General features: G+C 36.0%; 3 protein-coding genes across 11 annotated transcripts; all 3 read left to right on the top strand.

The window, feature by feature from the left end:
• Positions 1 to 3,990: 3,990 nt before the first annotated feature.
• kif3ca (kinesin family member 3Ca) lies at positions 3,991 to 19,723 on the top strand (the record flags this gene model as incomplete). The annotated part of the gene is made up of 8 exons (XM_079434216.1): positions 3,991 to 5,415; positions 11,534 to 11,635; positions 11,751 to 11,873; positions 14,340 to 14,458; positions 14,580 to 14,696; positions 17,654 to 17,762; positions 17,984 to 18,150; positions 19,489 to 19,723. 8 exons carry the CDS (start codon positions 3,991 to 3,993, stop codon positions 19,601 to 19,603), a joined length of 2,277 nt encoding a protein of 758 aa, XP_079290342.1. The 3' UTR covers positions 19,604 to 19,723.
• An 11,864-nt stretch (positions 19,724 to 31,587) lies between these two features.
• Positions 31,588 to 62,129, top strand: LOC306880598 (dystrobrevin beta-like). 2 transcript variants are annotated; one of them, XM_079434223.1, is made up of 22 exons: positions 31,588 to 31,808; positions 42,142 to 42,184; positions 43,943 to 44,007; positions 44,101 to 44,181; positions 44,972 to 45,185; positions 47,045 to 47,130; positions 47,400 to 47,554; positions 48,091 to 48,196; positions 48,348 to 48,514; positions 48,989 to 49,113; positions 50,368 to 50,439; positions 51,763 to 51,849; positions 51,920 to 52,010; positions 52,217 to 52,290; positions 52,399 to 52,512; positions 53,734 to 53,830; positions 54,109 to 54,129; positions 56,609 to 56,780; positions 57,095 to 57,184; positions 58,183 to 58,230; positions 60,725 to 60,755; positions 60,845 to 62,129. In XM_079434223.1, the coding sequence occupies exons 3-21, from the start codon at positions 43,944 to 43,946 to the stop codon at positions 60,727 to 60,729; spliced, it is 1,869 nt and encodes a 622-aa protein (XP_079290349.1). In that variant the 5' UTR covers positions 31,588 to 31,808; positions 42,142 to 42,184; position 43,943; the 3' UTR covers positions 60,730 to 60,755; positions 60,845 to 62,129. The 2 variants fall into 2 exon arrangements, with proteins under 2 accessions (XP_079290349.1, XP_079290350.1); XM_079434224.1 differs by lacking the exon at positions 54,109 to 54,129.
• A 4,039-nt stretch (positions 62,130 to 66,168) lies between these two features.
• Positions 66,169 to 117,028, top strand: LOC306880593 (DNA (cytosine-5)-methyltransferase 3A-like). 8 transcript variants are annotated; one of them, XM_079434211.1, is made up of 23 exons: positions 66,204 to 66,315; positions 68,234 to 68,412; positions 76,137 to 76,244; positions 82,905 to 83,133; positions 83,593 to 83,636; positions 84,971 to 85,135; positions 97,634 to 97,864; positions 102,978 to 103,136; positions 103,214 to 103,321; positions 103,420 to 103,576; positions 107,371 to 107,520; positions 107,621 to 107,665; positions 108,426 to 108,505; positions 108,582 to 108,694; positions 109,069 to 109,252; positions 110,913 to 110,997; positions 112,356 to 112,501; positions 112,596 to 112,686; positions 112,769 to 112,917; positions 115,438 to 115,523; positions 115,632 to 115,701; positions 115,892 to 116,010; positions 116,335 to 117,028. In XM_079434211.1, exons 2-23 carry the CDS (start codon positions 68,302 to 68,304, stop codon positions 116,474 to 116,476), a joined length of 2,772 nt encoding a protein of 923 aa, XP_079290337.1. In that variant the 5' UTR covers positions 66,204 to 66,315; positions 68,234 to 68,301; the 3' UTR covers positions 116,477 to 117,028. The 8 variants fall into 8 exon arrangements, with proteins under 8 accessions (XP_079290335.1, XP_079290337.1, XP_079290336.1 ...); XM_079434210.1 differs by having other exon boundaries at positions 66,219 to 66,315; positions 84,971 to 85,117; XM_079434209.1 differs by having other exon boundaries at positions 66,169 to 66,315; positions 84,971 to 85,117; positions 115,438 to 115,701.
• Positions 117,029 to 121,684: the final 4,656 nt, after the last annotated feature.

Below are 121,684 nucleotides of genomic sequence, written 5' to 3'. Positions count from 1 at the left end.
AACGCCGCATGAATCTGGAATATTAGAGGAATTTCTTTGTGTTCAAATGTTTCTGTTTCTATTTCGTTGTGAGATCATTCTTCTCACTAAAAGCAAGTGTGAGGGAAAAAATACAAATAAAATGTAGTTCTTCCAGTTTCTCATTCTCGGGGTTCTTCATATCTTTTGACTGGGTTTTAAGCTGTCTGACAAACACACACACACACACACACACACACACACACACACACACACACGCACGCACACACACGCGCACACACACAAACGCACACACACGCGCACACACACACACGCACGCACACGCACACACACACACACACAGTCAACAGAGGCGTAGCTGAGTGTTGTAAGTGAATCTGATGCTTTGTGAGTCACAGTGGAGTTAAACATCTGGTTCTGTTAAATCCACCGGATGTCATACAGTGTTTGAGTCACAGCATTCAAAATCTGTTTCTATGTGCATACAAAAAGTTAATAAAAATTTAACAGAATCAATTATTTAACGTGTCTTTGACATGTCAATTAATTAATTAATTTAATTTAATATAAACTGCCATTTAAAGTACATTTATCATGCAGATAATTTTATAATATTAATATTTTCCACTTAACAGCAGGCCATGTTTAACTTGATTGAGCGAGACTTCTGGTGTCATTTGCTTCTAGTTATTTTACCTGTCCAAAAATAGTCTGTGATATTGCTTGATATTGCAAACTGGTAGCCTATTTATCACATCATTTTAAAGTATTATTGTAATAATAAACACGCTGGTATGTTGCGCAAATACCTGTAGCAGTTAATGAAACGGAAGTCTCGCACATTTACAAATAGCTAACTTCCACCTTGCATAATATTATGTAGGGTGAAGTCAGCTAAAATGGGCCACGTTTTGGTAAATGACTTATAATACCATCAAATACGCTGAATGAGATCTAATGATATTCTTATAAATTAGAATGGGTCTCTTAAATATATTTATATTTCTTAAATGAGAAAAAGTTAATACGTTTTAAAATGATGAGAGTTAGAGTATCAACAGGTTGACCCACGGCACAACATTCAGGTAAAATGGGCCAATATAAAAAGAGAAAAACACAGGTAATTTCAGCTTAAATCATTTTATTTTTAACAGTAAATTGACACTATTTTCTTTAGTGTGCCATAGCAACACCATAAATGTATTTCATTAAATAGAAAGTCGAATGAAAATTTAATTAAACAATGCAATTAAAAAAGAACTGATCATGTCGTATAGGTGTGTGTTTCTGTGCACTGGTGTCTTTTGTATGCATGTATGCGTGTATGCTTGTATTTTTTTTAAAGACTGTATAGATTTTGTATGGATTCATATCTACAGTAGGCCTATAAACCTATTTTCACCCTCAATATCTGTCTAAAAGTGTGTGTGTATGCAGCCCATTTTAGCTGAAAATTGTGGCCCATTTTAGCTCAACCAACCATTTCTACCTAAAATGCCCGTTTTCATAAAAATCTAAGTTTCTTTTTTAAATTAAACTTTTTTATTTGAAAGAGCATGTCAATACATTGTTCATAAACCTTTGCTTTGTTGGTAAGCTTACTTATAATTGCTTTAGTACCCTTAATGAAATGTTCTATGTCAGGCTCAATTACCTTACAATTTCTCTGACGAGCTTCATGTAACTCTCTGCCCTGCATGCCTGCCTTAAAAAACTCAGACCAATAAAAATGATTGTTACATGTCAACAAGTGTTGAAGCAACCATGCAAGATCAGTTATAGGGATTTTCTGTAAAAAAAATTAAAGAGATATGATGCTACAACCTTATTTGGCCCATTTTACCTGATAGCCCATTTTAGCTGACTTCACCCTATGTATAATGTATTTATAATATATAATATCATTTTTCTAATAAATTTGTTTGTATAAGCTCTTTTCACAATGTTTTCACAATTGTTCCATATTGTTGTGAAGAGTGCCTTACCAACACTGCAGTTACATGTACAGCATGCCATATATTGATAGAATACATACAATGTTATTGTCTAAACGTTTTAAGGCTAAAAATGTTGAATATCAAATTTTAAGACTTTTTACTGTTACTGCTAAGTGTCTCATCATGAGAGGAAGCATCTGTAGCTGACAGCCATCATTACAGGCCTCACTGTCAGCAATTTGTTCATTTCAGGGTGGATTGATTTCATCCAAGATGTTTCACTAAGTGCTTTTGCTTCCCTCTGATAGATTAGCCTACATGCACGAACCCTTCTTCCCTTGCTTCAAACCCAGGAGCTAGTCTGGTCACATTCTAGTATCAAGCTCACTAAGGCTAATATTAGTGGTCTAAGCATCATCTGTATGGGCCCTGAAAGGGAATATATATAGCCAGGGATGAGACTTCTGATTAATCACTTAGAATAGGGCAAATTAATTTGAAAAAGATATGTAGAGTCTCTAGTGGCCAAAAATGAAACTATATCCACTAGATGGCGCGATTGATGTACACTTTACCAACCCAAAGCATAAAAAGTGGAATCTGATTTTAATTAGCCTGCAACACACATGAAATATAATTTGTATATTAAAGAAAAAGTATATTCCTAGTACGCCTATATCCACTACTGTAGGCTATTCAAAGTCAGTTTTAATGTCATTTTAGCTTCACAGCAAAAAATGTAGGCTACAGCAAGGCTATTAGTGTTCAGTCTTGAATATTTGGCTGGATCTTTGGGCTTTCTCCTTTTTCATCAGTGTCTGCACATTTTTGGCTTAAGTAAGCAGATATGATGGGTCAAAATGCAGATACAAAAAAAAAAATAGCCTTAGTGCGAGTTATGAATATATGAACAATGAACTGAATGAAAGGATGATGAACAATACAATTTAAAAAGTAAATTACATTGTGAAAAAATATGGTTATGATAGGCTATTTTTTTTTTTGTATTGCATTAATTTGCATTTTATCAAGCACTGATCTGATCTGATCCATATTTAATCTAATTGTATCAGCGTTAACCCATTTAACTCCAAATCCCAAACACCTCTGGGGTCTTCCGCAATGATCGCACTGATGCAGGAGACTGTGTGTGTGTGTGTGTGTGTGTTATAGTGTTGCCATTTACGCCTTTTTTAAAACGATTTTCCCTTGATTTTCATAAAGTGGTTTATAAATATGAGAAGTTGCTATTTTCTGGATATATCAACTTTTTTCTAATAGGTAATAAAAATAATAAATAATAAAAATAATAAAAAAAAATATTTAAGAATGATTATATTTGCATAAGATACAGAAACTGCTATAATGCATGGCATAATTTTTTTTTCTAAAGTTAAATGAATTAAATTTTAACACATTTTTCTTTGTTCAGTGGGCCTATTATTTTATTAAATAGCCTATAGGTTGGCCTATTTAGTGGTTAGAGTCAATTAGCCTACTGGATCGCCTTTAAGTCTGTGTAAACACACATTGTATTACATTTATTTCTCTAATTTAAAATAATTTTATCATTTGTAATCAGAATGCTGAGCAAATTCTTAAAGAACTGCATTTATTAAAGTAGTCTATTAAAAGAAATGGAACAGAATCTGTAGTTCAGTTCTCGGAATTCTGGAAGTCATAATTGCTTAAAAATGCAGTGTGCTTGTTTATCTTGCGAGACCTGGCAACCCTGATTGAATGAGTGTGTGTGAGTGTGTGTGTGTGTGCGTGTTTGGGCAGGGCTGCAGTGAAGCGCAGCTGATGTGTGTGATTCTCTGTCAGACGCGTTTGTATTTCAGATCTTCCTGTGTTTCGGTGGAAATCGGTGAGATATTTTGAGCTTATGATTTCATCCATACGTGTTCATGACGGAACCGCTTTTATCTTTTATTCATTCGCGCAGACCGCAGAGATTTGCACCGGGACTGACATTATGCGCTCGGTAACCGGGTGGTGCTGATGCTGACATCTTCCATCATCCATCTGCTTTAACGGGAATAGTGAATCCATTCATTGCGTAGACGGGTTCAACATGTCCATGAAAGCAAAAAACGGCGAGGCGGTGAAGGTGGTCGTTCGGTGTCGCCCGCTCAACCGTAAGGAGGAATCGATGGGGTATGAGAATATCGTGCAGATGGATGTGAAACTGGGCCAGGTGGCCCTGCGGAACCCCAAGGCGGGTCTGGGAGAGCTGCTCAAGACCTTCACGTTCGACGCGGTTTACGACGCGTGTTCCAGACAGAGCGACCTGTACGACGAGACGGTGCGGCCGCTCATCGACTCGGTTCTGCGCGGCTTCAACGGCACCATCTTCGCGTACGGACAAACGGGAACCGGGAAGACGTACACCATGCAAGGCCAGTGGCTTGACGCCGAGCGCCGCGGCATCATCCCAAACTCGTTTGAGCACATCTTTACGCACATCTCGCGATCTCAGAACCAGCAGTATCTGGTCCGGGCCTCTTATTTGGAAATCTACCAGGAGGAGATCCGAGACCTGCTCACCAAAGACCACAGCAAGAAGCTGGAGCTGAAGGAGAGTGCTGACTCAGGGGTCTACATCAAAGATCTGTCCTCCTTCGTCACCAAGAACGTGAAGGAGATCGAGCACGTGATGAACGTGGGGAACCAGACCAGATCGGTGGGTTTTACTAATATGAACGAGCACAGCTCGAGGTCTCATGCTATCTTTATCATCACGGTGGAGTGCAGCCAGCTTGGGCCGGATGGACAGAACCATATTCGCGTTGGCAAACTCAACTTGGTGGATCTGGCGGGCAGCGAGCGACAAACCAAGACTGGCGTCCAAGGAGAACGTCTGAAGGAGGCCACCAAGATCAACCTGTCCCTCTCCGCTCTGGGAAACGTAATCTCTGCGTTGGTGGATGGGCGAAGTTCTCACGTTCCCTACCGTGACTCTAAACTCACGCGGTTACTGCAGGACTCATTGGGCGGGAACGCCAAGACCATCATGGTGGCCACGTTGGGACCGGCCTCCTACAATTACGAGGAGACCCTGACCACCTTGCGTTACGCCAACCGCGCCAAGAACATCAAGAACAAGCCTCGCGTCAACGAAGACCCCAAAGATGCCCTCCTGAGGGAGTTCCAGGAGGAGATCGCCCGGCTGAAAGCACAGCTGGATAAACGCGGCATGCTCACCAAGAGGAAGAGGAGGAGCAGGAGACTGAGGAAGATCGGAGATGGTGGCGAGGTTGAAGAGGGAGAGGAGGATGATGTTGAAGATGAGGAGGAGGAGGAGGAAAGCGTGGAGAAGGAGGCACAGGAGTACATGAAGGAGCAGCAGGAGAAGCTGCAGAGAGAGAAGGAGGCCATCAGAGACGATCATTCTCTGGTGGCGGAGGAGAAACAGAGACTCCTGGAGGAGAAAGAGAGGATGATGAGGCATCTGAAGAAGGAGCAGGAGGCCACAGAACTCCTCACAGCCAAGTTTAAGGTGACTAAGATTGTGTGTGTTGTGTTTATGGTTGTATCGGGTTCCACTGATGTGTGTGAAACATTAAACGATTGAAAGAGCTATGAAAAAGTTCTTTATATACAGTTTTTTGTAAATATAAATTATATAAATAATAAAAATTTCAATTAAAAACAGGCAGATAGATAGATAGATAGATAGATAGATAGATAGATAGATAGATAGATAGATAGATAGATAGATAGATAGATAGATAGATAGATAGATAGATAGATAGATATAGATAATGGATAGAGAGACAGAATGATAGACAGAAAGATAATGGATAGATAGATAGATAGATAGATAGATAGATAGATAGATAGATAGATAGATAGATAGATAGATAGATAGATAGATAGATAGATAGATACAGTACAATCAAAATATTAAAAAAAATTAAATAAAATAAAATGCACAAAACACAAAATTGTTGAAAATATGCAGTATGGAAAAGACATAATGAACATTTCATGCAGTGGAAATGTGGGCTATTTGTCATTTTTGTGAGGTCCATTGTGTTTTAGTTATTCCATCTTCCATTGCCATCAGTTAGAATCAGGCCAGCAGACGCATCTGTCTCAGTCAGTTGTGCTGCTTATCGATCAAACGACAGCGAATCAAAAGAGGTCGACAAACACTCTGTGTGTCAGAGCAGAGCTCAGGATTCATGTGAGTTTCCATGTGTTTGATCTCTGCTGTCACATCACAGCGTAACCATGACAGCAGAGCCAATTCCTCCACTGCACAGTTCAACACAAGCGACTGTTGATCTTCTGAGGATGACAGTACTATGCGTAATCCTTTCATATCTAAACAAGACAGTAGCTGCTTTATTCAGCTGTTTGCTTTTTTATTCCCATTGATGCTGTCAGGTTATAGAGAAGTGTATTTAATAACGGGGTACAGACTTTCAGCTGTGTGTGCGAGAGCTAATAGACTCAATCACAGACGGCTGATGGTGGACGACATTCTGCTGTGGTCAGCCAATCACGTGCTCTTGTTGTTTCTCGGTCATCATTAAGCCAATCAAAAGACAGTAGACAGGTAGAGATTCTTTACACTGTCTGGAGTAAAAGCATTGATCCGCTATTTTTGGAACGGTCTGCGAATCTTTGACTGTGTGCATCTACAACAGCAAGTTATACTCTTGTGTATCTTTGAATATTCATTGATTATTATGGTGAATGTGAGATGGCTGACGCGTCAACGTATCTGGAGCGGTCGAATAGGGATCTACACATATCTATGTCCGCTCGTCACTCCACGGAAGAGAGGGGCGGAGTCAGCAGAGCTCACTAGTATTTGGACTAAAACAGCACGCTGAAAACAGATCTGATTTTGACAGGGTAAAGAAGGTGTTTTTTATTCTACCATTGAGAAACTTTAACCAAAGTTTGTTATAGACTTTTCATTAAGACCCTAAAGAATCATATCAACTTGTGGAAAATGGGCATCCGATGACCCCTTTAAAAAACGAAAACTATAAGAATAACATCAACAACTAAAGGACTAAAACTTTAACTAAAATTGAAATAGAAAATATAAAAATATGATTGACTAAAAAATAATACCAAAAATGTAAACTTAAAAGCTTTATAAACACAAAAGAATATATAAAAATGACAAAAAGAACTAAATTACTAAACCTTTAAAATGAAAACCAAAACAGAAAGAAAAAAATAATTCAAAAACTATAATAGTCCATTAATTATAAAATAAGCCTGTGTGTTCTCTGTAATAGTCATGTGATGTGGTAAGGCATGACATCATGTCTTGAGTATATGTGACAGCAGAGCAGGCTCTTCGTTCTCATATGAGAGGCGTTTGCTGAGGTTCTGGCCAGATGCAGGATAAGAGAGGGGCTTCAGATTTATAAATAAGTCTAATTATTGGTGGGTCATTTCCTGACAGGTGATGATTCATCACGACCTCATCCTGTTCCCTGCGCTGTGAGCCAATCACATCACTCGATCTCAAACAATAACAGCAACACAGGAAATATATCACTGCTCCTCTGATTACAAACACAACGGCTGTGTTCACAATCACATACTACTCACTGTATTCTGTATGCTATGTATATTTGCTTATGGACAGTGTGTGTGCTGCACACATAGTATGAGTAGTATGGTGTCGTTCCAAACTTAGCTCGTGACTCAGTTTTTGCCCCAGATTCGTTGTGCTGCTGCAGTGAATTGAATGTTTAATTGTTTTACCTGTGGAACAGACTAAACCACTTCACACACACGTTTAGCCTTTAATGTCTGGTTACACAACTTTATTCTTGTTTAATTATAGTGTCATTTAAAGAAAGGACATGGGGGCGAGACAGACAGACAGGCAGGAAGAGACATAATTATATAGTGTCTTTTAGATTTGTTTGTGTGTGTGACTGTGTTTGGAGTATAATACTAGTATAATCATACTGTTTTTACAGTGTGTAGAATGTATACTGCCAATCACGTAGAATGTAAGTGTTGCTATTGTTGACATTTTCATTAGTCAAATAAACCTGAAATGAAGTTTCATATAAATACTGGATGGACAACTTAAGCTAAACTGTTGCTTTGGCAACTTACTGAAATAAATGATCTAAAGTACTAAAATTACTAAAGCTAAAAAGTGGAAATAAAAATAATAAATAAATATAAAATAATAAAAATGAAAAAATTACTAGAACTTATATTAAAACTAATTTTAAAAAGAAAACTGAAAATATAAAAATAAAAATAAAAATTCATTCAAAATATGAATAAATGCTATAACATTATATAAATACTGATCAATTAATATTGCATATTTGTATAATGCAGTTTATAGGTAATTTGAAGTATGCTAAAATTAATAAATAAAAAAAAACTAACAGTAAAGATGAAATAAAATAAATGAAAGCTAAACAGAAATATTAAAAAAAATTAAAATAAAAAAATGACAAACGCACATAAGATTACTAAATGGTATATTGAAATTAATATTAAAATGAAAACTGAACATATAAAAATAAAGCCTAATTCAAAATAATAATAAATACTACAACATTATACAAGTAATACTGAAATAACACTGATTTATATGTTTTTTTGTATGCATGGAATCCCCAGATGATGGATTAAAAATGCAAAACGACTGAACGCCACTTTCTGAATTAAACATTCAACATAATTGTTTCACAACATATATTGTTATATAATGAATGCTAGTATTCAGTTCCAAACATAGCCTGTGCGTGCTGACAGTAAACTCAGTCATTGGCCTTCTCCCAGAATGCTTTGCTGAGATATTGATGTGTCAGCGTCTATGTGCCGGTGGGCGGAGCTTCCGTTCGGCGCTTCTGGCCAATGAATTCCTCAGCAGTGTGAATAGATAATGAGCCAGACTGGTCCTGAGCTCTGTTGCCATGGTGACGGGAGTGTGGGGGGTCTGGATGGAAAGGTCTCTGTTAAACGAGAGCATCTTCACTGCTGAGTGAGTGTGTGTGTGTGTGTGTGTGTGTGTGTGTGTGTGTGTGTGTGTGTGTGATGACGGAGCATCCTGCTGATGCTTCCCTGGAGGCCCACGTCTATTTTTAATAAGTTTCTCTCTCTATACTGTATCTTTTTTCCATCACTACTGTAACAGTATACTGTGTACCATATACAAGTCAAAATATTACTCAAGCCTAAAGACATTACATTTAACATTTTTATATTTTTATATTTTATACTCATTTTACAATTTTATATAAATTATGTACTAACATTACTACTTTGATACTAACAAAAATAAATTAAAGTTAAATAGACATTAATAATAATAATAATAATAATATTAATAATAAGACTAAAATCTAAAATGAAAACTAAAAATATAAAAAAGCAAATGCAAAATATTAAAGATTTATTTTTAAGACCTGGGTGTGTAAAGGGGTTTGCAGCATTTTATTTAAATTAGTTTTTTTGTGAATTAAATGTATTATATTTTTATTGTTGTGGTTCTAACATTATTAAAATAGAAACTAAAAAGTAAATCAAAGTTAAATATAAATATTTAAATAAAATAAAAAAAAATGATAAAAGCATATAAAATGAGCAAAACTAAAATAAAAAATTAAAACAAAAATATATAAAAAGCTAATTCAAAATATGAATTACTTCTGTGTGAGTGTCTGCAGGGTTTAGAATCATTCTATTTTATTTAGCACCACATTTCTTAATTCAAATTTTTTGTGAATTAAATAATTTAATTGTACTGACATTACTAAAACTAAAAGTTAATTAGAAATGTTTAGAAAAAAAGACAACACAAATAACAAAGTCTAAAATTAAAATGATAAATAAAATTTAAAAAATCTCATTCAAAATATGAATTACTAACATTTTATTATATTTTATTTGATTATAATATATATATTTTTTGTTGGAAAGAAAAAAATTGGAGCAGGCCATGTAAAACTACGTCAGGAACAGTTAGGTGCATTGGGCCAAATATTACACCTAATTAATATTCATAACCATGATGATAAGATTATAATATATGTGTGTGTATTACATGTATTATAGTAATTGCTTGTTTTTTTTCTATTTTAATTGTTTCTGTTGGTCATACTGCAAGGTAAAAATTGCACTAGTCTAAGTAAAACTGCTTAACTTCACCTAATTAATATTCATGACCATGCTGATAAGGTTTGTAATTGTGTCTGCCCCTCTGCTTGGCTGTACATTAACCCGAGAAGGTTTTGGTTTCATCCCATGGGACAAAAAGCCCATTCTGTCCATCTTTCCATGTCTCTGCGTTATCTCTCCTCCCTTTCCCTCCGTTCCAGTCCCGTGATCACAGAGAGAGATGGGTTGTGTGTGTAAATCAGAGGGAGCCTGATGGGTCCTGACAGGATGTTTTGGATGTCATGAGCTGGTCTGAAGGGCCGTGCGGGTCAGCTGTAGTTCTGGGCTCAGGCTTTGTTCTTGTTTCTGTTGTGGCTAATGTTGCTAAAGCCGCGAGCTGCTGCCGTCCACAATCAGAGCTCTGTGTGTCGAGTGGGGGAGGAGATTCACAGAGCTGATTTCCATCATGCCTTTCAAAAGCTCGTTCACACTCACAGCCATTTGCAGCGAGAAAGAAATCAGAAGTAGTCCATTTTCAAAGAGAGTTGGTGATTTCAGGCCACTCGAGCGACAGCAATCGCTTGTGATGCAACAAAATTGAGCAGGTTTCTATTTGTGCAGTATCACACCGGAAAGCCCCGCCCACAATCAAATCTCATTGGTTCAAAGTTCCACTGCACTTAAATATATTTTTAGATATTATATAATACTACTGTTTAATTTGGGGTCAGTAAGAGTTTGTTCTTCAAATAAATTAGTATGTAATTATATTTATTAATTGTTGAATATAGAAAAGTTAAATATAAATATTTTTTAAAAAGCAAAAAAAACATTTCATAAAATTTTCTTGAGTTGTTTAATATATATTTGTAAATTACATGTATTATAACTGTTCTGGCACCAAAAAGCAAAAGAAAACAGACAAAAGCACATAAAATTACTAAAATTTAAAATGATTAAAAAAAATTTAACAAGCCGATTCAAAATATTAATAACTTTTAGCACCATTTTATTTCATTTTCATAAATTGTTTTCTGAATTAAATTGTACCATATTATAACTGGTTTGGTACCACAATTACACACACAAAAATGTAGTTAAATAGAAATATTTTTTAAAAATTTAAAAATAAAACATAACAGAATGACAAACTAAAATGAAAAAAAATAACTAAAAATATGAATTACTTCTGTTTGGGTACTTAGTATCTGCTGAAGGGTTTTGCCCTTTTTTTATTTTGTGAATTGCATTTATTATATTTGAATTGTTTTGGTATCAATATTAGTAACATTGAAAAAAGTTCAAAATAAATATTTAAAAAAAACAAAAAAAATTACAAAAGCACATAAAATGACAAACTTTTGAACAGTAGAGTATATAAAATGAAAAAAAAAAAGTCTGTAGTCATTACAATTAGCTTTATATAAAAGAATCTGAAGTGATTTGATATGTCCTAAATGAGTGTGACCTCCACATGTGATCCGCTGCTGATGTTGATGGTTTCTTGTGGTTGCCAGGCGATGGAGAGCAAGCTGCTGGTTGGTGGGAAGAACATTATTGATCACACTAATGAGCAACAGAAGATGCTTGAACAGAAAAGACACGAGATTGCAGAACAGGTAATGCATACTGTTTTAATGTTTGCAATTACTGGTCACACAAAAAAACCTTCAGCATCCATATGTGCTCGTGTACAACACATAACTGAGTGTGTGCATCTGTGTGTGTCTGCAGACACGCAGAGAGAGAGAAATACAGCAGCAAATGTTGGCTCAGGATGAGGAGACACTAGAACTCAGAGAAACGTTCTCCTCACTGCAACAGGAAGTGGAAGCAAAGACCAAGAAACTCAAAAAGGTGAGACACACACACACACACACACACACACACCTGGAGAGAGGTGAAGCGCAGTGATCACATTCAGAGGTTGCTAATGAAGAGAAGGTCCTTGTTTTGGGACCAGTGGTTCCCAATATTAAGATAATTCTGAGATGCTTCATCTCATTTGATAATTCTTTCTTTATGTGGAGCTTTATGTATGCAAAGCAAAAGATTAATAACAAATATCCCATATTGTATTTTCACAATACAGCATGTTGATTTATCGCTCAGAGGTGTAAAAAATCTAATCTAAACTGGTTTCCTCAGAGATAAATTGCTAATGGAGTATAACTGGTGTATATATGGGGTCAGTGATATGATTATTTTAGTATCATTGAGATACTATTATAGTTTTTATTATTTATTTTATTATTAGTGTGTTTCTTGATCAGTAAATCAGCATATTCGAATGATTTCTGAAGGATCATGTGACACTGAAGACTAGAGCAATGATGCTGAAAATTCATCTTTGATCACAGCAATAAATTACATTTTTCAATACATTCACTTAGAAAACACTTATTTTAAATAATAATAATATAAAAACATTATATATATTTTATAATTTAATATTGTAAGTAATGATATTTCTATAATAATTCTATTTTACTGTATTGTTAATCAAATAAATGCGGCCTTGGTGAGCATAAGAGACGTATTATAAAAATATTAAATCTGACCATTGTCAAACCTCAGACAACCACTGAACAGACTGACAACAAATATAAGTGTAACAGCTCTGAGTTCCCTAACTCCTGTTCCTCTTGCTTCCCCCTTAATTCTGGACCTTTGACCCCTGGATCACCCCTGACCCCACTCCCTGTGAAAATAAAAACCTTTTATCAGTACAAGAAGGTTAGTTTGTTCTACATTTGCTCGGTTGCTGTCAGAGGCTACGAGGCTAATGCTAAATGCTAGTCTTGGATTAAAGTGTTATGAAAAGCACAAACGCTTGCACAGCAACTAATTCTAGCCAACTTGCTTTAATCTTCATGACTACCGCTGGCATGCTAACCACCAAAACCCTCCTCCAAGAAGTTCTGATGACTTCACAGATTCATTCTCAATAGCAGACAGGCCAAACAGAACTGAGCTCCACCGTTCCCACATTAATCTGCACGCCACTTCCTGTCAGAACACATCCTGTTGGGTTCTGAGTGTGGAATAACTGCTGTGATGTTCAGATGAAACACAGCCAGATGCCTGAAAATCCTCTAGAGCCTTTACATGCTCCTTCCTGACCTTCACCTTTAACCCCTGCTGACCTTTCACACTAACACTGACTGAGCACTGAGTGACTGCATGAGAGTGATGATGATGGATGGATGAAGATGAAGGATGGATGGATGGATGGATGGATAGCAATTATGAAAGATGGATAAATGAGTGATGATGAAGGATGGATGGATGGATAAATTGATAGATGATTATGATGAAGGATGGATGGATGATGACGAAGGATGGATGGATGATGAAGGAAGGATGGGGATGGATGGATGGATGGATGATGATGATGAAGGATGGATGGATAAACAAGATTGATGGGTGAAGAGGATGAATGGATGGATGAAGAAGATGGATGGATGATGATTATGAAGGATTGATGAGTGAGTGATGATTATGGATGATGGATGGATGATGATGATGAAGGGTGGATGGATAGATGGATAATAGATGAAGAAGATGAAGGATGGACGGATGATGAAGGATGGATGGATGATGGATGGATGGATGAAGAAATGAAGGAAGGATGGAAGGATAGATAAAGATGAAGGATGGATGATGATTATGAAAGATGGATGAATGAGTGATGATGATGAAGGATGGATGGATGGATAGATGAATTATGATTATGAAGGATGGATGTTGGATGGATGATGATGATGGGTAAAGAAGATGAAGGATAATGGATGGATGGATGATGTTGATGAATGGATGGATGAAGGATGGATGGATGGGTGGATGGATGGATAATGATTATGAAGAATAGATGAATGAGTGATGATGAATGAATGAATGAATGATGCAATTATATAGTGCTAATTGTGTATTGCTGTACATCCAAAGCGCTTTACAATCATGTGGCGGGCGGGGAGTCTCTCTCCTCAACCAGCATGTTGATAAGGATGGATGGATGAATGATGGATGAATGAATAAGATGAAGGAAGGATAATGGATGATGATGATGATGATGATGAAGGATGGATGGGTGGATAGATGAAGAATATGGATGGATGATGATGAAGGATGAAGATAAAGCATGGATGATTATGATGAAGGATAGATGGATAGATGAATGATGATAACTAAGAATGGATGAATGATGATGATGATGATGGATGGACAGATGATAATTAAGATAATGGGTGGGTGGGTTTATGGATGATGATGATGATCACACATTCTTTCTTTCTTTCTCTCTCTCTCTGTTTGTGTGTGCAGCTGTATGCGAAGCTTCAGTCTCTTAAGGCTGACATTCAGGATGTGAATGATGAGCATGTGAGGAGCCGGCAGGAGCTGGAGCAGACACAGAATGAACTGACCAGAGAACTCAAATTCAAGTGAGACTGAGCTCATTTACTTTATCTGTGCATCGTTTTACCATTGCTGACGTTTAAGAGCAATCACACAGCTGCATGAATTTTGGCAGTGTCCACAGCTAATGTGTCTGTGTCTCTGCAGATATCTGATTATAGAGAACTTTATACCTCCTGAAGAGAAGAATAAAATCATGAACAGACTTCAGTTTGATGCTGAAGAAGACCAGTGGAAGTTTCAGCCTCTCGTTCCAGCAGAGAAGTGAGTGAACCTTCATCCATCTATGTGATGCATCAGATACTAATACTTTATATTTACTGCTTTCCACATTTTAGAATAATAGTAAAGTCATCAAAATGATTGATGATTGAATAGCACAAATGGATAAATGTTTTGTTTTGTAACAAAATTTGATTAGTGCTGGGCAACGATTAATCACATCCAAAATAAAAGTTTTGTGTACATAATGTGTTTGTGTAGTGTGTATATTTATAATGTATATATAAATGCACACACATGCATGTATATATGTAAGAAAATTTTTATTTATATATGAATATAAATATATACATGTAAATACATCTAAATATATACTGTATCTGTGTGTCTTTATATATAAATAATAAATATACACAGTTCACACATATATTATGTACACAAAACTTTTATTTTGGATGTCACAATTAATCGTTGCCCATAGGCACAATTTTTAGAACCTTTATAACAAAAGTTCTTCTGTTCCTGGGAAACATAAATACCATGGTACTTATTCAATTCAAGTTTATTTGTATAGCGCTTTTTATGATACAAATCGCTGCAAAGCAGCTCTACAGGAATTTAAGTTTCCACAATATATTTATATATTGCAGAACCTTAATATGTTTAACTTATGGCAAAATTTGGTAATTCTGTATGTTGTCTGAGCGTTGGCATCCTCCGAAGTCCTCTGAGGGGTTGGCATTATCTTTCCTCAGGTGTTCGGTCATCTCAGATCATTTAAGGGTTGGATCCAGACTGAAGCTTCTGTAATTCGTAGTTACCACGGGATGTTAGAAACAGAGAAACATATAGAGACATAATTAGCGTAGCTGCTGTTCCATCTAAACAAAAATGATTTGTTCAACCAAAGCTAAAGAATAATAATAATAATGTACATTTGATCAGATATAACTGCAGTACAAGATTATAAGATGCATTATGTGAATGCTTGGCTAAAGAGATGTGTCTTTAATCTAGATTTAAACAGAGAGAGTGTATCTGAACCCCGAACGTTATCAGGAAGGCTATTCCAGAGTTTGGGAGCCAAATGTGAAAAAGCTCTACCTCCTTTAGTGGACTTTGCTATCCTAGTTACTACCAAAAGTCCAGAGTTTTGCGACCTTAGGGAGCGGGTTGGATTGTAGCGTGGTAGAAGACAAGTTAGGTACGCAGGAGCTAAACCATTTAGGGCCTTATAGGAAAGTAATAATATTTTGTAAATGATACAGAACTGAATAGGTAGCCAGTGCAGAGACTGTAAAATTGGGGTAATATGATCATATTTTCTTGACCTGGTAAGAACTCTAGCCGCTGCATTTTGGACTATCTGTAGCTTGTTTATTGAAGATGCAGGACAACCAGCTAGCAGTGCATTACAATAGTCCAGTCTAGAGGTCATGAATGCATGAACTAGCTTTTCTGCATCAGAAACAGGTAGCATGTTTCAAAGCTTGGCAATGTTTCTAAGATGGAAGAATGCTGTTTTTGTAACATGGGAAATATGATTTTCAAAGGACAAGTTGCTGTCTAATATAACACACAGATTGTTGACTTTAGAGGAAGTAACAGTGCATCCGTCTAGTTGCAAATTGTAATCCAAGAGATTCTGTGTACTGTTTTTTGGTCCAATAAGTAATATCTCTGTCTTATCTGAATTTAATAGGAGGAAATTATTGGTCATCCAATCTTTTACATTTTTTACACAATCTATTAGCTTAGATAGTTTAGAAATTTCATCTGGTCTAGTTGAGATATATAGTTGAGTATCATCAGCATAACAATGAAAACTAATCCCGTATTTTGTAATAATATTACCAAGAGGCAACACGTATATTGAAAATAGAAGAGGACCCAGGACAGATCCTTGTGGTACTCCATACTTTACTGGTGATAATTGTGATTATTCTCCATTTAAATGAACAAAGTGTTAGCGATCGGACAGGTAGGATCTAAACCATGTTAAAACCTGCCCTTGAATACCAGTATAGTTTTGTAATCGATCTATGAGTATATCATGGTCTATAGTGTCGAACGCAGCACTAAGATCAAGTAATACTAGCAATGAGATGCAGCCTTGGTCTGAAGCAAGTAGTAAGTCATTTGTAATTTTAACAAGTGCAGTTTCTGTACTATGGTGAGGTCTGAAACCTGACTGAAATTCTTCATAGAGATCATTTTTTGCAAGAAGGAGCACAATTGAGCAGACAACTTTTTCTAAAATGTTAGACATAAACAGAAGATTTGAAATGGGTCTGTAATTTGCCAGTTCATTAGAATCTAGTTGTGGTTTCTTAATAAGAGGCTTAATAACCGCCAGCTTGAATGGTTTTGGGACGTGACCTAAAGATAACGATGAGTGAATAATATTGAGAAGCGGTTCTTCTGCTACAGGTAACAACTCTTTCAGTAGTTTAGTGGGTACAGGATCTAATAAACACGTTGTTGGTTTAGATGCACTGATAAGTTTATTTAGCTCTTCCTGTCCTATAGTTGTAAAGCTCTGTACTTATCTGGTACTTCACAGAATACCATGGTGTTATACCATAGTACACCATGATTATTTATCATAGGGTTTATTGATTACAGGGTTTATTATTATCTAAAACCATTAAAAAATTCCATTAATGCAAATAATATAAATGTTAACTGAAATAAAATATTTTAAAAACTTAAACTTATTTGTTTTTTAGCTTGTTTTCATGGCAATATTTCTAATTCACATTTAGTCTAAGTATTAAAATAATTACAAGTAAAATATAATGAAAAATTTCAAAAACTAAATTACTAAAAGTTTAACTAAAATTAAAATCAGAAAATATAAAAATAGTATCTGATTAAAAAGAGTAACAAAAATGATAATACTATTTCTACAATACTAGACTGACCTGACATTGTGATTTTCTAAGCAGAACAGCTGATAGTGAAGCTGATGTTCTGCTCTGTTTTCTGTGTTCACGCAGTAAATTCACGCAGATGAAGAGAAGACCCACCTCCGCTGTGGGATACAAGCGACCAATCAGCCAGTACGCCAGGGTTGCCATAGCGATGGGAGCTCATTCCAGATACAGGGTACGTTTATGGAGAGAGAGATGGAAGTGTAGGAAGAAAAAGAGGAACGTGACCAGAGGATGTCAAATCAAATAGTTCATGTTCTGGTCTGTGTGATTATGTACAATGCAAATATATGTCGAGAATGTTATTTATAAATAGTAATTAAGAAAAAGATTTTTTGCAGTGAGCAGTTTTATATAGTTGTGCTTATGTCTTTTGTCCCTCATGTCCCTCCGTAGGCAGAGAATATAATGGTTCTGGAACTGGACATGGCTCCCCCTGTCGTGTTTCAACTGGACCTCTCGAGGTCTGGATCAGAGGTGGAACTGTCCCGAGACGTTCTGTTGGACAACACCAGTTACAGAGAGAAATCAGCGGCCGGACGGGTCAGAAAATCTCAGTCATGGTTAGTAAAAGATTTAACAATCATTATATGTACACACACACACACACACACACACGCACAAAGAATTATACCTTTTTTTACATATTCAAATATGATTTTTCTATACATTATATACTTGTATATAAAAAAAGATATACTACATGTATTTAATCCATTTTTTAAATAAATATACATACTGTATATAAAAATTGTATTGGAATATGTAAAAAAAAGATTTAAATAAATATTTAAATAATTAAATGTAATATATAATATAATATATAAACTATATATATATATATATATATATATATATACACATACACACACACAAGATATCAAATTTTATTATATTTTTAAATAAACATTTAATTACACACACACAAACACATACAGTATCTACTGTGTATAAAATTATTAATATAAAAATAATTATTGAAATAATTAAATATTTAAATACAGTTTAATAATAATAAAATTGGAAAATAAATTTTTTACATTATAATTATATGTTAATAAATAAAAGTAAAAAATATTTATAATATTTAATATAATTCAATATAACTTCATAAAGTAATTTGGGTCTTTTCTTAAATTATTTGTGTGTATGACCAGATTAAATTGGGATTATAGTGTGATATGGTCCATACAATATTATACAATATCCAATATCCAATATTAACACATAATTTATTTAACATAGTGCTCATGTACATAGTTGAATCAGATTTCTCAAATATATTTGGCTATTTTTGGAATGGAATATGTATGTGTGTATTTCTCATACGATTTACTACTACTATACAATGCAGTGTACCTGAATTAATCTCTCATTTCCAGTGGAATTGCAATTTAAATCTATTTCTTGACTCCTAATTTGATTGGACTGCCAAAATAAAGACATTTTGACTAAATATTGTATTAAAAAATAAAAAACACTTTGATGCTGCTAATAGCTGCATTAAACATGCACTTAATAATATGATTATATATTAAGTGGTGATGGCGCAGTGGATAAGACACATGCCTTTGGTGTGAGAGACCCGGGTTCGAATCCACTGGGAGACACCAATGTGTCCCTGAGCAAGACACTTAACCCCTAGTTGCTCCAGAGGCGTGCGACCTCTGACATATATAGCAATTGTAAGTCGCTTTGGATAAAAGCGTCAGCTAAATGAATAAATGTAAATGTAATAAGACCACAGTGTCACATAATTCACTGTAAATTACTCCAATCTATTTTAAACAATAGTAGCACATTCAAACTATTTTACTAAGTCATCTAGGTATTCTTTGCATACTACATCTACTCCAAAACTGCTGTCGGTTCCAAGATAATGACACTATATGTGTTTGCAGGTGTCAGTCTCAGCAAGTCATTTCCTCCTCAAGCTTCGCCCTCTCTCTGGCATCCTCAGGGTCACACAGCTTGCCACACCCACAGAACATCACCATGGCAACAGCCCTGGAATGAGACTTGGAATGACCATATTCCCGCCCTCGTAAGGAATAAACAATAGTCAATCAATCCTACATAGACCAAGGAAGACGGGGGAGATGAACCGTCTGTCATTATTAACCAAGACTGGAGCGATCAAACCTTCAACCAGATGAAAACCTACCCGCGATCTGATGAAGCAGGACAAACCGTGAACACGGGACTAGACCCACCAACTCATCAGGACCAATGCAACCATCAATATTAGTAACGTGATTCACCCTTTCGCTCCCTCTTGCGCTCTGCTCCTCAGGACAGTGGAGACACTTTAATAACTGCATTCAACAGCACTGAATAACACCGCCTCACCTGACACCTGAGGCTCGTTAAGATAGTTATTTTCATTCATTTTGCTGCTTCCAAAACCGTCGGTCAACCTCAGTGTGTTTGTACTGACCTGCACGGGTCTGATCCAGGAGTAGAGCCACACACACCTCGAATGATGGAAGCCAAACGGACGGGGCTTTGTGATCGCTCACCCTGAGCTTTCAAGACGAGAGCTGAGCAAGAGGGACGTCTCTCTTTCTATCTGCATGTCTTACTGTATGTGTGTGTCTTTGTGATTCTGATCAGGGTTCTGGATGGGAGGTGGACGGCTGATTGGCTGGAGGAAGGATCGACAGGGTTCCCACGGGCTCATGGAAAACCTGGAAATTTCAGGGAATGCCACTGGTTTTCCAGGCCTGGAAAAGTCATGGAAGTTAATAGAATGTTAGTTGTGGAGATGTAATTTATGCAGTTTTAAAATATAAATATACACATAATATAAATATAAACATTACAACAGAATTGAAAAAAAGTATTATAAAACAACGACAACAGCTAACAATTTTATATATATATATATATATATATATATATATATATATATATATATATATATATATATATATATATATATATATATAAAAACCAAAGTTTGGGGTCAATAAATTTGTTTTTCACAAGGCTGCATTTATTTGATCAAAAATACAGAAAAAGTGGTAGTATTATGAAATATTACCACACTTTAAATTAACTGTTTTAAAGAACCATTTATTATTATTATCAATGTTAAAACAGTTGTGCTGCTTCATATTTTTTGTGGAAACCATGATTTTTTTCAGGGTTCTTTAATGAATAGAACATTCAAAATAACAGCATTTATTTGATATATAATTTTTTTTAACATTATGAATGTCTTTACTGTCACGTTTGATCAATGTAATGCATCCTTGCTGAATGAAGTATTAATTTCTTAGTGATCTTAAACGTTTATATATATATATATATATATATATATATATATATATATATATATATATATATATATATATATATATATTAAAAGGTGTGGGAACCCTGGCTCTAGAAGGACTTGTGCTCTAGAATAGTCTGTATAGAGTGATCAGAGCATGTACTGTATGAGCTGGGCTTGCTTAAACCTTTAAACCACTGAACTAACTTAAAGAAGTGAGACGGAATAGACAAAAACATTCATACACACATATATGCCTTGCTTACTTGATTTCCTCACAGCAGCAGCCATGTTCTCCAGCCGGAAGCCCCTCTCCTGTAACTATGAACATTTGTGGAGTTTGGTTATGTACAGGAGATCAGCGTGTTCACGTGTGTCAGACCTGTGTGTTGTTGGATGACGAGCTGCTCTCACTGGATGGAATTAAAGGAGCAGTTCTCTGGCAAAATATGATTGTGTTTGTGAAAGTTTCTCTTTCCGCATGTAAAACTGCATCAGTCAGTGGGTCTGATTTCAAGGCCTGTTAACATGAAGAACAATAACTGGAAGATAACTTTAATGACTATATTGGCTCCACCCCAATAACGCCACATTTAGTTCTGATCTGAATCAAATGATTCATGAAACGTTCTCCAAAGTTCCGATATACATCAAATGATTTGCGAATCCGCTGTGAAGTCCCAATCTGAATAATGATGCACGAACCCGCTCCAAAGGTCCCATATAAATAAAATCAGTCACAAACCACATTTAGATCTAAATCAAATGATTTGTGAACCCCCTCCGAAGTTTCGATCTAAATCAAATGATTTAAACAGTGAATCATTTTTCGATGCAATGGTTTAGGACAGGGTTCCTCAAATCTTTCCCTGGAGGGCCAATCTGCTGCAGAGTTTAGCTCCAACCCTGATCAGACTCACCTACCTGTGATTTTCTAATGATCTTGAAGACTCTGATTAGCAGCTCAGGTGTGTTTGATTAGGGTTAGAGCTAAACTCTGCAGGAGTGGGCCAGATTTGAGGAAGCCTGGTTTAGGAGTTAGGAGTTCTGGCTAGGAGTTCGAAAAGCTCCGTTTCACCCATCACTACGTGCTTTTTAAAACCATTACAAGCCATGTCGAAACTCAAAAATGAATGCTCTTTTGAACTGGTTTTTACTAGCGAATCGCTTAAACTTGAATGATTGAAGTCACGAGTTTAAAACAATCAGAGTGGTTCTAGCATAATTGACTCAGTTTGTCTGTTTCTCTGCTTTTCGGGCCTTCAGCAATGTTTACACAACACTGTTGCTTGCTAGTTTTATGAGATTAACTAAAATAAGAGACAGAAGTATGATGTTTACAAAAAAAAAAAAAACATATTTCCATTCTGTTGTATTTCACATACAGGATTAAAGGGCTAAAACCTCTGATTCTCATCGATCATACTCATAAATGGGTCATAATCATCAGATGTATAATCACCTTTCAGCTGAGTTGATATTGGCAGACGTCTCCCAGTGTCCGTCCTGGCTCTTGGAACTCGTAATAAGGATTTTATTCAGGTTCTGATAACTAGTTATTATTTATTAAGCACTCAGAGACTTGTTTAAAAGGGTTAATGAATCACCAACACAATGGTTTCGTTTTATTAAAAACAATAACTCATATAGCAAATAACAAAAATAACTGCGAGTAAAAAATCTTCACCACGAATGCCGGCCTCGTACATCCGTTTTTATCAGCATTTTATAGCCTTGCATATCATTTGCATTAATCACATAACAAAACCTCCCATCATTTTCCCCTCTTCTGCCCCTGTCTGTGTTTGCCTCCTCTTCTCGTGCAGGCAGGAAATGTAACCTTTGCCACAGAAGCTGCACAAGTCAGGGTCGGAAGTTCAACAGAAAAAAATATAACATCTTTAGACAGCAAGTGTGCATACCATCTTAAACTATAAGGAAAGTTGCAACACCTTATAAAACATATGCACATCTTGTATACACTTGTCTGAAGCACAATATCACACCTCTAGCAGGTGCGAATAACACCTTAATGCTCAGGAAACATTTCTTATTATTATCAGCGCCGAAAACAGTTTGCTTCATATTTTTGAACAAACCATAGGCTAGTTTTTCAAGATAATGAATAGACAGTAAAAAGCAGAAATAAAAATCTTTTGTACAATTATAAAAATGATTATTGTCGCTTTTTCTGAATTTATTTTTTTCTTGCCAAAAAAATCAAACGTTTGAACGGAAGCGTAAGTGATTTTGGCTCAAGCGTTTCGGTTGTCGGATGGAGTCACTGAGGGCACAGGTAAGACAATCTCCCTCTCCCTCAGTCTGATGGAGGTTTACAGTAGAGCTGCTGATGCAGTTCATCTCCATCTTCTCTGAATAATTAACGTACGGGGCCCACGCGGCGCCTTCCGTTACCGGTTAACCGGGGGAGGCTGGAGGTCGTGTGCCGGTGTCGTGTTCTGTTTAACCTACATGAGGGTCATTTCCCTTTCATCAGTGTCCCTTCAGCGACTAAAGTACCGCTCACTAAACACTTGTGCGGGTTGATTTCATGATTGACGGGCCTCTTTATCAAGGAGTTCACTCACCTGGGGCCTCATCGAACGCACAAAACTTGCTCTGAAAGAGAGAGGCGTACGCCACTTCCTACGCAAAAGGTGGGATTTATAAAAAACAAACTTGACGGGAAAATTTGCGCACCTGCACGCAAACTCTGACCCATGCGTACAAACTCTTTTTCCAGGAGTGAGAAAATGAAGTAAACAACGATTTTATACTCTGCTTTCATGTCGATATACACATTTACATTAAATATACCACTCTCATAATGTAAATAAGCACTGAAATTACATAAAGCAGATTTTTAAACAAAAATTAGGCTATTTGAATTTAGACATATTTGTAGTGGATGCGCTTCATCACTTTTCCTGTGGCATGCTATGTTTTAATGACAGCGAGGAATGCTATAGGTGCACAATAATCCATCTTTAAACTGCAGATCTCATGTCATGAGAAAATATTTTTAGTGAGAAGAATGATCAATGATCTTCGATATTATGGCGGACACTGCTGGATACTCGGTGGTCGTGGATGCAAAAAAAAATTATAATAATAATAATGTTTTGCACAAATGGCATTTATAGTCCGAATCTCATATTTTCTTAATGTGTTGGACCTTTGACGGTGTCACTTGGATGGGAATATGCATGGCAATGATATGCAGATGAGGTTATGCATAGTAAAACTAGGTGTTGTAAGCTCCATATATGGTGATTTCGGGGAGGAGTCGGGGTGGAGATGCACGTACGCACAATCTTCCCCTGACTGGGTTTTAGAAAGGGATTTTTGCGCAGGTTCCGGCGTGTGCATGGTTTAATAAATCTGAAAACTTTTGTTTCTAAATCGACCTTTTATGTACACTTTTAGGATGAGTTTTATAAATGAGGCCCCTGCATGGACTGAACATACACCGGAAACACTCGATTTCACATTTTAAGCCCTGCTCAGGTAGGCTAAATGATATTGTGTAGCCCACCATAATAAAATCAAGTAATTCCTGATAGCACACATACATCACGGAGACTTCTATTTGCATTTACATCTGGAAGACGTATTATTTTTAGTGTTCGCTCCCCTGTACGTCTATACGACGTTTCCTATCAGATGTCAAATAGACATCTATTAGATGTCTTTAAGATGTTTATGATTTAGAATATAGACTTTGTAAAACTGACATCTTACATGTCTGTCAGGTGTTTGTACACAGCAGATGCTTTCCAGATAAAACCATCTTTAACAGACTTCTAGCATAGCCTACATATTCTATCTGGTATACAGATCAATCTCATTGGGTTTTATTGAACTCTGTTGTTAAATAAATGGATGGAGTCCGCGGGGGATACCTATAGCTACTGGAAATCCTTGAGGATCATGAATGAAGTCCTCGCTATGGGAATGGGCCAGAAATCCATCTCTGTTTCCATGACAACCTCTTTTTTGGTCATTGGACATTTTCGTCATGCACCAGTACTCCTCACATACACACACAAATATTATTTTGTAGGCTATTAATAAAGATAATATTTAGAGTTCAAATATAATCTTGTTAAGACGTTTTATTGGCATTTTAATCTGAGATGTCTCTTAATGTTATCAGTGTAGTAATAGGCTGACAGGGTGGTGTGTTTTTGATAGATTAATTTGATAAATATGGGACTAATTTATGTTTTCTGAAAATCACCTCGGCATCAGCGCCCTCTGCTGGATAGAACACACTGACTGATGTTCATGAAGAGATAGATTCTCGCCTGTTTTAACCATTTATGAAGCGCTGATGCTGCTTCTGACCGCTAGATGGCAGCGCAACAACATTCAAAATGACATGACCCTCACTGAACACTTCACAACATAGAAATGCAGCTGTTATTTAGGCCTATTAATTTCGCTGTTTGTTTATCTCCCTTGTGGAAAATTTCATCTTAAACAAGCCTATACTGGTTTGTTGGTCTACCAGCGTGATCTGCCTGGTGCTCAGCAGGTTTAGCTGGTCATCAAGTTTTCTTCCAACCTGACAAGGCCCAATGTGCCCAATATCAGCAAACGTCAAATGTCACACACAAGAATAATTTGTTCAGTTTTGAAAGAAATACAATACAATAAAGTTTATCGACAACACAAAGGCCCTTACATAGTGTTTATTTATTACATGATTTTATATTTAAAAATAAGAAAAAAACAAAATTATTTTATTACAATATTTATAATTTAAATAATAATTATTATTAGATTTTTAATTCAAAATTTTGCATTTAAAATTTAAGTGCATTATATCAGTTCACACTCCTTTCTCTAAACATGAGGAAACTAGTAATCTAGAATTATTTAAAAAATAATGAATACATTTTAAATTCAATTTTTTATTTATATTTACAATTTAAAAAACAATTATAAATGTATTTAATAACAACAACAATTATTATTATCATTATTAACAAATAATTAATGCATTTGAATTCAAAAATTGGCATGTAAGTGCATTAAGTACCAGTTCAAACTTTTGTATAAACATGAGGAAAATAGTTAGACTAGTAAACTAGCTCAGTTTACTGGCTAATAATTATAAATTGAAGTCTTTGCTGTGCATAATAGGCATCTTCAAGTTAAGTGCTATATTCTTTCTCTCTTCAGAAATCAAATGAAAGCCCACTAAACATAAAATGTAGGGTCACAATTAGTACATTGCAATCTAATTCAGAGCTGTTGCCTGATAATTATCATCATGTAAGCCATAATCAGGAAAAACCCTTCTTGTATTTGTACAGAAGCACTTCTTCTCCATTGTTTGCCTCCACAGCGTCTGCAGAATTCCTTAAAAGACAGAGTTTTTATTGCACCGAACCCGTGGAGATCACCAGTTTACGGGCAGCGGGACAGTTAATGTTCAACTCATCTGAGAAACTGTGTTTATCTCCGTCCACATGATCCCTTTCTGAACAGGTTTAACACTCCCAGAGTTCCTGGCCTTCTAAGATGTCACGGACGCACAGAAATAAGCTCGCTGCTCATCAGCTGAAACTCATCTGGGGACGTTACACAACCTACAGTCTACAAACATGAAAATATCTCTCTGGAGAAGGGTTTCTCGTTTCTGTAAATAAATCATCTTTTATTTATGTAGAACTCTTATTTTGTCCTGTGTTGAAGCTTTGTTGTTTTTTTCTGTGTAAAATACAGATGTTGCTGCTAATATACTGAGGCAATGATTTACCAGAGAGAAACAGGAAGGGACAGCAAGACACAACAGCAGGAAAACACAAAGAAGAGAGATTGTGTGTTGGGCCGTGGAGAGAATATAGGCAGGAGGACTATGACCTGTGTTCAAAAGTGATATCATGTATCACAGAAGAATGTTCCTCACAGATGAATGGTGAAACCTCAGAGGAGGAGGAGCAAAAGAGCCACAGGTATTTTCACCGGTAAGGTTTCAGTCATTAGGTGCGTTCGACTTCATGCAGCACTTAGCAGTCCGATCGGCGACTGACTTGAAGCAGTGCATGCCGGTTAGAAATTTAGTCCGACTTGAACCGGCGCCGACCACACGTCACTGTCACGTGTGGCATCAAAGTACCGCGATAGCGTTTCGAGAGCAACCGGCTGACTCAGCCGGCGCAATTTCTCCAGAGCGACTGCGGGAGCGCTGATGACGACACAGCTGTTTCACAATTGGCCAAATTCACCACATGACAACAAGGACGTGTATTTCGGGTTTTTTCTGACAACTTCAGTCCCACTAATGCTCATATACGGACTTTCAAAAAAATAAAAATAAAAATAAATTAACTTTTCATGTCATCTTCATCTCGTATATCATGTTTATTAAAAGATTACAATTATTTTTACTGCAATCACTTTTTGTTAATTCGTTTATATAGGTTTTGTGCATAGGTTTATTTTGGACCTTTTTCATACAGACCCTTTACATTATTAAGCTGCATAACCTATTTAGATAATCGTTTTTTTATGGAATAAATCAAATGTCAATCTTACAGACTTTTAATATAATGTGGTCATCATGGATTCTGATTGATACTAATTATCTAGTTGCTGGGTTCATCCATCTTCACTTGCATGTGATTACTGCCAACAACTCTGGTTGGATGTCAACTTAATACAACATTCAGATCACTTTCATAAGCTGGTATAAATCATAATAGAAAGGCAAATAAATTGGGCTTATCCGTAGGCCTGTTCATGGTGTTCACGTATGAATGTTCATGGTGTTTTGTCTTACTAAAATGTGCTTACCTTACTGGAGAAATAGTAAAATAAGTAAACAAATATGTAACATCCTAATTCTTTTATCTGTAATGAAAACCACATTTAGTACATACAATTATTATCGTCATAGATTATTTTTATTAAGTTGCAGTAGCAAAAACACACATAATGAATCATACTGCACAAGTCAAATTTTCAATATGTTCTGTTTATTTACTTAAAACTTGTTTCTGTCGACACCCTTTCAAAATATTACATACATCTTAAAGGTTTATTAAAACATAAACCAACATAGTAATAAAAAAAGAATCACTTCTAATGAAAATTGTTAAGTGTAATTGCATTGATTGGTTAGTATTAGAAATAACGAGTCACACTGGTGTTGGGTATGGTCCCGTCCCTTTGGATATATAAAAACAATACTTATTACATTGAACCTTTACTTACTTTCGTTGCTCATTGTGCTCAATTTCATACAACAATAACAGCATTTCTATAGCTTCCAGTTCGTCTTCAATAAAGCAAGCAAACGCCACGTGATCTGCCATGACTGTAGATGCAGCAAACTACGAGAGCCCCGAAGTGTCCGACTTGACGACTCCGTTTTCAACTCCGCCCCTGACTGCAAGCGGCTACTCTCGTTGACCACCGTCTGTAGCCGTGCTTCAAGTCGAACGCACCTATTGATGAACATTAGGGGTGTGGCCAATCCTTTAACATGTGGCCAATGCTGGTGGGTGTGGCTAATTCGAAAGGGTGTGGCTAGCCGTGTGTAGCTTGTGAGTTTTTCCCATTCAAAATGTAGCTATATTATTCTAGATATTTTACTATTTTACTACTCTACTAATTGAATTTACGCTAAAATGTCTATAATTTATATATATATATATATATATATATATATATATATGATTATATATTATTTTAAAGTAAATTATAAATGTAAAAATATTATTTACTTATTTATATTACCCAAATAAATAATATGCAAGCTAGCTCTCAGACAGGTTAATCAAGACAAAAAAAATGTAAAAAATATTTTAAGGATATAGATATATATATATATATATATATATATAGACAAAATCAGTCAAATATATATATATATATATATATAGACTGATTTTATTTGGCTAAAACGGCTACAATATAATGTTTTTTCTATATTATTCTATATTATTTTTTTAAATGCTATTTATTTATATTGCACACATAAATAAACAAATAAATAAAGCAAGCCTCCAGTCAGTTGAATGAAGACATAGCAAAATAAAAAAATTAAAGGACTTTAGGGATATATATATATAGAGAGAGAGAGAGAGAGAGCGAGAGAGATTACTAAAATAATATTGGTTCACAGTTATGATACAGTGGCTACAAAAAAGGGCTTAATATTAGTTTTTTTTTAAAGCAGCATGTTTCCTTGTTTGTATCAGATTTAAAAATAATATTGTCATATTTAAAAATATAAAACAAATTTAAATACATAAATAAGAATACATAAAATACGTTACAAGATAGATAGATAGACTGATAGTATTATAAATATGATTATTACTATTATTATTATACAATTATTTATACTTACTGTATTTAAAATATAAATGAAATAATAATTAAGTAACTCACCATTATTTTAAATTTGTGGTTGGTGTCATCTAGATCATGAGATGTTTGATTTGTGTAATACTGAGGCTGTTTCATTGTGTCTTGTGTCTCAGCTGGTCTGAACAACACACTGAAACTGATTGTCTTCTGAATCACTCTCAGTACTGATGTTTACCCACTAATAATAATGAGTGTTTCGGCTCATTGAGTTCAGATATAAGTTTGGTAAACATGCGGATCTCTGTCATCCCAGTCATTAGTCTGGTCCTTGAAGCTAAACATATCTCACGGGTGGGTGAGCTCTGACATCATGCTTTCCACACGGAGAGGAAGAGTTGACCCAAAAATACCTTTGTGTTGCTCCAACCCTGCATTATGTTCTTTCTCCTGTGAAACACAAATGGAGATGCTAGACAACATGTCCTTAGGCAGCAAAAAATGCATGGCGATTTAAACTGCCAATGCCCAAAAAACTATATTTAAAACTATATTAATGCATAATGCACCAATAATTTTCCCATCAGATAGTTCTCATATGTCGTTCACACTTGTTCAGTTAAAAATTGTATTTTTAAAACTACTGTTTGGCTTCAGAATAGTTTAGAAATTGTGTAAATATAAACAACAAAAAAGTATGTATAAATAAATATTATAATATTAAAAATATAAATTTAATAGTAAAAATAAAATGTAATCAGATAACATTGTTTACAATTATAGACAGTAAATTGTATTATAAGCATTGTAAAGAGTATTATTATTGTATTACAAATATTTTAAATAAAATTAAATAAAAAGATAGATAGATAGATAGATAGATAGATAGATAGATAGATAGATAGATAGATAGATGATAGATAGATAGATAGATAGATAGATAGATAGATAGATAGATAGACAGATAGATACTTTTATTATTGTATTATAAATATGATATACAATATAATTTATATGTAAAATATTTAAAATGTAAAAATATAATTTAATAAAATTAAAATATTTAAAAATAATAATTATTAATTATTTTATAAAAGTAACAGCATTATTTACAATGTACAGATATATACAAATAATATTATACATTTAACAGTTATTGTATTAAAAAAATACAATGAAACAAAATAAATGAAATATATATAATTGTATAATTGTTTATTTGTCAGTACTGGTTCCCATTTCTCTTATGTGGCAATATTTCGTGTAAATACTGAGTGCAACATTGTGTGTCATGCTCACACCAATAAAGTATACAGAAGAGAGGGAGAGAGAGAGAGAGAGAGAGAGAGAGAGAGAGTCATTCTGTCAAAAACAAAAGAGGGACTACAACAGCTCCTCGACATCATAGAGACATTCAGTCAAACATGGGCTCTTAGAAAGAATCTAACAAAAACAAAAATCATGATTTTTCAAAAGAGAACCAGGTGTAAGGAAAATAAATACACTTTCAGAGCAGGAAACCAGGTCCTCCAACACACCCATGAATACACCTATCTGGGACTAAACATCAGCTCAACAGGAAACTTCAATCTGGCTGTGAATGCACTGAAAGCAAAGGCACTGAGAGTCTTCTACATGATCAAAAATACAATTCAGTATCAAATTCCAATTCAAAGCTGGCTAAAAATCCTAAAAGCAATAATCGAACCAATTGCACTATATGGCAGTGAGATATGGGGACCTCTAAAAACCCAAGATTTCTCTAAATGGGAAAAAGAAGAAATTGAAATTATGCACACCCGAATTTGTAAAAACATCTTAAAAGTTAACAGAGCGACCCCAAACAACTCGTGCAGAGCTGAATTAGGACAATATCCACTATTAATTAATATTCAAAAGAGAGCTGTGAAATTCCAGCAGCACCTGAAATCCAGTGATCCGAGCTCTTACCAGACTGAAGCCCTGCAGAAGAGCGCACTTTTACAGCTGGTACTCACACTACACCCAAACCAGCACAGCACAATCAGACCCAACCAAATCACACAGTTACAAAAACACAACTATCACCTACTGGAAAGATGCCGCTAAAATACAAAAGAAGATGGAGCTGTATTTACACCTGAAAAGAGACTACAAACCAGCAGAATACCTGATCTGTGTAAAAGATATTTTAAATAAATATTTAATAAATATTCTTAAATATTTTTCTTGTTTGTAAAAAAAAAAACTTAATTATTTTACAGATCTATTCTTGTTCTATGTATTATATAATTGTTTGTTCCTTATTCATGTAATGGACAATGCTTTGGCAATACTGTGCAAGTCATGCCAATAAAGCTCATTTGAATTGAATTGAATTGAATTGAATTGAGTGAGTGAGTGAGTGAGTGAGTGAGTGAGTGAGTGAGTGAGAGAGAGAGAGAGAGAGAGAGAGACTCATTGAGTTTCTTCAGTATGGCGATCACACACACACAGTGTCGGTCTGTCGTTACACCGGAGATCTCGTGAATGAATCGTGACTCAGCTGCACTGAATCATCAGATACAATGAGATTATAATGAGAAATCAGCGGCTGAGATGAGAGTCTGATGCTGGAGGGTTTTTAACGGGAAACTCGCTCCGGTGAGTCAAAACCGAACTTCTGCTCTTCACTTCACTAAACCTCCATTAAACACACAACTAACTACAAACCGAAACCCGAACTGTACACGACAACACAACGCTTTAAATGATAATCTAACACCATAAAGTGTAAAAACGAACTCGCATCTGCAGGAAAGAAACTCTGAGCGGTGAATGTTTGACAACATGGCTGCTCGCTTTCATCTCTTTATTCCTCTAATGTACAGAAATGAAGTCTTAATTCTTGTTAATTCGTGTATAACACACACATGTAGACTTCGGGGTTACTTGTATGTGGACAGAGCAAACGCGTCTGTTGCTGCAGTTGAAACCGTTTCCGTTTCTCGAAAACAACAAACGCGAAACATCCTGAAACTCTGAAACTTCTTACTGAACAGGTTCATATGAGATTTCAGCTCTTCGTGGGTATTTTTTCCGCAGGAAGTCAGAGAGAGAAACTCAAACACGACATTAAAATGCATTGACAAAAATACCATGTTTATGAACTTGTACCATCTCTTTTACTTTGGAATAGTTGCATAGTTTACAAAAAGTAGCCTACTATTGTAGTACCACGATACAGTGGTCGAATCACCACAGTACTTTATACCATGGTACTGAAATTCATGTACCGTGGTATTTATTTCCATGGTGCTATTTCAGTGTAGCCTATTTCCAGAAATACCATTATGCCATGCCCAAAAACATGGGGGTTCTATGGTACTGTATGCTCATTTAATACCATGGTATGGCCGTGGTGCTTTTTGTAATAATGATCTAAATGAATCAGTTGTGTTGTTTTCTGTTTGGTTGATCTGACATTGAACTTTGAGTTCTGGATTAAGAATTAAGCCACTTTATTAATAAACAGTGACATTTTATAGCTTATACTATTTTAAAAGCACTTAAAGAAAAGTACTATGGTGTGTGTGTCATAGTACTAAATTGTTACCCTAATGTTATTTATGTGGTACTTAGAAGAATACAATGCTGCTACCATAATGCTGGTGTCCTAAATACCATGCTACTTTTTTTTAAGGGGCTGTAACTTGTGCTCTAGTGAGATATGATCTAAGACAGAGCAAGTTATCAAATTATAAAGGAAGATTATGAGAACAGACAATGTTTTTCTTTGGAATAGGACCGAGTAAGACCAGAAAAAGAAGTCAAAACTGATGTGATTATCTGTGAGTTTGCGAGATAATATTTGTGCATGTTCATACCAGACCAGAAAGAGTTGAAGTCATCACCAAGGCGAAAATAACCACGAGAGTGTCTTCATGCCAGTCAGTAGTTTTGTATGTGTGTGTGTGCCCGGGTGAATGGGGCCCCTGCTGCTTGCTGCGCTTTGGCTTCTTAAAACAAAGTGTTTGAAATCCATTTATTCAAGTGACCTGAGTAAAATCTCCCTCTCTCTCTCTCTCTCTCTCTCACACACACACACACACACACACAAACAGAGGTTGACAGGTTTGAGATCCGGAATCTTTGGAATGTTTGTCCCCCTCATTGGATATTTTGCCTACCTGCTACACACGCGCACACACACACACACACACACACGTCCACATTTAGAGGCATTCAGACAGACTGATGGCCTTTTCCAGAATTAGGACGTCATAAAATAATCATACAAACTGGCAGACCCTAAAAGGTGTGTGTTCATATATTGATTGTGACATCATTGTACAGTCTGCAGAATATCTCAAACCTTTAAAAGGGTAGTTCTGCTAAAAATGAAAATCCTGTCTTTATTTAGGGTATGTTTACCGGACAATGATATACTACAGAACTGAAAGGTTTTTAATAATTTTTTTTTGAGATGACAATGTTGTCAAAACAATCCCTAGCTCGCACTGATCAGTGCAAAAGACTAAAACACTGTATTATGCATGCCAGGCCAGTAGTTGGCGATGTCACTTTATAAAGAAGCTCTCGCATGAACACACATAGCGCATGCACTTGATGTCAGTGTATTCACAAATTTGCATTTTTATAGTTTACGTGGAGACTATAATCTGATTGTTTCCCCCAAAACCCCATTGTTGTGTAAATTATCGCATAAAGTTTTCAGTTTTTACTTGAAAACAGTGTCTTTTAAGCGGCCCCTAACTCGCGCTCAGTTGTTCCAAACCTGTTTGAAACCTGCCTTCTGTTGAACGAAAAAGAAGATATTTTGAAGAATGTTGGTAACCAAACCGTTTCTGGTTGCCATTGAGTTCCATAGTTTTTTTTTCCCAAGCTATGTAAGTTGATGGCTACTGGTAACTGTTTGCTTACCTACATTGTTTAAAATATCATCTTTTGCCATCAACTGAAGAGAGAAATTCATACAGGTTTGGAACAACATAAGGGTGAGTAAATTATGAAAGGTTTTTCTCTTTTTTTTTGGTGAACTATGACTTTAACACACTTCTGAAATGTTACTAGGTTGAATCAGTGGAGGTTTCATCCAGATGCACCAGTTTATGACCTCATCAGAAAAAAATTGTTGGCCTTTATTTATGCAAGTTTATTTTTTTATGATGATGTTGTTTTATAGTGTGCTTGGTTCTGGAAGCATATTATCCATTTATTTTCTTCATAGCAATTTCAGATCGTTCTTAAAAACATGTAAACTAAACCAAACAGTTCAGATGGAAGGATGTAACTGAGTCAGTCATAGTGGAATAAATGATTATCAAGTCATGAGAATAAAACAATATAAAACTCTTAATGGCTAATATATATATATATATATATATATATATATATATATATATATATATATATATATATATATATATACACACAATACACACAGTAGCCCTTAAAGGACAAGAAAGAATTCAGTTAAATGGAACCTGTCTGATAAAGTGAAGCATGCTTAAAGAGCAACACATCATGCCGCGATCTAAAAAAATTAAAGAACAGATAAGAAACAAAATAGTTGACATGTAACAGTCTGGAAAGGGTTATAAAACCATTTCTAAGGCTTTGGGACTCCAGCGAACCACGGTCAGTGCCATTATCCACAAATGGAGAAAACTTGTAACATTGGTGACCCTTCCCAGTAGTGGCCGGCCTACCAAAATTACTCCAAGAGTGCAACGACAACTCATCCAGGAGGTCATAAAAGAACCCAGAAGAACATCTAAAGAACTGCAGGCCTCACTTGCCAAAATTAAGGTCAGTGTTCATGATTCAACAATAAGAAAGAGACTGGGCAAAAACGGCATCCATGGGAGAGTTCCAAGGCAAAAGCCACTGCTGACCAAAAAGAACAGAAAGGCTCGTCTCACATTTGGCAAAAAATATCTTGATTATCCCCAAGATTTTTGGCCAACTATTCTGTGGACTGATGAGACAAAAGATGAACTTTTTGGACGGTGTGTGTCCCGTTACATCTGGTTTAAAACCAACACCGCATTTCATAAAAAGAATATCACGCCCACAGTCAAACATGGTGGTGGTAGTGTGATGGTCTGGGGCTGTTTTAGGGTTGGGCGATGTCTACCAAATTGGCATCGGACGATGTCTACAGTGAAACATCGTGATGGACAATGACATCGGGGGGCGGGGTTAGGGGTGTGCCCGAAGCATGAATCCGTATGCAGAAAGGCACGTAAAACAAATGACGCGTTCTACGGAGCCACTAAAGGGACATTAGCCGCTAGCTAGCAGTTGCCCATTACATTACAGCACATGAAAGTTACTCGGCTCAACATCGTGATGTCTGTCAGCCATCGGCGATGGATGATGGCATCGTCTATCGGCCCAACCCTAGACTGCTTAACAGCTTCAGGACCTGGATGATTTACCATTATTGATGGAACCATGAATTCTGAACTCTATCAGAAAATCCTGAAGGAGAATGTCCGGCCATCAGTTTGTGACCTCAAGCGCGCTGGAGTTATGCAGCAGGACAATGATCCCAAACACACCAGCAAGTCCACCTCTGAATGGCTCAAGAAAAACTAAATTAAGGTTTTGGAGTGGCCAAGTCAAAGTCTTACTTAAATCCAATTGAGATGCTGTGGCATGACCTTAAACAGTCCATTCATGCTTGAAAACCCTCCAATGTGGCTGAATTAAAACAATTCTGCAAAGAAGAGTGGGCCAAAATTCCAACACAGCGATGTGAAAGACTCATTGACAGTTATCGCAAACGCTTGATTGCTGCAAAGGGTGGCACAACCAGTTTTTAGATTTAGGGGGCAATTACTTTTTCACGTAGGGCCAGGCAGATTTGAACAGCCTTCCCATAATAAATAAAATAATTTCAAAACTGCATTTTGTATTTACTCGGGTTATCTTTGTGTAATATTAACATTTGTTTGATGATCTGAATCTTTTAAAGGGGTCCTATGATGCGATTTCAAGTTTTCCTTTCTCTTTGGAGTGTTACAAGCTGTTTGTTCATAGATAAGATCCCTGAAGTTGCAAAGACTAAAGTCTCAAAACCAAAGAGATATTCCATACAAAAGTTAAGACTTTGCCACGCCACACTAAAACAACACTGTTCCAGAACAGTTCAACCAAAATATTAGAGTGTGTGCACTGTGCAGCGCATTTTACGGAGGATTATTTCCTGAACCTGGAAGAGTAACGTTAATCAACTTCTTATTCTTATCTTTTGAGTTTGTGGTGAAATAGAGCCGGATGTGTTCTTGACAACTTTCGTTAGTTACCCTGTATTTCAGTGTTTAACTTCCAGGGCTAGCCGCTTTATTTGTCTCTGTACGAAATGCAAATAGAGCTGATGCCAATCCTGTGAAACACAAACACGCACACAATCTCTCCTGTGCTCAGTCACGTCTGTCTCAATGGATGTGACGTCTGAGTTTGATCTTATTTTTGTGCACAAAGACATTGAGCCGCATGAGAGAAAGATGCTGACAGAGAACAGAGGAGCGTCTGAAAGGCAGATGATGGCCGCTGTCTGCAGGAACTGTTCGAAGGTTTTGTTGTTCTCCCTAGAGAAGATATTCAATCATTCGCTCCACTGATATGAGCTGGCAGAGGAAGAAAAGAACACAAACTCCTCCAACTCAAAAGCAATATCTTCAGATGATTAAGACAGTTATTAGATGCTATATATACACACACAGTATTTAAGCACACATGGTGTGTAAACAGGCAGATGGCGCTGTCAGTTGTGGTCGTCATAGTAAATGTTACTGTGGTAAATGTATCCATAACACGCACTCATACAGCGCTGCTACTGTAGAGAGTTTCAGACTAGCTGAATTAATCATTTTAATCAGGATGCCACACACAGTTACTCAGACAGATGGAAACCTGTTTCAGACTGGTTGATATTTAATGTCAGGCTGGTGCTTGAGTTCTTGCAATACAATGTTTTATTGATTATGTAAATGTGTTTCTTTGCTTAAACCATTTAGTGTGCTGTGATACTTCAACATTACTATAGTCATCTGAAGTCAATTTGTCACCAATGTTATCTAGCTGCTAGATGAGGTTTTGTTGAAATTGCAAAACGTCTTGCGAAAGTCTTGCAAGCATCAGTTAAGATGGTTTGATCATTATAAACAAATCAGTAATGTTTTGCAACATTTGCACTCCTATAAATGATCCTGTTATTGCAATTGTAAACAATATAATCTATTCTAATTTTATCATTTTTTTATATAATTTTTAAATATTAGCCTATAAAACTAATGTTTTTGTATATGCGGATATAAAATTATACTATTATTACTTAAACTATTACTAATTTTTAAATTTTTATGCTAATTTTAAAACACACACACACACACACACACACACACACACACATATATATATATATATATACATACAGTTGTGGTCAGAATTATTGAAACCCTTGGTAAATATGATCAAAGAAGACTGTGAAAATTAACCTGCTTTGTTAATCCTTTTGATCTTTTATTTAAAAAATTCACAAAAAGCTAACCTTTCATTGGATAATAAGAATTTAAAATGGGGGGAAATATCATTATGAAATAAATGTTTTTCTCTGATACACATTGGTCACAATTAACGACACCTTTTTATTCAATACTTTTTGAAACCTCCATTTGTCAGTTTAACAGCTCTAAATGTTCTCCTATAATGCCTGATGAGGTTAGAGAACACCTGACAAGAGATCAGAGACCATTCCTTCATCCAGAATCACTCCAGATCCTTTAGATTCACAGCTCCATGTTGGTGCTTCTTCTCTTCAGTTCACCTCACTCATTTTCTACAGGGTTCAGGTCAGAGGACTGGAATGGCCAGCAGAAGCTTGGTTGTGTGCTCAGTGACCCATTTTTGTGTTGTTTTTGAGGTTTGTGTTTGGATTATTGTACGGTTGGAAGATCCAAACATGGCCCATTATAAGATTTCTAATAGAATCAGTCACTTATTGATTTTCTATCTGTTGGTATTTGATAGAATCCATGATGCCATGTGTCTGAACAAGATGTCCAGGACCTCCAGCAGAAATATAGGTCCACAACATCACAAATACAGCAGTATATTTCATTGTACACATGGGGTACTTTTTATCCCTGTGTTCACCAAACCCATCTTGAGTGTTTGCTGCTAAAAAGCTAATTTTTTAGTTTCATCTGACCATAGAAGCCAGTCCCATTTGAAGTTCCAGTCCTGTCTGATAACTGAATATGCTGGAGATTGTTTTTGGATGAGCTAGGAGAATTTTTCTTGAAATCCTCCCAAACAACATGTGGTGATGTAGGGGCTGTTTGACAATTTTTTTTTAAGGTTTTCTGACCCCGAGACTCAACTATTTTCTGCAATTCTCCAGCTGTGATCCTTGAAGAGTCTTTAGCCACTCAAACGCTCCTTCTCACCGTGCATTAGGACGATATAGACACACGTCCTCTTCCAGGCAGTTTCATTACATTTTCTGTTGATTGGAAATTCTTAATTATTGCCCTGATGGTGGAAATGGGGATTTTCACTGCTCTAGCTCTTTTCTTAAAGCCACTTCACTAATTTGTGAAGCTCAATTATCTTTTGCTGCACATCAGAAATATATTCTTAGTTTTTTCTCATTGTGATGGATGAATAAGGGAATTTGGGCTTTGTTTTCCCTCCTATTTATATTTCTGTGAAACAGGAAGCCATGGCTGGATAATTTCATGTTCATAATCACCCTAGAGTGCTCAAAATTGTGAATATGAATGGGAATATACTTCAGAGATATTTTACTCTTAAGAATTTCTAGGGGTGCAATTATTGTGTCCAATGTGTATCAGAGAAAAACATTTATTTCATAATGATATTTCCCCCCATTTTAAATTCTTATTATCCAATGAAAGGTTAGCTTTTTGTGAATTTTTTTAAATAAAAGATCAAAAGGATTAACAAAGCAGGTTAATTTTCACAGTCTTCTTTGATCATATTTACCAAGGGTTTCAATAATTCTGACCACAACTATATATATATATATATATATATATATATATATATATATATATATATCAGCCAATCACATGGCAGCAACTCAATGCATTTAGGCATCTAGATGTGGTGAAGACGACTTGCTGAAGTTCAAACCGAGCATCAGAATGGGGAACAAAGGGGATTTAAGTGACTTTGAACGTGGAATAGTTGTTGGTGCCAGATAAGCTTGTCTGAGTATTTCAAAAACTGCTGATCTACTGGGATTTTCACGTACAACAGTCTCTAGGGTTTACAGAGAATGGTCCGAAAAAGAGGAAATATCCAGTGAGCGTCAGTTGTGTGATGAAAATGCCTTGTTGATGTCAGAGGTCAGAGGAGAATGGGCAGACTGGTTAGAGCTGATAGAAAGGCAACAGTAACTCAAATAATCACTCGTCACAAACAACCTGTGCAGAATACCATCTCTGAACACACAACACGTTGAACCCTGAAGCAGATGGGCTACAGCAGCAGAAGACCACACCGGGTGCTCCTCCTGTCAGCTAAGAACAGGAAACGGAGGCTACAATTCACACAGGCTCACCAAAACTGGACAATAGAAGATTGGAAAAATGTTGCCTGGTCTGATGAGTCTCTTTCTGCTGCGACATTCAGATGGTAGGGTCAGAATTTGGGTAAAGAACATGAAAGCATGGATCCATCCTGCCTTGTCTCAACGGTTCAGGCTGGTGGTGGTGGTGTAATGGTGTGGGGGATATTTTCTTGGCACACTTTCTTCACGCCCCTTTGGGCCCCTTAGTACCAATTGAGCATCGTTTAAAGCACAGCCTCCCTGAGTATTGTTGCTGACCATGTCCATCCCTTTATGACCACAGTGTACCCATCTTCTGATGGCTACTTCCAGCAGGATAATGCACCATGTTACATAATGCGCTATCATGTCAATATGGACCAAAATCTCTGAGGAATGTTTCCAACACCTTGTTGAATCTGTGCCACGAAGAATTAAGGCAGTTCTGAAGGAAAAAGGGGGTCCAACCCGGTACTAGCAAGGTGTACTATATATATATATATATATATATATATATATATATATATATATATATATATATATATATATATATATAATTTCTAATTGTTTACATAATTTTTAATTGTTAAAATGTATATTTATATAATTCAAACATTTATATATCAATTACAATATATATGTATATATTATAATTTTTATATAATCTTTATTATGTGTGTGTGTATAAGCAGTAATATATTTTAATTGTATTATATCTTTTATTTTTATTTATTCTATTAAATTACATTTTAAATATTGCAAACATAATTGTATTATATTTAGAATATATTAAAAGCATATGTAAAATATTATGTAGAATATAATAATTTAAATATGATATATTATTTGTTTTAAAGGTTTTCAGCATATTTTTCTGATACAAATAAGGGAATCTGTTGCTATACTATCATTTTTGTATCATTTTGTTGGCTCTATCAAAAATGTTGGCATGTCAAGTAAAAACTATTTTTGTTGAGCTTTGGACTGTAGCCGTTGTTTCATAACTGCTCACAGCAGTGAACCAATAATATCTGGCAGTGTTATTAATAACTGGCTGTAATATTAATATCTGACAGCATTAGTCAGTGTGAGTATAGCAGCAGCATTCTGTTCTGGTTTGGTCTCGGAGGGGCCGTGATGTCTGAAGTAAATGAGCGGCTCTGCTCTGGGTTTGGTTCTGAACTGAATGCAGGTATGAATGGAGGTTTGAGAATGAACTGCATCAGCACAGGCTAAAATCCGCCTGACCACACACACACAGATTCACACACGCCTCATATGGTGCCTTTACATAATTGTTTTCCACTTATGGTGTGTGAGTGAAAGGTCATATGTTTGGGTGGCTGACAGGAATAGTAAACTCACTGCTGCCCGTCTGTGTGACTCCTCCTCTACTTCCACTTTGAGGGTGTTTGTGTTTGTGGTTGTGCAGAGACTGTGTTTGAGTTAATTATGAACCCCAGCAGCAGAAATGAAGCTGCCGTTGTGTTTTGTTGATCAAGATAAAGAATTATAAATGCATTGGAGAAATGGAGTGTGTTGATGCATCAGCTGTCATTATGGTGGGTTTCTTCACCTAAGCCCATTTCTCTTGAGAACTGTGTGCTGTTTGTGGATTCATGGCTCGATTGTCAGTTTAGTCATTTGTCTTTAAATAAAAAAATATCTTATGCATGGCAATGCCAGTTTGATTCCCACTGAACGCATCAACTATCAAAATCGATCACAAAGTTACTTTAGAGATAAAAGAGCCTGCATGTTACATGCCTGTGTGTGTGTGTGTGTGTGTGTGTGTGTGTGTGTATATTTTGACCTTTCTTCCTCACACAGATTATTAAACTTGCCCTCGGTTATATTTGAAATATATAAAATATTAAATTAATGGAATGTAAAAGTCATAGCGATATTTAAATGCATGTAATTTGTTATATTTTCATTTAATTTTGTGCAATTTTTTCTCTAATTTTTATTAGTTTTTTGTGGCAAAGAATCATTACTTAGACAACTAACATTTTAGAAAAAAAAATCTATATAGTATGTTTTTTTCTTCCAAAACGCTTATATTTGGATATAGTTTGGTTAAGATCAGAATTTGTATTTAATTTGAAGATTTGTGATCATGATCTGCTAATGAAATGGACCATTACTGTGAACTACATTAGTGATGCTGCACTTGTCAGTCCTTCCTAACTGAAGAAATCTTGTGCCTCTGTGACAGGAGCAGATGAGATTGACAGACTGACGTGTGAATGATCGCAGACGCAGCAGGATGAATGAGTAGTGTGGGAATCAGAGATGTGCTGGACTGTGGCTGTGATTAATGTGACAAGTGTTTGTGACCGAACTGAAGTGAACAAACGTCTGATCATCTCACTTTCTTCCTGTTTTCAGGCCTCTTGATGCTCTCACCTGACTGATTTACAGCTGAGATCAGGTAAACAATGACAGGTGTTAATTAACTTGTACTTCTGCATTTCATATTTCAGTTGCATTTCAGCATTTAATGTGTGCATTATTGTTCAAAAGTTTGGAGTCTGTAAGATTTTTTTTTATGTTTTTGAATGCAGTCTTATCTGCTCACCAAGGCTGCATTTATTTGATCAAAATACAGTAAAAACAGTAATATTGTGATTTGTTTTTACAATTTAAAATAACCAAGTTCTATTGCAATATATTTTAAAGTGTAATTTATTCTTCAGCGTCACATGATCCTTCAGAAATCATTCTAATATGCTGATTTGCCGCTCAAGAAACATTTCTTATTATTATCAATGTTGAAAACAGTTGTGCTGCTTAATTATGTAGAAGTCATGATTTTAATTGATTTATTTGATGCATATAAAAATCAAAAGAACAGTCGGTGTGCTTGTGTGTGTTGCTGATTTTTAGCGTGTCTGTGTGATGAGTGTTAATGTGAGTTCAGGACACTGGAATGTTTTAGCAGTGAGGTGCTGTGCGTTTGAGAAATGATTCTCACTCAGTTGTGAGTTTGTGCAGAATCTCATAAGTTCAAATAAAAGGATTTTAAGGCGATGAGGACAAAACGACGATGTGATTGAGTTGAAGAAGACGTGAATGAATAACAGAATGAGTTTGGATGTCAGTTTTTGTGGAGTTATGTTAAATGCAGCTATTGTGAGTGTTTGTACCTCTGTGACCCAGGGGATTATGGGTAAGTCTCACCGGAGACCCTCAAATCCCTGCAGGAATGCGTATACACACGCTTCAGTGCTTTGCAGTAAGTAGAGAGAGCTTCGGTTCTGTTCTTTATTAAGATGTAACTGTTTGGGAAATTCATTTGTGTCTCAGCTGTCAATGAGTGTCATAAAAAGTCACTGTTAACAGGTTTTTGGCACATCTGGTTGCTAGGGTGTTGCTGCTTGCTAGGTAACTATATAACTCTAAGTTTTTCCTAATTGTTAAGAGGGTTGAAATACAGATTTTTCAACTTAATAATCAAATATAAAATAATGTTAAATTCAGAGAACTACAGTATTTAAATATTTTCAATTAATTTTGTGTTTATTTGCAGTTGTGCAATTTTTTAAGTTTTTTTTATAGCATAGAATCATTACCATGACAACGGACATTTAAAAATAAAAATCCAGTGCATTTCTTTGTCCAAAAATGTTTACATTTTGTTAAAATTTGGTTAAGATCAGAATGTGTAATTTTTTATTTTTTCCATCTTGATCTGAAAATATTATTAGGTGCATTACTAAACCAATTTATTTGACATAATTCAGAAATAACTCGTTTAATAATAACTTTATTTAGTTACAATACAAGAAAAAATCCATTACCATCCATCACATTTGTTAACCATCATGCATGGTTTTAAAAAAACATTTTCACATTATGCTAAAATTTCTTGCAAAAAACAAAAGTCTTGCAAAAAATTATTTATTTTAGTAACAAAACAAGAAAAAATTCCATTACCATCACATTTTATTACCATCATGCATGGTGTTTTTTAATTTTTTTTATTCTAATACAAAAAAAAAAGAACCTTTTATGCAAAAATCCAACTGAATATTGGTCAAGGCCATTAATGTGACAGGTTTATGTGTGTGAAACAGTCTGAAGATGCCTCATTCTTTTAAAGATATTTATTTCAAGATTTCAAAACTCAGAAGTGCCTCTAATTGAATAATCACCCGTCTATGTTTCATTTCTCTCTGTGTGTCTCTAGGATGATAGAGGAGAGACAGAAGGGGAATGTAATGGCCGACAGGAAGCAGATCTTTACAGACATGAGTGAGTACCGCCCACCACATGACTTTTGACCCACAATGCACATGTTCATAAACTGGTGCATCCGAGTATAAATGTGCAACTTTGATTCTTCAGAGACGCAGAATTACGACACCATCCGGCTGTCCACGTACCGCACCTCCTGCAAGCTCAGATTCATTCAGAAGAAATGCAACCGTGAGTAGCACTTTAAATCAACTGAAATGAACTAATCTTGAAAAAGATGCATTTTGCAGATTGTTTGCAAATTCAAAACAAAGCTCAGCATGAATGAAACGCTACTTAGTATAATAAGTGTGAAACGTAGGCCAGAAATACACTGTTGTTTAAAAGTTTGAGGTCAGTAAGAATTGTTTTTCTTAGAAATTAATACTTATCAATGGCACATTTAATTGATCGAAAGTGACAGACATTTAATTTTACAAAAGATTTCCATCTCAAACAAATACTGTTCTTTTTATTCTTATATTCATCAAATAAGCAAAGAAAATCGTGGTTTCCAAAACAGTTTTAGTCAGCACAACTGTTTTCAACATTGCTAATAATCATAAATGTTTCTTGGGCAGTAAATCATCATATTAAAATGATTTCTGAAGGATCACGTGACAGACTGGAATAATGATGCTGAAAATTCAGCTTTAATTCACAGGAATAAATTACATTTTAAATATATATTACAATAGAACTTGGTTATTTTAAATTGTAGTAATATTTCACTGTTTTTACTGTATTTTTGATCAAATTAATGCAACCTTGAGCATGAGAAACTTATTTTTAAAAAAAGTACTGACCCCAGACTTTTAAATAGGTAATGTACATTAACAGAGGGTTAAAAATGACATTGTGTCACAATTTCAAGTTTAAAAGTGAGTTTTTCATGTTGTGTTTATTTTGATCATGTTTAGAGTAATCTGGACTGACATAGTAAGTTTTTCTCTGACTATATTTGATGTGTTTTCTCTCTCAGTGCATCTGGTGGACGTGTGGAACATGATCGAGGCGTTTCGTGACAATGGTCTGAACACGCTGGATGTCTGTACCGAGATAAGCGTGGCTCGGCTAGAGACCATCATCACCTGCATCTACCAGCAGCTAAACAAACGGCTGCCCACCACACACCAGATCAACGTCCAGCACAACACCAGCCTGCTGCTCAACTTCATGGTGGCGGCACATGACAGGTGAGCATACAGTGGTGTGAAAAAGTGTTTGCCCCCTTCCTGATTTATTATTTTTTTGCATGTTTGTCACACTTTAATGTTTCAGATCATCAAACAAATTTAAATATTAATCAAAGATAACAAGTAAACACAACATGCAGTTTTTAAATGAAGGTTTTTTTTTTATGAAGGGAAAACAAAATCCAAAACCACATGCGCCCCCTCCCTCCCCCCTCTAGCCACACCCAGGCCTGATTACTGACACACCTGTTCTCAATCAAGAAATCACTTAAATAGGACCTGCCTGACAAAGTGAAGTAGATCAAAAGATCCTCAAAAGCTACACATCATGTTGAAATTCAGGAACAAAAGGAAAGTAATTGAGATCTATCAGTCTGGAAAAGGTTATAAAGCCATTTCTAAAGCTTTGGGACTCCAGCGAACCACAGTGAGAGCCATTATCTACAAATGGAGAAAACATGGAACAGTGGGGAACCTTCCCAGGAGTGGCCGGCCACCCAAAATTACCCCAAGAGCGCAGCGACGACTCATCCAAGAGGTCACAAAAGACCCCACAACAACATCTAAGGAACTGCAGTGAACAACATCTAAAGAACTTAAGGTCAGTGTTCATGACCTGAAATGGCCTGCATGGCAGAGCTCCAAGACGAAAACCGCTGCTGAGCAAAAAGAACATAAAGGCTCGTCTCAGTTTTGCCAGAAAACATCTTGATGATTCCAAAGACTTTTGGGAAAATACTCTGTGGACTGATGAGACAAAAGTTTAACTTTTTGGAAGGTGTGTGTTCCATTACATCTGGCGTAAAAGTAACGTAGCATTTCAGAAAAAGAACATCATACCAACAGTAAAATATGGTGGTGGTAGTGTGATGGTCTGGGGCTGTTTTGCTGCTTCAGGACCTGGAAGACTTGCTGTGATAAATTGAACCATGAATTCAGCTGTCTACCAAAAAATCCTGAAGGACAATGTCCGGCCATCTGTTCCTGACCTCAAGCTGAAGCGAACTTGAGTTCTGCAGCAGGACAATGATCCAAAACACACCAGCAAATCCACCTCTGAATGGCTGAAGAAAAACAAAATGAAGACTTTGGAGTGGCCTAGTCAAAGTCCTGACCTGAATCCTATTGAGATGCTGTGGCATGACCTTAAAAAGGCGGTTCATGCTCGAAAACCCTCCAATGTGGCTGAATTACAACAATTCTGCCAAGATGAGTGGCCAAAATTCCTCCAGCGCTGTAACAGACTCATTGCAAGTTCTCGCAAACACTTGATTGCAGTTGTTGCTGCTAAGGGTGGTCCAACCAGTTATTAGGTTTAGGGGGCAAGCACTTTTTCACACAGGGCCAAGTGGGTTTGGATTTTGTTTTCCCTTCATAATAAAAAACTTCATTCAAAAACTGCATGTTGCGTTTACTTGGTATCTTTTGATTAATATTTAAATTAGTTTGATCTGAAACATTAAAGTGTGACAAACATGCAAAAAAAAAAAATCAGGAAGGGGGCCAACACTTTTTCACACCTGTGTGTGTGTGTGTGTGTGTGTGTGTTCTGGTCTCGTGCTGTGTTTGGGAAAGTTTGGAGTAATTTCAGATTTGTTTAAAGAAATTCATATTTTTAATTACCAAGCATGCATTAAACTGATCCAAAGTGACAGTAAAAACATTTATAATGTAACAAAGATTTCTATTTCAAATAAATCTTTTGAACTTTCTATTCATTGTTCTGAAAAACAAAATGCAATTTTCACAGAAATATGAGGCAGCACAGCTGTTTTTAACATTAATACTAATAAGACATGTTTCTTGAGCAGCAAATCAGCACCAGTTCATTTGACGGTGTAACTGTGTGTGTTTTGCAGTGATGCTCAGGGAAGGCTGACGGTGTTTTCTGTGAAAGTGATGCTCGCGGTGCTGTGTGGAGGGAAACTGGTTGATAAACTTCGCTGTAAGTTCACATGACCTATCTGCGTCAGTTGTGTTGCTTCACTGCCAATCATAAATCCTCTCCCGTGGCCTCATGAGATGGTGTAGTGTCCATCGAATTTAGACACATTATTCTTTTGGCATACTTTTTTGACTTGTTACATAGTAAGGAAGTATTAGTTTTCAGATGCAGCGAATATCTTTATTCAGTTCAGTGTAAAGTTCATCAGTTATGACATTGATATGAACATGTTCTGTGGCCGATGTAACGAGTGTGTTTGTGTGTGTTAGATATTTTCTCTCAGATATCAGATACTCATGGTGGGATGGTGATGTCCAAGTTTGACCACTTCCTGCGGGAGGCGCTGAAGCTGCCCACTGGCATATTTGAGGGGCCGTCTTTTGGCTACATGGATCACTTCGCCAGATCCTGCTTTCCTCAACAAGTAACAATTCCAAACAGGTTTCTTCTCTTTGTCTTGTTAGTGGTGTTTGCATAAACCTGACTATTATTGCTCATAGATTGAGTTAGTGATCTGAACACTGAGTGTTAGACTGTGTGACTGATCATTTGTGCTACAGAAGGAATAATACTTCAAATCATGCAGCCTGATGAAACGATCAAACTTATAGCTTTAACCTGGTGCAGGGTTCCCAATTCTGGGAAAATCATAATCACAGTTATTTTGAGAGACCACACAATTGTTTAACACAGTTGTTCATTGACTTTGGAAAGCCAGATCTTGCTATTTGTATTGCCTTTTTAACAGTGGGTTTAACTGAACTTGAACTTCAAGTATCAAGTAACTTGAACTGGAAGAAGTATAGTTGAACTGAATGTTTTTTTTTTTAATTAGATAAAAAAATATATTAAACAAGCCCTAAATGCCTAGAAAACCTTAGCAACCACATAGCAACATCCTATGTGTAAATGTGCAAAAGTTCTGTCATGCATGTATTTGTGTGTGTGTGTGTTTAACAGAAGAAGGTGATGCTGAACATGTTTCTGGATACTCTGATGTCAGCTTCTCCTCCTCAGTGTCTCATTTGGCTTCCTCTGCTGCATCGGCTGGCAAACGTGGAGAACGGTAACACACTGAATAATATTCATATTACTCACACTTATTTATGCTTCCGTGACAAAGCTAGAATTTTTACAAGTCTCCAATATCATGAACATTAATTTTCTAGTTTAATATTTGTATGTTCCAGCACACTGAGTCTCTCTCTGTTTGTCAGTCTATCATCCGGTGGCGTGTTCGTTCTGCCGGTCGGAGGGCATGATGGGATTCCGTTACCGCTGTCAGCAGTGTTTTAACTATCAGCTGTGTCAGAACTGTTTCTGGCGAGGCCATGCGAGCGGAAACCACAACAACCAGCACGAGATGAAGGAGCATTCGTCCTGGGTGAGGATCAGCTACAGTGCTCATCTCATACTTATTTATTTCAATTTTATATACAGTGGTGTGAAAAAGTGTTGGCCCCCTTCCTGATTTATTATTTTATTGCAAGTAAACACAATATGCAGTTTTTAAATTAAGGTTTTTTTTTTATGAAGGGAAAACAAAATGCTGCTAAGGGTGGCCCAACCAGTTATTAGGTTTAGGGGGCAAGCACTTTTTCACTCAGGGCCATGTGGGTTTTGATTTTGTTTTCCCTTCATAATAAAAAACTTCATTCAAAAACTGCATGTTGAGTTTACTTGTGTTATCTTTGATTCATATTTAAATTTGTCTGATGATCTGAAACGTTAAAGTGTGACAAACATGCAAAAAAAAACATGTTACTTAATCTGAAACGGTGCAAAAAGATACAAGTGGAAACTTTGTCTTTTGGAGGTTGCAGTTTTGTTTCCTTATATTTGTGTGGGTTTGTTCCAGAAATCTCCAGCTAAGAAGTTGGGTCGTGCCATCAGTAAATCCTTGGGCTGTGTGCCGAGCAGAGAGCCGTCCCACCCTGTCTACCCAGAATACCCCGAGAAACCCCTCAACCTGTCCAATATAGTGTAAGACAGTCACTCACACACATACATACACACACAGCCCTCTGTCTGTGGCCATTTTGGAAGTGTTGGGAATGTTTCTATTGGTTCCCAACATCACATGATCACATTGTCTCTGTGGACACATTGATGAGGGTCAGACACGATCACTCATCAGAGAAGGAGTTTGCTTTTATTATCTGCTTACAGGCGTGAGGTCAGTTATGATTTTGTCTTCATTCTGATGTCTGTTTGTCTCGGTCTGTCTGTTTGTTTGTTTTTCCCAGGAATTATGCTCTGTGTCTCTCTCTGTTCTGTCTGTGTTGCTTCAGTCTCTTAGTTTTGCATGACTGACCGGTGTGTGTGAGTGTGTATATTTGGGTCAGCTGAACAGTATAATGTTTAATTTATTCTGAATGCATGCATGTATGTGTGAGAGAGAAATTGTGTAAGTGTCCATGAACTTTTATTAATATCAATTAAGCTTTTAGTTTAAAGTGTATGTGAGTGTATAATCACATTTTAGTATTTTTTGTAGTTCTCTACAGTGACAAATTAAATGACAATTTTTTTTTTAATTAAAGATATTCCCTGTCTGTCAATAAAGGTGAAACACTGCATAAATAATGAAAAAATTCAAAATGTTGTTTAAAATAGTTATATATCTAATATTATGAAATATTCAATCTTATTTTATGTGGGTATTATATATTACATAGCCCAGCATCTTTAAAAAAATGTGCTAATTTGCAAAAAATATGACTAAATATTACCTAATTTGCTGGTGCGGAGTTGAAAAATATCAATGAAAACTTTCAATCACGTAGTGCTTTGTTTCTTTACTTTTTCCTTTTTTTTTTTTTTTTAAAAAAGGAAAATCTTTTTATTTAATATATTTAGTAAATATGAGTGTATGTATGAACTTTAATGCACTTAAAATAACACAAATCAGACAAATTAACGTAAGCCGTCAAATGTCTGAGAATTGAATAAATATTTGTAACCTGACTTATAAAATATGTCTTTATGGTGTTTTTTCTGGTCATTAAGGGATAATACAAAACTTCACCGTACAAATGTTTGTCAAAAGCAAAGAAAAGCTACAAAATGCATCATATTTCGTGAGTAAGTGCATCATGTTTAAGCAAAACGGGCAGTATATTTGGAATCAGCACCTTGAAATTAGTAAGAAGCAAGTATTTGATTTCATTCAGTAAATATGATGCAGGGTGGTGGTGTTTTATATATAGATACCCATGTCATTGTGTTTTTCTCTAGTCCTCCCCGTCCAATAGGAAACATGAATGAACCAGTTCTGCCCCCGTCTGCAGGCCCCAGCCCCACTAAGAGGTGAGCACCTGCTCTTCACCTTTGACCTTTCAGATGAATCAGTTCAAAGTGTTTTATATGTGAGAGATTTCGACACTCATATATTTATCATTTCTAATATACACAGATTTCAAAATAAATATTTCTTATACATAATATTGCAATGGCTGTAGTCGCTTGTAAAATACAAACTAAAATATTTATTTTAGTGTCTTATAATTGATTATACTGTCAATAACCAATAGATGACTGATATCATAAAAATTTACTTTATTAGGAAAGGAAATTAAAAGTATAATATCAGCAATTCCAAGGTCATTTTCATTAAAAACAGTTACTACAAATACTACTAATTGCCTCAATGATGAAGAAACTAATCTAATTGTTATTTCTGTGTTAAAAATTGTGCTTGCAATTTTTTAAAATGCTCTTATACAAGAATTAATAATTCAAGAGGGAAAATAAATGTCTAATTTCACTTCTCAGCAACACTGTAATATTTTATTGTAAAAAAAAAACAAACATTGCATATATTGTCTTTTAAAATATAGTAGTTTTATGTGGTAAGGCAATTTAATTTAAAAAGTTTGACCAAATAACAGGTTTTAAATTAAGCAATTGTATGTATTTTTTTCATCATTTCCAATCCATTTTTCTCTAAAATGTATTTGCAGTAAAAGGTCACATCATGGTGGTTTGACTGGAATGTCACGTCTTGAATGGAAAATAATGACTTTAATAAAATATGAGTTAAAAATGAGTTAGACTTTTGCGTAGGGCTTAGGGCTGTAGTCAGGTCCACCTTTGTCGAGTCCAAGACCAGGACTATCGAGTCCGAGTCAAGACCAAGTCCAAAGAGGTTTGAGTCCAAGTCAAGTCCAAGTCCAAATGAGCAACACTGTAGGATCAAATTAGGCTATTTTAATTACTTTAGGTTTAGCAATTTCACTAAAGCCACATAAGATGAAGTGCAACTTCACATTTTCAGCATTTTTATTATAGTGTAAATCACATTCTGGGCTGCCAATGGAAAATATTACAAAGAACAAGCAACATAAGTCAACATGTTCCCATTCTTGAACTTGTTACTTGTTCTAAAGCAGGGTGTCCAAACTCAGTCCTGGAGGGCCGGTGTCCTGCAGAGTTTAGTTCCAACTTGCCTCAACACACCTGCCTGAAAGTTTCTAGTATGCTTAGATTAGCTGTTTCAGGTGTGTTTGATAAGGGTTGGAGCTGAATTCTGCAGGAGACCAGCCCTCCAGGACCCAGTGTTACAATACAGCCCTCTCATACAAAAACTATTTGAATCTGTTATTTGCTATTTCATTTGATTTGTATGTGTAGACCACCGACTCTAGCCGCAGCTCAGCGTATGAATGAGGAGCATGCTCTGATCGCAGCGTATGTGAACAAACTCCAGAGCAGCCCACGGTGAGTGTGTGTCACCTGAGGTTATTTAAGGTCCTGTAAATGTTATAATATTTTCTGTGTGTGTTTGTAGTGCATTAGACAGTCCTACCCGAACGGATGAAGAGCACAAACTCATCGCTCGTTACGCCTCTCGTCTGGCTACGGATCCTGGACACACAGGAGTGAGTTACACACACGTTTACTATCTTCAAATTATGCTCACTACAGACATAGAAGATGCCTTCTAGCATTGAAAAACACTTAAATTGACTTATTGAATTTTAAAATTAAGTTTATCATCAAAGAAACGTTTAGCTCACATTTTGGAACAGCTAAGCAAATACACACAGTCATAATTCTTTATTCCTGCTGCTCTTGTGAATCACAGAGACCTTCGGACTTCAGCTACGACACCAACAAACAGCAGAGAGAACTGATCATGCAGCTGGAGAACAAGAACAGGTGCTCACAGCTGCATATGGAGATGCTTTCATGAAGATTTACATCCAGTGGTTTTGGATTTCAGTCTCAGTGAGTGTGTAAACGGTGATGCTGTGTGTGTGTTTTCAGGGAGATTTTGCAGGAGATCCAGCGTTTGCGAGTGGAGCATGAACAGGCATGTCAGCCGACTCCAGAGAGAGTCCAACAAAACCCGACCCTTCTGGCAGAACTCAGACAGCTCAGGTACCACACACACATGTTGGGTTTTTTGTTTTGCAGGGACTTTCCATAGACATAAGGATTTTTATACTTTACAAACTGTATACTCTATCCCAGGGGTGCCCAAGACTGTTCCTGGCGATCGACTGTCCGGTAAAGTTCAGCTCCAACTCTAATCAAACACACCTGAAGCAACTAATTAAGGTCTTCAGGATTACGTGAAAATTAAAGGCAGGCGTGTTTGATTAGAGTCGGACCTAAACTTTGCAGGACAGTCGATCGCCAGGAACAGGGTTGTGCACCCCTGCTCTATCCCCTACCCCTAAACACAAGCCTCACAGAAAACCTTCTGCATTTTTACATTATTAGAAAACATTGTTTAGTATGACTTATAAGTTGTTTTCCGGTTAAAATTCAGGTTTTGCTATCCTTGTGAAGACATTTGGTTTTTACTGCATATGGTTTATCTGGACTCCACACACATACACACACACACACACACACACAGATATCAGATAGCATTAACAATGTTTTTACTCATTTTAAATTTAGTCATTTTAGTAACCTATGTCAAGTTAAACTAAATGAAAATGAGGTGTTTCCTTAGCAACTGAACTAATTTTATCATGTACTGAGTATTTATTAAAATTAGTTGATGCACTGTGAATTAAAATATGAACTATTGTATTTTTATTACCTAATATTAACAAAGGATATGTTGTACAAAAAAAAAAAAAGTATATATATATGTATGTGTGTGTAATTGTTAGTTCATGTTAATTCTTTAACTAATGTTAACAAACGGTAACTTATTGTAAAATTACCATTTTTATTTATTAGTATAAAACATTATTTTCAAAAAACTGTTGGGAAAATGTCATAAAATCCACAAATTATTTCTCCCTCTAAATCACTGGAAGAAAATATGTTTTCAATAATGAAAAGTATTTATTTATGCGTTTATTCATTCACTTTTTTTTGTCTCTAGGCAGTCTTTTTTTACTCAAGTTTTGCAGTGTCACATTTTTGAAAACACTCCCTCGAATATATGACAAATTTATATCAAATAGGTCAAAAATCAGCTCGAGGACATTTGAAGCGCTTCTCATGATGTAAAAATAAATCTAACAAAACGTAGTTTAAATCTGAATGATGGTTTTGATTTAGGGTTTGGGTCTAATAAACCTCATTCTCTCAGATCTCATTGCATGTATGAGCGGTCTAAGCTCTGTGCTTGTGTTTTAGGCAGAGGAAGGATGAGCTGGAGCAGAGGATGTCGTCTCTTCAGGAGAGCAGGAGAGAGCTCATGGTGCAGCTGGAAGGACTCATGAAACTACTGAAGGTACACCAGACACACAGGGCAAGACCAGACACGACAAAAACAAACACTGTTTAACTGCTCAGACTTTCTAGTGCACTGTAATATTTCAGCCACTGGAGGGAGTCACTCTCTTTAGTGTTTATCTTCTGAGCTGCTGCCTTTTCTCACACGCTTGATCTAGTTTCCCACTTTTCACTTCTTCTCTTTTCGGATTAGAGCTGATAGCATTAATACTTGCTCTCGTCATCTGTTTTTCTCTCCCTGTGTTCTTTTCCTCCATCTCTGTCCTGTTCCTGCAGGATGAGGAGCAGAGACAAGCTGTAAGTGTGTGTTTTACTGTGCATGTCAGAGAAATTACTGTGTGATTTCATAAGACTCATTTTGCTATGCACATTTAAAGGGCACTTACACAAATATGTAGATAAATAGAGATTTAGACTGTAGAATAGCATATAATATTTTTACAATAACTTTATATGAGTAAAATAAGGTTCAATATTAATATTAAATGTATATTGCTCTTAAAATGTAAGTTGCTGTGTTGCTAAATAATCAAAATGCCATAATTTGAGTTTATGTGCCTCACAAATCAGACAATCACATATGTATAGTAACTTAGGCTTTTATAAAACATAGCTACAAAATTCACACTTGACGTCTTGATGAGTGCAATTTAACTTGTAGAACTAAATCTGAAAGTCTTTTCAAATTAATACATTAATACACAGATCTTATTTTACCCATAAATGAAAAATTGCTATTGTGAAAATCCACAGGAATTTCTGGGCTGGCCTAAAAGGACTTTTGTTATTGATTTTCTTTTTTTAATAATAAAAAAAAGTAATCTAAAAGAAGGACTCTACCATGTGTAGAGTATATTGTACATATATTTTAAGTGACAAAACATGACAAAAATAACCACATTCAGTCAAACCAATGTAGTGAAATAAAACTCAGCTTATGCTTGACAGTGCTATTATTGTTAACTAAAACTATTCAAAAATGTTGTGAAATAAATATTCAATAAAAAATTGACTTTAAAAAAAACTTTAAAGAAGAAATGTTGCCTTGGCATATTTTGACTTAAATATGTTAACACTGAAGTACTAAAATTACCATGACTAAAACTAAAAAAATAAATATAAAAATGAAATAGAAATATTAAAAAACAGAAACTTATAAAAATGGCTAAGAATGTAACTAATAAAAATTACAACTAAAATTACTCAAAAAAAATAAAATCTGATTCAAAATGTGAAATTATGCTTTTATAGTATATCAATAATAACACTGATGCTCACTCATTTGTAATATTATGAAAAAATAAACAATACAGCTGATCAGTGTTGGGGGGGGGGATGCATTACAAGTAACCCGAGTTACGTAATCAGATTACTTTAAGTAACTAGTAAAGTAACGCATTACTTTTTAATTTAGAGGGAAATATCTGAGTTACTTTTTCAAATAAGCAACTTATTTGAAAACCATGTTGAGCAAAATCAGGTTGTGTGTGAACGATCTCACTGTAGTTCTAGACTAAATATGAACGTTTCCAGCGATATCGTCGACCTGATTGCATAGGCACTATTTAAACTGAACTGAGCTGGACAATGACATCACTGAATTCAATAATGAAATGCCTTAAACTGAAAATTGAGTGTTTAATCTAGTCGTTTTACATTGACACACTATTTTGATATTGTGCAGTTGCTTTGACACAATTTGTATCGTTAAAAGCGCTATATAAATAAAGGTCTCATCTCACCTGCACAAAAACAGATTCAGTATTCCTCAAAATGAATAAAAACAAAGGCAAAGCCAGAATATTATACAAACCTGCAATAATAAAATGTTAAATAAGACAAATATAATTTATGTATTTAATCCCATTTTATTAAGCTACTGACCTTCGATGATCCAATTCAACCATAATAAGCAAAAATGACACATTTGGGTTTCATTTTTGTTATTGAATAGTGTTGCACTTTCTTCTCCTGCATCATATTCTTCATGCAATTAGTTTGAGCTGCGCCCTCTACGGTACAGCCTGAGGCTCGTTTATTTCACTTTTGGTGTGAAAGGGCCTTTACATTTGTAAAAGAATAACTTATTTTTATATTAAAAACAAACAAGTAAGCCCAGCCCAGATTTAAAAAGTAACGTAACGGATTACTTTCCATAAAAAGTAACTAAGTAATGTAACTAGTTACATTTTTAGGGAGTAACGCTAAATTGTAATGCATTACTATTAAAAGTAACTTTCCCCAACACTGCAGCTAATATGATTTCCATCTTTAAAAATGGTGCTTGTACTATGTTAGCCAGCGTATTAGTATATATATATGGGGATATGAAAATGCACTGTTTGAGTGTGATTTACTGTGCATGTGAGAGAAATTGTTCAGTGTCTCTTGTTTGTTTGTGAAAGTTCTTTTCCATTCGTTTTTCATTTAGATGTATTTATCTCTTTCTTTTCCTGCCTATGTTTAACTTCCAGTGTCTGCTGTAAGTTCTCCAAAAATATGAATGCATCTTTTCACGTATTAGAAGTAGTAGCACATATTTTAAGACTTAAGTTTTCCATAAAACTGTAAGTTGTTTTGTTTCAGCAATCCTTTCATTTCCATTGGCTTTATTTTTACCCTCTTATTTCATGACTTTGGCTTTAGTTTGGCAGAGAGAATTCACTTTTGATGTGAATTTGCATATAGGCTTTTACACACCGTCAGATCAGTCTGTAGTTTTTAGTGCTAGCAGAAAGGTTGAGTACAATATGAAGTCTTCATTCTCTCTCTTCAGGCTCAAGCTGCTGGCTCCTCCCCTAGCCACGCCTCTCCTCGATCTATGCAGATGCCCATTCGCTCTCCCTCATCAGGCCCCACCCCCACATACGCAGGCCACACCCCCACACACGGGCCCCAGGACTCTTTAGCTGGAGTGGGTGGAGACGTTCAGGAAGCATTTGCTCAGGGTAACCTCTTCATTTATCACTTTAACACAGAAGAGACTACTGTGTTTTTTATTTTCTGACAAGCAACAAGAATTTTTGTTGTCAGATTGTGACAGGATTGAACTGGGTAGCCCCACCCATTTTGACATCTCATTATTCCAAAATAGTTAGTCTGTATATTAAACATCGAATATGTTGTGTTATTTTTATATTTTGTTGCAGACGGACAAAATATTTTGAAATATGTCATGCATCTTACTTGGTGTAACAATTCAATGATTTTTGCCCTTTTTTAACTCAATAAACCTGCAAAACATTCTGTTTGGATCCTACAGGACCTCGCAGAAACCTGCGAAATGATCTCCTGGTGGCAGCAGACTCCATCACAAACACCATGTCTTCACTGGTCAAAGAGCTCAACTCAGGTACGATCATGATGCATTGTGGGTAATCTGTGTTCTCACAGCTGTGACAGAGAAATGGTGTGAGAATTTCAGGTTACCTGTTACTTGAAACAGACACAATCCTTTTCAATTGGACTATATTAATAATAAACTAGCTAAACTACTAAAAAGTGTAAACACACAAATTTTTGGACATTCCTGTGCCATGATAGCATTTGATTTATAGAGAATGTAAATATATTGGTTTATGAATTATGATTATTATAGTTAACCAAATATGAAAGCATTAAATATTTTGTTACTTGAAATAAAATAAGCTTTTAAGTGACAAAATGCCAAGCAAACATTGATTTATTAAAACACTTAAAACTGAAATACAAATTTATATAAAATATATAGCTGTATAACATGCAACAAAATTACTAAAACTTTAACTGAAATTAAAATGAGAGCAGAAAATAAAAAATCTGTTGAAAATATTACCATAATAAAAAAACATGATAGTATCTCGGTTATACTACACTGATATGAGTATCATCATTACCAGATTTAGTATTATTTATATACTATTATAATATTTATTCATATTTTTATTTGCTTTAATTTGTATATTTTCAGATTTTATTTCAAAAGTTTAGTTTTAGTTTACATTCAAGTAAACTTGTTAGGTGCTTTTGTAATTTTATTTTAATTGTTTTGTAATATTTAGATTTTAGGCTTTTTTTTTTTGTTTATTTTAGTACTTTTTTTATTTCAGTTTTTTAACTTTTTATTTTTTTAATCTAATTAATATTATCTCAGCTTTATCTAAATGAAAGAAAACAATTTGTATTAAGTTATTAAATAAAATATTAAACAATAGTTTTTAGTTTAAGTCATTTAAGTTCCAGTAAACAATAACACTTTTAAAATATCTCTACACAAAAAATTGTTACAAAACTGTATTGGAGTGTATAATGCTTCATAATTGAGTTTCATATACAAACATAATATATATTCTCTTCTGTTGTCTTTAATAGAAGATGGAGAAGAGGATGAGAGGCTGCTGCAGAATGGCAAAGACAGAGGTATTGCCCTCCACATCGGAGCTACTTTACCCAGAATGCATCTGTGCTCCTGAATGCAGACCTCGTTACATGAACATCAATGATTTCAGATTTACCCTCTCCGCACACAACAAAAGCTCATAATGTTTTAAGCCCTAAACACTGCATGATTTTCGCCTGCCCCATACGAAAGACTGGCATCGTGAAGCAATCGCGGTGATTTCTGACTGGCCACGATTGTTTCATGATGCCAATCTTTCGTCTGGGGCAGTCGAAAATCATGCAGTGTTTAGGGCTTTACAGGACGGGTGTGTGTGTGTGTGTCTGGCGTGTGTCTGTGCTGTCTGAGGGGGCTCGTTAGTGCTTAATTACTCGTTAGTATTAACGAGGAGGCTGTTTACGAGTGTGTGGAGGGGTGCTGGATGTTTTTTTAACTACTTCCTGTAGGGTCAGAGGGGTCCAGCACACCGAACCTTTATGAGCCGAACCCGTACTGGGAAACACCTTCATTATAGCGCTGGTTCTTTCTCTTTCTTCGCTGTGTGCATTCATCTCTCCATCCAGCTCCGCCGCTCATGTTTTATTGGTCTGCTTCTGATGGCCTTTCTCTGCTAGTTTCAGACGCCATCACTCAAATTAGGCTCTGAGCAGAAGTTTGCTCAAAATTGCTGTAGCTGGAATCGCCTCCTGAGTGAATATTTTCTGGAAAGCAGCACTTAAAACATGCTGTTGGTAAAATGCCCTAATGACTTATATTAGATTATTGATCATTACATATACGTATTGTATACTTATGGTATCTTGCATCAACAGTCCCATTTTATTTTGAAAGAATTAATTTGAAATAAATGTCAAGAAAATTGGAGCATCTCAAACTAAATTAACAGAGACTTTAAACTCCATATTTCTGCAAATATCCACTTTTCAATGATCATTTATTTTACAGACACACACACAACCTTTCAAGATCTTGAATGTTTTTAAAAATGTCTCTGATGCTCACCAAGGCTGCATTTATTTGATCAAAATACAGTAAAAAACATATTACAATTTAAAATAACCATTTTATTAACAAAATTTATTCCTATGATGAAACAACACCATTTCCAGCATCATTACTCCAGTCTTCAGTGTCACATGATCCTTCAGAAATCATTCTAATATGCTGCTCAAGAAATATTTCTGATTATTATCAATGTTGAAAACATCGATTAGGCTGCTTCATATTCATTTTTTTTTTCAGAACAGCATTTATTTGAAATAGAAATATTTTGCAAGATTCTCATTTTTGATCAATTTAATGTGTCCTTGATGAATAAGAGTAATAATTCATTTTAAAAAAATAAAAAAAATAAATAAAAAATTCTAACTGACCTCAAAATGGACAGCAATCTCAGTTGGGAACTTGTATACATAAAGAAAAAAGTGACTGGATTTTGATGTGTAATGTTTTGTTAATGAAGCAGTTTATTTTTGTTATTATTTATGCATATGATAACGAGGGACTCAAAAGCCAGCTGTTTTATATGCACAATTGTTCTGTAAATAGTATAGTGGGTCTATTTAATTAAAACACTATGTAGGTTAAACAAGGGTTGAGGAAACAAGGTGGTAGATTATCTCTTCAATTAGTTACTGTACTGAGCTGAAGCGGCTTTACTAATTCCAGATGAGAGAATTCATGGATCACCAGAGACTTCCCGACAACATCTCTCTGTGTGTCTGAATATTACAGCTTTTTCAGTATGTTAGCAGACGTCTCATGCAAGATATTATCTATCTACTGTATCTTATTTGATGGGCAAATTTTGAAGGCCTTTAAATGATCAACATGATCAAAACTGCTGGAAATCCTGTTATCCACAATCTATACTACATGCATTCTGTCTCCTGACTAATAGTTTATGCTTTTTTAGCAAGTAAAAAGCATTTTAGTATAATTGTAAATACGTCCACCTTCAGCTTATGGATCATGTGTCTGTCTTTTTGTTTTGAAATCTTTACTGATTATCAAGTATGCATAAGTTAGTAATTAAATGCTTGACTGAAGCAATTTCAGTGAATTTTCAGAAATCAGTGGTTACTTAATTATCCATGCATCATTTTTTAGAAGAATCATGTTCGATCGTGAGTGTTAAAAATGATCATCACCGGGCTTTTGAGGAAGGTTTATTTGTTCGTCTCTTAGTCAACATTGTATTGCATTGCATTATCATTTTTGAAGCTACACGGCTTTTTTTTTTTTTATAAAACTAAAGATATTATCTTAATAAAAGATATTATGGGCAGATGTAGAGTGATAACTGATATTTATATGCAGTTTATTTATGACTGTTATTAAGATCTCTTTGTTTTACATTACAAGCTATTAGAATTTCGTCCTACTTTTTGTCCTTTTGCTCTGTTTGTTCTGAGTAAAATTGAGATTTTTCTCCATAAAAAGCTCTGTATTTTCAGAGGCTTTACAGGGTTAAAGTGAATCTTTGACTTGATAATTTTGTATTTTGTTTTCCAGGTTAAGCCAAATACGAAGCAAGCAGTACCATGTGAGTATCACACAGCATTATATCTGTAGGTGTGTTGCTTTGTTCATTTCGAATACTCAAACAAATGTTGTTTTTTTGCATTATTTCAGGTCTGGCATCACTATGCAAACGCATCACCACAAAGACAATGACCTCTGAACCCAGACTTCAGGGATTTGACTTCCTGTGGATTGCTTGAGAAGGAAAATGTTTTGTTGTTTTCAATGTTTTTTACACTTCTTTGTTTGTGAGATAGAGATGCAGTTTTAAGGGTCTGTGTTGCCGACCTGCTAGTTTGAATAGTTATTGTCGTTTGAATTTTGTAGCTGATTTTGTTCAAGTTTGAAAGCTTTTGAGAAACCGATGCACCCAAAGACGTGTCAGATCTGTCGAGAACGAGACTGAGGTGGGAACGGAACGCAATAGAAAGTGATGCATGATTGAAGGACAAGTGTGATGAGTTGATTGGCTGGCTGAGCTATGTGGGTGTGGTCATATTCATCTCAAGGACGCAGTTGCTGCAAATGCAGTATAAATGACCTTCTAAAGGAGCTGAATTAAAGAAAAGGGTCGAGTTCAATACTGTAATTTATTTTCGATTTTACTTTTTTATTTATTTTCAGTAGACGAACAGCATTTTAGCAGCTTTTCAGTGTACATTTAAGGAAATATTTTGGTCATTTCAATTATTTGAGTTCAGATTTTCAAGTCCAGTTCAGCATTTATGTACGTTTAAGATCAAATTGATTTAGTTTTATAGATTTTTAAAGAGGTACTTTAATAAAGATGTGTATGTAATGTGCTCTTTTTTTCTAGAAGCACTGTTTGTAGTCGATATATCCTGTGAATGGACAGGATATATTGTATATTTGTATCTTACCTACAAACATTTGCGCACACACGTCTGACCTGCTGTGTGTTTTTCTGGAGGTGTGTGTGTGTATTTGTGTGCCTCTCTATAGCTGTGTGTTTGTGCAAAGCTGGAATGTGAATCATATTGATGCCTTCATTTCATTTTAATCTTAAATATCTGCCAAAAATGACTTGTTGATTTAGTTTGTTGGAAGTCTTTCGTCTTATTTACTGCGAAAAAAAATCCCCCCGCCAAGTTCATTCATGGACTCATTTGTTTCTGGACCATGTGATTCTACTTGCGGTACATGGGGCTTAATGACATCACTTCCTGTACCCTTCGGATCAAGAGTTCTTCTGTGAAAGCTGTCTGGTTTGGTAGAGGCGATCATTGCGGTGCCGGTAGCCGCAGTGTTTCGCTCTTTCCACCGAACAACTTTTTCTTTTTTTTTGAAGAAGCAAATTTGACAGAAATGAGGCCGTGATTTACATGCATGTGATTTTAAGTGACGATTTGTTGTGTTCAGAATAAATGATATCTTGAAAACAAACAAAAAAGACTGGAGTATTAATTTTTCCTTTTCTCTCTATAAAAATAAATTGAAAATTGCGCCTTTTCAGCTCTAAATTCTTTTTGTTTTTTTCACAATTCTAAGAAAAATCCAAATTGAGAGATATAAACTTTGAATTGCGGATATAAACTTGTAATTCTTAGAAAATAATCTGAATTCTCACAATTCGGTTTTTATATATCGCAATTCCAAAAATGAAAAAAAGGGTGATTGTGACATTATCTCAGAAGTCAGACTTTGTTTCTCACAATTCTGAGAAAAAAATAAATAAAATACAATACAAACTCGGAACTGCGATATATATCTCTCTCAGTTCTTTCTGTATGTCTTGCTATTCTGAGAAAAAAAGTCAGAATTGTGAGATATAAGTGCAAAATCTTCAGATAAAAAGTTGCAATTACTCTTGTTTTGTTTAATTCTATTGTGGAAATGGACTTCCATACTCTTGTAACATGATGCTCTCAGTGGTTGTGGCCAAATTTGCATACTACTTCTATGCACTAAAAGCATGTACTTCTCTGGTGATGAAATGGTACGTACTTTTGTGTACATAGTATTTTGTAGGGCAGTATGCCAAGATCCACATGCTTTACTCTTTGTATGAGTTGTAAACTTGTAAAATTCTCACTATGAGTACCTGTGTGTGAGAGAGAGAGACGGGCAGTCGGAGGGTCTCGGCACTCTGCCAGCGTGAGCAGGCGTGACGTGGAGTGAATTTTAATGAGTGCATCATGAACAGACGTGTACTCTGGGGGGAAATCTGTGTGTGTCAGTATAAGAAGCTGCAGAGACTCAAGGACACCATTCCTCGCCTGTCTCGCTCGCTCTGTCTGTCTCTCTCTCTCTTACAGTTATATTATTCTGTGTTTGGCCCCTTGCAGAGGTCAAGTCCCTGATAAAAATGGTACTATGGTAATACAAATGTATTATGTGCTACTGAATGATTGGTATTTTTGCTTACACTTTATTTTATGATGTCCTTGTTACAGTATATTTATGCATTTAAGTACTGAGTAATATTAATGAACTACATGCACTGACTATATGGTTAGGTTTAGGATGAGGGTTACAGTTAGCTGCATGCAATTATGCATAATTTATTGTTATTACTACAGTAAGTACATGTAACAAGAACACCGTAAAATAAAGTGTTACCGCATCTTTGTCTGTCTATCTGTCTCTGTGTGTGTGTGTGTGTGTGTGGATATATATGTATATACATAAAGAGAGAGAGAGCTATTTATTAGTGGTGTGCGGTGGTGTTTTAAAATGAAGAGGCAGTCTTATTTATATATATATATATATATATATATATATATATATATATATTAGGGGTGTAACGATATATGTATTTGTACCGAACCGTCACGGTACGGACATCTCGGTTCTGTGCATGAGGCCTTACAACGAATACAGGCAATTCACTCCCAATCCAGAAGGGGCGCCCGCAGCAATGCAACGCTGTTTGATAACTGCCAGCAGAAGAACAGCAAATGCCCCTGAAAACAAAGCTCACTAGACAATGACAGTGTGCTGATTCTGAGCGCATCTCTCACTGACAAAGAAGTATCCCTTAAAGGCTTGTGCACTCAACTGTTTGCGAAATGGAGCTTTGTACTCATGTATCCTACCTCTCATATTTGGCACCAATCCAAATATTCCATAATATTTCAGTACAAAGATCCCGGGGGCGGGGTTGGATCCACATCTAGGGGGTGGAGATGGGTAGGTTTAGGGATCAGGGGGTGGAGATTGGTAGGTTTAGGGGTGGAGATGGGTGGGTTTAGGGATCAGGGGGTGGAGACGGGTAGGTTTAGGGATTAGGGGGTGGAGATGGGTAGGTTTAGGGATCAGGGGGTGGAGATGGGTAGGTTTAGGGATCAGGGGGTGGAGATGGGTGGGTTTAGGGATCAGGGGGTGGAGATGGGTGGGTTTAGGGATCAGGGGGTGGAGATGGGTAGGTTTAGGGATCAGGGGGTGGAGACGGGTAGGTTTAGGGATCAGGGGGTGGAGATGGGTAGGTTTAGGTATATGTAAGGTGGGATGAGTTGGATCTAGATCCAACCACACCCCCTGGATCTTGTGTTCTGCAGTGAGGACCAATTCTAATATTTCCATATTTGCGATGTATCTGAATACAAAACTATTATTTATGTACAGCTCACTGTATTTTATTTTGATAAAGTACCGACTGCGCTGTCAAGTTAGCAATGCTGGAACTGATATGTTTTGTGTGTGTGTGTGTGTGTGTGCGTGCACGCCGGACCAGCACGATCACTTCAACTGTTTCCTTATACCAGCGGAATCAAACACTCTGCTTTTATCTTATAATGCATCACTGTAAAAGGTCTACTTTTATTTGTGTACACTCACAATGAAAACAAAACATTGTGCTTTTGTAAAATAAAGAAAACAAATAGGATGTTACTTTCTGCCATTTGAGTTTCCTTTCTGTGAACAAATTAAGCATGTCACAAAAAAGAACTGAAACTCAGCATATAGGCCTATACGTTGTTTCGCACTGTTTTTTCCCCTTGTTTATCTGTTAACTAAATCAAATATATTTCAAGTATTTATTCCTTGTATGTATATGTACTGCAAATTATATATATATATATACATACATTATAATTTAATACAATATTTAGTAGCCTATTTTCACATCTAGGTGGATTTTTTTTTATATTTGTACTGCTGTCTTTTCAAAATAAAGGAAAAGAAACCTAGCATAGTAGATTTGTTGTATTTTTCTTGTTGTACCGAAATCGTAACCATGACCCCCTTTATATACACCCTTTATATATATAGAAATAGAAACATAAACATGTTTTACATGCCACAGCCATATCACCCTGCAGCCCAAGACTGGTTGCCCACTGAAGCTAAGCAGGGTTGAGCCTGGTCAGTACCTGGAGGGGAGACCTCCTGGGAAAACTAGATTGCTGTTGGAAGAGGTGTTAGTGAGGCCAGCAGGGGGTGCTCACCCTGTGGTCTGTGTGGGGCCTAACGCCCCGGTATAGTGACGGGGACATTATACTGTAAAAAGCACATACTTTCGGATGAGACGTTAAACCGAGGTCCTGACTCTCTGTGGTCACTAAAAATCCCATGGCACTTCTCGTAAAGAGTAGGGGTGTAACCCCGGTGTCCTGGCCAAATTCCCTCTACTGGCCCTTATAAGTCATGGCCTCCTAATAATCCCCATACACTTGACTGGCTCTATGACTCTCTCTCCTCTCCACCTGTAGCTGGTGTGTGGTGAGTGTATGGCACCGTTGTACATTTAGGTGGATGCTGCACACTGGTGGTGGTTGAGGAGAGACCCCCCACATGATTGTAAAGTGCTTTGGGTGTACGGCAATACACAATAAAGCGCTATATAAATGCATCATTCATTCATTCATAATAAATATTTAACACAGTAAAATAAAGTGTTTCCGCATCTTTATCTGTCTATCTATATGTCTGTGTGTGTGTATATAGAAATATATAGAAATAGAAACGTGTATACAAACATGCATAGGCCTACAGACATACATAACCTATATTAAAACAGAAACAAATTGTTTTACATTGTAATAATATTTAACAATAATGCCGTATTTTACCAAATACTTATTTTAATGTTTTTGACTTCTTTCAAGAACATCAAAAAACCTTATGCTGTTCTTTTGACGCTTATTTTTTATTATATTTTATATGATTAGTTTTGTTTGTTTAGAAATACATGGTACCCTATAACATTACACAGCCGATCCCTAGGCTATATCAGACCCTGACTAACCTTGCATGGTGCTTCCCTCACAGCAATGTGCCAAATTACACTGTAAAGTCAAGCTATAGCAACCAAATCGTAAATAAAACAAGAACATAACACAGAAATGTTTAACCAGACGGCAAATCAAATTTATGAAGCCTGAAAAATCACGTGTTTAATCGGTCTCCCCAGTGCGCGTGTGGACTGTGTCGTCACTGGTGATCCAGATCTGACGGTGTCTAGGACCTCGCGCGCACTCCTTCCCGCTGAGGGGCCTCTGCGGCGTCTGAAGCCGCCTGTGCCGGTGCCGGGGAGGGTCAGGACGGGGAGAGACGCGGAGGGAAGACGGGCAGCGCGCGACCACCGGAGGGTTCAGGCCCGGGGCTGCATGGCGAAACGGGTAATTCACACATACATGCACACACCGAGCTTCTCTCTGACATAGGCCTATGAGGATGATGATGATGATGATGAAGATGGTGGTGATGAAGATGATGATTTCAGATCTGCGCAGATGTGCGTTACAAAATCCAGCAGCTGCTGCCTTAAAAGAGTTCATATGACATGTTAATTCACTTCAGCTCGCTATGAATGTGTGAATGAAGCGAGCTGAAGTCTGTCAGCCGGCATTACGCTTCATCTTTAGCATTTAATGCAATATCTATCAATAACTTTGACTTTATCGCAACTCAAGAGTGTAACTATTCCTCTTTAGTGAGACACGAAGGTTACAAATAACTGTAAGGAAGAAAAAGCTCTTCTGGTTGATCTTGAGATGTTAATTCTGAGGCCTCTTTCAGGATTATTTGTGCAAATGTTATTTATAGCAAAATATGTTATATTCATTGGTTTTTGATGTTAATGGGGTTTTATATATTTATAAAATATATTTAGAAAGCATGAAAGTTCTTGATCTATATTAATGTACTATGGTGTCTCCACTGTATCATTAACTGTAATTAAATATGCGTTTTCGAGTTTATTGTGTTTATTCATGAAGGTCTGTCCACTCTAAGCACACCTGTGTCATGGGTTTCACTCACAGCAGCACGCTTCTGATCACTCATGCAACCTCTTTCTAAATGCTGAAGAATAATTAAATAAATATTACAGCAAAGGAGAACGAACAAAAAAAAAAAAAGTGAAAAATTAGAAAGCAGCTGGTGCTTTAATTAGCCTATCTGAAGAACATTTAATAACATCAAGAACTTTGTAGTCTAAATGTTTTTTTGATCAGAAGAAGATTCTGTGCTGAACCTGAAGGTGTTGCAAAAACTTTATTCTGGATTTTCCACATTAGGCCTTTCATTTCTTCCACTTACTCATTGTTTAACATCAGAAACGCCCTATTGTGTGTTTAGATGGATCCAAAATAGTGCTCAGGCCTAATTTCCTTTCCCTGATGGTTCATTGTGTGTTTAAAAATACTTAAGTTCCATTAATAGTCAAAATGTATCAAATTAACATGTCAAAATGTATCAAATCTAGTGAACATAATCAAAACGTAACGTTACAAAAACGTGTCTTAGTGTTAAATTTCGTAATATTTCTACTTTTAATTAATGTCAGCTAATGATCTGTCATACATTAGGCTAGGCAGGCTATTCTCAATAAAAATGCATGAGATTTCTTGAAGATGTCTAGCCTCATTCTTGGCAGAAATAGGAGTCCGTAAAGGTTGAAAACTCCTGAGAAAGGCTTCGACAGCATCAGAAAAGTTCAAGCTGTCATATAAAAAGAGCAGGTTTTACTGATGACGAGCGAATCTCGTTTAATTGTGTTTATTTGCGAGAGTTTCTTACCAATTTGTTTGGTCAAATCTAATTTTATGTGAATAAGATGAGAGTAAAGTCATTTCGCTCTTCATCACTAAAGCTCTTCATTTCACTGCTGATATGTCGGAGCTTTTTAAAGGAGATTATATGAAAATGAATGAGATGTTATATATAAATGAGAAATGCGTCATGGAATTAACGCAACGCGACGCGGCGCGTTATAAAGCGCAAAGACAAACTGGCAGGGATTCAAACGCCCGCCATGTTACAGACTCTCCACATTAAACCACAAACTGGCTGCTTTTTGTCTTTTGTGGACACAAATCAAGTCTTTTTTACGAACTGTCGTGATGTGATACGACAATCTTGCCTCATTTATACCAGGAGATACTGAGGGAAACATATACTTGTGTTTTTACAAGATGTGTCGCCTTTCATAGATTTTGCCAGAATAAATAATCAGATTTCCATGCACTCTTAATGTATAAATGTCTATTTTACTTCAGAAATAAATTAATACGGTCGTTGTGTTTGGTTTCGCAGGGAGAAGGAGGATTTGATGGTCTGAAGGAGGATCAGTTTCATCGCCACAAAAGTCCCTCAGCAATTTAATGTCTTTTATTTCATTTGCATTGATTTCAAATGCATCGATCAGGCCTGTAGTGTGTTTTTGTTTCATCATGCCTCTTGATCTGGACTGTGACGCAGCGGTGAACAAAACGGTAAGAGCCATTCGTTTCGTCACTGGTGTGTGTGTGTGTGCTGGGGAACCGAGAGGAAGCCGCCAGACACGGGCAAAGTGAGAAGGACATATTGGGCTGCGAGTAAAAACACCTTCTTACCGCGTCGACGAGGTCTAAACTAGAACGCTCCAGTGCGTATATTCAGCGAAGCGCGCGCTTGCACTGTGTGCACGTTCATTAATCCGATTTAGTTCAATATTCGCAACGTTCTATTTATGACCACAGTTGCCAACTCTCGCGAGACAAATAAGCAACCGCAGCTTCAAAAACAAGCCCAATATATATTTTTTTGGATGATATACTATCATCAATATTATTTATTACCAATAAATGAGCCTGCAACATATTTAACTGAAACCACTCTTTTATCTGAAAAGCAAAAACAGAAGCTATTTTACAAAAATTAGCAAACTGCAACAAAAGAACAAAACTCATCTCCAATCACATGTGAGCAGAATAGGATTGGAGAGATGGAAAAGGAGAAAAGCACAAGAGCTTCAAAGGGGAGCTGTAACATAGCCACATATTTATAGCCTAAACATATAGGGGTCCTTCTTGGGCCATCAATGTGGCAATATTTGGTTTTAATTAATTATAAAGAATTCCAAGCACCACAAAACTGCTCGTCCCCACAGCCATATACAGAGGGAAAGTGCTTTATTTTGAGGCCAAAAACAGGTTTTCTACAATTTAAAATAAAATATATACATAACTATCAAATAAATGACATAAAACAATTATATTAAATTATATATTATACTAAAAAAGGAAATATTATATTCTATAATATTATTAAAAATATTATAAAAAAAGATAAAAATCATTAAGCTGTTATTTATGTGTATTCATGAAGTCAAAAGGTAAACTAATAATGTTTTCTAAATTTAAATGTTATAAAAAGAAATACATCTTGCCATACCAGGTTATTGGAACCAAATGTATTTACTCAGTATTAGGATATGACTACTTGTTTTTTATAACAGCCCGTGATAATGAATACATTACAAAAACATCATCACACTCCTCTACGTCTACTTCTATCATCGTGTCACGCGCCTTCTTTTTGAATGTGATTTTTCTCCAATGAGGGGGTGGAACAAATGGCAAATTACGCTACGGCACTTATATCATTGCACTGGTTGGCAGACAGAGTGTCAATCAATTCAATGGAGAATACAACGAACATAAATAAAGAAACGAAGTTGCTTGTCAGATTTCCCAAACAAGCAACCATATATTTTTTAAATAAGCCCAAAAAACGCAACCAGGGATTTTTTAACGCAACTTTACAAAAAAAGAAGCCCAAAGTCACGTATAATGCGCGGATTTGGCATCTGTGCTTATGACGCATCGCTAATATGTAGCGTAGATACAGCTATAAACTAAACAAAAAACGAACTATTGAGAAAACAAATGCTTTTTATTCACAACATATAACAAAATACTTTAATTTCTGTGTAAAATGTTTCTTATTAGTTTATAGCCTATAAATAAATTGCATCCTTATGAAAATTAACCATGGTTTTGCAAAACTAACCATGGATTACTGTAGTAAAACTGTAGTTATACAAATGGTAATCAATACGCCAAAAACATGGTTATCACACTTTTACTACAATAAAACCATAGTTAATTTTCATTAGGGATGAACGCCCTCTTAATTCTCCAGAACGTTGTGATATTGTTTTTATCGGGTATGTAAGCGACAAAACAATCAACAAAGCATTTTTAGATTATAACGGAGCCTTTTTTGGTGCAACGCTCCCTTGTAGAATAAATGCGGTGTTAATAAACACAAAACGATGCTTGGAATTTGTTAAACAATAATAAAAAGTGAAATGCGCTTATAATAGACAATATAATAAAGGCTTTCCCATCTCATTAGATACACATTTATGTGTAAATAAGATGAGTAACTGATGAGTTATCAGATGAGTAATGAGTAACCAGAATGTCATGGTATGAATGCTTTGCGCAAGTAGCCATACATAACCATAAATGCTTGCTACGCAATCTACGCGTTTCATTCTCACGATTGCCACAAGAGGGCCAAAATTAGCTTAAATTAGCATTTTTACGTTGTTTTTCAGATCACACTTAAAGGATTAGTTCACTTTTAAAAAAACTTTTGCTGATAATTTACTCACCCCCATGTCATCCAAGATGTCCATGTTTTTCTTTCTTCAGTCGAAAAGAAATTAAGGTTTTTGATGAAAACATTTCTCCATATAATGGACTTCAATGGGACCCAAACGGCTCAAGGTCCAAATGACAGTTTCAGTGCAGCTTCAAAGGGCTTTAAACGATACCAGACGATGAATAAGGGTGTTATCTAGCGAAACGATCGGTCATTTAAAAAATAAAAAAGTTTAAGTTTTACAAGCACAAATGCTCGCCTTGCTCTGTTCTGTGATGCGCGTTCGTGACGTCACGTAATACGCAGTGACGTGGAAAAGGTCACGGTTGAGGTAAAATCCAAAATTTTCTTTTAGGCTTTTTAATATTAAAACACCCTGGATACGCACACGAAATAGGTATTTTAAACGATAAACTGACACAAAGACATTTGAATATGTGTATATAGGTCCTCCCTCCGCACATTTGTAAACACTGACTCGGTACTTCCGCCTAAGTCAACCGTGACCTTTTCCACGTAATTGCGTATTACGTGACGTCATGAACGCGCATCACAGAACAGAGCAAGGCGAGCATTTGTGCTTATAAAACTTAAACTTTTTTATTTATTTTTGAAATGACCGATCGTTTCGCTAGATAAGACCCTTATTCATCGTCTGGTATCGTTTAAAGCCCTTTGAAGCTGCACTGAAACTGTCATTTGGACCTTGAACCGTTTGGGTCCCATTGAAGTCCATTATATGGAGAAATGTTTTCATCAAAAACCTTAATTTCTTTTCAACTGAAGAAAGAAAGACATGGACATCTTGGATGACATGGGGGTGAGTAAATTATCAGCAAAAGGTTTTTTAAAAGTGAACTAATCCTTTAAATAATTAGGCTATGCAAAATATTTATGTCCATTATGTCTGTGTTTGCATGTTAGCACAAAATGTTTTTAGCCTAAAAGCGACAACAGCAACAAGATAGCCTATATTATAGGGTTACTCCACCCCAAAATGAAAATATTTTCATTAATTACTCACCTTCATGTCGTTCCAAAACCGTAAGACCTCCGTTCATCTGCGGAACACAAATTAAGATATTCTTTGATGCATTCTGACCCTCCCATGACAGCTATGGAATTAACACGATCAACGTCCAGAAACATAGCAAGAAGATTGTAAAATAATCCATGTGACATCAGGGGTTCAACCGCAATTTTACGAAGCTACGAGAATACTTTTTGCACGCAAAGAAAACCGAAATAATTACTTTTTTAAACAATTTTTCTCCTCCGCGTCATTGTACGCTGTTTGCGTTCAGTGGATACTTTCCAAAATGGTGCTACAATGACGCGGAGGAGAGGAATTGTTTAAAAAAGTAATTATTTCGGTTTTCTTTGCGTGCAAAAAGTATTCTCGTAGCTTCGTAAAATTACGGTCGAACCCCTGATGTCACATGGATTATTTTACCGATCTGTGTTAATTCAATTGCTGTCTATGGGAGGGTATGCATAAAAAATATCTTAATTTGTGAGGTCTTACGGGTTTGGAACGACATGAGGGTGAGTAATTAATGACAAAATTTTCATTTTGGGGTGGAGTAACATGGAATCAGTAGGCGAAATAACCACATGGATGATTAGGGAAACTCATTAAAACCACGGATGAGCATTAACCTGGAACCCGTCAGAGAGAGAGATTTTACAGTCCTACTGACCTCAGGAATCTCGAGAGAACCTCCGCAGTGTCATTGAGGTTACGACTGTGGGTTTGTAGGAACGCTCTAGTAACTCTCCGTAACTCTTCATTTTCCTGCTCCGCTTCTCTTACAGTTTAATGTAATGATTTATGCAGCTCGAAGTCATGTGAGGTGAGCCATGTGGTAGATTTTCATGTAATATTGTAGGTGAATTGGTTTTACAGTGTATTTTGCAGGGAAAATAGCCAGTTTACACCTAAATCTAGTGATCTAGTGATGATGATTTGAGCTATTTACAGTCTAAAAATCTGTGTTAATGTTTACTGAAAGAAGCATTTTATTACAGTATATGGTGGGGGGGGGGGGGGGGGGGTGTGAGCTGGTTAAGTGTTGTGTTTTCATGGGTTTTTATTAACTTTGCACCAACTTTGGTTTGTTGAGCAGGTGAATCAGTTACTAGAGCTTTAGTAATCGATCTTGAGCAGGGCAAAAGGTGTGTTTGAGATCTCGGATGTGTGTGTTGTTTGTGATGTATTTTATTGCTCTGCTCATTCAGATGCCCTCCGTGAACCCGGCTGAAGTTATTTATTGGCTGATATAGTATTTATGGCAGTGATTAGATCAGTGTTTGCTTTGGCAGAGAAAATCGACCTATTTAAATGCGTGTACCTGCATACAGGAGCACACAAACCTTAAACGGATGTCCTGGACATGCTTGTTCATACACATGTTTTTGGTGTTATTGTGAATGCTAATAATAAGATTTCAACAGAGGATTCGAAAAAGACTGGGAATTATTTTAATTATGATACTTAGATTTTTTTAATAAAGCAAATATACATTTTTAACATATCATAATATATTATATTTCAATATATTATTATATATTTACATTATTTTTCATATGATATTTTTTATTGATTTAATTTGGTGCCTATAGGACAGTGTGCAGGTGTATTTTCTTCAGTCATTTCAGCCTTTATATATGTGTGTGACTCTTTCTGGAGACTGAGAGTGGAGTGTGTGGAAGAGAGAGAGGGGTGCTGGACCCAACAGACTCGTTACACCAGGGAACGTCCTCCTGTTCTCGGCCGAGTCTGGTTGCTTGGCAACAGCAGTGGCCCAAAATAACCCGCTGATGACCGAAATAATCTGGAGATGACAAAAGCAGACACAAAATGTCTCCGTGCTCTGATGTTCTGATGTAATATTCTGCTATACTGTTTAACACTGACATACTGAGTCATGTGTTTGTACTGTACTCTTACAATACAACCAACCCATGACGATCATAATTAATTATCGTATTAGTACAATTACTACCATGTTTAGCTTTGTATTATTATAAGGCACTGAAAGACTGCAATAAATCATACGATACTTAATTGTGCTATTTCTGTGATTTATATATGTTATGTAATATATATATATATATATATATATATATATATATATATATATATATATATATATATATATTAGTGCTGTCAATCGATTAAAAAATTAACTAATTAATCACACATTTTCATTTTCAATTTCATCAACTTTTTTCTTACCAATTAATGAATTTCCAACTGTCAAATTTGTGCGTTTTTATAAAATTATTATAAGTACTTTTTTAAATAATTCAAATCATTAATAAATCAAAACAATTGTATGTTAAAAATGATTAACTAATTATATATAAAATAATAAAAAATACAGTAAAAACTACACTATGAATTGCGATTATACCGTTCAAAAGTTTAGGATCGATACGATTTTTAAAAATGTCTTACGATCGATAGTATTTTTAATAAATGACCAAGTCTGCATTTATTTGATCATAACTACAGTAAAAACTGTAATATTGGGAAATATTATTACAGTTTAATATAACTGTCTGTTTTCTATTGTAAAATGCAATTTATTCCTGTGATGCAAAGCTGAATTTTCAGCATCATTAGTCCAGTCTTCAGTGTCTAATATACTGATTTATTATCAATATTGAAAACTGTTACAAAGTTATCATAAATTGTTCTCAGGATTCTTTGCTGACTTGAAAGTTCAAAAGAACAGCATTTATTTGAATAGAAATCTTTTGTGTTATTATAAATACTACCATTTTAGTCATTAAAAAAAGCCTGTGGTTTTGACACTGTTTCCTCAGATATATTTGGTATTTATCTGACATTAGTCTTTAGACTGTGGTTACGGTTCATCACTTCTCTCTTGATTGAGGCTGAAGTCTTTGATTGGTCCATTACGCTCCACTGACCCACTGAAATATCATTCTGAGTCCACTAATATGATGCAACACAGACGAGTTAAGTTCATGTCACATTCATTGGTGGTTTTCATATCTCTAATGGACTTGAGGTTAATGTTTAATGACTATTAACATCCATTCAGGCAGTTTCACACATGCTCGTTTGCAGAAATACTCCCCTGGTGACCCCTGACCTGTGGGGACTGATTAAACTTCATGATGTTTCAAAGGTTACGACAGAACGATTTATGAGAGAGACAGGAGAGTTTTTGAATTAGATCTGCACAATGTGTGTTGTGGCTTCATGGTTGTGTGTGATAACGCTAGTGGATAAATAACATTAATGGGCGCATGGTTGCCGGGATTGTTGCCAGGGAAATGACCTCATGGTTTTGTTCGGGAGAGCAGCATCATGACCTGCTGGAGACAGTTGCTAAGCAGTATTTTCACCTTAGTAACCGCTCTCATCCGACTGGATCCCCACTGAGAGAGTCCAGACGGACCATCTCTGCATGCGCGTTCGTGTATGTGTGTGAATTTGTCACTGGAAAATATGCTCCTTAAATGTATTTTCTTTTGTTTTTTTCTTTTGTTTATTATTTTATTTTATTTCATTATACACTCATAGATCAAAGTAGCTTATGTGTTTATAGATATAAGTCTTTTAATGTCTTTTCTTTTCATTGATTAAAGTCCTTCAAATTAAAAATCTGTTTTATTTTATTTAGTTTTATTTTATGCTAATTTATGCTTTTTGTTTTAAATGCTCATATATCAAAGTTCTTCAATGTAAAATTCCTTTATTTTATATTATTTATTTTATTTTATTTTATTATACACTCATAGATCTAAGTCCTTCAAATTAAAATTCCTTTTATTTAATTTATTTAATTTTATTTTTAATTTAACTTTTAGTTTATTTTATTTGATTAAAGTCTTTCAAAATAATATTCCTTTATTTTATTTTATTATACACTAATAGATCAAAGTCCTTCATATTAAATTTCCTTTTTTAAATTTTATTATGTGCTCATATATCGATGTCCTTCAAATTAAAATTCCTTATTTTATTTTAATAGATTAAAGTCTTCCAAATTAAAATTATTTATTTTATTTTATTATAAGTTTTATTATTCAAAGTAAAGTTATTCAAAGTAAAATTCCTTTTTTTTATTTGATTATTTTACACTTGTTGATAAGTTCTTAAAATTACAATTTTAACATATTTAAAAATTATTTTGTTTCTAATAGTATTCATTTATTTTTATAATATTATTTTATTTATTATATAGGTATGATATATGTATAATATTGTATTATTACATCAAATGTCAACTTAAATTACATTAAAATAATAAAAATGACATTAATTTAATTGTATTTAATTCTGCTGAATTTTGTCATTAGTAGGTGTTTGTTTGCTGAAGCAGTCATCGCTTCACTATTTAGGGGGAAAAAATAGGTCAAAGAATTTTTTATAGAAAGAATATTTTAGAGAATGAATATCTTCTTGTATAGAGGATTTCTAAGACAGTGTCACTATTATCTCAGATTACCGCTTCAAATGAAAGTGAAAAGAGAGTGTGTGTGTGTGTGTGTGTGTTTGTTGTTGTTCTGATGTGTTTGTTTGTTTTAGAGTCCAGAGGCAGAACAGGAAGTGTGTGAGGTCACACATGAAGAGAGAGTGACGGACACACCAACACGAAGAGTCGGACGACCTGCTCGAAAACGCAAAGCACCAGGGGTGAGTACACCTGCACATACTGTGTGCACAGCTACAGCTCACACCATAGACTGTAAAAAAAGATGGACGACGCGTCTCCGCTGCCTTCCACTATAGAAAAGTGAAGCGAATACATCTCAGTATGGCCGCTGCCATCTTGAGTAAATTACGTCATTTGGAGCCCGAGTCTGCGCAGTAGAGATTGGTTTGGAGCCCGAGTCTGCGCAGTAGAGATTGGTTTGGAGCCAGAGTCTGCGCAGTAGAGATTGGTTTGGAGCCAGAGTCTGCGCAGTAGAGATTGGTTTGGAGCCCGAGTCTGCGCAGTAGATATTGGTTTGGAGCCCGAGTCTGCGCAGTAGATATTGGTTTGGAGCCCGAGTCTGCGCAGTAGAGATTGGTTTGGAGCCCGAGTCTGCGCAGTAGAGATTGGTTTGGAGCCCGAGTCTGCGCAGTAGAGATTGGTTTGGAGCCAGAGTCTGCGCAGTAGAGATTGGTTTGGAGCTCCTTATTTTTTATATTGTAGACATCCATCGAATAGTGCTGTATATCGAATAAGCTGTCGGACGTGGGCCGGGCTAGGGCCTGAGCGTCTCGGGCCAGGGCCGGGCTAGGGCCTAAATTTGAGGCCCGTGCAGGGCTCTAGGCGGGGTTTATGACCTGTACTGCAGCCAGCCACCAAAGAGCCCGCAGCTTCACTTTTAAGGACGAGTGAGACACACCCGGCTCACACGTGAACACAGCTTTAGAAAGCATGCATGTTCAGTGAATAAACAATATATTTGCACAACGTTCATTGCCTTGTCTTCTGTATGGCAGTATTTCTTTGACGTGTCTGTGAGCCATGATTGAAAAATGAGCAGCTGATCAAATACTGCATGAGATACCAGCTTCAGCCCCGTGTGTCTGTGCTCCTCATGTGCTGATTTAAAGAGACAGTTCAGCCAAAAATTTAAATCCTGTCATTTACTCACCCTCATCTCATTCCAAACCTGCATGTTATTTTTTTCCATGGATAAATTTTGAGTCTTTTCGAAGCTAGCATTCTAAAATTTGGGTTCATTAAGATTTCTTTTTAAATAAATGAATACTTTTATTCAGCACACATACATTAAATTGATCAAAAGTGACAGTAAAGACATTTATAATGTATAATAAAAGATTTCTATTTCAAATAAATACTGTTATTTTGAACTTTCTATTTATCCAAAGAATCCAGAAAAAAATCCATCACTGTTTCCACAAAAGTGCACAACTGTTTTAAACATTGATAATAATCATTAATATTTCTTGAGCAGTAAATCAGTATATTAGGATGATTTCTGAAGGATCCTGTGACACTGAAGACTGGAGTAATGATGCTGAAAATTCTGCTGCGCATCACAGGAATAAATTACATATTAAAATAATATTCAAATGGAAAACAGCTATTTTAAGTTGCAAAAATATTTCAATTTTTACAGTATTTTTGATCAAATAAATGTTGCCTTGGTGAGCAGAAACATTAAAAAAGTCTTACCATTAACTTTTGAACAGTAGTGTATAATCACAATTCATGACCCGCATCTACTTCAAAAGTAATTTTTTACAAGTATTCTCATGCGGCTTTATTTTTTATTTGTAATTATTTATTTATTTACTTTACTTAAAACGTAATAGTCACCACGAGTTGCCATTGTATGGAAATTGGAGCGTGTCTTTGTCCTTTCAGGATCTCAGTAGTACCTGTCTTGTTTTACTTTCATATAAAATACTTCTTCTAAACGCCTTTTGTATGTAACGGAAAAAGGAAAGTCACAGGTTTGGAGTGACATGACTGTGAATAATTTCCATTTTTTTGCTGACGTGTTCCTCGAAAGGCAAGACTTGCCTTTGTCTTAAACGGACTGAGTAAAATCATTTACTCAGCTTCAAGTTGATCCAAACCTTTATGAGTTTCTTTTTTCTGTTGAATGTAAAAGAAGATTTTTGAATAACGTGAGTAACCAAACAGTTGCTTGTAGCCATTGACTTCTACAGTATGAACAAAAACCCCACTATTGAAGTCAATGGCTACCAGCACCAACATTCTTCAAAATAGCTTCTTTTGTGGTCAACAGAAGAAACTTGATGGTGAGTAAATGATGACAGAATTTTTGCATAAACTATCCCTTGAAGTATTTTCATGATTATTGATTAACTGCAATTTTTCTGAGGCAACTATAGACACACATTATGTATTTGACTATAATAATCAGCATTAAACTCTATTTCAATGCTTGCGGCCCCCACGCAGCGCATAGAGACAGGTCAGGTTTACTCCAGTTCTGTGGCAAGAGCAGGAAACTGTGGCTGCACGGCGTGGTCACATGACCAGGCGGAAGTCTGATGAGTGAGAAAGAGAGAGTGAGAGAGAGACAGATACAGAGAGAGGAAGACGAGGTGCTGTAGTCTGTGGGTCTCTGATGATGGTAAGTTCTCATTGATGTCTTGCTAATTGTTTTAGATGAACATCGCGGCGATCATAATCGTATCTATCATGGGTTTGATCTGTGAGACTCAAGCATTGATGTGCCAAACAGATGCTGAAGGTTTGATAGGAAGGAAGCGCTCACATACACGGCCAGTCAAACGTGTGGACACACTTGACTGAGTTTGTTTCTCTTGATCTTAAAGGGACAGTTCATCCAGAAATGATAACTGTCATCATTAACTGACACTCGTGTTGTTCTAAATCTCAGTATCTCAAGAGATTTATTTTTTTGTCTATACAATAAAAGTCAATGGGATCCAACACAACTTTCATTGTACTGACAAACAAATGTTTTCTATGTATCTTCTGAGTTTCACAGTAGAAGGTAAGTCATGTTTGAAAAGACAAGATTAGAGGATTTTTCACTTTTTTTTGGTGAACTGTCTCTTTAAAATTCTTTGGCTCTAAAGATTCGCGCTTCAAGTCAATGTTAAACGCTGTTCGCAGGCCTTTTTACTTCCGTAATGTGATGTAGTTTGGAGCAAAGCAGGATATGTGATGCTTTTATTTTTTTGGCAATTTGATTGAATTGTGAAAAATGCCCCTTATATACCAGATTGAAGCCAACTGATATTGATATTAATACTTTTTATTATTTTTTTCATTATTTATGTATTTGCTCTTGCACCGATAGCCTCGTGGTTAGTGTGCTGACATATAGTGCAACTGTGCTCGTGGCGACCCGAATTCGATTCCCATCTCAAAGGTCCTTTGCTGAATAAAGTTGAATAAACTTATCAAACACTAAATTCTAAACTAAATACAGATGAATCCTTAACACTATAAAAGGTATTGATTTCCTCTTTTTTTCTTTTGTTCTTGATGAACAGACATCACAGCAGCTGGTTATTAGGTTGTTTTGGCTGCTATTTCTTTAAGAGCTGCCACTACTGAACATGACACTCACTGTATTTTCTCTCAACTCTACCTTTTCTGACCCATTTCAGTCTCTTCTAATGAGCTGATGAGTTGATTCGAGTGTGTTAGATGAGGGAGAGACAGTGCTAGGATGCTCCAGGACAGTTTTGAAAAAACATTTCAGAGACATGTTCTTAATGTAACTCATAGTCTATACAACATATTACATGCATGCACAGTTTAATGGCATCTTTAATCGCCTTTTTGGTAACTTCATGACTTAACTGATCGCGACATTGCATGCTCGTAGTTTCTTTCGCGATTTGATATGAAATGATACAGGCTATGCGCGCGCCGGCACCTTTGTGCGTGTATTGAAGAGCACGCGCTAATGTTAGCGTTAATATAGTTTGCTGCCAGTAATGGAGAATGAAAGAATTGTTCCAGTTCCCGTTTCGGTGTATAAAGCTGAAGTTTGGTATCATTTGGGCTTTTGTGGTAATGTCCGCACCGGGACCACGACGCGAGCGCAACCTCGGTTCTGCCACTTGCAGCGTCCCGTGTTCTGCAGTGTGTTCTGGTTAAACCATTTTATTTATTTATATTTTGCAAAGGTTTGCAGATGGTGGTGTGTTCTTAATGACAGCTTTCCTAAACATATATCCCATTCCTAAAATAAGAAATATCCCAATATATCTCCTTGCTTACAGAATCGCAATGTATCGCAATATATTGTATCGCAACCCCTGTATCGTGATTCTTGCCGATACACAGCCCTACTGATAAAGCTGGTTGATGATTGATCAAAGCGAGCAGAGCTGGATTTCAGACAAACAAAGTTGTTTTCATTTGTTCACATGTTTTGGTAACTAAATAATTCCCATTCTTTTATGTTCAAACGTGTTACTCTCAAGTGTGAGAAATTCTCACAGGTGATGTTTACGTGTTAGTGGTTTTCACACATACAACTGGTCGTTTTCAACATTTACATTGCACTGTGGGTCTTAAAGGGGTCTTAGTTCACCTTTCTACACATTAAGGCCTTAAAAGGGTCTTAAATCAAGCCTTAGATTCACTAAGTCATTGCATTAAATGAATCAAAAACGTCATTTTGATGGTTTTCTTTGGGGCTCCTTCCATTTTCTTCACTTGAACTTAAAAAGGTCTTAAGAACTCTTAAAACCTGCAGAAACCCCACAATACTTTTCACATTCAACAGACTGGTTGTACGTTATCATCAATAACAAAATTGCAAAAGTGGCTGGCAAAAAGACTACATAATTTACTGCAGATGTCTAATAAAACCATCACGGCCGTATCGTGATCTGAGCGCACAGAAGGCTTGTGGGAATTGCAGTGTTTATTCAGTAAATGAATGTTAAACACACTCCTTCGCCTCGGGGCTTGTTACGCACTTTGATGTACAGTTGCTCCTCTGAACGATTTGATCTATTTCATCTCCTTGATGTTGCAATGCCCATGGAGTTTCTGTTGTGTGATGTATTTCGCTTCAGACCAGAAACATACTCCACACAAGTACGCAAGCGCAATGAATGCTTTGATGATGCTTGCCAGACGCTCAATTTGTGTTTTGACCCATTTTGCATGCATGAGATCGAGCCTCTGTGGCTAGAAGCGTATGCATCCACATACTCAACCGTATATGTCTTTATTAAAAGAAAACGAGTGCAGAAAGTCTGTGCGCTTTGGTTGAAACACCTGCAGGTCCTTTGAGGTTTATAGAGTTTCTCACCTGTTGATTAAAGTCAGCGGCTCACAAAGAGAGTCGCCGATCGCTCTAATGAAAGCACTAATGTGTGTGCTACTGTGCTGATTCATATGTGCATGTGAGTGTATTTGGCATCTATTAACTCACAGACAGCAGTAAAAGTCACACCGGCCCTCGTCTTACTGAACCTAAGAGACTTTTATTGTTCATCATAAAGTTAGCAGACAGCGTCACGCTGTTGGACGTCCCAGCAGCCCCCAAACATTTGAGTGATTTTCTGCTTAATTTCTTCATTGATGGATGATAAAGTCGATGTGAAATCAACCACAACCCTGTTTACTGTCTTAATGCACATCATTTTAAAGAAATAATCAATCCCTGATAGATAAAATCATGTTTTGTCTCACTGAATATTCTGTTTTGCCCAGAAATATGTCACATTATGGCAGTAAAATGGGTTGTGAATGCTGTTTCATGTTGATTAAGTGTTTCTAAAGAGGTAAATGCTTATGCATCTTTTGAAATGCAGTGCAGAAAGAATTGATCTTTAGCTGATCCGTGACTCCATTAGCTCTGTGTCATTGCACCTCAGTATGTCTTATGCAATATGAATCTATGCATATTTACATTTAACATTTAGCAGGTGTTTTTATGGAGCAACAAATGAAGAATATCGCATGCAGTTTATGATACGAAAGCCAACAATCCTTGAAATATCAAGATTCCAGACTTAGCTAGAAGCTAGAGATGTAAACTTGTAAAGAAAAGAGAGGAAATATTAATCTATAAAAAGGTTTTTTTAAACTTGTTTATCAGCCAAACTCCTTTAGTACTATATTACTATTATATTTACAAAAGTATTTCAATAAATTGACACATTCACATGTTCATGGCTCTATAATGTCAGTCAGTGGTCACACTGTAATTTCACCTAAATCAAGTTAAATATAATAATAATAATAATAGTAAAATAAATAATACTTCTTCTTCTTATGTTTTGTAATAATAACAATAATTATTCTTACTAATATTAATACTAATAATTATTACATATGTAATCATTATAATAATTGTATAAAATATTTAATAATTAGAATTATTATATTTTGTAATAATAATTATTATTATTATTTATATCACTACTAATTATTACACGTAATCATTTTTATAATGATTTTAATAGTAATAATATCATAATAATTATTATTATTAGTTTTAATTATCAATTATTTTTAAATATTAATAAAGTAATATTTATTTAATATACTGATTTAAATTTTTATCATAATAAAAATTATCATAACAATTATTCTAATTAAAAAAATGAGGATAGAAGTATGTTACAGCTGTAACTTTCAATTGTGCTGTAAAAGACCTTGATTTGTAGGAAGGATGGTTTAGCTTAATGATATTCATCTGCTAGTCTGCAGTATATTCATAGCTGCTGGTAAAGTAACATTAGGGACAGTCCCTGCAACATCTGCACCCATGTAATTACTCTCATTTCCTCTGACACATGCATCTCATCCGGCACTGACATTTCTGTCTATTTCCAGAGTCATTCTCTCTTTCTGTCTTCTGATAGGTGGATAGTTGTGGGCGTGTGATTGAGGGCGTGGCCTGTATGAAACAGGTGGGGTGTAACGGTGAAGCAGAGAATCGGGTTTCAAAGAAAAACCTGGAGCAGAGCGACTCCTCCCCTGACTCCACCCACCAGAACGGCACAGACACGCCTTCCGGAGCGGACGGAGACTCCGCCCCTTCCACTCCACGGAAGAAACGAGGGCGGCGGAAACTCAACCACCCGGAGCGCCGTGAGTCACCTGTCTGTAGTTCAGTCAGTCAGTCTACCTACATTTCACTGCTGGTTATACTCTGTATAATTGTGTATGTGACAAATAAAACTCTTGAATCTTGAATCTTGAATCTGATCGATTTCAAATGTGAAATGTGTCCAATTTAGAACGCGATGAAAGCAATGGCACGAGGTGCTATTGCGGCGTACGCTAATTCTTCATTTAGAATCGTCTTTCAGGAACAATTTAGTAAAAACAATGACACTCTTCAACTGTCAACATGTTTATAACTAGCTAGCTGAATAATAAATATTTGGTTTAATGGAACAAACATTTGATATTAGCTATATCGCCCCCTTAAGTACTTCCACATTAATGCAGGTTTGCATCAGAGCGTTGGCCAAGTATATTCCATCTGTGTCAGTTTTTCCTTTTAGCTTTGTCTTCTTCTAAAGGACCTGTATGTTTGTCTTTCAGACATTGAGGAGGACGACACCAGCAGCGACACCAGCAGAGGAGAGGTGGGGACTCAAAACACAGTAAAATATTGTCGAACAAGGAACATAATACATTTTGAGAATCACATTTCATAAATGTATAAATTTACAGGACTTGGGCTGCAACATTTAGATAAATGTAAAAAATAAAATTGCTATTTTATTCAACAAAAAGTATAAGAATGATAAAAATATATTATTACTAAATAAAACTATTAAACAATAAAATAAATATTGCTATTTTAATGTTTCACTTTAAAATAAAAAACTATTATAATTATTTGTATCATTATTGTTACTAAACAAAAATATGAAACAAAATAGCAAATATTGCAATTATAATATTTCACTGTAAAATAAAAAGGAATGTTTTAAGCATAAAAATATAATAATGTTTTATTTTACAGCACAGCTGTAAAATTACAACACTAATTGCAATACTAATATTTCCTAATTTCTTTGATTTCAAATGTTATATTTTCCCAGAAAACTGCAGGCAGTCCTTACCTTACAACAGACAGTTTATAAGTGCTTCTTATTACAAGTTTGGAAAGATGGTTGGCACACGTTGAGTTCACAAATGCATGTTATAATTGACCTAAACTCAAAGCGAGAGTTTAGTGCGAAACAAGAAACTGAAAACACTGGATCATTAGCTTCTCGCGTGTAAACAAACACAGTGCTGCGCTTCACTCTGAAACATGCAGTGCATATATTTATTTAATTACATCATAGCTTCGAAACATGATAACCGCATCAAGTCATATCGTGATTTCGGTTTTATTTTGATGAACAGGGCAACCCTGCACAGGACTGCACAGAATCTGCGAGAGTTGCTTGGTGAACTGGTTTAAATTTAAACTAATTGGTTATCTGGACCCAGTCGGGTGGTTCAGAAAGGTCTAGTTAATACATCACACAGAGTTGACCATCTGTGATTCATTAATCTGCTCCTGCTTGGTGTAGATAATGGGAAATAGACGACATGCTCGCAATAACATGAGAACATGCCAATGGAAGGTTTCAGGCTTTGTTTATGTGAGAGACATGAATGTGTAAAGCCGAAACTTGGCCCAAGTGACGCTGTGAGTCGTAACATGCCATAGAAATGTGTTTACAGGCTGTCGAACACGTTATGGGTGTTTTATTAGGGCTACATACACACTGTAATTCACAAACATACACGTAGTAAATAAAGCCGCCTTCAAATTGGTTTACACTGCAAAACGAGTGTTCATGAAAGTCCTACAGATTACCTTAAAAAACATGTAAAGATCATGAAAGGGAGAGCTGTTTGAGTCTGTGATTTAACATGTGTGTATTCCTAAGCAACTAAGCGAGTAGTTTTTATCTTGTAGAGCGACGGGGGTCGTCTGAGGGGCCGGCAGGGCTGGGACATCAGTCTGAGGAGACGTCCCGTACAAAGAGAAACCTTTCAGGCCGGAGACCCTTATCATATCAGTCGCAGAGAGAAAGAGGAGTTGCTCGCCCGCTGGAAGAAGAAGGTCAGAGAGACACCAGAAGTACAGTACCGTTATTTACAGTCTATCAAAACCTTTTATAATGTTTGTTACATTGATGTGAGTTGTTATCAATTGTTGTTTTTCATTACTACTGTTATTAGCATTTGTTTCATTTAAAGGGGTCGTGAACCGAGAAATCAAAATTCTTTTGATATAAAAGAGGTCTTTGTGCTATAAAAACTTTCTGTAAGTTTCAGAATTCAAAACTTTCTCGTCAGTCTAAAAACAGCTTTTATTGAAGCCAGTCTACCAAAAGGACAGCTAGTGGAATGTGTCACTTTTTGACGTAATAGTGTGGAAAGGCACCGACTCCACCGAAGATCAACGCCTGCTTCTACATCGCTGCCTGTTTAGCCCCGCCCACCAATTTGCACATGTAGTGTAAATAACGAGAGCGGCAAACACAGCTCTATTCAGAAATCAAACGATAAAATTTATTTGATTAATTTAGTTTTTTAAAGTTATATTAATTGCCGTTTTCTGCCTTTATTGGGACAGGACAGTTGAGAGCTGACAGGAAAGCATTGCGTGGGGCGGGATCGGCAAAGGACCTCGAAATGGGACTTGAACTCGGGTCGCTGTGAGCGCAGTTGCGCTATATGTCGGCGCACTAACAACGAGGCTATTGGCGCCGATGATTAATGTTATTTTTGATGAAGTTCCAGCAAAAACTCCTTTGTTCGCTTCATTTTACCGCAGATTCGTTTACAAACAAGGCACAATTTTCAGAAAGGCTGAAACTAAAAGACGATGCTGTGCCAACTATATTGAATTCGACAGTAATGTTGCAACACAAGCACGAGTAACTGTTTTCGTTATGTGATCACTACTACTTTGTCTGTTATTACAGATTCTTTGACATTTACTGAGTATTTATGTGTAACCTAAATCACAGCAGCGTCCATCTGTGAAGGACAGAGACTGTCAAACATACACAACGGTTAGCCAATCAAATAAGTGGGCATTTACTTCCGAGCGTTCTGATGGGGGTCAAAACAGGACAGAAAATAGCCTTTTACTTCTAAATTATTGTGTTTTTTGAAGTAAAAACATTATAAGTGGACCACAGAGAACAGTAGAAAATAAAAGGCAGTTCATAACCCCTTTAAAATACATTGATCTTGCCATGAAAATAGCCATAGATGCTGGAATGGCAATAAAAATAAATAAATTTACAGTCTATCAACAGCAGTTGTGTAAAACCCCAATTAGAGCTAAATAGTTTTGATTTAATGCCTTAATAAAAAAAAAGGAAAATCATGGCACTTACAATGGAAGTAAATGAGCCGTGCACTTCAGGATGTTTTTATTCATTAAATATCAATATTGGAGGAAGCCCTGAAGAATGTACATTACAAAATGTGTTGATTAACAATATTCCTTTTATGCTTTTACAGCTTTATTTCCCCCAACCCCTGAGAAAATATGAAAATAATTAATAATAATAATGTATGATACCTGAAGAAATGAAATCAGAGAAAATAATTAAACAGTGAGGAAAAATATAGCACTTTTTCTAGCTAATTCTTAGCTTCCAAAGTTCTTAGTTTAAATACAGAAATATAAATGTTTTTATGTCTTTGAATAAATTCTGAATTAAAAATTGTGCATTATTTGAGTAGGGTTGTTAAAATCATCCGTTTAGCAGATGAATGAACTGATTATACGTCACTTACATAAATCGTGTGTTGAGTTATGTTTATCTGTGTGAATATTCTTTTCTTGTATTATTGCATGAATATCGTGCAAACGGTTTCAGATTTGACAGATTCATGAGATAACTAGAAAGCAGAAGAGTTGGTAAGCGATTATATCATGGTAGCCTTATGAGTAATGTGATGTTAGAGTCGGCAGGATATGGAAATTTACTCTATTTTCTGAATGCGTGTTACAGATCTTATTGTGAACGATGCATCCGTGCATGTTTAATATTGATTTTTGATTTTTGACCTTATTTTGACCTTGTTCAAATATCATAACTCGATTTTCGAATTCTCTCTAATGACATATGCTATACTTCTCTGATCATTTAGTTAACTTAAACCCCACTTTTTTTCATGCAAGCTTACTTTCAGATCTGCCTCCATCAATCAACACCATTTTTTTTCTATTTTGAGAATCCGTTTTACTTAAGTGTCACAATACTAAAGAAAAGATCTGTCGCTACTTCCTTTACATTGCAATTTTAAGTAATCTAAGTGTTTATGTTGTGTTTGTGGAATTGAAAAACTGTATTTTAATGGGGTTTTTTGCATTGCACTTAGAAGCTGTACTTGCACTGTAAGTGCATTACTGGAACCACAATTTTTTTATTTATTTTTTTTAAAAAGCAACAAGTCAGAATAATTTTCTCTGTGTTGAATCCTGAACATTCCTTTAGAGACAAAGAAGAAAAGTGTTCATTGTCTGCTGTTGAAGTTTGATACGAGTTGAATTAAGGACGTATGGAAAGCTCACATACTTCAGTATGAGCTGCTGAATCATACAAAGGGGTGTGTTTATAAGGAATGGAAAACAATTTAGTACAATGTTGAGTGGTATGTATTCGAAACTCTTGAGTTGAATGCATACTGTTCTGGTGTGTGTGTTTTGTCCATTGAAGTAAGCGGAAAGTGAACATCAGTGGAAAGTCAGTTGGGTTGGGTTCACTAAAATACGTCTACTTGTCTCACAGCCATGTGTGTGTGTGTGTGTGTGTTTGTAGTAGTAGAGTGCTTGGCCACATTGTGAGGCCCTGTTTCCTGTAGAGGTGTGTGTGCTGTGCGAGTGTGTTGAACAGGGCAAACTCAAACCCTGCACTGAAGTGCTACTGATGTATTATTTTAGTTCTGTGTAATGATTTTACTCCGTTTAGCATTCAATTCCTATTCAAATAAGTCTCAAACATGTAAGTAATAGTTTTAAATAGTTTGTGTGTTTCCTTTTGACAGGAATGGTTTGTGTTTACATACGTTTATGCAAATACATTTATCAGTTTTTACACTACCATTCATAAGTTTGGGGCTAGTAGGTTTTTTTTAAGAAATTAATACTTTTATTCACCAAGGATGCATTAAACTGATCAAAAGTGACAGTAAAGACATTTTGCTATTACAGAAGATTTCTGTTTCAAATAAAAGCTGTTCTTTTGAACTTTAAATTCATCAAAGAATCCTGAAAAAAAGTATCACGGTTCATATTTCTTATTGCATCAACACTGAAAATAATAAGAGATGTTTTTGAGCAGCAAATCAGCTTATTACTATGATTTCTGAAGGATCGTGTGACACTGAAGACTGGAGTAATGATGCTGGAAATTCAGCTTTGCATCACAGACATAAATTACATTTTACAATATGTCCAAAAAAAAGACAGGTATTTTAAATGGTAATAATATTTAATTTTACTGCATTTTTTGTTAAATATATGCAGCCTTGATGCGTGTAAAAGGTTTCTTTCAAAGGATTTCAAAAACATAAAGCCTTGATTAACGTAAAGAGGTTTCTTTCAAAAACACAAAAATCTCACCGACCCCAAACGTTTAAATAGTAGTGTCTGTGTCATTGTAGTTCTAGTTTCTAATTTATGTGCTACTAAGTTCCTCAGAAGAACCTTTGCAAATCTAGCAACTCTAGCTTCCTCAAAAGCTCTCACTGTATCTTAACTTTATAAACACGACTTTGTCTCCTGTAAGACTGATGAAAAGCGCTGCACCCTGACTCCTGGAAATTGCATAAAGCCCCGCTAATCAGATTTGAGCTTGCCATTTTGTGTTCAATATGCATCAAACGACCCGTGAACGGACTCTGGGTGGTCCTTGACACGAGTCTCATAGCATAATATGACCATTTATACAAAAAATAATTCTTCTCTCTAAGCGCTTGTGTTCAAGCACATGTGGATTTCGCTCCACAGATTTGCAGTGAATCGTAAATAAACACTCCGTGTGTTCATTTATGAAATATTTCCACTAATTTGATTATGCTTTCAGCTACCAATTAGAAAATAAAGGGTTCAAAGGGGGTTTTCGCAGTGATGTCATAAAATGACCATTTTTGGTTACCTAAAGAACCATTCTTTTAAAATTCTAAAGAAACGTTTTCCACTATAAAGAAACTTTTGTGGACTTGAAACGTTCCATGGATGTTAAAGGTTCTTCATGGAACCATCAATGCCAATAAAGAGTTTATACCATGTTTTGGTGACCCGCTAAGGGGTAATATTAGTTAGAATGCTAAAAACAGCCCTAGTAATGGATGATAAAGGTGGTCTGTATGAGTATTTTGAGTGATGAAGTACTAAAGCGTGTGTTTATCCGGGGCCGCAGGGGTTTTCAGGGGCTGCCGTGTCCTCGGCTCACCCAGCGAGGGCTGTTTCTCTTGGGTCGAAGAGATCCCGCCCACTGCAGCCTCTGGATCTCATCAAACTCTGGCGCAGTGCTGCTACGGCGCTTCACGAAGACCTGATTACAAACGTGTGTGTGTGTTTGAGAGAATCGCACATGGTGTGTGAGAAGCGGTTTAGTTTATGAAGACACTATAAAGAATAATGTAATTATTTGTAATAGTGTTTTCTTTTATATTTCCTTAAGGAGTTTCCTCTGTGTGTGTGTGTGTGTGTGTGTGTGTGTGTCACACTCTCATTCATTCTAAGCTTATAAATCATGGCTTAATTGAACCTTTCCGTGTTTCTCAGTAACAGAGACAGTCGAAATAGCTAGTAAAATCCTTCCCGGGGAAGAAATCAATCATTAACTAATCTAAACACACACACACTCTTATTTCTCTCTTTTCTCTGGTCGGCGTTCAGCGTCTCATTTTTTGGCGGACGCCCCTCTGGTCCCGGTTTTTGCAAACCCTCTGTGACAAATCAGCGCTGAGTCACGTGACCAGCGATTCCCAAACAAAGACATTGTGCGCGTGTCCCCCCCTTTCTGATTTAAAAGTGCCTTTTTGCCTGCGTACACACATGCACACACACACAGCTACCTGAGCGGGACGGCCGATCAGACACAGCGACGTGTGTGGGTACGTGTGCACTGTGTGGAAAAGACACATTTACTGATACGTGTGTGTGTGTGTGTTTATCAGAGAATGAAGGTAGAAAATGCTGACTTGGCTGTTCCATAAGTGTGTGTGTGTGTCGTTTTAAACCAAACATAAAACTGTAGCTCTGTAGCTTTAATAGATACTAGTGTACACTGTTCAGTATATACTATATACTGTTTATTATTTTTTTTTAATATATATGTGTGTAACAGTATGCATTACACTCTTAAAATAAAGGTTCTAAAACGAGGTTTCTGCAGCGGTAACGTTGGTTCATTAAAGAACCTTTCAATCAATAGTTCTTAAAAGAACCTTTTTTTTTTTTTAGTCTGAAGAACATATAAATAATCTTAAGGACACTGTTCCACTATAAAGAAGCTTTTGTGTGGAGGAAGCTTCCATAGATGTTAAAGAATCTTTGTAGAACCATCAAAGCCAATAAAGAACCTTTATTTTTAAAGCGTAGCACTGATAAACAATTAAACAGCAGCATGCTAAATAATGACCTCATTATTTTATTTTGCATGCCAGCATGTTTATCGTGCATGTAATATGTTTTGACTGTCAGATTGAATAATGAGTCAAGTTGTCAAAAATCAGTTAATTATACAATAGATATGGAAGGCCAAGTCGAACATGTTGCATTGTGGGATATTGTGTGGTATGCTGATGCATACTGTGTACTTTGACACATGCAGTAGTAAAAATAATGTATACTGTGCATAGTATACACATTGCATAATTTAGAAGTAGTACTGTTAGTGTTCTATCCTGAACATAGAGAGAGTGGTGTGCTATTGGACTTCTGTATACACTGGTTGCAAGTTTTGTTTGTTTTTTGCTTTTCCATACAGGATGCTTAATGCATTTATTCATTTTTGAATGGCGTTGATGGTCACTTTGAGCTGAAAAGGTTTAAATTATCCGTGTCTATGTGTGAGGAATTTGACGAAATGCTCACACCATGGTGCGATAAAGTTGAGTTTCCCAAACTGAGGTTCATGAACACCAGGGGTTTTGTGAAGAAACTGCAAGCAATAATATACGACATAATTAGTTTAATAAAAAAATGTAAGCCTAAAAAAATTAAATAAATTATAATAATATAACACTTACAGTACTAAACAAATTGAAATATTTGTTTTTCCTTTGTCATGTGTAGGGATGGGTATCGTTTACATTTTATCGATACCGATACCGATATTGCTTATCGATACCAGTACCTATCGAGACTGTTATCAATACTATTTGGTGCAAAAAAGAAAAAGTTGTTGAAAAGTTATTTTATTACTGCTGAACTTTAGCAACTGTATTAAAGTTCTTCATTCAAGAGCAGTGAGTTATTTTTCTCTTTGTGTTTTATTTTATTAACATTAAAAGAATAGTTCACCCATAAATGAAAATTGTGTCATCATTTACTCACTCTCTTTCTTCTGTTAAACATAAAAGTTATTTTGAAGAATGTGGGAAACCAAACAGCTGGTCCCCAGTGACTTCCATATTTTTTCCTACTATCAAAGTCAGTGTGCACCAGCACCTGTTTGGTTACCCACATTCTTCAAAATATCTTCTTTTGTGTTCAGCACAAGAATAAAAATTAATACAGGTTTGGTACAACATAATAGTTTGTAAATAATGACAGAATTTTTATTTTTGGCTGAACTATCTCTTTAATGACAATCGGCAGCATGTTTAGTAGACCTGCTCGCATCCATTTCTCTCTCAACTGTTTACTTTCACTTTAGACATAACTAACTGTTTTTATGTAAACCTTGTGTGTTTTTGAGTGTATTAGCGCAATCAGACGATAACTAAGTAATCAGGTGCTGTGAAAGGTTTGAAAGGTTTAAGCGGCAAGGCTTTAAAGTCCACGCAAATTATGTACTTTTGTGATTGCGAATAAGTGCAGTGTCTCGTGAGTGTAACTCTACCGCTGAATCGACATTTGATGTGAATGTCTCGCGAGTTGCAGTTGGAGCTGAATCCGGGAGACATAGTAAATACAGCGCATTACTTGAGGTAGATGTTGTGTCTTGTTAGTAAATGTTTCATTATATTACTAGCGTTGCCTCCTTTGTTCACTATTACACTACTGCATATATTGCATCTGACACTGGTGTCACTTAGTTTTTGTAACGTGAGCCCACACTATCGAATGTTTCACTCTTGCCACCACTGATTGCACGCAAACAAACACACGCCGCACATATGCATGGATATCACACGCATGTCGAGCAAGCGTCAGCCACATCATTCAGTGAAGGAAAATGACAAGCAGCAGCTTCTAATTAATCATTAACATTGAAGTATACGGAGATAAAACAACGCAAGTATTGATAACAGTATCGTTTGTCCTGAAGCTTATCGGTAGTCCGGTACTGACCCAATCACGTACTGGTCCAAAAAATACCGGTTCTCGGTACCCATCCCTAGTCCTGTGACCATTAACTGACATCAGAGAACCGTAAACTTGCGAATGTTTTGTTAAATTATTGAAATATTAACTTAAAATCTTAGGTGGACTTATTGAATATTTCAGGTTCAGATGGCCAAAAAGTTTGTGAATCTCTACAATAGAGCAACAAATTATTAATCACTGATGCTTTGTCAGTTACTGGGTGTCTGTTTCTGTCACGTTGCACAGGTTAGTCCCACACCTCATGAGATCTCATTAGTCTAAAATCTGTATATTAGCTGCATATTAAACATCAAAAATGTTCTGATTGGCTTTTAATTAGTTGTTGCTGGAAATGTATTCCTTGTGCCAATACAATCATATATATTTATACATTTTCATTTTTTCATTATATTGCATTGATTAAGCTAGAGATATATTCATATTTATATTTTGAAGTCAGAGTTCTTTTTTTTTTTTAAAGAAATTAATAGTTTAATTCAGCAAGGATGCCTCAAAGTGATCAAAAGTGACAGTAAATGCATTTATAATGTTACAAACGGTTTCTATTTCAAATAAATGCTGTTCTTATGAACTTTCTAGTCATCAAATAATCCTGAATTTTTTTTTTATTACGGTTTCCAGCAAATAATTAATTGTAATATGTCACAGTATTACTGTTTTTTCTGTATTTTTGATCAAATAAATGCAGCCTTGGTGAGTAGAAGAGACTTCCTTCAAAAACTCTAACTGACCCCAAACTGTGGTTGATAAAGTGTCTAAATGCTTTCTGAAAAGGAGTGACTTTTGTATAGAAATGAGCCTGAGAGGCTTTAGGGTCACGATGAGGTTGGGGTCAGATGTCGTTCACGCCTGGATCATGATCATAAAGCTCTCAGCTCTTGAAACTCGTCATAAAGCCAAGGGTCGTCGCAGAGGCCAAGGGGTCAGAGGGCGTGTTCAGGTCATAGTGGGAAATGTTCACACACTTTACTCAAGAAGTTTGCGAATGGTTTCTATGTGTCGGCACATGGAAACACTGTCGCCATTTATAGCGCGCCAATGTGGACTGCAGCAGGAAATTAGGTAATCTGTTAAAAACCGCATTTCCCAAGGTGCACTGGGCCGTTTGCCAAAGGGCTGCTGGGTAACCACCAACACAACCACCATAACGTCATGGAGACACGACTAGAAGAGGACCAACAATCTGATTCAGATAGTAGATCTGTTCCAAAACCTAGTCAGCTGCCTATTTAGGCAGTATTTTAAGGTGCGTTTCGTTTCGAATGAAGAGAAGGTTCCTAAAGGTAGGCGGTGACGTTGTGCTGCCTTCTAAAATTCGGGCCAAATTCGAAGGCAGCATCGCATGTATTCATCACAAATGATGCACTCCCAGAATGCACTGCTCAGTGAACATTTCTGATTGAAAAAAATTGATTAATTTAATTGGAAACTGGTTATTTTACCCAATATTTGTGTTTGTTTATCATAATTATGTATTATGTTGCAGCATGCTAACATCAAACTCTTTTACCAGAGCCGATTTGAGGAGACAGAATAATCAATAAAAACGAATGAGAGAAATCAGAGTGCTCAATAAGACTTCAAACCATTCATTTGTGATGAAGTAAAATACTTTATTATATAAACTATGATGTTTTTTTGACAGAAGTCTCTTCTGCTCAACAAGGCTGCATTTATTTGATTAAAAATACAGTAAAGAGTAATATTGTGAAATATCCTTAAAATAACCGTTTTCTAATTGAATATATTTATAATTTTAATGTATTCCTGTTATGGAAAGCTGAATTTTCAGCATCATTACTTCAGTCTTTAGTGTCACATTTTATTTTTATTATCAGTGCTGAAAAACAGTTGTGCTGCTTCATATCTTTGTGGAAGGATTCCTTAATAAATAGAAAGCAGCATTTATTGGAAATATATATATTTACATGTCACTTTTGATCAATTTAATGCATCCTTGCTAAATAAAAATATTGATTTCTTAAAAAAAAAAAAAAAAAAAAAAGCGTGAGATCGCTCTCTAGGGTTTGAGTGTTCAAGTTCTTGAACTTGAAATTTGTAAAGCTAATTACAAGTCTGTAATCAGCAACACAGACGGCAAAAACATGACACATTTGCATATGTGATGATTTATTCATCTGATTGAGCTTTGTGTTCGGCTCGCCAAACGATTATTTAAACCTGTATTTAGCGCTGAGCATCTAAGATGGATGTCAATGCCAGGTCCATCTTCTGTTTCCATCCCTTGTGTGAAATGTATGCAGGACTGCAGTGAGTTTATGTGTCTCCACTGACCCGTCAAACAGGCCTCTCTTCTGTATTTTACGTCTCTGTGTTTCGGTGTAATTAGCTGCTCTACGGTTGGCCGTTTAGTGGGGTTGAAGGTCATATGAGGCGCTTGTGTCCTTCCTGCAAAAGGTCACACAAGACAAACCAACAGCTGCTTGAAGGAATCAAAGTTTCACTGTCTCACATACACTAGTTACAAAAGAAGCAGAAGCATTGAGAATGAAACTGCGGAAATGTGCATCCTTGTGAAAAATGACATTTTAGCATACTTTTAACAAGAGGGACTTTTATTAAGGAAATAATATACTTTAAAAGCATATACTTAATTCGAAACGAAATGTTAATATTGCATATTATTTACAATTATAAAAATTACAAAATATAATATATAGTTTAAATTTATATTAACCGTAAATTGGTTGAACTTAGGAGGGTTTTTTTACCTACTTAAGTAGGACTTAAGTGCATATTTATATGTAATTTTGTAATTCTGTTGTCTTTGAAATTTATTGGCAAGCATTTATGGTAAACTTCAATATACTTTGATGTCACGTCTAGTGAAACACATGGCATGCATTTAAATATATTTGTAATTTGATAAAGTTGCAATTGAGTACATTTGAAATGTAATACATTTTGTAATAAATCTTTGTGTTTCTTAGGGTCCAGGGCAAAACTATTAGACTGGATGTGTGTCTGAATAAAAAAAACACAGCAAATTTATGCAGGCTGTGTGCACTTTACGGTGGACTGACTGTGTTGAAACTTATATGGTAGTTACATAGATCTCTGTTATAATGAAAAAAGCCAGGCAATTTCAGTTTTGACATTACGGGACCTTTAAGTCTATGGAATTTTTTACTCATTGTGTTCACATCATATGCTCAATTGCTTAAAAAATTCACCTCTCCTCAGTAAGCCACATGATTTGACGCCCCTTTCCTGGGTGTGTGACAAACATTTTGATGCTTTGCTTTGCAGGCACCACTAATAAAGGCAATAGATTATTAACATAATGATTTAAAATGGACTTATTAGTAATTTGACATTATTACAAAGTACGCTTTTTAAAAGCGTATGCAACAGTCATGATAGTAAACTACACTTACAGTAAAGTGGCATTTTAATCAATATTTTCTGGAAGAATTTTTTTTTAATACTTTTAGGATTTGAAGTATGCCACAAGTGCACATTTAAAACAGTTAAGCACACTTATTTTTCACAAGGGTAAGTGGCACAAAAGCAGTTTTCTAGATTGTCAAGATGCTCAAGAAGACAGAGCAATGCTTTAAATAGACTTAGGGGTGGTGGGGGCGCAGTGGATAAGACACATGCCTTTGGTGTGAGAGACCCGGGTTCGAATCCACTGTGAGACACCAATGTGTCCCTAAGCAAGACACTTAACCCCTAGTTGCTCCAGAGGCGTGCGACCTCTGACATATATATATAGCAATTGTAAGTCGCTTTGGATAAAAGCGTCAGCTAAATGAATAAATGTGAAATGTGAGACTTAAAATATACATATACTGTAAACGGTTTACTTATTTAACTGGGAGATGAAAAAGTATTTTAACATTTAACTATGAAAAATGGCTAGTGGAAGCTGTTGAGATATTTAAGAGATGTCGTTTGTAACTTTTCTTTCTGTGGGCAGCGGTGTTGGATCTGTAATGTTGTTTTCGGAGTCATGGGAATCTTGTTGACATCTTGGACTCGTCGGATACTGTAGATCAGAATCCGTCTGCCTCCTGCCAAATCCACAGCATTGCTTCAAATCTGCACATAATGAATCTTCAATAGGCATACACTGCTGATAAACAGTTTGGGGTCAGTGAGATGTTTTTGAAAGAAATTAGTATTTTTATTCAGCAAGAATGCAATAAATTGATCAAAAATGAGAGTTAAGACATTTATAATGTTACGAAAGATTTCTGTTTTAAATAAATGCTGTTCTTTTGAACTCAAAGAATCCTGAAAAAAATGCATCACAGTTTCAGGGAGCAGCAAATCAGAATGATTTCTGAAGGATCATGTGACACTGAAGACTGGAGTAATGATGCTGAAAATTCAGCTTTGCATCTCAGGAATAAATTACTTTAAAAAAATATTCAAATAGAAACCAGCTATTGTAATTGGTAATAATATTTTACAATTTTGCTGTTCTTACTGTGTTTTTGATCAAATAAATGCAGCCTTGGTGAGCAGAAAAGTCTTCTTTCTCACAGTAAAAAATGTACTGATCCAAGGCTTTTGAATGGTAGTGTAACTCAACATGCTTCTGCAATAAAAGACTATGGATTTTCAGATACATTTAGCAGATGCTTTTATCCAAAGAGCCAACAGTATTCGTGATCCTCAATGCCAGGCTTATTATTAGATTAAGAATGTGGAATATGGATGAAGCGGGTCTATGAACTGTTGGATTTCTACAATCCATGTACACAAACATTTGTTTCATTTACTTCTCTGCCAGGACACCAATAATTCTGGAGGGTTCAGAAGAGTCTAATACACACAGAGACATCCTGTCTCGTGTTAACTGAGAGTTTGTCCTCATATGACAGTAAAAACCTGCAGGCTACATTTCCACAGTGATTTCAAATCCATATTTACCTAATCACACACACACTAGTCTGTTGTCTTGCTGAAAAAAGATGTTTAGATAAAAACATTTCTCGAGTAATATGAGTGAAAATCCTTTGAGACCCTGTGTGTTTGTGTCTGTATTTCACCTTGGTGCTTGTGTGCCTCTGTGTCTTTAAGGAGGAGAAGACACAACTGGGGATCACCATGAGTGACATAATGGACGACCAATCAGCTGTGGGCTCTCAAAAGGAGGAGGAGTCAGCCATCAGCCTCCCATCCACACCAACCCCTCAGCAGCAGCACACTGACCCAGCCTCCCCAACGGTCGCCACGACGCCCGAGCCGCCTCCCGTCGCTTGCGGGAACAAAGTGATGGCGAGATCCTCAGAGGTGGATCTGGAGTATGAGGTGAATATTTGTACTGATGGATCACTCGTAAAAATAATGGCTCTTATTTGGTTTAAATAGGGTACATTTTGGGATTCCATGACTTGATGTGAGTTTTTTTATTTTTAATATTTATTACAGTGAGGGAAAAAATTATTTGATCCTCTGTTGATTTTGTACGTTTGCCCACTGACAAAGAAATGATCAGTCTGTAATTTTAATGGTAGGCTTATTTGAACAGTGAGAGACAGAAGAACAACAAAAAAATCCAGAAAAACGCATTTCAAAAAAGTTATAAATTGATTTGCATTTTAATGAGTGAAATAAGCATTTGACCCCTTCACAAAACATGACTTAGTACTTGGTGGCAAAACCCTTGTTGGCAATCACAGAGGTCAGACGTTTCTTGTAGTTGGCCACCAGGTTTGCACACATCTCAGGAGGGATTTTATCCCACTCCTCTTTGATCCTCTCCAAGTCATTAAAGGGGTCATCGGATGCAAAATTCACTTTACAAGTTGTTTGAACATAAATGTGTGTTGGAAGTGTGTGTACACATCCATCCTATGATGATAAAATCCACCCAGTGTTTTTTTTTTAAATCACTATTTTAAAATCCCCTTTCTCAAATCGTTCTGAGATTCCTGTCAGAATGACGTAGTCACGATAGTTGATTGACAAGCCGTCTTACCTTAGACCCGCCCTGACTGAGCTGAGAGCTGAGAGCCATTGTGTCGACTCCGGTGCAGGGGAAGACTAGATGTAATAATGAATATAGTAGGGATGCACGATATTGGATTTTTGCCGATAGCCACGAAACTGATGATTTGCATATCGGATAAAGTAAACAGAACTGCTCGTCACCCCACGGAAGAGAACTCATTAGATTTAAGGCAACATGGACTAGAATGGCTTGCTAGAAGCTTACATGGCCCCGTCTATTGTCTCTTTGATGCGATACAGTTGTCCTGTTTCCACCTCCATGTTTGACGGTGGGGATGGTGTTCTTGGGGTTATAGGCAGCATTCCTCCTCCTTCAAACACGGCGAGTTGAGTTGATGCCAAAGAGCTGGATTTTGGTCTCATCTGACCACAACACTTTCACCCAGTTCTCCTCTGAATCATTGGCAAACTTCAGACGAGCCTGTACATGTGCTTTCTTGAGCAGGGGGACCTTGCGGGCGCTGCAGGATTTCAGTCTTTCATGGTGTAGTGTGTTACCAATTGTTTTCTTGGTGACTATGGTCTCAGCTGCCTTGAGATCATTGACAAGATCCTCCCGTGAAGTTCTGGGCTGATTCCTCTCCGTTCTCATGATCATTGAAACTCCAGGAGGTGAGATCTTGCATGGAGCCCCAGTCCGAGGGAGATTGACAGTTATTTTGTGTTTCTTCCATTTGTGAATAATTGCACCAACTGTTCTCACCTTCTCACCAAGCTGCTTGGCAATGGACTTGTAGCCCATTTCAGCCTTGTGTAGGTCTACAATCTTGTCCCTGACATCCTTGGAGAGCTCTTTGGTCTTGGCCATGGTGGAGATTTCTTCATATGTAGGGATTGGAAAGGTTCAACTTACTCACTTTTCGGTTTGTATCACGGTTTTAGAGTCACCGTTTTGGTATGGTTCGGTATGTGCGCCCGGGGAGCAGTTGGGGGTTTGGTGCCTTGCTCAAGGGTCTCACCTCAGTCATGGTATTGAGGGTGGAGAGAGTGTTGGTTATTCACTCCCCCCACTGACAATCCCTGCTGGACCTGAGCCTCGAACCCACGACCTTCAGGTTACAAGTCCAACTCTCTATCCATTAAGCCACGACTGCCCCCAACTACAAGCAACAGCACTAATAAATACAATAGAGTAAAGATACAAATAAAATAAACAGTGATTTTCAGTTTTTTTTAAGTAGGTCTAACATAACTTTTTAGGTACAGAAATTTAATAAAGTAATAATTTAAAACAGCATTGCATATTTGACTGTATAAATTAAATATTAATCTTTATTAAAGTTACAAAAGCTATTCAATCAAGAGCAGTGAGTGATTTCTTTGTTAAAGTGCTGTCACTTTAAGAGAATGCACTGATCCAGTGCACTGATACTGCACGTTCATTGGCTATGTCTACAAGACGGACATTTAGATATAATTTTTGTGTGAATTTGTCCATTTAAACACAATACTTCAGAGAGAGCTTAATATCTGCGCGCGTCCTCTGGCTCTTAAATGTTTAAACTGGCAAGGCTTAAATGAGTTTAGCTTAAACACAGATATCAACGTGTGCTGTTCACAGGGACGGATTAATGCACAGGCCTACTGGGCACGTGCCCAGGGCACTGGACCAGAGGGAGGCCCAGCCGAAATACCACTACTCCCAGAACGCGAGTTCAACCGTGCCCCCTCAGATTTTTGAGGCAAGTGGATTTTGAATGCTGCTTTCAAAAGACAAAAAAAATAAAAAAATAAAAAATAGCTGAATAATATTTTTTATATTTAATAAACGATCACACCGGTGTGATTAGATCATTCAGTGCGGCACATCATCAGCTGCTAAATTAAAATCTGCATTCGCTCAACTTCACCCAACAAGGGGGAAGTCGTGGCTTAATGGTTAGAGAGTCGGACTCGTAATCCAAAGGTTGCGGGTTCGAGTCTCGGGCCGGCAGGGAGTGAATCTCCACCATCAATCTCTCCACCCGCTCTCTCCTCCTTCAATACCATGACTGACATGACAATACCATGACTCCACCCTCAATACCTTGAGCAAGGCACTGAACCCCCAACTGCTCCCTGGGCGCCGCAGCATAAATGGCTGCCCACTGCTCCGGGTGTGTGTTCACTGCTGTCTGCTGATGGGTTAAATGCAGAGCATGAATTCTGAGTATGGGTCACCATACTTGGCAGTATGTCACTTCAACTTCGCTGGAGCCAGAGACAGCTGTGTTTTTCTACAACACTGCACACTATAACCAATCACACATGATTCTGTTGAGCTTATGAGTACAATGACCAATAAGAGGCTTTCAGATGAGTCGTCGCTGAAATAGCTGTTTTGTTCAGTGCTCGCGCTCCCTGAATAAATTCTGCTCTCTGCCGATTTCTCTCATCAGAAACAACAAAGTGCAGAAGATGTAAGCAAGATATTAATTCCACAATGCAAGCAACTTAAGTGATCAATGGGAGTTTTTGAGAGAGTTTTAATCAACTTAAATCTGTTTTAATTCTGGCTAAATCAATGATAATGTTCTTTGATAATGTAAACAGAGTGTCTATTTACACTTAGTGCAAATAGCCCACCTTTTGGCAGAGGCTATATTTACAATAATTCCACCCACCAAGTGTGATTGGGACTGTCAAGATTATAAAAAGCTGCTATAAACCAATCGCTTCAGTGGCGCAGATGGTAAAGCGTGTATTATAGGATTTTTGACGCGATCGACCAGGGTTCGAACCTGCCTTTTGCCGAACTTTTTTTTCTCCTTTTTCAAATCTTACATCACATCGTAAAGGCTTTTATTTTTAATAAGAATTAAAGAAATAACCAAAAAGTTGAAAATAAAGTATCAGGTAGGGTTTATTGTATAAATAAAGTGGCACTGGCATCCATTTAATAATCTGAATTAAAATGATAATTTACACTCAATACTATTGCATACTGTTTTATAATGGAATGCAATACTGAATTGATTTTGCAACAAGTAGTATAAATAGCAGAAAATCCTGCTATTTTAACATAGTGTAAATATAATCTATAGTTATTTGATTTTGCACTTAGTCGCTTAGTTTAACATATCGCTAAAAATACTGCTATTTTCACTTAGTGTAGATAAAATCCATTGCTATTTGAATTTAAGAAAAATGACCGCAATTTCAACTGAGGGGGGCCTATAATCAGTCCGTGCCCAGGGCACCTCTGCGTCATAATCCGTCCCTGGCTGTTCAGGTCTCACCTGTGCACGCTATCAGCACCCGGATGATGACGAAATAAATGACTGCTCATAATCCAGCATAAGGCATTCGCATTGAACAAGAGTGAATGGTTTGTACACCTTTTTTTTTTTTTTCTTTTTTCAATGCTGTTGTTGTAATGTATTGGGAAGCCTGAATGTGAATCCATCAACAGAAACATACATTAGCAACAGAAACATACCCTGTTTGTTTTACGTGTTATTTATAACAAACCATGTTACAGATGCGTTGTCAGATTTAAGTTGACAACCGTGCGTGCCGAACTGTGTGTGGAGAACCGTACGGTTCGTTTGTTTTCAGCGAACCATTCCATCCCAATTTGTATTTCATACTTGATTACCAGTGCAATTCTAGAGCCAACAAATATTATTTAATATTTATGATTATACATTAATTTGATGTAATGATGAAATATTTTAATTATGATTAATATAAATTAATAAAAAAAAAAAATAGTAATAGTATTATCATAATTTTTTAATTTGTTTAATATTTTTATTTTCAAAAAATCACACTAATTATTATTTTAGTCATATTGAATGGGTTAAAAACTGTGGAAATGTTTTTTTTTTTGTTTAAGTTGCCATTAAACAAGTATTGTTTAAAATATACTTCATTTGTTGATTCTGCATTAATTTGAGGATATAATGCTTAAATATATTTATTCTGATTATTATAAATGAACAAACAGTACAAGAGTATTATTACAAATTATTTTTGTGTAATTTTAATCAACATAATTTAGATTTATTTTATTTAAAAATATGTATTATGATTATGAATTAAATGCATATAAATTAAAATAAATTATTAATTAGATAACAATATTAAATATGAAATGGAAAATATTCCAATTGATCACAGGAAACTGTGCATTTATTTTATTTTTTATGAATTTTTAATGCTGCTCTAAAATTATACAATTTAAATAAAACATTTAATAGTTATTTTGACTTCCTGAGGTTGGTTGAGTTTTTTTTTTTGTCATGCAACTGCTTTTTCCAGTGACCATTTGCTGAAAATTGACTTAATTTTAGGCTTTATTGTGTTCCCTAATTGTGTTGTTACAGCACATTAGGTTCAGCAAAGTAGCTCTTCTTATCAAGAATCAGGTTTTGCTGTCATGTAATCTGCAGTATGTGAGATTTCGCTGACGTTTGTTTTTGTGTTTTAGGACGGCCATGGGTTCGGGATCGGAGAGCTGGTCTGGGGGAAGCTGCGGGGATTCTCCTGGTGGCCTGGCCGGATCGTGTCGTGGTTTATGGCGGGTCGCAGTCGGGCTGCTGAAGGCACCCGCTGGGTCATGTGGTTTGGAGATGGCAAATTCTCAGTGGTGAGTCAGTCGACCAATCAGGATCATTCATGAGAGCTGATAAGAGACGTCATAATGAGAGTCCTCTCCTCTGTCAGGTGTGTGTAGAAAAGCTGTTGGCCCTGAGCACATTTTGCACGTCTTTTCATAAGCCCACCTACAGCAAACAGCCCATGTACAGAAAAGCCATCTATGAAGTTTTACAGGCAAGTCATGATATTTCTCTGTCGCGTGTGTGTGTGTGTGTGTGTGTGTGTGTGAAAGTGTGTGTTTTCTCATGTTGTTTTTGTGGATCTCTGTTCAGACGGCAAGTATGCGTGCCGGTAAACCGTTCAATGTGTGTTTGCCCGCCGATGACTCGGACACAACGAACAGTATTGAAGTGCAAGCGCGGCAGATGATTAAGTGGGCCTGCGATGGGTTTCTCCCTTCCGGTGCCAAAGGCCTGGAGCCGCCACCAGGTAATGTATTCAACAGGCCCAGATTAGAGTTTTATTCAAATAAACATTTTTATAATTGTTTACTGAGAGTTAATTATTTATCTCTATAATCAATTACCACTACAAATGAAGAGTTAATTTGCAAAAACCGATAACAGAAATCACGTTTTTTTATTCTGCATTTCAAGTCATATCAATTAAACTGCAGTTGGGTTGTTTTGATTAAGTAATAATAGCTTAAACAAATACAAGTAATTTACAAAATTAAAGTTCATTGAAAGTATGTTTTTTACATATTAAAAGTTTGTTTTATAGCAAAAGCAGATAACTCCACATGTTTTAGAGTTAAAAAAAAACACTCGTTTAATCTTTGTAATCTCCTCAGATGACAATGTAGATGCCTGACAAACGTTGTTGTTGTTGTGATCATAGATTTATGGATGTGATTACACAGCTTTTCCCTCACCATTGTAACGCGCTGCTTTCGCAAGGATCCATGAAAACGTTTCAGCTTTTATTTTACTTTTTTGCCCTGAAGACGATATCACAGATTCATCAAGTTCATCAAAATGATCCATTCTCCATGACTTTTAGTCAGCTTTGACGAAACTCCTCTCAGCTAGCACGTCTTTTCAAAGTGAAAGTAGCCTTGTCACCTGACCTGAATACAGCGCGCTGATTCGCTAAAATGGACTTATCGGCTTCTGTTCAAAAACAACAAGGGCGCTTGTCGGCTTCTGCAGTAAAACGTGAACTTGCGATGCCTTGAAAGTGGACAATACAGGCTTTTTTGACAAAACGTGTTTATTTATTTTTTTAAAGTAGCATTTATTGTTTTTTGCAAATGAAGTCTTCAAATTTTATTGTATAAGTTAAATATAACTAAGATAATATTGCAATTTATTGTAGTTTATTATTTAATGTTATTTTTATTGTTATATTTCTTAAAGATATTTTATAATGATAATAATTAATGATTTTAATTAATTAATGATATGTGTTATACATATGTGTCATGGCCAAAAATATGAGCACCCTTGGTAAATATGATCAAAGAAGGCTGTGAAAGTTTAAATTTTATTTAAAAAATTCACAAAAATCTTACCTTTCATTGGAGAATAAGAATTTAAAATGGGGGGAAATATCATTATGAAATAAATGTTTTTCTCTGATACACATTGGCCACAATTAACGGCACCCTTTTATTCAATACTTTTTGAAACCTTAATTTGCCAGTTTTACAGCTCTAAATGTTCTCCTATAATACCTGATGAGATTAGAGAACACCTGACAAGAGATCAGAGACCATTCCTTCATCCAGAATCTCTCCAGATCCTTCAGATTCACAGCTCCATGACGGTGCTTCTTCTCTTCAGTTCACCTCACTCATTTTCTACAGGGTTCAGGTCAGAGGACTGGAATGGCCAGCAGAAGCTTGGTTTTGTGCTCAGTGACCCATTTTTGTGTTGTTTTTGAGGTTTGTGTTTGGATTATTGTCCGGTTGGAAGATCCAAACATGGCCCATTATAAGATTTCTAACAGAGTCAGTCACTTATTGATTTTTTTATCTGTTGGTATTTGATAGAATCCATGATGCCATGTGTCTAACCAAGATGTCCAGGACCTCCAGCAGAAATATAGGGCCACAACATCAAAAACACAGCAGTATATTTCATTGTACTCATGGGGTACTTTTTATCCCTGTGTTCACCAAACCCATCTTGAGTGTTTGCTGCTAATAAGCAAATTTTTTAGTTTCATCTGACCATAGAAGCCAGTCCCATTTGAAGTTCCAGTCGTGTCTGATAAGGGAAAGGGAAGTGGTGTGTGGCCCATACTCAGAATGTGTGCTCTGCATTTAACCCATCCAAGTGTACACACAGTAGTGAACACACACCCGGAGCAGTGGGCAGCCAATGCTGCGGCGCCCGGGGAGCAGTTGGGGGTTCGGTGCCTTGCTCAAGTCGTGGTCTTGAGAGTGTTGGTTATTCACTCCCCCACCTACAATCCCTGCCAGACCTGAGACTCAAACCCACGACCTTCAGGTTACAAGTCCAACTCTCTAACCATTAGGTCACGACTTCCCCTAACTGAAGGGGATGTATATTCAGCATAACTGAATATGCTGGAGTTTGTTTTTGAATGAGCTAGGAGAATTTTTCTTGAAACCCTCCCAAACAAAATGTGGTGATGTAGGTGCTGTTTGACAATTTTTAAAAGGTTTTCCGGCCCCCGAGACTCAACTTTTTTCTGTAATTCTCCAGCTGTGGTACTTGGAGAGTCTTTAGCCACTCAAACTCTCCTTCTCACCGTGCATTAGGACGATATAGACACACGTCCTCTTCCAGGCAGTTTCATAACATTTTCTGTTGATTGGAAAGTCTTAATTATTGCCCTGATGGTGGAAACAGGAATTTTCACTGCTCTAGCTCTTTTCTTAAAGCCACTTCACTAATTTGTGAAGCTCAATTATCTTTTGCTGCACATCAGAAATATATTGTTTGGTTTTTCTCATTGTGATGGATGAATAAGGGAATTTGGGCTTTGTTTTCCCTCCTATTTATATTTCTGTGAAACAGGAAGCCATGGCTGGATAATTTCATGTTCATAATCACCCTGGAGTGCTCAAAATTGTGAATCGGAATGGGAATATACATCAGAGATATTTTACTCATAAGAATTTCTAGAGGTGCCAATAATTGTGTCCACCATGTAATTGAGAAAAACATTTATTTCATATTGATATTTCCCCCCATTTAAATTCTTACTATACAATGAAAGGTTAGATTTTTGTGAATCTTTTTAAATAAAAGATCAAAAGGATTAACAATGCAGATTAATTTTCACAGCCTTCTTTGATCATATTTACCAAGGGTGCCGATATTTTTGGCCATGACTGTATATTGATAATATTTTATTATTGTTTGTATTATATTTTTCTTTTAATTAATGATATTTAATTAATGACATTAATGTATTGTTGTTTTTTATTATTTAATTTTTATTATTTGTTTATATTTTTTTATTATTTTTTTAACAAATATTAATAATTTTATTTGACATTTATTTTGATTAATTTATATTTATTATTCTGTTCCTCAAAAAAAAAATTGGATGGCATAAACCTGATAATTTGGCCTTGGAGGAATTTAATGAGATGATAAATCATTATAATTAATTATAATTAATTACTACTACAAATATTTTTATATACAGTATGTTATAAATAAAAATATAAATAAAATAATTTAGCAACTTATTATTTTGTTTATTATTTCATTTATTATTTTTTTTAATTAATGATATCGTGTTTGATAAATTTTTTATAATCTTGTTTTATTTTTTATATTTTTTTGTATCTTTTCAAATTATAATTTTTTTTATTATTGTTTTTATTATATTTTTCCTTCCAAATATTGATATTTTTTAAATTTTGGTTTTTATACTATTGGTTTTTATTATTTATTAGATTTTTATTTTTAAGAATAAAAATAACAAATTTTATTGCAATTTTATTTTGATTAATTAGATTTTATTTATTCTGTTGCTAAAATAATTTTTGGATGGCATAGACCTGATGATTTAGCCTTGGAAGAATTTTTTGAGAAATGTTTAGCCATTGAGAAACTTTTCTGAGAGCAGATAGATCTGAACAAAGACATTGTTGAGATCTCTTTTGAAACTGTGTAGGAGGTGAAATATAACTTCCTGTGGTTTTATTCTCAACAGAAACATGAGAAGCAATAGCTTTTCGGTCTCATTGCTGTCTAAGAGAAACAATTGCAACATTAAAGAGATTTGTGTGTGTCCTCTAGCGGAGCGGAGCCCGTATACTGAGGTGTATCCAGAGATGTGGGTGGAGCCTGAGGCCGCTGCGTACACGGCTCCGCCCCCTGCCAAGAAACCAAGGAAGAACAGTGTCGAGAAACCCAAAATCAAAGAGATTATTGATGAAGGAACCCGAGGTATCACACACACACTCACAGCAAACCAGCTTCACATTTCACATACACTGTTCCTACTTGAACAGCAGTGATTGTTGACACTGTGTTATGTTTTCCTCAGAGAGACTCGTGTATGAAGTCAGACAAAAGAGTCGCAATATTGAAGGTGAGTTTTCTATTGAATGTTACCTTTGAATTAAAAAAAACTAATATATATTAAAACAATGTGTATGTTTTTTGTTTTTTTTTAAGTTAAGACATTTGACAACAGCCATCAAAACTAAAAAAAAAATTCAAGTTAAAAAGAAAACGAATCTGTACAAATTTGGAAATTAAATATATTTAAATATTCAAAGTCTAATATGAATAAGAAATGTAATTGTTCTATTAAATATATAATTAGCATTTTAATATATTCACACACACACACACACACATATATATATATATATATATATATACATATATTCAAATAATAATAATTACGTATATATACTGTAGAGATAGATAGATATTTAAATACATAACTTTTGAAATATATGTATTGAAATATAATAAATATATGTAAAATAATGATTAAAATACTAAATATATGTAAATATAATGATTAATATACTAAATATATTTTATTATTATTATTCAAATGATCATTTTATCTTATAATATTTTAAGATAGAAAAGAAAATTCTCATTCAAATTATGCATACTTGTTTAATTAGATGTTCAAATGTGCAGTTTTGTATTAAAACGGTAAAGTTGAGCACACTGCATATCACAGTGTGTTCTGTTACATACTACATATTTTGGCAAACGTGATAGGTCAGAGTGTCATAGAGTCAAACTGTGCACAGTATGCATACTGCATAATTAATATAGTACAGTCACATGCTATTCCAAACATCACCATAGAGTTGTTTTGTGTGCAGATATTTGTATTTCCTGTGGAAGCCAGAACGTATCACTAGAACATCCTCTGTTTGTCGGAGCCATGTGCTCGAGCTGCAAGGTACACATGCACACCTGTCAATCAAGCCTGTTCTGTCTTCTGATTGGTGCTGAGGCAGTGTTCTCCTCCCCTACAGAACTCTTTCCTGGAGTGCGCGTATCAGTATGATGACGACGGTTATCAGTCATACTGCACCATCTGCTGCGGAGGACGAGAAGTGCTCATGTGTGGGAACAACAACTGCTGCAGGTGAGTGTGTGTGGGTTTGTTCGCTATCTGAGAGAGATCTGTGAGGTGTAAAGGCCGTTTCACACTGAACACAATGCAGAAAAGCGAGGGACGAATCGCCAACGAACGGTGATGAACTTTCACACTGAGTGCGAAACGATTGATCGCCTTCTGATAATTCACTCCTGCACGCTAGATGCAACAATGCATTTTTCCTCAGATATCACATAACGTTATATGGATTTAACATTGTTCGCTGCTTAGTGTACAGCAATAAATTAATATGAAGTTTGGTTTTACACCAAAAACATAAACTATTTATAATGTCTCTGTCCAAACATTCGCACCGACTTTCATGTTCAGTGTGAAAAGGCCTTACCTCTGTGTTTGTGTAGGTGTTTCTGCGTGGAGTGTGTCGATCTGCTCGTGGGGTCCGGATCCGCACAGGCCGCTATCCGCGAAGACCCCTGGAACTGCTACATGTGCTGCAGCAGGAACGTCTCGGGCCTCCTGAGGCGCAGAGATGACTGGACCTCACGACTGCAGCTGTTCTTCGCCAACAACCACGACCAGGACTTTGTGAGTCGATCTAGTGTGTATCTTAGCACTTTTGACACAAATTCAACAAGATTTTTCTACTACAGTCATCATCAAGACTTACTAATAGCACAAATGAAAGTTAAAGGAAATGGAGAATCAAGATGTTCTTTGTTTACACATAATCAACACTTTTCACTAGCATTAATTTCGTTAACGAAAACTATGACGAAAAACATTGACAAGCTTTTTTCCCATGACTAAGATGAGACGATGACGAGGCAACAATAAGGTTAATAAATGATAACTGTGATTATATCAACATGCAATATCGTTGGCGATAAAAGATGAGACTAAAATGTATTTGAAAAATTTAAAACTTTACCAAAACCTGTTTTTATTTTCGTCAAAAAAGGAGACAAAATATTATTGCAGACTGCTGTAGACGCCTCTATTACACAGGCTTTCATGTGTGCGGTTGCCAGATAGAGCTCAATCCCCAAACTACAGCTTTTTTGTTAAAAGGATACATTTTCTCCCTGGTGTTATTCTTAAAGGGATAGTTCACCCAAAAATGAAAATTTGATGTTTATAGGCTTACCCCTGGGGCATCCAAGATATAGGTGACTGTTTATTCAGTAGAACACAAACCAAGATTGTTAACTGAAACCGTTGCGGTCTGTCAGTCATATAATGTCAGTCAATGGTACTCACAGCTTTGAGAGAAAAAAAAAACATACACAGACAAAACCAAATTAAACCCTTCGGCTCGTGACGATTCATTAAGGTCTAAAGGCGGTCGTGGCCTAATGGTTAGAGAATCGGACTCGTAACTCAAAGGTTGCGGGTTCGAGTCTCAGGTCCGGCAGGAATTGTAGGTGGGGGAGTGAATGTACAGCGCTCTTTCCACCTTCAATACCACGACTGAGGTGCCCGTGAGCAAGGCACCGAACCCCCAACTGCTCCCCGGGCGCTGCAGCATTAATGTGTGTTCACTGCTGTGTGTGTGTGTGCACTTAGGATGGGTTAAATGCAGAGCACAAATTCTGAGTATGGGTCACCATACTTGGCCACGTCACTTTCACTTTAAAGACACAAAACAGTCAGTCTGTGCAAGAAACTGAACAGTATTTATATTGTTTTTTTACCTCTGATCTGCCGCATGGTTCAACAGCCCTGAGTGCGTTCACAACAGCCGGCACGTGACTCGTCGTCGTCTTCTTCTTGCTTTACGGCGGATCGCAGACTTATGCATTATGAGTGCATTACCGCCACCTATCTCTCAAATGGACCCTATCTTCAATCTCAATTAGAAGTGTCAATGGTCCATTTGAGAGATTGATGGTGGTAGGGCACTTATGCAAGTATGCGATCCGCTGTAAAGTAAGAAGACGACGCGTTACGCGCCAGCTGTTGTGTGAACGCGCTCGGGACAGTTGAACCATGCAGCTGATCAGACGTAAAAAAAAAAGAAAAAAAAGACTATAAATACTGTTCAGTTTCTTGCACAGACTGATCGTTTCGTGTATTTAGACCTCAATGTATCGTCACGAGCCGCAGGGTTTAATTTGGTTTTGTTTGTGTAAGTTTTTTTTTTTGAGTACCATTGACTGACATTATATGACTGACAGACTGCAACATTAAAAATTTTTATTTCATTACCTCTGTAAAAAGAAAAATATGTCCATTCTCTTCCTCTCAGGAACCGACAAAGTTGTATTCACCAATGTCAGCAGAGAAGAGGCAGCCAATCAGAGTGCTTTCTTTATTTGATGGCATCGCTACAGGTGAGATCACACCTGTGCTGCTTTAGTATCACTGAGATAATCTTATAGCTTTGTTATTATTTAGAATTACATTTTGTTTAAATATTTGCTGTTTTCTCTTTCATTTAAAATTTGTCATTTTGTTCTGTTTTTGATATTTTTGTTTGTTGTCTACAGTTTTTTTTTTTTTATTATTAATTGGTATTTATTCATTTCAGTTATTTTAGTACTTCAAGTTAAACTAAACAAAAATGAGAAATGTTGCCTTGGAAACTTGATGAAATAAAACAAGTTTAAGTTTTTAAATTAATAATTAAATAAATCAATAATCACATTGTAGTCACAGTGTTGTCTGTGTGATTAAAACTGAAATTTGAGAAGTGAATTGATGAAAACAATTGATTTAAAAAATATTGTTAGTAGGAAATAGATATCATAGTAAATAAAAACTAAAAATACAAGAACCTAAAACTAACTGACATACTTGCATAAATACATACAGCTGTTTTTGTGAATACAACTGAAATTTAAAGTGATTTAATGAAAACAATATGACAGGTTTTTTACATGTTAGTAAATTGAAGTAAAAAATATTAAATGAAAACTTAAACTACAGAAAATTAAAACTAACTGACAAATAAGTAAATAAAGATTTACATGATTATGAAGTAATCTGTGTCAGTGAAAGTGGTATTGAATTGATAGGGAATTGATGAAAACAGTTGTTTTAAAAATATGTAATTGAATTGAAATATACTAAATATTCAAGTAAATGAAAACTAAGACTAAAAGAAACAACTAGCTTATATAAATAATTAAATGAATAAATAAATACTCTTTTTATTATTATTGCATGATGATGGAGTCATCTGTGCAAATAAAACTGAAATTTACAGTAAATTTGGAAATAGCATTAAAATTAAAAAACCAAATGGAAAATATATATCAATCTATTAATAAAACATAAAGGTAACACTTTACTTTCAGCCTTTATGTATGATGCATTAATAAAGGGTTATTAAAGGGACATTATAATTATTCATGATGTGCCTTGGAATACATTATATCTTATCGCAAATAATTATAACAGAATTTAAAAGGCATTTTATAACAGTGAGTTGTAATTCATGAGCTTGTCCAATGCATTATAAGGAATTACTAGGCATAATTAATGCATTAAAACTACTTTTATAAAGCATTATAAATAAAGACTTAAGTAAAGTGTTACCAAAATAAATAAAATTTTAAGATGAACAGTATTGCACATAATTTTTAGTGAAATGTCCATTTGATCAAACTCATGTGGTAGTGTGAATAAGCCTGTGTGTGTGTGTGTGTGTGTGTGTGTGTGTGTGTGTGTGTGTGTGTTTTTCTGTCAGGGCTGCTGGTGCTGAAGGATCTGGGCATTCAGGTGGAGCGGTATGTTGCGTCAGAGGTGTGTGAGGACTCCATCACGGTGGGCATAGTGCGACACAGGGGAAAGATCATGTATGTGGGAGACGTCAGGAACATCACACGCAAGCATGTGAGCATGTGTCTTTCTCTCTGTCCCTCGCTGACTTTTATATTCGACACATTTCTGACGTCTATCTCTGTTTGCGTCACGTGTTTCCCTGCAGATTCAGGAGTGGGGGCCGTTTGATCTCGTGATCGGTGGAAGCCCCTGTAACGATCTGTCCATCGTTAACCCTGCCAGGAAAGGCCTGTACGGTACGACACTCGCTCTCCAGCAGCAAAACCACAAAGTATGTGTGCATACTGAATAAGTGTAAGTGTTTTTTCTTGTGTGTAGAGGGCACCGGGCGTCTGTTCTTCGAGTTCTACCGGCTGCTTCACGAAGCGCGACCCAAAGAAGGAGACGAGCGACCATTCTTCTGGCTGTTTGAAAATGTCGTCGCCATGGGAATCAGTGACAAGAGAGACATCTCACGCTTTCTGGAGGTGTGTGCACACTCGAGACAAACACACACTCACATGCACGGAGTGAATCAAGTGTGCTGTTATCAGCGCTGCCCTCTTGTGGTTGTACATATAACATACATTGTGCACAAACCGTATTTGGACACTGAAAAATATCTAAATTCTACAAGTCATTTTTTTAATTTTCAACACTACATGTATTGTTTTATCATTTAAAACCAGATTTTTTTGTGAAATGTTTTGCTTTATGAGCTTCACTTAGGTTAGAATTGTATCTAATGCAGTGGCTTTTATTTTAGTGTTTTTAAATAAGATGTTTTCATCAATTCACTGATTTTTTTTTTATTATATTTATTTAAAATACAATAAATGTTTTGTTATACTGAATGAAAATATAATATTTATTTTGTCAGTAAAAAAATTTATTATTATTTGTATTTTTTTGTTATTATTATATTTACCCCCGGTTTCACAGACGAGGCTTAAGCTAGTCCCAGACTAAAATGCATGTTTGAGCTGTCTCAACTGAAAATATTTTGCTCTGACATATCTTAAAATAGGTCAGTGTCATTGTTCTGTCAAGATGCACACCTAATGTTTTCTTCCAAGGCATTTTTGTAGAAAAAATAAATATATATATATATACACATTAGTGCTGTCAATCGATTAAAAAAAAAAAGAACTAATCAGTCTTTTCTGAAATTAATCGCGATTAATCCCACCTAACATTAAAGTTTTTAAATATGCTTTTATATTGCAATAATTTCACATTCAATCTTCAAATTAATGTACAAACAACATATTTTTTTATATTTTTATCTTTTTCTATGACTGAAGGCCAGTATCACTGAGACCAAGTAATACTGATTTCCCTATAAAAAATGTCCTCTAATATTTAACCATTGACTATAGCCATTAAACATTACATTATAATTAAGAAATATCAATCTGAACATTTATTAGACTTTAAAAACAACATCTAATTTAAGTGAACTTAATACAATCTTTGCAAACCCATTATAATAAATGTTATATTTATTTAGGCTACCTGTGCCCTTCAGCAGTAATATACAGAAATTGAATAAAGTTATCAAACACTAAATTCTAAACTAAATACAGATAAATACTTACAGCTATATAAAAGTTATTCTTGACGAACAGACATCACAGCAGCTGGTTATTAGGTTGTTTTGGCTGCTATTTCTTTGTTGCTGCTGAACGTGACGCGGATCTGACACCCATCGTATTTTCTCTTAACTCTCATCACATTTTCTGACCCTTTTCAGTCTCTACTAATGAACTGAGTTGAATTGAGTATGTTAGATGAGGGAGACAGTGCTGGGATGCTCCAGGACAGTTTTGAAAACTAGTTCTTAATGTAACTCATCACATATTACATGCACGCACAGTTTTAAGGCATGTAGTTTTAATTGCCTTTTTGGTAACTTCATGCCTTAACTGACCACGACATTGTATGCGTGCAGGCTATAGCGCGTGCCAGTGTAGTGCCGAATTCTGACCCCCGCCAGATTATTACCCCACTAGTATTGGTAGGTTTAGGGTTCGGTGTGGGGGAGGGGTTAGGATTAGGCAATCAGGTAGCGATTTCAACGAGGGGGGTAATAATTTGGCAGAGAGTCGAAAATAGGCACAACACCGGTTACCGTGCTTGTTTGACTCGCGCACCTGGCGCTGAGGAGAAGCTGGAGCATGCATCTGAAAAGTCTCCGTATTTATGTGCTCATAAAGACGTTCTGTGACTGAATAAATGCACTTCTTGTCAAGAAAAAACAGACAGAAACAGCAGTTATGAGTGGGGTGGCCAACCCTAGGCCCCGCCCCTGCGTTAATGGCGTTAAATAATTCTCACGTTAATCTGAAAATGTTAATCACCTGCGTTAACGCACTTATTTTGACAGCACTAATATATATATATATATATATATATATATATATATATATACATAAAATACACTATCATTTAAAAAGTAGAGAACAGTAAAATAATTTTTTCAAAGAAATGAATACTTTTATTCAGCAACAATGCATGAATTGATCAAAGGTGACAGTAAATTAATTTATAATGTTACAAAAGATTTCTATTTCGAATAAGTGCTGTTCCTTTGAATTTTCTTTTTATCAAAGAATCCTGAAAAAAATGTTTCACGGTTTCCACGAAAAATATTATTCAAATATTATAACTGTTTATTAACATTGATAATAACAATAAATTTGTATTGATGTTTCTTGTTCATCAAATCGGCATATTAGAATGATTTCTGAAGGATCATGTGACACTGAAGACTGGAGTAATGATGCTGAAAATTCAGCTTTAACTCAGGAATAAAGCACATTTTAAAATATATATTCAAATAGAAAACAGTTATTTTAAATTGCAATCATATTTCACAATATTTACTGTATTTTTGATTAAATAAATGCAGCCTTAATGAGCATAAGAGACTTCTTTCAAAAACATGACAAAAACTTGACTTTCTTCTGTGATGTAATGTTGAATATAACGGTTCTGTCTGTGTTCAGTGTAATCCAGTTATGATCGATGCTAAGGAGGTGTCGGCTGCACACAGAGCTCGATACTTCTGGGGAAACTTACCTGGAATGAACCGGTACGGCTACTTGAAAGTCTGCTGTATGAGTGAGATTAGATGTGAAACAGGCATGAAGAGTGAACATCAGAAAAACAAGGGAACAAACTGTCTCTATCTCTCTCTCAGTCCTCTGAGTGCCATGATGAATGATAGACTCGACCTGCAAGACTGTCTGGAACATGGACGCACAGCTAAGGTGTGTGGCTTCATTTTGAAGGTTTTGTTGTACATGAAAATCAAAGATAGTTTGAACAGGTTGTCATTATTCCTGATGTTTTGTTTGTAAGTTGTTGTTGACTATATCCAGATTTCATTTCACATGGAGTCTAGAGTTTTGAGGCTCGTTGAGGCAGAGCTGAATTTATATTTCTGGGGGTTTTTTTCAGTTCGGAAAAGTGCGAACCATCACAACTCGCTCAAACTCAATAAAACAGGGCAAAGACCAGCACTACCCCGTCTTCATGAACAATAAAGAGGATATCCTGTGGTGCTCGGAGATGGAGAGGTGAGGGCCTTCTAGTATTATTTCATGACAAAATCTAAAGGGAAAACAACATTTTGCAGAAAATAGAGCATATTGCTGTTTGGAGATTTTTACCGCATGACAAATTATTTTCATGAAACTTATTCATAGTTCTCTCAAATTCTCATTACCATAAAGACAATTTGAATTTTAAAATATCTTTAAACAATTTAATTATTAAATTATTAACAATAAAACATGTAAATCATACTATATGAAAAAAGTGAAAATTTTAAATTACTTTTGAATTCATGAGGTTCACCTGTATGTACTTGTGTGTAAAATCCACTGCTGTGTGTGTTCCAGAATTTTCGGCTTCCCCGTCCATTACACTGATGTGTCCAACATGAGTCGTCTCGCCAGGCAAAGGCTTCTGGGAAGGTCGTGGAGCGTGCCTGTGATTCGCCACCTCTTCGCTCCGCTCAAGGAATATTTTGCCTGTCACTGAAGCTCCGCCCACCACACATCATGATGGCGTCGTGACATCCCTCCTCTTCCTGTCCTGCATATCCAATAAGCTCCACCTTCTTGTGATCCTCATTTTTGCTTGTGGCCTCTGAATGGCTGGTGCTATCCTAATATTACTATTCAACTCACTAGACAGCCACATTTCAGATATTTATTTGAAAACATAACAGATTTGTGATTTTCTTGTATTTTATTGTCCAACATTTTAGTTGTTTTTTTTTTTTGTCATGTTCCAACTGTGACAATTCTTTCTCTCTCACACAACTGACAGAGACAAAATGTGTGTGTGTTAGCAAGTGTATGTTTGTCCGAGTGTGAAAATATAGAGCACAAAGCGCTGGATGACAGGTGTGAAACAGAAGCAGATGCTCTCTCGAAGCAGGCGAATCCCATCCCCTAACCGTTAAAACTTACGTAACGTCGTGAACTAACCAGGTATGATATGGAAACTTTCAAGAATCAAGTCATATTTGATGTTTAATATAACGAATCTCACAGAAAGTATATCTAGGTCATATTTCACCCTGATATCAAAAGTAAAAGAAAAAAAAGTAATTTTCCCCCCATATTTTATTGACAACTAAGCACATTTACCCAATAAAATGGCATTATTGTAATATATATATATATATATATATATATATATATATATATATATATATACACATATAAGACATTTAGTTTTTTCTTAACATGGATTAATTAGCATTATTTTATTTATTTTTTGCATCATGGCATTTCTTATTTATATATATATATTTATATATATATATATATATATATATAAATACCATAATGCAAAAAAATAAATAAAAAGGTTCTAAAATGGGCTAAGGAGAAACAAACATTCTTTGTTTTTTATCTTTGGATGAAATTTGACTGTGGCCACATTTTCATGAGATTGAATAAGCAGTGCTAAAATGCTATTTCTACTATTACATTAATAGAAATCAGGTAAATCACATCTAGTTTGGACGAAGTGTCAGTTTAACATGGAAGAAATGCAATTTATCACTTATCGCTTTGTCATGTGGTGCCTGGTTAGTATACGTGTTTTTAACATCGAACATCATTTTCACACACAAACACACATTTCCTTTGAGAGAGAAGATGTGCTTGAAAAATCAACAATACACTGTTTACAGGTTGCGGTCTTATTATGGTACTACTAAACTTCAGCAACTATTCGCTCACAACTAACTCCACTATGGTGCTCTCTCTCTCTCTCTGTCTCTTTGCCTCTCTCTCAGCAATACAAACACAGCACACAGTCCTGTATGATGCCTTTCTGCTGGAGCCTATAGGGCACATATGAGAGCGCTGTGTCCCATCACACACACACACATGCATGCTGAGAGCTGTGTTACACATGCATATACACCTTAAAGGGACAGTTCACCCAAAAATAAAACTTCTGTCCTCATTTACTCACCCTCACGCAAATCCGCAAATCAGCCTTTCAAACTTAAACAAAACACAACGGCTCTGTTGGCAGTGGTTTCATTTAAATTGACGAACACAATGAGTCTTTGGTCACTTCAATGAGGTGAATAACTGATGACAGGTTTCATTTTTGGGTGAACTACTCCTTTGTGAGAGAATATTATTTTCTTTATAACATCATGCCGTTTGCTGTTGTCTCTGATGCAATATTCTGCCAACAACACACACTGACCCATCCGCATGTAGAAATGGAATTTCTTGCATCTGATTCTGCCAGATCTTGCCGTTTTCAGTCCAGATACCACCACTCTTACTGTATTTTGTGTTTGTGTGTGTTCGGTCGGGTATCAGGGCTGTTGTGTCATTTTTAGCCCCTGCATGTGTTTCTACTGTTGGTGCAGAAATTCAATGGTGCCGCAGATACTCCATGGTGCAGCTTCATGGTGCTTCGTTCTCACTCTCTCCTGGCTTGCATTCTGCTTCAGGTTCAGCTCGGCTACGTTCATACTGCAATTGCGTGATTTTTGTCCCAGATCTGTTGCTTGATGAAAAATCAATCTATCTGAGACACTTTCATAAATGGAAATTAATCACGGAAACATGCAATGTGGTTCATGCAATTTTTTAACATCCACTACTGGTCAAAAGTTTGGGGTCAATAAGATTTTTTTTTCTTTTTTTTTTTTTTGAAAGATTAATTTGTTTATTCAAAAAGGATGCATTAAATGTGACAGAAAATGAACATTCAATTCATTAAAGAATCCTGAAAAATGTCAGTTTTCACTAAATATGGAGCAGCACAAATGTTTTCAACACTGAAATGTAAGAAATGTTTCTTGAGCAGCAAATCAGGATATTAGAATGATTTCTGAAGGATCATGTGACACTGAAGACTGGAGTAATGATGCTGAAAATTCAGCTGCGCATCACAGGAATAAATTACATTTAATTCAAATAGTAAACGGCTACTTTTAATTGTAATAACATCTCACATTTTGCTGTTTTTACTGTATTTTTGATTAAATACAGCATTAGTGTGCATTAGAGACTTTTAAAAAGATTTAAAATCTTACCGACCACAAACTTTTGAAAGTTAGTGTAATTGCATCGCTGATTAACCTTGCCATAAATTCAAATAATTTTAAAATTCTACTACATGAAGTGTTGAAAAGGAGATTGTAATATTTAAATAAAATGTATAAATAAATTAAATATATTCAAATGCCTTCATTTAAAAAAAAAAAAAAAAGGTGTCCTAAAGTCTGAGGCCACACTGAAAATCTGGGATTCAAAGTGTAATGCGAAAATAAACAGATTTATTTTTTGGATTTCGGGAAAAAAAAAAAGTCTAAATTTATTGTAAAATATTTCAGATTCTGAATTAGGCTCTTGTGATGTGAGCGTAGCCTTTCTCTCTGGTGCTGAACTGCATACAGATCAGTAAAAGTGCTCATCTAAAGGCTGACTGGTATTGTGTTTCTGCCGTTCCGGTTTTTGATAGTCTTGATATAATCAGTGCTCCTTTGGTCGGGATTCTGGGAAAGTGGCCCATCTGTGTGCTGTCATAAAAGCTGGTCACATGGTGCTCCCAGAATCCAGAGTCCTCTTGTGGTGCAAGTGGAGAGTTCACACTTGGAATACGTGCAAACTGGATTACTGTACAACTCCACTACGTGTGCTGTTTTATAATCCTGTTTGACATCTGAAGTAAACAGGACTCTGGTGCTCACAGAGATGTGCTTCAAAAATCGAGGATTTTTGTATGAATTTACTAATTCAATTGGCCCTCGCTGGAGGGAAAAGTTTATACAAATCACATTTCAACCAGGAAAGCAAACTCTTTTGGTTTCTCTTTAACCAAACTAGCACATTGGACTACTTCTTATTTGAGGGTTGCTTCGAACTTTTGGCTGACGTGTTGAAATCTGGTCAGCCAACTCATTACCTGAAAGATGGTTTTAGTTACAGTTTAGATTCAGAAATGAAATATTATATCAAAGTTGATGTTGAGATATGCTTACGGCCCACAGGTTATAGGAAACTTCTGCTTTAGCTCATGCTCAGAAGTCAAACTTAACGGAGAGCATCCTGCTGTTTGATGGGATTGTTGTTTGATAATAGTAACTTACTTTCGGGCAAACATGATTCAAGACACGTTGTATTTTTGAGTCGTTTAAAGAGTGTTAATTTTAAATGCAAAAAAGTCAGCGTATTCGGTCTAGAAAGTACTTACAGAGATACTGTCAATTTTTGTTGCCAAAAACCTCTCAGAAGAACATGCACTTCCATGATCAGCATGATGACTATTGTGACCCAAAGCCCACCCCCCCTTAAAGCAATAGTTCACCCAAAAATGAAAAATTGCTGAAATGTGCTCACCCTCAGGCCATCCAAGATGTAGACGAGTTTGTTTCTTCATCTAAACAGATTTGGAGTAAAGACCCATTCACTGCAGAGCATCCATTGTGTGAGCAAGTGATGTAATACTACATTTCTTCAAATCTGCTCTGATGAAAAAACAACCTCATCTACATCTTTGATGGCCTGAGGGATTTTAAGTAAATTTTCATTTTTGGGTGAAATCTTCCTTTAACGCTAACCCATTAATTTTGGACATCTCGTTTTGCTCCAGAGGCAGAATGTTTTGCTTTTGGGTCAAGATTCTGAAAAGTAACATCTGAAATGCAGGATGTTCTCCTTTCAAGGTTGGCTTGGTAGAATCTGACTCCTTTAGCAGGATCTTTGTGGCACTGTGCTGGGTCGAACCGCTCGTAGCCTTAGAGTCTGTTTGTGTTTGTTTGGTGAAGGCTGGTGAATCTCGTAACGCAACGTGAGGTTTGATTGTTATTAGTCAAGACTTATTGTGGTAAATGAATTGTACATAGGTAAGTTTGCCTCTTTTTTAGAAATTTATTACATTTTGTGTGCTGGGTGTTTTTAAATTCATTTAGAGTAATTCTGCCGTGATTATTGGCTAGTGTACGATTATATGCATGGCTGTTATAATAAAGGGGGTGGGGTCAAAGGAGGGGCTGTGAGCTAGTGATGGGCGTGGCCAATTAATGCAAAGACCAGAGAATTCTTTTCTATTTATGAAGATGATGGACAGGTGATGCGCTCGAGGGCCGACCGATAACCTATTGTCAGCTTTAAAGGAGGCGGGGCCTTGCCTGAGGTTATTTTAGGAATAATATCTCGAATCAGAGAGAGTTGTTTCAAAAAGGTGCTATAGAATTTATTCTTAAATGATGAACTAGAAAAGAATGACATGAAAATATATCGTTGAGAAGTGTCTTGGTCTTGACAATGACTGTTTTTATGTTGTCTAGTCTTGAAAAAAGCACTATTATTTTACTCTTTTATGAATATATTAACAAAAGGCATTTTAACTTTGTACTTGATGAAAATGTAAAAGTAAAAAAGATGAATAAAAATGTACAGATTCATGTGTTTTAGCCTAGACATTACTGTAGTATGTGCCTCTCAGAAAGAAACATTCATTCATACTGTATTCACATGCTGCCTTCAGGTCACGTCGGAACGATCGTATTTACGAGTCGAGCGCTTACTGTTGAGAAATTTTCTTGTATTTTTGGGTTTCGTGTCAGTTAATCGACCCTATTGGTCATAATTTGGTTTTCATTGCAATTGCCTAACATGTCATTTAGGTTGTATGCATATGGTGTGAGAAGTAGCGTATCAGAAAATATAAAAACAGCCGGTTTATGAGGGAACATACATTCCC

Source organism: Barbus barbus, assembly GCF_936440315.1.
Source record: "Barbus barbus genome assembly, chromosome: 14".
NCBI classification, from domain to species: Eukaryota; Metazoa; Chordata; class Actinopteri; order Cypriniformes; family Cyprinidae; genus Barbus; species Barbus barbus.
The sequence above is the reverse complement of the archived record's forward strand: the minus strand, read 5'-3'. Positions and strand labels throughout refer to the sequence as shown.

Bases quoted from the DNA above. Each gene is read 5' to 3' on its own strand.
- LOC306880593 (XM_079434208.1), top strand. From the start codon at position 68,302: ATGTCTTTTATTTCATTTGCATTGATTTCAAATGCATCGATCAGGCCT. The intron at 83,134-83,592 runs GTGAGTCACCTG...TTTGTCTTTCAG, and splicing joins ACTCAACCACCCGGAGCGCC to ACATTGAGGAGGACGACACC. The intron at 107,521-107,620 runs GTATCACACACA...TGTTTTCCTCAG, and splicing joins TATTGATGAAGGAACCCGAG to AGAGACTCGTGTATGAAGTC.
- LOC306880598 (XM_079434223.1), top strand. From the start codon at position 43,944: ATGATAGAGGAGAGACAGAAGGGGAATGTAATGGCCGACAGGAAGCAG. The intron at 49,114-50,367 runs GTAAGACAGTCA...GTTTTTCTCTAG, and splicing joins CTCAACCTGTCCAATATAGT to TCCTCCCCGTCCAATAGGAA. The intron at 56,781-57,094 runs GTAACCTCTTCA...TGGATCCTACAG, and splicing joins TCAGGAAGCATTTGCTCAGG to GACCTCGCAGAAACCTGCGA.